General features: G+C 36.8%; 8 protein-coding genes across 13 annotated transcripts; 4 read left to right on the top strand and 4 right to left on the bottom strand.

The window, feature by feature from the left end:
* The first annotated feature begins 10,286 nt into the window (after window positions 1–10,286).
* LOC142178311 (uncharacterized) lies at window positions 10,287–12,598 on the top strand. The gene is made up of 2 exons (XM_075247642.1): window positions 10,287–11,315; window positions 12,098–12,598. Exons 1-2 carry the CDS (start codon window positions 10,287–10,289, stop codon window positions 12,596–12,598), a joined length of 1,530 nt encoding a protein of 509 aa, XP_075103743.1.
* Window positions 12,599–26,090: 13,492 nt separating this feature from the next.
* On the top strand, window positions 26,091–30,087 carry LOC107799814 (growth-regulating factor 3-like). Of its 2 annotated transcripts, none has more exons than XM_016622962.2 (4): window positions 26,091–26,479; window positions 26,591–26,785; window positions 27,563–27,881; window positions 29,423–30,087. In XM_016622962.2, the coding sequence occupies exons 1-4, from the start codon at window positions 26,272–26,274 to the stop codon at window positions 29,817–29,819; spliced, it is 1,119 nt and encodes a 372-aa protein (XP_016478448.1). In that variant the 5' UTR covers window positions 26,091–26,271; the 3' UTR covers window positions 29,820–30,087. The 2 variants fall into 2 exon arrangements, with proteins under 2 accessions (XP_016478448.1, XP_016478447.1); XM_016622961.2 differs by having other exon boundaries at window positions 26,097–26,479; window positions 27,551–27,881.
* A 2,098-nt stretch (window positions 30,088–32,185) lies between these two features.
* On the bottom strand, window positions 32,186–38,091 carry LOC107799817 (serine/threonine-protein kinase KIPK2-like). The gene is made up of 3 exons (XM_016622965.2): window positions 37,876–38,091; window positions 34,595–36,867; window positions 32,186–33,156 (listed from the first exon to the last, which is right to left on the bottom strand). The coding sequence occupies exons 2-3, from the start codon at window positions 36,679–36,681 to the stop codon at window positions 32,325–32,327; spliced, it is 2,919 nt and encodes a 972-aa protein (XP_016478451.1). The 5' UTR covers window positions 36,682–36,867; window positions 37,876–38,091; the 3' UTR covers window positions 32,186–32,324.
* Window positions 38,092–57,362: 19,271 nt separating this feature from the next.
* On the top strand, window positions 57,363–58,131 carry LOC142178310 (uncharacterized). Its single transcript, XM_075247641.1, has 2 exons — window positions 57,363–57,463; window positions 57,615–58,131. The coding sequence occupies exons 1-2, from the start codon at window positions 57,363–57,365 to the stop codon at window positions 58,129–58,131; spliced, it is 618 nt and encodes a 205-aa protein (XP_075103742.1).
* An 8,622-nt stretch (window positions 58,132–66,753) lies between these two features.
* On the bottom strand, window positions 66,754–70,335 carry LOC107799816 (cytochrome b-c1 complex subunit 9). Of its 2 annotated transcripts, XM_075248338.1 has the most exons (5): window positions 70,156–70,335; window positions 69,705–69,752; window positions 69,424–69,471; window positions 68,457–68,513; window positions 66,754–67,395 (listed from the first exon to the last, which is right to left on the bottom strand). In XM_075248338.1, exons 1-4 carry the CDS (start codon window positions 70,273–70,275, stop codon window positions 68,463–68,465), a joined length of 267 nt encoding a protein of 88 aa, XP_075104439.1. In that variant the 5' UTR covers window positions 70,276–70,335; the 3' UTR covers window positions 66,754–67,395; window positions 68,457–68,462. The 2 variants fall into 2 exon arrangements, with proteins under 2 accessions (XP_075104439.1, XP_016478449.1); XM_016622963.2 differs by lacking the exon at window positions 66,754–67,395 and having other exon boundaries at window positions 68,219–68,513; window positions 70,156–70,334.
* Window positions 70,336–73,887: 3,552 nt separating this feature from the next.
* LOC142178309 (cell division protein FtsZ homolog 2-2, chloroplastic-like) lies at window positions 73,888–76,149 on the bottom strand. The gene is made up of 5 exons (XM_075247640.1): window positions 76,072–76,149; window positions 75,448–75,540; window positions 74,624–74,689; window positions 74,393–74,524; window positions 73,888–74,294 (listed from the first exon to the last, which is right to left on the bottom strand). Exons 1-4 carry the CDS (start codon window positions 76,147–76,149, stop codon window positions 74,393–74,395), a joined length of 369 nt encoding a protein of 122 aa, XP_075103741.1. The 3' UTR covers window positions 73,888–74,294.
* A 185-nt stretch (window positions 76,150–76,334) lies between these two features.
* On the bottom strand, window positions 76,335–83,430 carry LOC107799818 (cell division protein FtsZ homolog 2-1, chloroplastic). Of its 2 annotated transcripts, XM_016622966.2 has the most exons (5): window positions 83,098–83,430; window positions 82,042–82,781; window positions 80,209–80,508; window positions 78,580–78,670; window positions 76,335–76,412 (listed from the first exon to the last, which is right to left on the bottom strand). In XM_016622966.2, exons 2-5 carry the CDS (start codon window positions 82,669–82,671, stop codon window positions 76,390–76,392), a joined length of 1,044 nt encoding a protein of 347 aa, XP_016478452.2. In that variant the 5' UTR covers window positions 82,672–82,781; window positions 83,098–83,430; the 3' UTR covers window positions 76,335–76,389. The 2 variants fall into 2 exon arrangements, with proteins under 2 accessions (XP_016478452.2, XP_075103254.1); XM_075247153.1 differs by lacking the exon at window positions 76,335–76,412 and having other exon boundaries at window positions 78,479–78,670.
* A 41,217-nt stretch (window positions 83,431–124,647) lies between these two features.
* LOC107804997 (F-box/LRR-repeat protein At1g67190) lies at window positions 124,648–126,875 on the top strand. 3 transcript variants are annotated; one of them, XM_075247987.1, is made up of 4 exons: window positions 124,649–124,880; window positions 125,009–125,057; window positions 125,222–125,281; window positions 125,389–126,875. In XM_075247987.1, the coding sequence occupies exon 4, from the start codon at window positions 125,392–125,394 to the stop codon at window positions 126,649–126,651; it is 1,260 nt and encodes a 419-aa protein (XP_075104088.1). In that variant the 5' UTR covers window positions 124,649–124,880; window positions 125,009–125,057; window positions 125,222–125,281; window positions 125,389–125,391; the 3' UTR covers window positions 126,652–126,875. The 3 variants fall into 3 exon arrangements, with proteins under 3 accessions (XP_016484456.2, XP_075104088.1, XP_016484455.2); XM_016628969.2 differs by lacking the exon at window positions 125,222–125,281; XM_016628970.2 differs by lacking the exons at window positions 125,009–125,057; window positions 125,222–125,281 and having other exon boundaries at window positions 124,648–124,880.
* Window positions 126,876–144,179: the final 17,304 nt, after the last annotated feature.

Raw genomic sequence — 144,179 nt, 5'->3', positions numbered from 1 at the left:
ATGTTTTCTTATTTTGTTGTTAAAATAAACTTTTGTAGTTTTATATGCGTTGCATTGTTCTTCTTTACCAAGAATAACATAGTTCTTCAATTTTAAAAGCTTGACATTCTTATTTGGAAGTAGAACTAAGAGTTAGGGATTAATTATTATTAAAATTATTTGAATGTTGATAATTTATACTTAAATTTTAAGTTCAAATACTAATTTAGTGATTTGCTTTAAAGATCTCAAAACTCCAATGTTGGTTCTTAATGAGTGTTGAAGAAGACTAGTCTTCTTCATTTGGTCTCATTTGACAAAATTGGTATTTGCAGATCATTGTGTTGGTATTTGAAAGGTTTGTTTCAAATTTGGTGTTTAAAATGGTTTAGGTTTTTCTACATTTTACTTCTTTTTGTTCGTATTTAAGATTTACAAAAGGAAAACAATCGATTTGACGATTTTATTGTTACAAACTTTCATTATATTGTCACGAACCAAACTAGATAACTCAATAACATAAAAGGAAAAAAACTTTAACGGGCCTAATATGCCTCAAAATATGCGCATGAGACCAAATATATATAGCATGAGACCAAATATATATAGGAAAATTTGCAATCGTACCCTATATTTGTGCCACATTTTAACATGTACCCTATATTTAAAAATTATTAATTTGGTAGTCAGCTGACAAAAAATCCGTAATATTATGATAATTACACCCCTCACAAAAGATATAAAACCTGCATCACACATTAATTGCGTGATCTGCAACCTCATTCGTGAAAAAAAGATCTCCTCCTCTTCTCTCAGCAGCTTTATCAAAAATACAGAAACTTGTCCAGATTCATCTTCAGAATCACACTTGCATGAAGTTGTTTCACATTGAATTTAAAACTTCATACTAATGTATCATGAAGTTGTTTCATGTTGAAGCTAAAACTTCATGCTAACGCATGCTAAAGTTATTTATCATGCAGTCTACAGTTTTGTCATGAGTTTATCCGAAATTTCAGTCTAAACATGTTGAAATTATTTACTTCATTTGCTAAAATTTCAGCCTAAATATGCTTAGGTTATTTAGTTCATTTGCTACAAATTCAGACTAAACATGTTTAAGTTTTTTAGTTCATTTGCTAAAACTTCAGATTAAACATGCTTAAGTTTTTGTCTTGCAGTATGTAATTTTCTAATGAGTTTTTTGCTAATGCATGCTGAAGTTATTTAGTTCATTTGATAAAATTTCAGACTAAACATGCTTAAATTTTTTAGTTAATTTGCTAAAACTTCAGACTAAACATGCTTAAGTTATTTAGTTCATTTACTAAAATTTCAGACTAAACATGCTTATGTTTTTTAGTTTATTTGCTAAAACTTCAGACTAAACATGCTTAAGTTGTTTAGTTCATTTGCTAAAATTTCAGACTAAACATGTTTAAGTTATTTAGTTTATTTGTTAAAACTTCAAACTAAACATACTTAAGTTTTTTAGTTCATTTGCTAAAATTTCAGACTAAACATGCTTAAGTTTTTGTCTTGCAATATGTAATTTTCTAATGAGTTTTTGTTAATGCATGCTGAAGTTATTTAATTCATTTGCTAAAATTTCATACCAAAATATGCTGAAATTTTGTCATGCAGTCTACAATTTTGTCATGAGTTTTATCTGAAACTTCAGTCTAAACAAGATGAAGTTTTTTAGTTCATTTGCTAAAACTTCATACTAAACATGCTTAAGTTCTTGTCTTGCAGTATGTAATTTTCTAATTAGTTTTTTCTAATGCATGTTGAAGTTATTTAGTTCATTTGCTAAAATTTTATACTAAAATATACTGAAATTTTGCCCTGCAGTCTACAGTTTTGTCAATAGTCTTTTATTAAAGAAGGACAAAATCATCTTTTTAAAGCGTTTTTAACAAAAAAATAAGTACGGATGCAAACGGAAAAACAAAACGGCTATAAGTTAAAAAAGGGAGACTAAATAGGGCGCCCCATGCAATTTCTACATATATATATATATATATATATATATATATATATATATATATATATATATATATATATATATATATATATATATACACACACACACACACACACACACAAAAGGTCATATTTGGAGCAAGTATTGGACGTTAGGGGCATGTTTGCCCAAAGTATTGATTGCAGGTAAATTCGTTCAATTTCACATAGTTCAAGTATCGTGATCTCGCGAGGGTGAGCTGATCCAAAAAACCGGCCGTGCTCAGTTTGGATTGCAGATTGCGACTCGCCTGCACCCTTTTCGGTAAAAATAATTTATTTTCATAATAAAGATTTCGTTAGAACATACTCATTTAGACCTGCATTACATCGCCGACTGAATGTGAGGAAGTATAAGCTAGAATTCCCACATCATAATTATATTAGTAACTAATTTAGTGGGGCTACATAACTGTTCTGACGTTGTGCACACCATATTATTATCTACCAGTAATTATGTTGTTTTCTCATCGTAAAAACTTGAATTTTTTAACATCCATACGTAGAGTAAGTAATTTAATCCAAGTTTCGAATAATAATAATAATAATAATAAAAGCCTCGAAAATATAACTCACGGGTACGCACGTGATTAGTCGCGTGCTGCGAGCCAGGACTTTTATATCCTCCGTAACACACAAAAGAAATTTAAATTTTGAAAGAGATAAAAAAAGATAGAACAAAAGAAGGAGAGAAAGAAAAAGGCAAAACAAAATTTGAAGAAAATAAAGAAGGAAAAAAGACAAAAGGGAGCTGCAATTTTTGAGATTTCTCTGAAAAATTTAACATTTTTCTTACAATAACTAAATACAGTATTAACGTATTTCGATTTTGGAGTTGTTAGACAAGAGTGAGTTGCTCTAGTGGTGAGCACCCTCCACTTTCAACCAAGAGGTCGTGAGTTCGAGTCACCCCAAGAGCAAGGTAAGGACTCCTTGGAGGGAGGGAGCCGAGGGTCTATCGGAAACAACTTCTCTACCTCAGGGTAGGGGTAAGGTTTGCGTACAGTTTGCGTACACACTACACTCCCCTGACCCACTAGTGGGATTATACTGGGTCTCAGGGCAGAAGTAAGGTCTGCCTATATACTACTGGGTTTCAGGGTAAGAGTAAAGTCTGCTTACACACTAAGATACTTTCATTTAGGGAGAAATTCAAAAATAGCCAGATTTTCAAGTGGTAATTAAAAAATAACCACAGTTTTAAAAGTAATCGAAATTTAGTCATTTTCAATGACTTTGTAAATGCTGGCTATTTTTGAATTACCAATCCAAAAACTGACTAGTCCGTGCTATTTTTACTTTCATTTATGACCGTACACCTGATCCAAGGATACCAGCTGCAAGGAATTTTGACAGGTTGCAAGGTTAATGTAGTTAAATACCAATAATTTAATACCAATCTTATAATAAATAACTTCAGAATATTTAGGTGCATAACCCTCTTTTAAGTGATCTAACTGGTTTAGGTTTACTCAAATTTAATTTCTCACAAGATATTATGTGATTATATGTTGTGTCACGTTCAATCGAATTCAATATTTTTTATACAAAATATAGAGGTACATGTAAAACGTTACTAAATTTTTAAAAATATTGGATTTTAAACCCATAATTTCATAAGTATTAGACCATCTCCAATCATGAGCCAATTTTTACGCCAAATGCTATTTTGGTGTAAGATTTGGTATTTTGGTGCTCCAACCCAACACTATTCTTCAACACCATTAATATTTATCAATATTTTATTATTATCTTTTATTATATCACTTTTAATTTAACATATTATAAATTTTGTAATTACTTGTACTTTTTATGTAATATCTTTATAATATTAATTTTATATCTTAATTTTGGTGTATAATTTTTATAAATTAATTTTCATGTATAATATTTTTATATAAAATTATAAGTTAATTTTATTATAAGTTATAATGCCGGACCGTCACGTTTTTGGATAAAAGAAATGCTACATGATATATTAACTACGCGTATTATAATGCACAACATAATAATCGAGCATGAGCGTGATCTTAATGCACTAATTTAAGATGCTTGGGAAGGTCAAACTCCAACAGTAGAAATGGTAGTAGATGAAAATTACCGATTTGAATAATTTTTAGCTCAACACAAAAAAATTAAAGACAAAGATACTCATTTTGCACTTCGTATGCATTAAAAGAGCATTTATGTGAGCAACATACTATTCCTGGAAGTTTAATATTTATGTAGAAATTAAACTAAAATTTACAATAATGCAATATTTATTTAATTATATCTTATCAATAATTTTACTTTTATTTGAATTATCTATTAATATGTATAATGTATAATATTTCTTTCAATTTATATTATTTAAAAATTTATGGTATAAATATTTTTAATATTAAATGGTTATATAAGAAAGGAATATAAATTATACTGGATGAATATGTAAAAAGGGAAAAAAAAAAGAAAGGATTTGTTTTATGAAAAAGAAAATTAAATAAAAAATAATAATATAATATAGAAAAGAAGCGAAGAATATAAAAGGGTTATTTTTTTGGTGTAAAAAATAGTAACGAGTTGGAGTAAATTTGCACCATTTTGGTGTAAATAAATGGTGAAAGGGTTGGAGATTCCCTTATAGATTCAGTCGGTAAAATTTTAAATATTGAATCCATCAAATGTAATTCTTGGACTCGTTCAATTATATTCAAATTTTTAATATGCACATATATATAATGTAATATGTATTTGATCTATGCACCATTTGCCGGCAGGGGCGGATCTATCCATAAATAATGGGTTGAACCCGATAGCTTTGGCTAGATTCTATATAGTATTTATTAAATGTTCACTAAAAAAATTAAGAATAATAATAAATTAGAACCCAGTAAACTATGGTTAGGCACTCATATGTAAGGGTTCTACTGCAGTCTTTCCGTTGAGGTGACTCAAAATCTACTCATATTGTTTTATCAGGGGCAAAGGTCCAAATATGCCCTTATACTATACGAAATTGAGCATATTTGTCATTCGTTAATACTTTAGCTCAAATATGCTTTTACCGTCACATAGTTGGTCCATATATGCCCTTAGAGTTACACAGTTGGCCCATATATGCCCTTTTCAAAATGGAATTCACCCAAACTAATTAGCTTTTTCGTTAATTATATTAAAGTGCATTACAAACGCTATTTCATTTTTATTAATACTTTTTTTTCTTTACTTTTCTCTTTTCTTTCTTCTTTTTTCTTTTCTTCTTTTTTTTTCTTTTTTCTTTCCCCCTTATCCATTTCCTCCATTACTGATATCTTCTCCATTTTCTCATAACTAAGAAAATTCTCTCATAAGGTAATCAAGTTCCAATTTCACTGGCCCTCTAAATAAATAAAATTAAATTGTTTCAAAAATTATGGTTTAAACTTTAAAATAATAAAAATATCCCAATCTTTAACAATACTCAAAAGACCAAAATATTTAAATTGTTTTCAGAAAGATAATTTAATGATTAATAGCCTAGAGTCCAAGTTGTAGTATTATAAATTTGAGTTGTTAGTCTTTTTTCATCTTTTTCGGCTGGACATTTTCTATTTTTTTTATTAACTATGTAAATTAAGGGTGTATATGGAACGTGTTGGTTCGATTTTTATCAAAACCAAACCAAACCAATTATATCGGTTTGGATTGTTCGGTTTTGTTGAATTTTTTGGGTTTTTTGTTACAAAAATATTATTTCAATCTTACTTTGTTAAATTTTTTAGAACTAAATATATGTTCAGTAAAAATTAAAAAATTGACAAACATATGATCTATAAAAATATTCTTATGGGAGAATTTTCTTAGATCATGAGTTTTGTCAAGTGAAATTGGTGACAAAAATGGAGAAGACCTCAGTAATGGAGGAAATCGGATAAGGGAGAAAGAAAAAGGAAAAAAAAAAGAAGAAAAGAAAAAAGAAGAAAGAAAAGAGAAAGATAAAGAAAAAAAAGTACTAATAAAAAGGAAATAATGTTTGTAATACACTTAAATACAATTAACGAAAGAGCTAATTAGTTTGAGTGAATTCCGTTTCGAAAAGGGCATATATGGGCCAACTGTGTAACTCTAAGGGCATATATGGACCAACTATGTGACGGTAAGGGCATATTTGAGCTAAAATATTAACGAAGGGCAAATGTGCTCAATTTCGTATAGTATAAGAGCATATTTGGACATTTTCCGTTTTATCAATGCAAAACGGAGGTGTTGATATATAAAGTACATGCATAACACTAGTAAACATGCCATATATTTTAGTTTTGATCTTCCATGTTAACGGCAAAATACTAGTACTATATACTGACGTTATTAATAGCAAGCAAACTTAAGTAATAATATACTGACGTATCAATTACTAATTCTTAAGAAAGAAATGACTAGTTGGTCAAAGAAAATATCCAGAATTTTGTTTACGGAATTAAAATCTTGGAGGAGAAAAAATAACGATAAAAACATGAAAAAAAGATTAAATTTGCAGAAGAAAAATGGTAAAATAATTGATTATTCAAAGCTATCATGAACTTTAACTAAGTAACAAAGTTATAATGAACTTTTCTTTTTTCTATAAAAATATAGTTTTAAACGTGAAGATGTTAAAAGATTTCCAAAACTGCCAATGAATTGTTGGGTAGTAATTCTGTGAGTAGAATAGCAAGTGCTATTGGCGCCCTACTTTTGCTGATGAATGCACAAATAAGCAGACTAGAATTTTATATGCCAGAATGCTTATTGTAGTAGATATGACAAGAACTTTGCCTACAGAAATAACTGTGATGGATCTTAACGGGAAGCAATTCCGACAACTGGTAGTAACCTATAATTGGAAGCCAGAATTTTGTGAGAAGTGTCAAGTAGTTGGTCACAAATGCCACCCACCAAGGAGAGCTGATAATAATCAGCCAAGAAAAGGGAAGATTGTACAATAATGGCAATGCAAAGGCCCAATCAAACCAGCATAAGCTAGTCCTGAGTTTAATCTTAGCAACTTTCCTGTGCTATCTGTTGTACAAACTAGGAATGGTTTTGAGGCTCTGTAAAGAAGGAACTGTGATGAGATCAACCTACCTCTGGACAGAGGTGGAGGACTTAGCAATTGAATCATGAATTGGCTGTTTTGGAAAGTAAGAGGGGTGAATAAGAGATACAAGCAAAAGGAAATGAGAAATTACATCAAGAGCAAAGATATAAAATTAGATGGTATTATTGAAACAAGGGTCAAAGAGCATAATGTTTCTAGAGTAATGCATAACATAATGGCTAACTAGGGAATACTGAAAAACTACCAGCATGCAGTTAATGGAAGAGTTTGGTTGATTTGGGACACTAATTGGTATGCAGTAAAGCTGCTCAGGAAAGAGGCTCAACTTATTCACTGTCATGTTCAGAGAAGGACAAGGGATATTGACTGTCTCCTTACTGTAGTTTATGGCTATAATGTGTTAGAGCAAAAGAAAAATTTATGGGAGAACTTACATGATATCTCACAAGGGGTTAATGTACATTGGCTAATTGCTGGAGACTTCAATGCAGTTCTTCATCCAGCTGATAGACAAATGGGTAATCCAGTTATTCAAGATGAAATCCAAGGCTTCTCTCCAACTGTGTTCATGATCTGGTATTGAATGAATTACCTTGGAAAGGTGAGTACTATACATGGACTAATAAACAACAAGGGGATGACCAAGTGTGTAGCAGAATTGATAGATGCTTTGAAAATTATGAATGGATGATGAAATGGGGACATATACTCGCAAAATATGACGTTCCCAATATCTCTGATCATGTCCTATGATAATCTGCACTCAGCTCAACGGAATGGTAAAGCACCTTTCAAGTTGTTTTTTAACATGTGGGCAGAACATGGGGATTTCCTAGCTATTGTGCAAAGTATATGGGATCAACCACTTGCACAGTGCAAAATGAGGAGCATATGGATGAAGTTAAAAGCACTTAAACCATTGCTGAAGAAAATGAATAATGAGGAATTCAAGTTCATTATCAACAAGATCGAGAAGGCTCGACAATATTTATCTACCATATTCAAGATGGTGTATGCTGAGAGTGTCCATGCAATTTGGATGGAGAGAAATCAAAGAGTATTAGAGAAGAAGAGCAAAGGATGTGATCAGAATGCAAAGGAGATTGCATATAGCAGATGTGTTCGAGCTACTCCTAGAATTCGAATATTATTAGACAAGTTTTAGATTCTAAGTATTAGCTTATGATATATATAGTTTGATTTGTATTCCTTTTTGTTGTATTCTTTTTCTACAGATAGCAAGCTGTGTGAGCTTGGCTATGGTATTATGAAGTTTACAAGTGGTAATTAATAAAAGTTCAGTTAATTACAAAAAAAAAACGTGAAGATTTTGTAATAATAAGAACAAGTTGTTTAAATTGAACATTTCCTCGCTCGTTTATAGCTTTCATCCCATAGTCCCTGAAGGGAGTCTACTAAGTTTTCCACATAAGTTAGACTAAAATAATTTGATTATTAGAATTGTAAGGATAAAATGGCATTGTCGGCATATATCTTGATATTTTCTCTTATTCTTAAACAATTTTTATTCGAACTAGAAAATTGAATGGAGAAAGGGAGAACAAGGGAAATGGTAAAAAGAATTTTTACATAAATAGGCGGTCGGATTTAAATGTTACTTTTCCTAATCAATATGCATAATTTATTCTTCAATTATACATGATTATACACATTATAAATGAGTAACACATATATTACACATTCAACGACTATTTTAAATATAGACGATTGTTTAGGCAGCCATTTGAGTTGATTCTTTAGGGGGAGGGAGGGGAGAGGAGGGCAGAATACATCCCTAAACTATTGAAAACAGAGTAATTATATCCTCCATTTGCTTTTGGATACTAATTTACACTTGGCATTAAAAAAATGGCTCATATTGGCTCTCCTCGTTAATAGACTCCACATTTCACATGAAATAATATTTTTTTTTGGTGACCTAAAAATTAAGTTTGAAAAAACACAAAAAAAAAAAAAAAAAATTCATGAATATATCTCTTCAAACAGCAAAAACTCAAAACAAGCACATAGAAATAATTTTTTAACAGTTAATTTGCTTGCACTAATCACATAGTGAAGGTCCAATTTTCTTTTATTTTAGGATGGAGTAATTTTGATATTTGCAAGACCTGATGCAAATATTTTTTTTATACTCCTTGTATAATTCCTGCAGACGATAATTGCTAGCATAAACAGTCCTTCAATTTCAAAATACTAAGATATTTAGAAAACCTTAATAAAAAGGAATAAAGTCTGATGAAATAGGTCTTACATGATACAGTGTATGCAGGGGTAGATTAGTAATTAGCAAGGGTCAGTAACGACTGTTAATTAAGAAGTCAGGAAGTTAGTTATACTGTAATTAGCCGGTAGTTAATTGTAGTTAGTTGGAGTACAACTATAAATTAGTGGAGGATACACATTATAAAAGTAGGAGCTATAGTACACTTTCTATACAGACGAATTCATTTTCACAAAATCTTCTATGTTTCTCTCGCAATTGAGCTCAACTAACACTTTCATTTCTCTACAAATCTCCACATGGTATCAGAGCTATAAGGCCACAATTGTGAGTCAGGCACTACGATTCTATATAAATCTATACAGTTCATAGCTTGAGGAATTTTTAGATTCAAAAATGGCGACGACAGTCCTAGATCACAATCACGCTCTATATCTTCATCCTTCAGACACAACAGGTGTGCCGATTATCTCAATTTAACTGACCGGATCGGAGAACTACTCCATTTGGAGTCGTGCGATGCAAATTCAATTGCTTGAAAAGAACAAGCTAGGGTTGATCGACGGAACATGAAAAAAGAAGGATTTTAGCTCTGATTTTGGTCATCAATGGGATAGGTGTAACGATATTGTGTTGGAATAGATAATGAGCTCAGTCTCAAAGGAATTGGTGACAGAAATTGTGTATGGAAAGGATGCTAGTGTTGTTTGGGCAGATTTGCGAGAGAGTTTTGACAAGGTGAATATGTCAAGGATTTTTCAGTTGCATACGGGAATTGCAACAATTACACAAGGAAATGATAGTGTTTCTGTATATTTTTCAAAACGCAAGGACCTTTGGGATGAATTTGACAGTATGGTTCCTCCTTCTTGCGATTGTCCGAGATCTAGGGATTTTATGGAACATATGTATAGGCAGAAACTACTACAGTTCTTAATGGGCCTAAATGAGAGTTATAAACAGGCACAAAGTTAGATTTTGATGACTAATCCTATACCAACAGTGAACAATGCTTATTCTATGATCATTGAGAGAGAGAGTCAAAGAGCATTGACTAATTCCTCTATGGCAGGTAAAGGAACAAAACTAACAGCCTTATTAGCTGGTAAAGGAAGCATTTATCAGAAGCAAAGGAAGAATTGGAATCTCCAATGTAATTTTTGCAAAATGAAGGGACATACTAAAGAAGGCTGTTACAAAATCATAGACTATCCGACAGATTTCAAAAACAAAAGGAACGGGAACATGACTACAACTTACAATGCACATGCTGAGAATGTGAATCCAAATATGACAGGTTCTAGTGCAGTTGGCAGGCGTGAATTCCATGATGTGGCTGGCATAGGAGATCTACCTAAGGCACCTCAACTCACCAATGAACAATACAGTCAGATCATGAAGCTGCTTAATCAAGATCAGTCAGTGGATGGCTCAGCTAATATGGCAGATATTGTTCACTCTTTCCTAGCTTGTGTAGAAAAAAGAAACTGGATAATTGACACAGGTGCAACCAATCATATGGCAGCAGACTTGAGCATGTTGTCTAAATTTAGAGCAGTTAGTCAAGCAAGCAATAAAAGAATACACTTACCAAATGGAGGAATCACCATTGTGCTACATGTTGGGAATTGTAAGCTCACAGATACAGGGGAAATAAGAAATGTACTCTATGTTCCTGATTTTCAATATAACCTCTTATCAGTGTCTAAAGAAACTAGAGAACTACACTGTATGGCTAGATTTTATCCTGATTTTTACATATTCCAGGACCTCTCTAGTGGGAAGGTGAAGGGGATTGGTAGGGAGAAGGACGACCTCTACCTGCTAGTCTCACAACCACATACTAGGAATGGAACTGAGGAGAAGACAGTAACACAAAGATTATGTGCACAAGTAGAGAAGGATGTACTGCTTTGGCATAGGAGATTAGCTCATGCATCTGGAAATTCACTAAAGAAATTATTTGATTTTAATATAGATGAATGTAAAATTGCTTTGGATAATTGTGAAGTATGTCCATTAGCTAAGCATACAAGAGTACCTTTCCCTTATAGTACTACTAAGTCAGAAAAGAGTTTTCAATTACTGTATTTGGATGTATGGGGATCCTATAGTACACCTACATTTGATGGAAATAAATTTTTCTTAACAATTGTGGTTGACTATTCTAGAGTAACTTGGATATTTTTACTCAAATTCAAAGGTGATGTGATAATTGTTATGAGATCCTTCCTTAAAATGATCCACACCCGGTTCAATGTTGTAGTTCAGAAAGTAAGATCAGACAATGGTGGGGAGTTCATGAGCTCAGAAATGCAGGAGTTGTTTAATGGATTGGAAATAATTCATCAAAGATCTTGTGTCTACACACCCCAATAAATGGGGTGGTAGAGAGAAAACACAAGCATCTACTTGAAGTTGCTAGAGCTATTAGATTTCAGGGCCGTATACCATTGAATTTCTGGGATATTGTGTGATGGCTGCAACTTATCTCATAAACAGACTACCCCTCTAAAAACCTTGGAGGAAAGTCTCCTTATGAGCTATTGTTTGGCAAGAAACCTAGCCTAACTCATCTAAAAAATCTTGGCTGTTTATGTTATGCTAGTGTACTGCCTAGGAGAGATAAATTTGCCTGCAGAGCTATCAAAAATGTGTTCATGGGATACTCTATTGTCTCAAAGGGATATATCCCGTATGACTTGAAGGAGCACAGATTCTTTGTCAATAGGGATGTCCTATTCAAAGAAAATGTTTTTCCCTTTCAAGTTATGCGTGAGACCTCTATGTAGCTGGTTGCTAAAGGACCTCAATTACCATCTGAAGATATCAATCCACCTGCAAACCAAGCTCATGAAAACTTTTTAGACACCTCACCTATTGCAGAATCTGATGATGATGGAAATACATTACAACCTGCTCTACCTGTGGATACTCCTCTTCCTTCAGATGAGGATATTCTTGCAGCTTCAAATACTTCACCTGTTTCAAATGATCCTCCTGAGTCTACTGCTGTCATCACTGCTCCTGAACCCTTCAGGAGATCTCAAAGGGTAACCAAGGAGCCTATTTGGTTATCTGACTATATCACTAACACCAGGAAATCCAATTCAGCTATCTATCCTATTAGTGATTACCTGTCTTATGACAGACTATCTTCAGCTCATCAAGCATATCTAGGAGTTTTCTCTTCTATTGCAGAGCCTACTTCCTTCTTGGAGGTTTCTAAGGATAATAGGTGGGTTGATGCTATGAGAGCACAAATACAGGCTTTACAAGACAATCACACCTAGGAATTGCTTCAATTGACCCAGGGAAAACTCCAATAGGATGCAAATGGGTATACAAGGTCAAGCTCAAGGCTAATGGTGAGATTGAAAGATTCAAGGCTCGATTAGTTTAACGATCCGACCGGTCGTTTTGAGATTAGTAGTCCCGAAACCCTATTTATTTCTCCCTCTACTTCTTTTTTGTGGTTATGTAACTTGCCGGGAGGATTTGTCTTTAGTTTCGGAGTAAAATGGGACACATAGTCCATAAGAAGGGAGTCTAAGTCGTAGGATTTGACCGTAGTTCGAACTATATGAATATGACTCCGGAATATAGTTTTGATGGTTCCTATAGCTCCGCAGGGTGATTTTGGTCTTAGGAGCATGTTCGGATGTTGAATCGGAGGTCTGTAGGTCATTTTAGCGTCAGTTTGCGAAAGTTGGGAATATGATAATTTTTGGGAAGTTTGACCGAGAGTGAACTTTTTGATATCGGGGTCGGATTCTGATTCTTGAAGTTAAAATAGGTCCATAATGTCAATTATGACTTGTGTGCAAAATTTGAGGTCAATCGGACTTGATTTGATAGGTTTCGGCGTCAGATGTAGAAATTTAAAGTTTTAAAGTTCATCAGGATTGAATCGATATGCAATTTGTGTTTTTAGCATTATTTGATGTGATTTAAAGGCTCGACTAAATCTGTATGATGTTTTAGAACTGTTTGGTGTGTTTGGTTGAGGTCTCGGGGGGCTCGGGTGGTTTTCGGATAAAAAATTAGACTTGGAGCATAACTGAATCTTTATTGTGTCTGGTGTAATCACACCTACGCATTTTGGGCCGCTGATGCGACACCGTAGAAGCGGCCTTCGAGCCGCAGAAGCGGAATTGGGGATGTCCAGCTGAGCACGTAGATGCGGTCATGTCCTCGCAAAAGCGAGAAGACTGGCGCAGATGCGGAGAGTGCGCAGGTGCGAAGGGAGTTCCGCACCTGCGGTTGCGCAGATACGAGGGTGAAGAGCCCAGAAGTGGAGGTCCAGCTCCAGTGGTTAACCACAGAAGCGGTTGTGTTTTTCGCAAAAGCGGTGCTGCACGTGCGGCTAAGTGGACCGTATAAGCGGAACCCCTAGGCAGTGTTTAAAACTGAAGGGTTTCGTGATTTCTCTTATTTTGGACTTTGCAAACTCGGTCTAGGGCGATGTTTGAGAGCATTTTCGAGGAATTTCTAGAGGTAAGTCTCTTGTACTTATTTTTGATCAATAATCATATTATTCCATCGATTTTTCTACCTAGATCGTGTGTGTTTAAGGTGGAATTTGGGAGTTTGAGGCTAGAGATTTGGAGAGTTAAATTTGGATTTTTGAGTGGCGACTTGGTGTTGGATTTTGGTAATTTTGGTATGGATGAACTCGTTATCGAATGGGTGTTCGTATTTTGTAACTTTTACCCGATTCTGAGACGTGGGACCGGGTCGATTTTTTGGGACGATTTTTCGATTCTTTGCTAACGTCGTAAATTTATGACTAAATTAGTTTCTTGTAGTTGTATTCATGATATATAATTACTTTTCGCTAGATTTGAGCTATTCGGAGTCAGAACATCGAGGGAAAGACATTCTTACCGATTCATTGAGCGAGATTTGAGGTAAGTGACTTGTCTAACATTGTGGGGGGAGGGGGGGGAAATCCCCTTAGGATTTGGTATTATTGTAACAATTTGTGATATGTGAGTGCCGTGTACGCGAGGTGACGAGTGCGTACACGGGCTGATTATGAAAAATTCGGTTCTTGCTGATTTGTCATCTTTTGAATTCCTTAACTAAGTTGTCTCCTTTTAAAATTCATTTACTGAGTTGTCTTAGCATATGTAATGATCATGTTTAGACTAGTATCGCATGTCTACGTGCCTTAACTCTTACTTGCAATTTTTGCAACATGCTTAGTTGAATTTCCTAATTTCCTTGGTTTGAATTAAATCTTTAACTGTAAGATTCTTGTTGTAAATTCGTGTTTCCTTCGATTACCTGCTGCATATTTACTTTGGGACTACGAGGCAGTTCCTCGAGAGATTCCCCTTGTACTACATATTTACTTTGGGACTACGAGGCGTTAACTTGGGAGATCCCATGTACTGCATATTTACTTTGGGACTACGAGGCGTTTACTCGGGAGATCCCCTCCCCTGTCTTGCATATTTACATTTGGGACTATGAGGCGGTACCTCGGGAGTGCCCCTATTGTTTACTTCTATTTACCGTACTGATATTTTCTGAAACTTTTTATTGTTTAAATTCTTAGTCATTTCAAAATATTATTATATCTTATGTCTTACTTTTCTTTTAAACCAGTTGGGCCCTGGCCTGACCTCGTTACTACTCTACCGAGGTTAAGCTTGGCACTTACTGGGTACCGTTGTAGTATGCTCATACTATACTTCTGCATATCGTTTTGTGCAGATCCAGATTCTTCCCACCAGACCAGATACCAGTGAGTTGGACTGCATGTGGAGACTTCAAGGTATATCTGCCAGCGTCCGCAGACCTCGGAGTCCCCCCTCTAACCTTACTATATTGTTTTTCTTATTTTCTTTAGACTCTGATGTATAGAGACACTTAGCATTTGCTCTTAGAAGCGTGTGACTTGTTTCTATCGAGTTTTGGGAGTTGTAGTTATTTGAATGGCAGTTTTATATTTATATATCATGTATTGAGATTGGAGTTCAGTTTATCATTCATTGATTCCGTAAATTGTTAGGCTTACCTAGTCTTAGAGACTATGTGCCATCACGAAACCCTACGGAGGGTGAATTAGGGTCGTGATAATTAGTTGCAAAAGGTTACAACCAGCAAAAGGGGATAGACTACACTGAGACCTTCTCACCAGTCATCAAGATAGCCACTGTAAGGACAATTCTTACACTTATAGCTGCTCAACAGTGGTTTGTCCATCAACTTGATGTGTACAATATATTCTTGCAAGGTGATGTGCATGATGAAGTGTATATGGTGTTGCCCTAGGGATTTTTAAGTCAGGGGGAGCCTAATATGGTATGCAAACTTGTTAAATCCCTCTATGGGCTAAAGCAAGCTAGTCGCTAATGGAATTTGAAATTGACTAATGCTTTACTCAAGTCTCGTTTCAGTCAAAGCAATCTTGATCACTCATTATTCATCAAACGTGAAGGAATTAATACAGTGGCCATCCTAATCTATGTGGATGATATATTAGTCACTGAAAATGGTTTAAAACTCATAGAGGATACCAAAAACTCACTGCATCAAGCCTTCAAGATAAAAGACTTGGGTGAGCTCAAATACTTCCTAGGAGTGGAGTTTAGTGGATCAAAAGATGGAATTTTGGTAAACCAAAGGAAATATGCATTGGAGATAATATCATAGATAGGGCCGGGAGCTGCAAAACTAGCATGGACACCACTTGAAGCAAACATGAAGCTCACAGTCACTGAATATGACAAGTTGATAGGAAGTACAGATGATCAACTCCTTGAAGATAAAGGGAAGTATCAAAAGTTGATTGGAAAATTGTTGTACCTGACCTTAACAAGACCAAATATTTCTTTTTCTATGCAGACAGCTAGTCAGTGAAAAGAGTAGTGAAATATATCAAGAGGCAACCAGGTTTGGGAATTTTGTTGAGTAGCAGAAGATCGGGAAAGCTGAGTGTTTACTGTGATGCAGACTGGGCATCTTGCCCAAATACAAGGAAATCTGTCTTTGGTTTTGTGATCAAGTATGGAGAATCTTTGATCTTCTGGAAATCAAAGAAGCAGAATACAATATCAAAGAGTTCACCTGAGGCTGAATATAGAAGCATGGCAAGTGCAGTATCAGAACTAGTTTGGATAACAACACTTTTGAAGGAGTTAGGAGTTGAAGTCACCTTCCCAGTAGATGTGTATAGTGACAGCAAAGCAGCACTGCAGATTGCTGCTAATCTGGTGTTCCATGAACGAACAAAGCACATAGAGATAGATTGTCACTTTATTCGTCAAAAAATACAAGAAGGCTTGGTGAAAATACAGCATGTGGGATCCAAAGATCAGATAGCAGATATTCTGACAAAAGGCCTAGCAAGGGCACAACATGACTATTTAGTTGGCAAGATGGGAGTGTTAAATGTGTTCACACCCACTAGCTTGAGGGGGAGTGATGTAATAGGTGTTACATGACATAGTGTATACAGGGGTAGATTAGTAATTAGCAAGGATCAGTAATGACTGTTAATTAAGAAGTCAGGAAGTTAGTTATACTATAGTTAGCTAGTAGTTAGTTATAGTTAGTTGGAGTACAATTGTAAATTAGTGGCAAGAGAATACACATTGTATAAGTAGGAGCTACAGTACACTTTCTATACACACGAATTCATTTTCACAAAATCTTCTATGTTTCTCTCGCAATTAGAGCTCGACTAACATTTTCATTTCTCTGCAAATCTCCACACCAACTTCCTTTAGAAGCTTCTTTATTATTATTATTATTATTATTATTATTATTATTATTATTATTATTATTATTATTATTATTATTATTATTATTATTATTATTATTATTATTATTATTATTATTATTATTATTATTATTATTATCGTTATCTTTATAATTCTTTTAATCTTTGGGTTTGTTCAAAGCTGAAGCACCCATGAAAAATAATTAGGAAAAAATAAAAATTATACAACAAAATAGGTAGAGGTAAAGAGAGTAATTTGAAAAACATTGAGAATCTGAAAATAATTCATTAGTGCAGGCAAATTAACCGTTAAAAGATATCTTCCAGTTTGCTTATTTTGAGTTTTTGTTGATTAAAGATAGATTCTTGTGAGATTTTTTTAAAACATAATTCCAAGCCACGAAAAAATATAGTATTATTTTAATGCGAGCTATGAAGTCTATTAACGATGAAAAGCATATATGAATTATTTTTCTAATGACAAGGGTAAGTTTGTACCAAAAACAAAACGGAAGGACATAATTGCTTTATTTTTAATAATTCAAGGGTCTTTTTTAACCTTTTTTCGCTTTAAAAAAAGCGGCAAAGGGCCAAATAATATACCCATATACTTTCGAAAATTGTCTAAGAATACCTCTATTTATACTATTGGGCTATATATACCCTTCTCGTCATACTTTGGAACAAATATACCCTTATTTTGGATAGAGTGCCACGTGTAAGCACCAGATGAAAACGACCCATTTTATTTTTTTACCCGATCAGTTTTAAAAAATCCACCACCCGACCCATTTTAAAATTCAGTTTTTTTAAAGAATATATTTTGTAAAAATTAGAATTTATTTTGTAAAAACTAGAAAAAGAAAGGAATTTGCAAAATATATATATTTAAGTCTTTTCAGTTTTTTTAAAGTATTTTTTTTGTAAAAACTGAAAAAAAAATATTTTTTTAAAAAAACTGAAAAAAAACTCTCATAAAGCAGTGGACTACATATGCATTAGTTTGAATTTGCAAAATATATATTTTTCACTTTTTTAAAGTAATTTTTTTTATAAAAATTGAAAAAAAAAACTAAAAAAAGGACTCTCCTAAAGCAGTGGACTACAAATGCAATAGTTTTTAAAAAATAAAAATAATTTGCAAAATCTTTTTTTTCAATTTTTACAAAACAAATATTTAAAAAACTGAAAAATATATATTTTGCAAATTCCTTTTTTTTTCAGTTTTTACATATTATATATTTTTCAGTTTTTAAAGCATTTTTATCAAAAAAAAATTTTCAGTTTTTACAAAAAAAAAAATCTTTAAAAAAACTGAAAAGACTTAAAAATATATATTTTGGAAATTCTTTTTTTTTTTTTACAGTTTTTACAAAAAAATTCCAATTTTTACAAAATATATGCTTTAAAAAAAAACTGAATTTTAAAACGGGTCGGGTGGTGGGTTTTTTAAAACGGATAGGGTAAAAAAAAGAAATGGGTTGTTTTCATCTGGTGATGACACGTGGCACTCCATCCAAAATAAGGGTATATTTGTTCCAAAGTATGACGGGAAGGGTATACATAGCCCAATAGTATAACGAGGGATATTCTTAGACCATTTTCGAAAGTACAGGGGTATATTTGGCCATTTGCCGTTATTTATTTGGCTATTTAAGGACCTATGATTGAAAAAATTGTCTCTAAAATCTTATTAATCATAGAGCCTTAAATAGCCAAATAAATATAGTAGTAGACTCTTCTAGCATACTCCTCCTAAAACTAAATAACTAATTATTCTAGAAAACAGTAGCAGTAACAGATGCAAAATCTAACACTCCTCCTTGCTTCTATTGCTGCAGTCTAAAGAAGGTCATCCTCAATTCCTTCTTCTGCTATTAGTGCTTGTGCATGAGCATCTTTGAACGTGCACACTTTTGTAACATGACCCTTTTTGCTTGCAATTTCCACATAATGCATGAGGTTTCCACCAACAAATTTTTTCTAAGTGTGTTTTCTTTTTGCAATATTTGCAATAAGGATAATCAACTTTTTTTTTTGGTGTTTCGCATAAAAAATACCCTCAGTAACTTTGTCTTGTCTGAAGGCCTTTCTTTGCTCTTGTGCTTGAAGAGCACTTATTAATTCTGCAACAGAGATGGTAGAGAGATTTTTAGACTCTTCGAGAGAGGAAATTTTGGATTCAAATCTTTCGGGAATTGTCACAAGAATTTTTTCTATTATCCTGTCATTTTTGAAATCTTCGCCAAGTAACCTGATTTTATTTACAATTAAAGAAATTCGGTCAGAATACTTAGCGATGGTCTCATCATCTTGCATTCTAAAAGATTCAAAATCTCTTTTCAAATTTAAAATCTAATTTTGTCTGCCTCGTTCACTTCCTTGATACTCTTGTTTGAGTGTTTTCCAAGTCTCTTATGCTGTCTCACATGGATTGATTTTAGGGAAGGTTGAATCTGCAACTGAATTTTGAATTATAGTTTTGGCTTTGTATTTTTTGGTTTTCTCATCTGAATGAGCTTTGATTTGGGCAAGGGTAGGATTTGCAGGAAGTGGTTGTATAACTTTTTCTTCCATTACAACTTCCCATAGATCATAAGTTTCAAGATAAAATTTTATCTTCACTGACCAAATCGGATAGTTTTCACCAGTGAAAGTTTGTGGGGTATTCAAAGAAAGACCGATGCTTGCCATTGTTAAAAATTTGGCTAAAAATCGGTATGGGTAAAAATGTATATGGTTTAAAAGTGGTTGAAATTGGTTGTTTTTCAGCGAATTCAGAGATCCGTCAAGATCAATGGAGGCTCTGATACCACTGTTATGGATTTTAGAAAAAAAATGCAAGCAGCAAGAAGGTTGAAAATAGGATTGAAAAAACTATCTCTAAATTTTTATTAATCATATGGCTTTAAATAGCCAAATAAATAAAGTAGTTGACTCTTCTAGCATACTCTTTCTAAAACTAAACAACTAATTATTCTAAAAAACAGTATCAGTAACAGATGCAAAATCCAACTGTTATAATACTTCGTATCAAAGAAAATTTTGCGTTAAAACTTGGGGCATGATGTCCTGGGCTCGTTTTGGTACGAAGGATATGAGATAATTAATCCCGAGATTAAATTTGAGATGGGTTTATCCAACGTTTGGTTGAGATAAGGTAAAGGTAAAGAGAGTAATTTGAAAAACATTGAGAATCAAATAAGTCATTAATGCAGGCAAATTAACTATTAAAAGATATCTTCCAGTGTGCTTATTTTGAGTTTTTGTTGATTAAAAAGATAGATTCTTGTGAGATTTTTTTAAAACATAATTCCAAGCTAGGAAAAAATATAGTATTATTTTAATGCGAGCTATGAAGTCTATTAACGAGGAAGAACAAATATGAATCATTTTTCTAACGACAACGATAAATTTGTACTCAAAACAAAAGGGAAGGGCATAATTGCTTTATTTTAACAATTCAAGGGTCTTTTTTGGACCTTTTTTCGCTTTAAAAAAAGGGAACAGTGACTTAGAAAACGTTAGTTGGTCACATCAACTGAATCCACGCGAACATAAAGAGAAATGGACAACACCCTACAATTTCTGCTTCCCACCACCTGATTTTCTGACACTTCTCTCATATGTTTGGATCAATAAATATTTCCACTTATTGGCATCTTTTCAATTACTTCCTTACCCTTTCTAATTAATTTGTAATTGGATTTAATTATTCAAGAATTAAATTTTACACAAGTTAATAGTACAATTTTTGTTCGACCGCATAACTAACCTAACATTTGATTGACAGTATTAAATAACATGTATAATATATATATATATGATATGAGGAAGAAGATTGAAGTTATGTGCAATATCAATGAAAAGATTTTTACTGTAATTTAATTTGTAATATCATGTTAGTTACTATAAGTAGCCAATTAACGCTTCTAATTTTTTTCTTATAAACTACATGGCTTAATATATACTTTGCCCCTGAGCTTGCATAAAACATAATCGTTAGAAATTGACACACTGGGCAATAAGAGTGTTCGTCGGTCGGTACGGTACGGTACGATACGGAATTTAGATATTTCGGTTCGATATTTTTGGTATTCGGTTTCGTAAAATGCTATACCAATACCGTACCTGATTAAATTCGGTATGGTTCGGTTTCTCTTTTCGGTTTCGATTTATTCGGTTCGGTAACTTCGATTTATTCGGTTTGAGTATTAACTAGAGAATAAAGTCATAAACGGTAATGTTCTTAATTAAAGTACTCAAAAGTACAAAACTAAAAATATTTATTGATAAAAGTTTTGTCCAAAAATAACAAATACCAACCTAGAGAGAGAAAACTTAGAGAATATTTTGTTACTTGCTTAAAGTTAATTGATGAAATTAGAAAATAAATTTTTTTAGATTTCTTATATTTATGTTATAATTAATAAAATGTGTATTGTGTAATATAATATATATTTCGATACTATATCGGTATTTCAATATTTTATTCTAAAATAGTACTAAATACCATACTTAATACAAATTTTTTTAAATACTTAAACCAAATATCATATCGAATACCAAAATTTTTTATTACGATATGGTAATTCGATATTTACCGAGTATAGACTCTGCTCCCCAATCGCCATTATCATGTCATACATGTGGAGGATTGAAATATCCTAGTTTTAGCGGCCCAAAGCTTATGAATCTTATCTCTAATAAGTAACACCTAGAGAAACATTTAACTTTGCGAGACTTGGGAATATCTTGATAATTGTGATTATATTTATTGTAACTAATTAAGAACATCATTTTCTTTTCTTAATTCTACTTTAAATTAATATTAATATGGAGAGTGCTTGGAAGCTGGAGAAAAGTTCAAACAAACTTAAGGAATCTTCCATCGAAAGTGCAACATAAGCTTATTGTACAATTTCTTAACAAATTTTGAGACACTACTTTTAAACTGATAATTACTGAAAAATATGGTCTTAAAGTAAAAGTTCCTTTGAACTATTTATGTTATATGATTCTTGAATATTTTTACGCAAAACGATCAAGTAAAAATGGAGTGAGGTTAGAAAAGAGAAAAAAGAGAAGAGTTTTCCTATAACGCTTCCACGAATTTTGGAGTATTATGCCAATTACATAACACAAATTGTAACATTATATTTCTTAAAAGAGTCAGAAAAAATAATTAGAAAAGAGCGAAACTGATGTTCTTCTAAAATACAACCAAAATGTAACGTTTTCCTTATAAAAGTATACCACATTTCTGAACTTAAAACTAAAAGGAATAGTCCAACCCCCATATCTTCTTCCTTTTTCTTATTATGACAAGGTACCTAATATAACCAGAGTGTATCAGTGTTTAGGCATTAAAATTTTGCGAATTCCTTTTTGTGACAGGAAATACCACACAAATATGGTTAACACATTCTTTTTTAGTTGTCTGTGAATAAAGTTTCCATTCTATTGATCAAAATATTTTTCCCTCAGTTTACTATTTCTATGTATCATTGGCAGAGTTAAATTTATTGTTGTCTCCAAACTCCAAAGTGAAATTAATATTAAATTTCACCTGCTCTCCTCGTCTTCCTCCATCTGACCAAACCTTTGTTACTGCTTATGAAATTTTTACAAAGTCTGAATATATGGCTGAAATAGAAGTTGCAATTGTCAGCTCCTTAATATTTTCTCTTTCTGTCTTTCACATTCTCTCATGTTTCAGTTCTTGACTCGTAGCCAAAATAAATAAAATGGTGAAAAAGTTGGCGTTGTTGAGCCCCAAACAGAAGGCCCCAGAACTGAGCCTCGAAACCCTACTCATTAGTCATAACTGCTTTTTTAGGGTTCACTTTCCAATACTTACAGCTACAGACAGAGAGTCTGCAGAAGCTTACAACCTAAAATTTTTTTAATACTTATATTTTTGTCTGTCGTGTTCTTTTATTTTCTCTCAACTGTCTTGTCTGACTGTCTTTCTCTCAAGTGCCTAAGCTTACCTAAAAGCTTTTTTCATTTCTTTTACTTTTCTCCAGTGCTCACTGGCTCAAGATTTTCTTTTTTGCTTTATGTATCCATTTGAAATTCCAATCAATTTCAGTTTTTTGTCGGTAACCACAATAACAATAACTATATACTCTGTATAAATTGCAAGTTGGGTTTGGAAAGATAATGAATTCGTAATCTTTAATTCTATTTTATATAGGTAGTGAGGATGTTTCGGATAGATACTTAACTCAAGTCGAATACGTACAATCATAATAGTATAGAGGAGAAAAAGTCATAAAAATTTTGTTGGTAAATTTAATTTTTTTTTAAAAATCGCTCCTTACATGGGTTCTTCCGGAGGATTCAATCTCAAATTTTAATTAAGATCGATCACTATACTTTTTGACTTACTAAAGGGAATTTAATTCTAATAATGAGTTTGTTAATCCAGCATAATTGTCTCAAATATTAATTTTTCTTATGGTTCAACCATTCATCAGAACATACTAGCTGGATTATTTGGAGTTGTATTGTAGAAAGTTTATAATGGGTTATTGTTATGGATTTTAGAAAAATATGCGAGCAGCAAAAAGTTTGAGGAAAATTGTAAACAAAAAGGTCATGTTACAAAAATGTACAAGTTCAAAGATGCTAATGCACAAGCACTAATAGCAGAAGAAGAAGGAGAGGATGACCTTCTTTAGACTGCAGCAACAGAAGCAAGGAGGAGTGTTAGATTTTGCATCTGTTACTGCTACTGTTTTCTAGAATAATTAGTTGTTTAGTTTTAGGAGGAGTATGCTAGAAGAGTCTACTACTTTATTTATTTGGCTATTTAAGGCCCTATGATTGAAAAAACTGTCTCTAAAATTTTATTAATCATAGGGTCTTAAATATCCAAATAAATAAAGTAGTAGACTCTTCTAGCATACTCCTCCTAAAACCAAACAACTAATTATTCTAGAAAACAGTAGCAGTAACAGATGCAAAATCCAACACTCCTCCTAGCTTCTATTGCTGCAGTCTAAAGGAGGTCATCCTCAATTCTTTATTCTGCTATTAGTGCTTGTGCATGAGCATCTTTGAACTTGCACACTTTTGTAACATGACCCTTTTTGTTTGCAATTTCTACATAATGCATCAGGTCTCCACCAACAAATTTTTTCTAAGTGTGTTTTCTTTTTGCAATATTTTCAATAAGGATAATCGACTTTTTCTTTTTGGTGTTTCACATAAAAAAATACCCTCGGTAACTTTGTCTTTTCTGAAGGCCTTTCTTTGCTTTTGTGCTTGAAGAGCACTTATTAATTCTGCAACAGAGATGGTAGAGAGATCTTTAGATTCTTCTAGAGAAGAAATTTTGGATTCAAATCTTTCGAAAATTATCACAAGATTTTTTTTAACTATCCTGTCATCTTTGAAATCCTCGCCAAGTAATCTGATTTTATTGACAATTAAAGAAATTCGGTCAGAATACTTAGCGACGATCTCATCATCTTGTATAAGAGATTAAAAATCTCTTTTCAAATTTAAAATCTGATTTTGTCTGCCTCGTTCACTTCCTTGATACTCCTGTTTGAGTGTTTCCCAAGCCTCTTTTGTTGTCTCACATGCAATGATTTTAGAGAAGATTGAATCTGCAACTGAATTTTGAATTATAGTTTTGGCTTTGTATTTTTTGGTTATCTCATCTGAATGAGCTTTGATTTGGGCAAGGGTAGGATTTGCAGGAAGTGGTTGTATAAGTTTTTCTTCTATTACAACTTTCCATAGATCATAAGTTTCAAGATAAGATTTCATCTTCACTGACCAAATCTGATAGTTTTCACTAGTGAAAGTTTGTGGGGTATTCAAAGAGAGACCGCTGCTTTCCATTGTTAAAAATTTGGTTAAAAATCGGTATAGATAAAAATGCGTATGGTTTAAAAGTGGTTGAAATTGATTATTTTTCAGCGAATTCAGAGATCCGTCAAGATCAATGGAGGCTCTGATACCACTGTTATGGATTTTAGAAAAAATATGCAAGCAGCAAGAAGGTTGAAAATAGGATTGAAAAAATGTCTCTAAAATTTTATTAATCATATGGGTTTAAATAGCCAAATAAATGAAGTAGTAAACTCATCCTACAACTAAATTACTAAACTAAACAACTAATTATTATAGAAAACAGTAGCAGTAACAGATGCAAAATCCAACTGTTATAATACTATGTATCAAAGAAAATTTCGCGTTAAAACTTGAGGCATGATGTCCTGGGCTCGTTTGGTACGAAGGATATGAGATAATTAATCCCGAGATTAAATTTGAGATGGGTTTATCCAACGTTTGGTTGAGATAAAATCATGGTATAACTAATCCAGAAATTAGTTATCCCGGGATTGTAGTATTTTTTTGTACTCTACATAAATTAAATTTTACTAATAAAGTTTAATTAATTACCAAAAAGAAAAAATTATAGTCGAGACTACTGATTAGTAGCGGAATTCTTTTACCATTTCATGGTATAAAAAAATAGCAGCCGGGTGCACAAGCATTTCATGTTTACGCTTGATTCAAGGAAGAGTCACACCCCCAAGGTGTTAGTAGACAACTTACCTTGTGTAAACATAATGACAACTTACATAACTCGAACTTGTGACTAGTACGTATGATTAGTGATAAATTAAAGACATGATACCACTTTTGCATTAAGAAGGAATTGAGTAGACAACCTACTTTATGTAAATATTAATGACGACTTTTAAGACTCGAACTCGTAATCTGTATGTATGATTAGTGATAAATTAAAGGCATGATATATACCATTTTTGTAGTGGAGTTGAGTAGACAATCTATCTTATGTAAATATTAATGACAGTTTTTATGACTCGAAGAACTCGTAACCAACATCTATGATTAGTGATAAATTAAAAGCATGATATATACCACTTTGTAGTGGGTAGGAGTTAGTAGACAACTTTTATTTAAACACAAATGGCTTCTCCGTAACACCCGTTTCCTTTATATTATGATTAGTAGTAAATTAAAGGCCTGATACCACTTTTGCAGGGTTTCCCAGTGCAAAGGATTTATAAAAGGGTCCACAGAGAAGTCACTGCAAAAAGCTTCTCCAAACGATCTCTTCAAAGTTCACTTTCACACCCTCACATTAATATGCTTCTTATCTTCGTACCAGTAATAAAACCATAGTAAATCAAAACCATAACAAAAAGAGCCAAAACAAAAAGAAAAAAGAATCCCATCTCTCTCTCTATGGACTTCAATCTGAAGCAATGGAGAAACCAGCAACATGAGTCAGAAGAACAAGAAACACCAACTTCTTCTGCAAAAATACCAAGACTTCACCTTGACTTCGACTCTGTTTCTGCTTCTGATTCTGATTCTGCTCTTCCATTGTTTGTATCTGAACCAACAACTAAATTGTCAGATTCAACAACCACTACTCCTACCAAATTTCCCAGTAAGAATAAACTTTATGTTTTTTTCTTGCTTCCAAGTAATGTTTTGAGCTTTTTTTGTTAGGTATTACATGTGATTTTTTTTATTTTTTTTTTTGCTTTTGTTGGAATAGAGATGGGAAGTAGTTACTTCAGCTTGGGCCAGTGGCAGGAGCTTGAACTGCAGGCTTTGATATATAGACATTTTACAGCGGGTGCACCTGTTCCTCCTGAACTCCTACATCTTGTTAAGAAAAGCATTATCACTTCTCCTTCTTCATATTACTTCTCTCATCCCTTTCAACAGTATCCTCATTACCAACAGACCTGTAAGTTGCTTTCTTTTTTTAGTTTACTTGGGAAAATAATAATCCTTTCTGCCCTTCATTTTGGTGTGTGTGTGTGTGTGTGTGTGTTGACTTCTTTGCTATTTTCTTGGTTTTTAAACATTTGGAAAATGAATATACTTCCTAAATTTCTGTTCTTGATCTGTATCTCTCTAAGTCCTTTGCCAATGTTTTGAAAACCTTATTACTTTGACTTATATAAACACAATATAAAAGCCTTTAGTAACATAAAGTTCTTTTCCAGAAGTATTTTCTTTACCTACTTTTTGGACCAATTTTTTCCCTTAAAGAAACAAATCCAAATTCAAATGCCTCAGTGTTAATTAATGCCTTCATGTGGTTGATATGAAACTATTCTTAATATACAGGTATAAGCTTAGGTTAATGAGCTCAACCGATCTGTACTTCTACTGCATTCCAAAAATATTTCTGGCATATTTTTGTTATAAATGATGTTTTCATTCAGAGTTTAACTTCTTTAATTTGATAAGGCAAAAGTACTTTAGACTATTTCACCTATAATATAATAGCCCTAATCAAGGCTAAAGTTATCTTGTAAAGTAAGATGCACCAGGTGTCCTAATCAACTATATTTAACTGTCCATAAAAAAGTAGGGTTAATAACCTGGGAAATAAGACTAGTTTACCTGCTACTATTGATTAAATCATTTCATTTATATTTTCTGCTTGAGCTCAAAGAATATATAGAAGTGAATTATCAACAAATTAATGTAAATTTCATTGAAGTGATGCAATCAGGTTACTGGGGAAGAGCAGCAATGGATCCAGAACCAGGGAGGTGTCGTAGAACAGACGGGAAGAAATGGAGATGTTCAAGGGATGTTGTGGCTGGCCAGAAATACTGCGAGCGCCACGTTCATCGTGGCCGCAGCCGTTCAAGAAAGCCTGTGGAAATTCCCACACCTGCCATTAATGGTGGTAAACTCAACACTAGTACTACTGTTTCTCACCAAAACTTGGCAAAAATGGCTGGCCATTCTGCTGCTGCTGCTGCTGCTACTCATTTTTCTATATCTGGACCTTCACCTTCCATTCAAACTCTTCATCTCAATCAAAGGTATATTTCTTGAATTGTTTAAGGTTTCGTTTAATCTTCTTTTTGGTGTCTTTTTTGTTCATTATTTCTGCAGTTTGTTATGGCTTTTTTATTACTCATTCTGGTTCTTTTTATCTATACCTTAACATCTTGGCACATCAATTAAGAAAATCATTTGATTGCATTAATTAATTAATTAATTAAATAACTCTCTGTCTCAAATTATTTATAAAATTTCTCTTTTACACGTTCTTAATAAAATATTATTTACGAGGGATTTTGACTATTTTACCCTTATTTATGTCGTAACATATAATCTCTCTTCGTTAAATATTTATTTTATTTATGTGCCATTTCTAGCTTTTACTACTAAGGGTAAATTGAGAAAAAAATAATTAATTTTGTCTTGAGTTTTTAAAACTACAAATAATTTGAGATAAAGTTAAAGGGAGTATATTCCTTCTTGAAATAGAATGGTGGAATTTGAAAAAAAATTAATCTCTGAAGTTTTCTAAAGTTACAAATATCTTGAACCAAATTATTTTGGCTGAAGTTGAATTATTATTATTATTATTATTATTATATTTTTGGGGAGGAAAAGGCAGTCTTGGTCCTTGGACATGGGAATGATTTGCCATTTCTTGGAAGACTGTAATGTATCTGATCTCAGTTTATTAATCTAGTTTTTATCTTGTGAAATATACACTGATTTATGTGCAAGTTTCTGAAATTATTGTTCTTCCTATTCATTGTTTTTTAGTAATAACTCATTTTCTCAGTACAAAGTGTTACTTTGTGCAGATTCTCTTTACTGGTTTTTACAAAAGAGAGATGACAAGAAGTTCAATTATGCATTAAAGCATTGAACTTTACCTTTTTTTTCTTAAAAGGACCAACAAATATCCTTCATTATTATCTTCTTCCCCATCCTCTCTTTTTTTCCCTACCACCTCCAAAGAGACATCTTTGTATATAAGTGTTAAGTGATGCTTGTCTCCCAACAGGGTGAAAATCTAATATTAAACCTTGATCAAATAATTCCATTTTCTCTAATTTCCTTTATCCTATTTTTTTTTTCCTTTTTGCCTTATTGATTGGCAAGGTCCACTTATTGAGTTATTCTTGGATTTTTAGAATCTATTTAAGATTGTTTTGGCCCACTTTCATTTTTTTTCTTTCTAGGTACCCCACAGGGTGCTGCTGCTTTTTTGTTTGTGGGTAATAAGATTTCACCCTATCCAGCTGTTATGATTATTGGGGGGAATGAAACTGTATAGTCGCTCTCAAAATAATATTTAAAAAATATATTATATTTTTTGTATATTTTGTATATATATATATACATTTTTGTATGTTATATACAGAATATATACAAATTTTATACACTTTTGCTGCTACCGAATATAAATAGTTTCTCACACGGGTTAAAAAGTGATTTTGCCATGTTTATTTGTACATTAAAAAGGTTCCCCTCCCTATGTACTAGATGTTTTTTTACAGCTTTTTACTTCAATTTGTCCCCTGCTTGATTTGGGCTGGGCTGTCATGATGTTGATTTGTAGGCCATCTGAGTCCAAAAAGGGTCCACTAGAAGCCCAAAAAGATGTTGTATCTTCTGATGGCAAATCCAGTGGGCAAATCCTCCGCCAATTTTTTGATGATTGGCCTAGCCAACTTCAAGAAGTTGACAATGTTGGAAGCAACTCAAGCTCAGTAGCTTCTGCTACCAGCCTCTCCATTTCAATGCCCGGAAACCCCTCGTCCGACTTCTCGTTGAAGCTCTCAACCGGCGGAGATGGCTATAACACTGACGCTCAAGTTGGTAATGTTCAACGGTCTGCATGGCGAACTTCAATGGGTGGTGGGCCACTTGCCGAGGCCTTAAGGTCATCGACGACTAACTCGTCCCCAACCAGCGTTTTGCATCAGTTGCCACGAGGTAGCACGTCATTGACATAACTGGTAATGTTGCTGTCATTTGACCAGGAGCTAAATGCATCGGACTGCCCTTTTTTTGTTTTTTGGTTTTCCTTGGTTGTGCTGTTGTTTACTGTTCTTTTGCACTTGAGCATTCACTATCAGCTGTACAAATTATTGGTTTGAGTTTGTATGATATGATGAATGCTTTGGCTATTTTGTAAACCAAAGTTATATGCATTTTGGTTAATTTTACCATCAATTTGATGTATTTGGAACTTTACTAGTGAACGTACAGTTCCCATAACAATTAGGTTCACCCGAACCTGCCTCATGGCCCAAATTATTGGACAAGCCTACAGCCTCTTTTACCTTCAAATTTTCTTATTTTTGTATTCATTTTTTCCACTATTTTTTAAGGAACGAATTTAGTTAAAATTATATTTCTATTTTAGATAATTTAACATAGTATGACTCAAATCGCAGCTTAAGAAAAAAAATGAATACTTTCAATATGTCACAATAATACTTCAATGTATTTCTCTGTTTTAATTAGAATGAATATACTATAAGAAAAAAGGGCTTACATTATTAAATATTTTATTTATATTTAAATATCTGGGTTTGATGATAGTCTATAAACGTGAGCTTAATTATAAATGTGATAATTGGTTATTGGGTCGTACATTTTATGAGCTTGGTGGGTCTAGTATGACGATAAGTATAGGCTCAACCCGAAGAGAGCGGTAATGGGAGGGTTCATTAGGGTTTCATTAATTACAGTTAGACCCCTCGATCTCTAGCTCTGAGTTATTTTAGAACTGATAGTTATCCCATTGACGCCACCATATTGGAGAAAGGGTAATAAAGAGGAAGACCTAGTCCTTCGTCAATCCACGATATGGCTCAAATAGGTAAGCAACCGTTCTTGCTAATCTAGATTTACTTTTTGTCTTAATATCATGTTTGATCTTGGGTTATAATATGACAATATTCTAATATATACTTTCAAAACTTCTCTTTAATTACTTGATCTGATACTGCTAATCAGTCGATCGTCTAGATCATAATCTACAGAATGCAATATAGTTAACTACGCCAACTAACTGAAGACGGTTCATGCGTACATGCTTGTTTAGCATTTGGTATGACGAAAATTATCTTCCAATAAATTTTTTTTCCTTAATGGAATCATTTTCAAGAGTTAAATTACATTAAATTCTTTGAAAACAATTCTTAAAAGAAAGAAGATTTTCAGCCAAAAGTGGGAAAATTACATAAAATCATTTGAAATATATTCTCCATATCACATGATTCAGCCAGTATTTAGACATATCGCTGACCTTTTATGCATAAATATAATATCAAGACTATTCTTATACGCACCTTCACCTTCTACAATAATTTTGTCACATATTTTATTTTTTAGTATTTTTTATTGTTCTAAACAATAGCGCATGCATAGGGGAATTGGACCAACACCTTTGTTATATGAAGTTTGGGAGAAAGAGGGCATATCCTCTATTCTCTCGGGGAAAAGCATAAGTACCACCAATCTATGACCGTTCCAACAAACACATTTTTTTTTTATGAGATCTTATTATCCCCTGAATGTTTTTGAAGTGAAATTATTGTCACCTTAAATGTTGACATGGCAAATTGGGTGTATTTCACTCTCTTTAAGAGAGAGAAGCCCAAAAATTTACTCACTAGTGTTTTTCCTTTCTTTTTTCTTTTCTTAATCTTTTGTCTTTTACTTTTCTTCTCCCCCAAATTACAAAGTCACCATTGAAAAGCATTTTTAATTCTGTTTATATGTACAAGTGTCATCTTTTTATTGGATATTACACTTAATTAATTATGACATAAACTTAAACTAACATTTTTTCCCTCTTATTTTCGAAAATATACAGTCCTTTTCTTAATAATTCAGCAACGACGACAAAAAAAATTTCATATGGGAATATCATCTTCTGAACCGAAATCGAAATCGGAGAATTAAAATTTTGATATTCAATGATGTCATGGTGTTGCTATTAGTCATGAAAGAATAGAATGATAAATCAAAATAAGAAACATAATTGAGATAAAAAAATAAAAAAAAAAGAGTAATAAAATATACACATGGCAAACGAGTGTTTCACCTCCCAAGAAAAATCTGGTTATGACATTTCAAGGAGATATTTATTCCACTTTAGAATAGTTCAAAGGAGTAATAAGACCCACCTAAAGGAAATGTGTGTAGTTGAAACTTCGGTGGGAAACACTTATGCCTTTTCCCTATTCCCTATCTTATTTTATTAGGCTCTTAAAGGAGACTAGGTGCATTTTTCCCAGGCACATCAGCTAAAGAAATCCAAGTAATATGGCATAATCAAGCATACTACAGCATCCAATATGCTAAGTAATTTTTAGTGAGCAAAATTTTTTCGTGATGTAGATAAGAACCACTTGTTGTTGACAATTTACATTATAAATTAGATATCTGTTTCAACAAGGGACAGGAGCAAAGGATACATCACAACCAGACAGTAAACGCCAGTATTGTTAGAACAGCTCAAATTCAAGATGTTCTCCTGTTGAACTATACTCCAGAAACTTTTTGCTCTTTTCCTGAAAAGCTACTTTTGAAACTCCAGGTACTTGAGGTGGAATGGCGCAGCGAATCAGTGCCCAATTCAGGCCATCAAAGAAAGGGTGTCTCTTAATCTCAGCAGCTCCCGTCTCTGTTCCCAATCGATTCTCAGGCTCCTTTACTAACAACCCTCTGATAAGATCCCTTGCCTGAAAACTGACAATCGGGCTGTCAGGAAATCTGAGGTTCTGCATAACTACATTCGCCAAAGTTTCTTCATTTCCAGCACCTTTGAAAGGTGTCTTCCCGTATAGAAGCTCGTAAAGAAAAACACCGAGAGTCCACCAGTCAACAGCACTCCCGTGGCCTTCTCCTTTAATGATCTCAGGAGCCAAGTATTCATGTGTACCAACAAATGAGTTGGACCGAGCTTCTGTTGGCTCCACCACGAGCTGAGGCAATGATCTGTTAAGAGATGCAGCTTCAGCTTTTAGCTTTCTTACTCTTGCAGAGCCAGGAAAAATTCTGGGGCTAAAGCAAGAAACTTGACATGATGGACCCGCACAAAAAGGATCAATGCAGTTGGATCCTGCGCATGGACCAGAAATCCGTGGAGCTTCTATTCCTAATGAGGATGATTGAAGAAGAGTGGGATTGACAGAACATCTGAGTGAGAGGTCAAAATCAGTAAGCATGATGTGACCATCTTCTCGGACTAGAATGTTTTCTGGTTTCAAATCACGGTAAACAACTCCTAGCATATGCAAATACTCCAGAGCAAGGAGGACCTCAGCAACATAAAACCTGCAATTACAATGAGTTAGAATGATCTTAATGACTAGCGCATAAACGGATGTGGAAGCGAAATGATTAATAAGATGATGAATAATTCATCTAAGTTTGAATATTGTGGATATTATTCATGATACAGAATAAAGTTACTAGCTTCTGTTAAAGCATGGCTGGAATTGATTTGTACATTCTCAACCTGGTTAAGATAATGTACAATTCATTTTTGCTTAAATATTATAGATAAATATTCATGATGCGGAATATAATTACTAGCTGCCACAAAAACTCGGCTGAAACTGAGTTGTACATTCAGCCAAGTTAGGAAAAGCACAACCACTAAGTCATGATAATGAATTGCGGGGAGGGGGAGGGGGAGGGGGAGGAGCCATCTGTCTTTTATGATGTTGACATATCGACTGGTCAATAGATAGATCCACATGGCAATTCAACAAGTAGCATCCAATAAACGGAGAAGATATTTGATATCTCATGCATAAGAGAACCTAAACTCAGTACTACGTGTCTAATGTAACTAGTGAGAAAAATCCTGGGCCATAGAAGAATTAAAATTATCCGTTAAGCTAGTAGTCTTGTGATATGGGAAGGGTCTTTTATGCTGAAGACAGAGCTCGTTAAACTTTCCTACAGTTAAAAAGACAGCTACCAAAGCAAGCCAGAATTTTTAATCTTTCCAACAGTATATAAAGACATAGCTACCAAAGCAAGCCAATATTTTTAAACAGCAGCCCAAAGTTCTTCATTTCCATGTAAAATTACCATGTCTTCGCTGAAACTATTGATCAATTTTCTGCAGAATCCAGATTTTGACACTGCATCAACACAAATTAAACAAAACCTAGAGAACCACGAACAGAAGTCCAATCAAATAAGTTCCATTCAGCCTTTAAAAGCACAGTTCTGACACAAGTGTTTTCTTTTAAATTTTTGTTTTTCTTTGGGAAGGAAGGAGGGGAGGGTTGATTGGTGAGGGAAAGAGGATATACCTAATCAGAAAATGCATGTGTATTAAAAGAATTTATCTTATCTCATTCATAGCTACAACATATAGATAGGTCCTATGGTCATGCCTTACCTAGCCTTAATTTATTCGAGTCAATAAAGTTACTAGCAAGTCTAAGCCCACCGAGACTTAGAGGTGTCTGAATTATGGGAAGCCAAAATCTTATGGGTCTATAGATGGGCGATAATCAAGAGAGGGTAGGCATATCATATTAGAAATGAGTGCATAAACACTAACCCATACATCAACCCATTTGAACTAATGAAATTTTGCAGGTCAAAAGAAAGAGAAGTCTTTAAATGTTATGTTTATGGTGAACCAAGTTATTTCCAAAGAAAACTTCATTTTTCACAGGTATTTTCCAGCAAAGCTTCATCCACAAATATGATTAACGTTAAGTAAGATCTACTGCATTGGAGCACATCATACCTTGCTGCTGGCTCAGAAAAGTATCGGCTTGGCTGCTTCTGCCGAAGGACATGCAAATCACCACCTGAGCAGAACTCCATAACTAAACATGATAAATTGTCTGAAGTAAACTGCGCATAGAGTGTTGGTAGGAAAGGATGATCCAGGATTCGTAGAATCTCTCTTTCAGTTTGGGCCCTCGGCATTTTTTTCCTTCTGGCCAGATATTCATTATCCATAACTTTTATTGCAAACAAGCAATTAGTTTCAAGCAGCTCAGCAAGATAGACAGTGCCAATGTCTCCGCAACCAAGCTTCTTCAATAAATTGAAGTGACTTAACCCTAAGAATCCATAATGTTTCCTCACCTGATTGATAGCCTCCCACCTGCCATCCTTAGACATGTGCGGTCTGTTCCCAGAAAAGGATCCGCTTAGGTTGCTCTCTTCACTGATAGTTGTGCTAGTACTATAATCACCAATACTACTCTTTGAGCTTTGAGAGAATTCTCCTTGCTCCCTAGATTTTGATGTCTTGTTGAATTTCAAGACAGGAATACCGACATTGTCGTAGCCATTAGCAGCACAGCTAATGCTATTTTCACTGGCTTCGATGGTCATACATCCAGAGATTTGCTTTGCGGGTTCTTTATTAGATTCCTTCCCCACACCCTCGAGAGTGCACTGGCATCTCTGGCAGATAAGTTGACTAGGTGATTCTGTGGAACCATTTATTTCATAGCATAGATTAAAAGTGCCAGATGCTAGTGCTGCCTCCTCTTTCAATTTCTTCTTGCCAAGATATTTGTTTTTGACTGGAGGCTTTACGGAATGATTGGTGCTTTTTGTTGATTTGGTCTCCTTGTTGCCTCTTGTCACACTTGACGAAGGCACCGTCTGCAACTTGCCTTTCCGTCTCAGCTTTAGAGCTGCTTTGTTTGCTACTCTAAACGATGTCACCACATTTCTCTTCAGATTATCTGGCGATCTTTTTGGTACAGACATCAATATAACATTACTAGACTCACATGAAGATGAGGAAGGAACTGCAGTTTGGTTTTTTCCCTTAGTTGATGCAGTTCCTAGTGATTTCATCTCATGGTTGTTTGATGCTTGATTCAAATTCTCATGGAGACCGGGAGTTGTAATCTGTAAAGCTTGTACAGCTACCAACCTAGGAGAAGAAATGGCACCTTGGTTTGAGGACTTCATGGGCTCTTTAAGGTACTGAGGCATCACGTCGAAAGAGCCTGAAATGCTATCCGCGGGTCCTGTCTTCTCATTTTGCACTACAATTGATTCTGCCCACTTAATTACTGGTTTATCACCAATTCGAGGTGAAGAGAGAGCACTTTGACTGGTTGACCTCATCTTGGCTTCTGGAGGCTGTGGAGAATCTTTCTGGTGGGACGTGGACTCTGTACTTTTAATACTCAGTTTACTAACATATCGTGGAGAAGAAAGGGCACTTTGACCTGGTGACTTTAGCCTGGCCTCTTGAACATGATGAGGCACAGAGCTAGACGTGCTCTCTGCTGGTACAACTCTCCCATTCTGGTGCATGCCGATGGATGATTTAATGGCAAATCGTGGAGAAGAAAGGGGACTATGGTTTGCTGACTTCACGTATCGTTCTTGGGGTTTATGGAGCACCTTGTGGAGAGATCCTGAAATGCTTTCACTTGTATCTGCAAACCGCGAAGAGCATGTTATCCGTCCAGCTTCTAGAACACTAGGAGAACCTGGCGGCTTTGATAATCGCTTCATCGCAGCCATTTCTGCCGCCTGAGAAATGCATAAACCCCGAAGTGCCTGCTTTAGAGAAACTGGATCAGAAAACCCTGTTACCGGAGAATGAGATCCACCACCCCTCATTGGCCTTTTTGAGGCATCTCTTCTAACTTTATCTGTCAAATCCAGACTCTTCGATGTTCTTACATTGATTGCTTCGAAGAGCTGATTGATATCATCTTCTAAGAATTTACTGGCTCCTTTTCTAACCAGAGGTGGCTTCTGCTTTCTGTCCGGTTCAACTGCTTGATGAAACTTTTTGGAATGCTCATCCTTTGACTCAACAATTTCACAATTGCCACGAAATGAACCCATCATTTGCTGGTAATTAGACAAATGAGCAAGCACTCAGCACTTCAAAGGTAAATCATAAAAGCTTGATCTGAACCATCTTTCAAAAGCCAAACACCATGCTGACCGTGGCATCATTCATCACATCGCACAAAATTTCTAAGCTCCATGAACTCCGGTTTGATTCAGTCATTTCGATATCCATCCTTGACCCTGTAAATACAATTGAAGATCTATATTAATAATCAAAGCACCACCAGCAATCTTCCTTACTAATCAAACTCATACATATATTAAACCAGAATAAATACTATTACCTCTTAGACCACAACACAAGAATAAAGAAATGAATGAACAAGCTTTTCATAAAACAGAGAATGCAAATGAAAAGCTCAAAATTTAATAATTTGGATAAGCATTTTCAAGAACATTTGCAAATAATCTCAATTTTATAAAAGGGCAGCCCGGTGCATAAAGCATCCCGCGTTCACGCAGGGTCCGGGGAAGGGCCACACGGAAAGGATCAGTGGCTGATTACACGGCTCGAACCCGTAACCTATAGGTCACACAGAGACAACTTGACCGTTGCTCCAAGGCTCCCCTTCAGATAATCCCAATTCTATGATCCCAAAAAAGCATTTTCTATAGTTTGAGGTCCAACATTCCATGTATAACAAAAGTAACTCTTGCCATCAAATCTGTTTAATCAAAGTTACTGATATTGTAGAGTACCTGCATCCCATAAAATTGCACAACCCCTAATGAGATATGAAATCATCTAGTCTAAGACCAACCATCAACTTTTCATCATACAATGAGCCAAATCCAATAATAGAGAAACACTCAGTTCAAGCATAGATCCATTTCAATTAAAATAACCCCATTACTCAAAAATAATAAAGATTACAACTTTCAAGAAAAAAAAATGAGATTCCTAAGTGGGATTTATTTTTCAAATTCCTTCACTATTTCTCCCAACTTCCTAAAAAGGTTGCAATTTTTAGTACAAATCCTAAAGCAATTAAAGTAACTCATTAATTTTTTTTTTTTAAAAAGAGAGAGATTGAGTAGCTTAAAAGTCAATGCAAGGAAGTTAAACTCAGAACAAACATTTTACGGACAAACCCTTTAAGATTTAACACATAATGAGCATCAATAATGAGCAAAAGTTCAAAGCAAAACACAATAGCAAATCAAGAAAATAAAAAGACGGCATTTTACCTTGAGAAAATGATGAAAACCAGAGATCTAAAGCTCTATACTTTCACAAACAATACTCTGAAGAAATGCTAAGAAGAAAGAGAGAGGAGAAAGAAATAGCAATACAGTGAAGAGAGATGAAAAGAGTGCTGTTTCTGTTTTTCTCTCTGTATATTTTTCTAACATCTATGGTCCTTTCTTGGAGTGTATAGAGGACATGTGGGCTTCCACTCCCTGCTAGTAAAACGGGTCCCACATATATATTTTTTAATTTTGGGTTCGAATTTCTATTTTTTAACTTTCAATTTTCTTAATTTCACATATTTCTTTAGTTTCAATTTATGTGGTGATTTTGATTGAGCATAGAATTAAAAAAGAAAAAGTAAGATTTCTGATTTAAATAAATTGTATATTAATAATTATAAATTATCTCATCAAAAGTGAAATAAAAATTTTAACATTAAATTATTTTTAAAATATAAAAAACTAATCATATTCTTTAGAATAGATTAAAAAGATAATATCTCATCACATAATTTGGAATGGTAGGAGTGACATTTTATGTGACACAATTACTGAGATTGAAGTTTAAATTTTTGAGTTGAAGAAAATTCAGTAGATTATTTGGGACGAATTCCTACTTACTTTTCTTAATAATAATAACGAAGGTATGCCAAGAGAAGCTCGAATCAACCGACTGTAGAACAGTTAGCTCGATAAAAGTATATAAAGCTACAAAATGTTTGGAAAAGTTTGAGAGTCGCGTAAATTGTGAGAGAAATGGAAATTTTTTGCAAAGATTTGATGTCTTATTGAAAGTTAATAAATTTGAACTAAATTTTGTTTGTAAATATAATTTTAATGGAAAATAAATTGAAACTTTCTCGTTCAGCATTGGGCTGGGGACAATGCACGTCTTTGCAACGTGCTAAACCTGTAATATCTTGCTTAAAATATTATATACTACAAATCTTACTTGCTTTGGATTCTCCAATCGCTTTCTTTATCTTCCTTAATTATGTATTTATGCTAAGTTCAATGTACTTTTATGCTAAAAATCTGTTAACTAGTGATTCTTTTTATTTTTTCCCAATAGATCTTTTCTCAACCATTAAGAGTTTTCATAGTAAGACTTTTCAATGTTTTGATATTTTTATCTAGGTAATTAATGTTTTGATTGCCTAATAATGTTTTATGTACTAAAACGTATTAGAATTTTTTAGTTAATTGTATCATTTACTATTAAGAGCTTTTATAGTAAGACGTTTCAATGTTTTGATAGTTTTTTTCTGAAAAGAGCTAGACAAATTAATCCGTCCGTCTCAGATTATCTGTCGTAATTTCTAAAAATAGTTGTCTCGAATTATTTGTCATTTTAAAAGTTCAAGATAATTTTTATTTTATTTTACCTTTAATAGTAATTATTCTTGAAGATGGAAATAGAACATAAATAGAGTAAATATTCAATGAAGAAAAATTATTATCTTAAGACATAAATAAGGGTAAAATAATTCAAAACTCCTCTTAATGAAATATTTTCTTAAGGGGCGTGTAAAAGAAAAATACGACAAATAATTTGAGACGGACAATGTAGTTAATTGTATTTTTAATAGCCTTATATTCTTATTCGCATTTCGATAATAGATATGTACTCCCTCCGTTTCAATTTAGATGAGATAGTTTGACTTGACATAAAGTTTAAAAAAGAAAAAAAGACTTTTGAAATATGTGGTACTAAGCTTAAGGGGTAAAAGTTTTATAAGGTCATAATATTTGTGGGGCTATAAAAGATTTTTATTAAGGGTAAAGTGATAAAATAAAAAGTTCAAAATTAAATTATTTCTAAATATAAAAATGTGTCATTTTTTTTAAACGGACTAATAAAAAAAATCTGTCATTTAAATTGAAACGGAGGAAGTGATAAAAGTTTTGAAGTGGATCCAAGTAAATAAAAATGATTATTGCTTAGTTTCCATAAATAAAAGACTACGCTTCTAAGATGCTAGTCCTAATTATTGCGTGAGGATTTATGGTTTTCTTACTTTCTAGGCTGACAATTTCTTCTTTTCACATGTTATTATGTTAATCTTTCATTCAAACGATTAATCCACTTTTCATGGGAATTGTGAAACTTTCACTTAAGTAAATGCAGAATTGATAATACTTTACCTAGAGCCTAACAATTATTGGTCTAAGAAAAAGCAATTATTTGGTTCAAAAAACTACAAATAGATGGAGACCAACCTTGACTTCTTTGATTCTTTTTTTTTCTTTCCCGAAATTTTAGAATACAAAAAAAGAATGAATAGGAAAAGTCAGTTCAATAATAGAGAATAGGTGGAGCTAGTAAACAGAGCCATTATGAAGATGTACGAGATCTTAGAATTTTTACTTCTGCTATAATTGATAATGTTAAAGTAATTTTCATTCTATTTGAGTAAAATATATACGCAAAAGTAAATGGTAGTGCAATATCTTGTTCAAATATTTGTCGGGGGAAGTTGCTATTTTGGAAGAATTTTTTACTCCCTGTTGGAAAACTAATTGAAATATGTTGGCAAAATCATTGGTAGTTGTCAACAAAATTAGATTATTCGATGAAAAGTTTCAAGAAAAATTCAAGAAAAAAAAAACGAGTTTAAAGAGTTGTAAAAAAATATGGCACTACATGAATAAAACTCTTCTCTAAAAGTTGGAGAGGGGTTTTCAAAAGTTGGAAGTTGATTATGTGTTTCAATAAAATTGGGTGTTGGTGACAAAGTACATTAACGTGAGTTGGATACAGGTGTTTCAACAAAATTGGGTGTTGGTGACAAAGTGCATCAACGGGAGTTGGAGACAGGTGCTTCAATAAAATTGGGTATTGGTCCCAAAGTGCATTAACGGGAGTTGGAGACAGGTGCTTCAACAAAATTGGGTGTTGGTGACAAAGTGCATCAATGGGAGTTGAAGACAGGTGTTTCAACAAAAATTGGTTGTGGTGGCAAAGTACATCAACGGTAGTTGAAGATAGGTGCTTCAACAAAATTGATTGTTGGTGATAAAGTGTATCAACGAGGGTTGGAGACATGTGATTCAACAAAAGGTGAAGTTGGAGACAAGTGTCCCAATACAACAAGAAAAACACTGGATGTTGAAGAGAAGTGCCTCAACAATTGAAGATTGGAGAGAAGTGCTCAAAGACAAGACAAAACATATACAACTTTGAATTACGGGAGAATGTTAGAAAACTAATTGAAAGTTGTAGTATGAAACCTTAATTGTTTAGGATTTGGTTTGTTTAATTCATGTCTCAATAGGATTTGTAGTCAGAATTAATATAAGAATAGACATTCCTATTTCTAGTTAAAATAGATTTCATACTATTATAAATAGGGATATTACTAACTTATTTTAATATGTGGAGGAAATAAAGAATTATAGGGATCATTCATAAATTATAAATAAAATATTTTCCTTCACTCCCTCGGCCCATTTTAATTTCTAACATATCCATTTTGTTTATCCAAATATTTGACTGATACGAAAGAATAGTAGAAATGAGTTACAAGAACTTGAAATTTATAAATATGTGATTAAAAGATTAAAACCAATAATAGAAAATTAGACAAATCATTGACTTGAAGGAACTTATATGTTCTGTCTAACCGAATATCTTTAGTGTAAAATCCATATTTATATTAAAAAATTAATTAAATATATAAAAATTAAATTTAGAACGCAGTTATTAAAACTTGATTGTAACGACCCAACGGGTCGTTTTGACCTTTAGAATTCCGTTCTCCTAAATAAGACTGCTTGTAGGTGCTTTTATTAATTTATGACTTGCGGGGATGGTTAGTTCAGAATTTGGAAGTGATCAGGTTGAAATCAGAACAATTGGTTTCTTAGTTTGGATTTAAAAGGGCAAGTTTGACTTCGGTCAACATTTTGAGAAAACGACCTCAGAATCGGGATCTGATGATTCCAATAGGTTCGCATGATAATTTCGGACTTGAACGTATATTCGAATCGGGTTTTGGATAACCCGGGAGCGTTTTGGCGCTTAATAATGAAAATCAACTATTTGAAGGTTTAAAGTTCTTTAAATTTAGTTTGGAGTAGGTTTTTGAGTAATTGAAATCCGTTTGGAATTCCGAGTTTGGGAATAGTTCCGTATAGTGATTTAAGACTTGCACGCAAAATTTCGTGACATTACGAGTAGTTTAAGTATGTTTCGGCGTATTGGAAGTAAATTAAAGAACTTGAAAATTTTAAGTTGAATCAATTTGGTTCGAGGTGTGATTCTTAGTTTTGATGTTGTTTTACACATTCCGTGAGTTCGTGCAAGTCCATTTTATGATTTCAAACTTGTTGCTATGTTCGGGCGGGCTGGGCTCGGATCAATTTTGGAATTTTGAAGAAGAGCTGGAGCCTTCTGCTTCTGGTACGTTCGCACCTGTGCTTGGACAACCGCAGGTGAGACTCTCACAGATGCGAGCTTTATGCGCAGAAGCGAAAAGGGAAGGGGAGGCCTGCTATCGCAGGTGCGGAATCTCGGGCGCACCTGCGAACGCGCAGGTGCGAGAAGAAGAGCGCAGATGCGGAACTAGGCAGTCAAGCTAAGCTCGCACCTGCGAGGCTTTTTCGCAGGTGCGAAAGCCACAGGTGCGAAACCCCTGCTTGGCAGAATGTGTTAAAATCGGGGATCAAATATTTTGAGCCCATTTTTCCTCCATTTTCGGGCGATTTCAGAGCTTTTGAGAGGGGAATTTCAACTAACAATTTAGATGTAAGTTAATTCTACACACCTTGAGTTAAATACATAGATTATGGGTAGATTATAACTAGTAAATCTTAGAAATTAAAGGTTTAGATGAAAAACCTAGATTTTTATTAAAATGAGATTTTAACCACGAAAATGGTTATGGAATTGAGTAGAAATTATATATTTGAATTCTTGAGATTATGGGTAACGTTTTCGTCCGAAAATTTCCGGAATCTGGGTACGTGGGCCCTAGGTAAATTTTAAAAATTTTACTGTTTTAGTTAGGGTAATTTATTTAATAGCCTAAATTCGAATTATTGAACATGTATTAATTATTTTGTATAATATTTGGATAGTTTCGGATTTTTCGGCACCGAATTATGAATTTAACGCGACGTGGTAATCGGAAAGTGGACTTTGAGACGAGGTAAGTCTCTTGTCTAATCTTGTGAGGGAGAAATTACCCCATAGGTAATTAAATTAATAATTGTTGCTAATTGTGGGGGCTACATACTCACGAGGTGACGAGAGTCCGTGCGTAGATACTATTAATGCTAAAGCCCGGGTAGTTTAGGACTCAAAGCATGAATTACTTGTGTAAATTATATTCTTTGTTTAATTAATATTATTTGATATATATATATATATATTGTTAGGTAAAAATATTAAAAGATAAAAATTCCATATGCTTAAATTTTCTGTTTAAATTAATTAATTGATAAAGAAAATTGTTCATCATCTCGAATTTATCTTTTAATGAATATACTCTCCTTCTGGAGGTACATAAAAAAATATTCTCCTTTCTTGTGGAGCGGGCCGAATGCCTCGACAGGATAGATGCATCTATGGATCGCGTTGCACGTCCCTCGGTAGTGTATACGACACTATGGATCGGGCCGTACGACCTCGGCAGAAATCGTGCCTAATAATAATTACTCGATACTTTGCTATTTTAATTGCAGCTTGTGAATTTAATTAATAGATTGAGAATTGTTGTATTTGAAGAAATTTAATTGATAAATTGGAAATTATTGAAATTGAAAGAATTAATTATCTCTGCTTGTTAAGAAAATTATTGTTATTCCTGTAAATGAGGCTAATTGATAAATTGGAAATTTATTGGAATTGAAGGAATTTAATTATTTCTGCTGGTTAAAGAAAATCATTGTAAATTCTATAAATCGTATCGATCTAGATATTGTTATTTTTATTTTATTTATTATTATTGACTCTTAGTGAGTATCAAAGTCGGCCATCTCGTCTCTACCTCTTTGAGATTAGGCTTGATATTGACTCTTGTTTTCGTACTCATGCTGCACTTGCTGCACATTTTATTGTGCCGGTACTTATATATCTAGCGGCCTTGTGGGCGCAGATGTGTGGTTAATAATTATGGGGACATAGGTGACCTGCATTTTGTATTACGATCCACAGCCAACGGAGTCTCCTTCAGGATTATTATATTTTCCTGTCTAATTTGTATTCTGGACAGATGCTGTATTTTATTTTTAATTTTCTAGTAAATGCTCATGCACTTGTGACACCGGGTTTTGGGAATGATTGTGAATTATTTAGAAATTTAGTTGCTAAAAATATTTATCATTTACTCTATGATTTTTATCTTTATTATTTCATTAAAGAAATTTTGATTTCAAAAATACTAAAATGGGTAACTAAGCTAAGTATGTATTGTTGGCTTGCTTGACAGCAATGTCTGGCGCCATCACGACCTTTAATGGATTTTGGATCGTGACAACATGGTATCAGAGCACTAGGTTCACTTAGGTCTCACGAGTCATGAGCAAGTCTAGTAGAGTCTTGCAGATCGGCACGGAGACGTCTATACTTATCTTCGAGAGGCTACAGGGCTGTTAGGAGCACTTCCCTTCTTGATTCCTCATCGTGCGATTTGATTCCTTTGAGACTTATGCCTTCATTTCTTTCCCATTCAATCTTATACGACGTGAAACGCTTGTTATAGATCGAGAATTGAGAAATTTTAATGATACTACAGATGTGGTGCAGGATGTTTCTCCCTGCATAATTGATTGGGCTATTGTCGTCGCCTTATGGAAAGATATTCTGTCATTTCAGCTCAATAGTTGTACTTCTGAGAGCTTTGAGGCTATGCACATGTTGCTATAATGCTCATGAGTTGTTATCGCACAGTATTGATGTGATGGTAGGATGCTTGCCTATGTGTCGGGGCAGTGAATGACTTGAAAAGAGGTTTACTCAGTGCATGATTCAGAGATTCGGTATTTTACTTCCGACGGAGGAAAGGCAATCGAACCAAGAATGTTCAGACTTAGGTTGATGGAGTAACGAGGCTTGGTATTTTCAAGCGTAGTAGAGTTCTCAAACTGTGATGTGGTGTCATCGTCCTTGTTGAAGGCGTTAAGGTTCGCCGGTGTTATAGTTTTCTTCAACTCGCCTTCACCGCGGGGTGTTAGGAGTTGGTGTAGGGGAAGCAGTTGTTAGAGATCGCGGTGTGCAGTGGTTCAGGATCAAAGCAGTGTTCCTAGTATTGATGGCTCGAGAAAGATGATCCTCGGAAAGGTTTAAAGCTGGTAACGACCTATTAGTTCAAGTGCTACAGAGACGGATTTTTAGTTAAGGCAACAACTGGGCAGCTAAGGATGAGGAAGGACATGTGGAAGGTGTCTTGTGGTGGTTAAGTTCCTAGAAGGCCAAGTGTAAGAAAACAGAAGTCGAGTAGTTACTTAAAGGAAATGGTTGACCAAAGTGGGAGAGTGACAAGGTAGCATATGGGCTACGGGGTAGGATAACTACACGGCTTGAGGAATGTTTGAAGTGATTTGGGATTTAGGATGGACAGTGACTAGGTCTACAGACTTAAGTTGTAATATTAGCAGCTATATTGAGGAAGATTGGATACAACAGGAGGGAGTTGCTTGATATGAAGAAGAATACAACATGACTTTGGATTGGAATGTATTGTCGCACCTTTAGTTGACGTCCATGAGGAGTGAATGGACTGGTGCAGCTGGTGAATGAGATCGAACTCAGGATGATCTACTGATTTCATAGTAATTGCACCCAGTGCAGCGACGTTGGAATATATCGGCATATAATTTTCACATGTGGGTTATCTCCTATGAGCAGTTTAGCGGTCGTGTGGTATTGACGAAGCTTCTGCGAAGAATTCTACTGGCTACCCGGTAAGAGATTTGATATGTAAATGTGGCTAGTGGTTCGGAGTATTTATTAAAGGTTAATAGAAGGATTTCGAGAAATTTGGCGAGTTGTGTGTGCAGGATCATGTCAACGATGAAGAAAGAATCTCGGTGGATTCCAGAATTTTGTAATTATAGCTTCAAGCTAAGTGGGAGAGCCCCACAGTCTATGATTGGATTGCGTCGTTCAACTTGTGCGGTTTCTGGTTATCGGTGTATTGGTGGGTCATTTCAACTAAGGAAAGAAAATATCAGTGGTAATTTGAGCAAAAGATTTGGGGAATGTGTGCCGTATTTGGCCTTATCGATTCATATTCAGGTTTTGGGAAGACTTAGAGTTTATTCTTCGTGTAGATGTAATGCACAGGGAAAGTGAGACAGTCGGGTTTTCCTTGAGAAAGTGTCCATGTGCTAGCAGGTCCTTGGAGTTGATCATGTTTGGGAACAAGTCAGAGCAAGTGACTCTCAATAACGGTCTTAGTGGGTTCAAAAATTTAAAGTACAGTGCCTAAGGATCTTGAGTCTGTAGTATGGTTGAGTATCGAGTTTTTGTAGCAGATTATGAAACGGGGCTTGGAGTACTCTGCGTTATCTTCAGGTTGTGGTGTAGCATTTGAGAAACAGAAGAAAATAACTTCAGATTCATAAAAGAAGTATCAGAATGGGTGTACCAGTTAAAGATGTAAAAGTGTGCACAAGGAGGGGCATGAGATGATTCGTGGGTTTTGAAACAATGTGGTCTCGTGAAATAAGGTCACTCGGGATGAGTGCGAATTTGAGTTCGTGATGTAATGAATAGAGCTATTATTATTTCTAAGGCAAGTTGAGAATAAATTGAGAAAAGACGGGTCAGCTAACAATGGTTGAATTGGCATGATGGTGGCAATGATAAGTTCCTTCAGCGCATTGAGTTATACATGTGATTTATGGCGGTACGTGCGAGGATTGATGGCCGCCGTAATTGATTTTATTTGGAAGAATTCAAGTATTATGGCATGTTATATGTAGAGGAATCCCAGAAGAGTTATGGTAGTTTAGACCACTACTTGAGGCCGATAGTTTCTGCGGATATGGGAATTCAGTCGCATGTTGCAATGGTTCTCTTGAAATGAGTTAAGAATAAGGTTTCTATATGATAAAGTGTTTACCCTATTAGTGGTTCGGGAGTTATGATGGACTTCTTGTACTCCTGCGCATTTGCGTGATTAAGTGCACTAAGTATCACGGGATTCGAAAGTTGAGGATTCAAGATTTCGGTTTGGTGTTGACAAGGATGTCATGAGCTCGGATAAGCATGAAAATAATTTAGATGTTTAAAGTAAGATGGTATTGTTTTCGGCATCACCTAAGGTCGATGTCCGGTGTAAGACACCTTGTGTATTGATTTGTGGATTCTTGATATGCTTTACAACATTAGTGTGACCGGTGGCATGGATGTGCAGACTTGTTACCTGGTGCAGAAGGTCGTGGGAGCGTGTCTCACGGAAAGATTGTGTAAGAGTGGCATGTAGTCACTTGATTGAGTGAAGATTGAAACCAAGTATGAAGATTGTGGCGATATCGCTAATTCGAGAATTTATACCTGTAGGGCGCTCAGTTCATTTAGTTGTGGACTATGGAAGTTTGTTTCGGTTATAATGGATATTCTTGTGTGTTATGGGAAAAAGGGTCATTATGGATCCTCGAAGGGTTATTAGCCTAGTATGGTGCGATCAGAATTGGCTTGAGGTCTGTGGATGGATTTAAATATGAATATGGGCTCTATATCAGGCCATATATGTTTATTCAGCATAGCGCTCCTTATGGAGGAGTATTCAGACGTTGGATGTCGTTTCGTCGTCGGCTATTTCATGTAATACTATATTGTGCCGTGAGAGTTGTGAAACAGCTTGATAAATTTCTTATGTGTTGAGGTTCCGCGTAGCGATGGTGTTATGTGAGCAGGATGGTTCTCGAGATTCAGATCATATATCGCACCTTAGTTGTTCTTGAGTTTTGTAGTGTATGGCGCTGTTGGTCCTTCCAGGGATGGTATTATGCACTTAGCGTGCTTGTATCCGATATTCGGATATTTTGTAGTAATGAGCATCCTAGCTCGATAAGTATTTCCTTATAGATTTTTTTGTGCGGATCGGGTGGCACGCCGCCACAGGTATGTTGTTTGGATCGGGTTGCACGCCGCAACAGTGTGATGTCGAGTGCAGTCCCCTATATTCTATTTTGTGTGTTTTGTGTCCCATTTTCTGAGAAAGGTTCATGACACATTTTCAGTTGTTTAGTTAGTTACGTGTGTTGAGTAATCCTTTCCAGAGTTCGTTTTCCTTATGTATTGCAATCGAGTCCGTAGCTTATTAGCTCATTGTGGCGTCATATGAGGCTTTTTGATCGTGTCAGAGGTGACTTATTGCCTGGGCAACTTATACTGGTGAAAAGAGATTATTGGATCCGGGATCAGTGCGATCGGATTATATGAAGTATAATAAAGAGTAAATACCATTATTTGGTTATAATGGGGTGATGATTCTAGTCAGGAGGAGAGACTCAATGATTTGTCGACTCGGTAGTTTGTTATGAATTTCTACACATTTCTTCCCTCGTGGAAACATTTCAAGAGTTGGAACAAGACTCATATGTATCATGAGGTGTATTGTGAACATCAGATTCGTGGAATTTTGGCTATTATTATCAGGGGATGTTATTATGGTCATGTGAATGATGCGGTGCATGGTCTAAATTCAACAAAGGTATGCAATCCAGTATTGGGGCGTCATGTAGTAATTGATACAGTGTTCGTAGGTTGGAAACAAGCATGGTGGAGAATTCTAGATGCCAGGATTGGGCGCTAAGGCTTAATTGCCTAAATAAAGGGGAGAATCTTGAGATTGGCTCGATCTAATGTGCTCAACTGGGTGTGGTAGCACGTGTAGGTGCACGAGGTGTTAAACAGTGATTTTGGACAACTCCGGAGCAGTCCTTAGCACATTCGAGGACGAACGTATATTTTAGTGGGAGAGAATGTAACGACCCAACCGGTCGTTTTGACTGTTAGAATCTCGTTTCTCTAAATAAGACTCTCCTTAGATTCTTTTACTAATTTATGACGTGAGGGGATGGTTGGTTCGGAATTTGGAAGTGATCGGGTTGAAATCGAAACAATTGATTCCTTAGTTTGGCTTAAAAATGGTAAATTTGATTTCGGTCAACATTTTGAGAAAACGACCTCGAAATCAGGATCTGACGGTTCCAATAGGTACGCATGATGATTTCAGACTTGGGCGTATGATCGAATCGGGTTTTGGATAACCCGGGAGTGTTTTGGCGCTTAATAGTGAAAATCAACTATTTGAAGGTTTAAAGTTTTTTAAATTTGGTTTGGAGTAGGTATTTGAGTAATTGAAGTCCGTTTGGAATTTCGAGTTTGGAAATAGTTCCGTATAGTAATTTAAGACTTGCACGCAAAATTTCGTGTCATTTCGAGAAGTTTAAGTATGTTTCGGCGTATTGGAAGTAAATTAAAGAACTTGAAAATTTTAAGTTGAATCAATTTGGTTCGAGGTGTGATTCTTAGTTTTGATGTTGTTTTACATGTTCCGTGAGTTCGAGCAAGTCCGTTTTATGATTTTAAACTTGTTGGTATGTTCGGGTAGGGCCTCGAGGCCCCCGAGTGTTAATTGGACGAGGCTCGGATTAGTTTTGAAATTTTGAAGAAGAGCTCGAGCCTTCTGCTTCTGGTACGTTCGTACCTGCGCTTGGATAGCCGCAGGTGCGACTCTCGCAGATGCGAGCTTTAAGCGCAGAAGCGAAAAGGGAAAGGGAGGCCTGCCATCGCAGGTGCGGAATCTCGGGCGCACCTGCGAACGCGCAGGTGCGAGAAGAAGAGTGCAGATGCAGAACTGGACAATCAAGCTAAGCTCGCACCTATTTTGGCTTTCATATCAGTATTTTTTTGGCTTTTGTCACCCCTATTTTGACACCATTAAAAATGACCAAAACCTTTACGCTTGAATGCAATCGAAACAAGGACAATCAATTTAAGAATGAGAGCTCAACAATGAACGAACCCTTCGACATTCGTGAATTTTGGGTAGGGAATTATACATACATGAAATGGTAGCCATTAAAAACATCAAAAGACTGAGAGACAAAGTAGTTAAGATTCACTTTTTTTTTTTTGTTTCTCATCCGGTGTTCGGTATCCGTATTGGAGCCCGACTATATCCGGATTCGCGTCGCGTAGGGCTCCATTCGGGAGGAAGTGCTCCATACCAAGAATTTTTTCATACTCAAGGCTCGAAACCGAGACCTCTGATTAAGAGAAGAGTAGTCTCATCCATTGCACCACATCTTTATGACAACAAAAATTGATGATTCGAAGAAATACTTACCAAACCAAATAAGGTTACTTAAGGTTACTTACCAAACCAAATAAGGTAACGCCCTCCGTCTCATTTTAACTATCGCTTTAGCTAACAAATTTTGTTTCAAAATAATTATCATTTTAGAAATTCAAGATTAAATTTGTTAATTATTTTCAACTACACCCTTATTACTCCTTAAAAAAAAGTAGTAGTTCTGTTACATACTATTTTGATTAAGTAATAAGTACTCAATTCTCAAAAGGCATTTAATTAGAGTAACTTAATAAAGTATACATTGTATTTCTTAATGGACGTAAAAAAGAACTAGTTAAATTGGGAAGGAGGAAGTAGCTTTTTTCCATAGGAATATATTTGTCATTTAATGGACAATAATTGAACAAATAAGTTTGATACATTTGTGAAATTTGGAACTTACTCTTTTGTGCCTCTGAAGGATTGTCGGCAAATAGATGAGAAAAAGGAGAAAAAAAATCTTTTAGACAAATCATGTTGTGCAATTATTTCAATTTTTTTTAAAAGCGATGCTTATACCTGCTCGTATGCAATTATACTTAGCATAGATAATTAAGCACTTTTCTGGTTTCTATATGTTAGAGTTAAATACAACAAGCTGAAATTGGATGCGTTAAAGTTGCAACATCTTCTAAATAACTGCAAACTGCAAAATTGCTTCCACGTGGCAAATAATATATCATGAATTAAAAAAAAACGCTGAAATTTTATAGTTTCAAATTAAGTTAAACTTTATTGGTATATCGAACAAGTATATGCTCTCTAGAGGGCATTAGTTAATTATCGAATATTCAACATTTTCTATGGACCTCTAGGATTCTTTGAGAATGACAAGTATAAATTAATACTGCTTTCAATTTATTGGTGCACTGCAACTTTCCAATTTCAAAATCATAAAATGCTGGGAATTGAGAGTAACTAAGTTTAATTTAGAGCTAAATATTATATTATAATTTAGAAATGTAAGGTTTAATTCTCAATTTCTCATCAGATTTTCTTTTTTTGTCATTTTCTTTCAACTGTATGAGATGCATTCCCTCCATTTGCTCGAAGAAGGATGAAACTTAAAAAGTTTGTAATTACTCTTAATTTAGCCTCTAGATATATAAATCATTTTTAGAAATTAAGAAATCATTATACGAATATTAAAAGTTATATTATGTTGATTTTCATAATCCAGTTGTTGCTATTCTTTTTATGATGAAAGGAGTAGTATTTTAATCTCTTGGCCCAAATATTAGTTATCTTGATAGATTGAATTTATTTCAAAATATTTGACACTCTAAAAAATAAGAATTAAGCCTTATATTTTTTTAAATCTATCTCTAATTAGTAACGTACTAACTAAACGAGATATTTAAGACAGAGATAAAAGGAGTAGTTAAGACAAATGTTCTTATATGATTAAGATTTTATAAAATATCTTCCTTACATAGTATGTAAAACTTGAATGGTTACAAGTTCAATTTATCACCAATAAAGATTGTGGTAGAGTGATAAGTATTCCTTCATCCGTAATCAGATGTTTCGAAGTTATATTTATTAAAAAGCGTTTTAGTTCCAAATATAAGATTTTTTAAAATAAATTTAAATTTAGACGGACATCAATACAGATACCGAATACCGAAAGAGAAAAAATAGGTTCTACCATCTAATCAAGTAGGTGAGTGGTTCAAAAAAAATTTATGATGGGATCAATAAATAAGAAGAAAAACATGTGGGAAGTAGGAGCTCAGGAGATTGTTAGACTTGAGATACAAAATATTTTGGCGGAATCTGCCATTTTTGGACTCTTATTAGCATTGAGAGTGACTTTTTGGTGTGTATCCCCAGAGGCTCTCAAAAATCCAAAAGAACAATAAATGTTCAAAAAACAAACTGTAGATGATACTATCTATGTTCCATTAATATTTTGCAACCCGTTAAGTTATTATTTAGTTTTTCTTTTTTTATTTAATGTAAGTTTTCGTTGTTTTCTTACATTTGTCAACTAGTAACTGAATTTATCCGAATTGGTGAGATCTATGGCAAAGGCTTATGGGGTACATGAATAACAAGAAAAAAGAGAGGAGAAAATGACATTATAAGTCCTTATATGATGTATATTATTTGACCGTCTAGTTTAAGCTACTTAGAGAAAGAATATTTTTAATTACTTAATTATATTTTTAAAATATATTTTAATTATGTATTTAATTTTATCTTCAATACGCCTCTCACGTATGAGGTTTTATTCTTTTTGATGAGTTAAACACGTGATTTATTTTTATGGCGGTAAAATCGAACTCAAGACATTTGCTTATACTTAAGTATGTGACAATCTCATTTAAAAGATTGATATTTTTAAAAACTAAACATTTAATTACTTAATAATATCTTCAACACAATACATCGATTAATATGCCTTTTCGTTTGTATTTCATACCCTTTGAACATTTTAAATTGAGTTGGTATATAGTTTTTCTATAGGCCCTAGTAAAGTCGGAACTTCTTTTTATGTATTTCGGTTTGCTAAAGGTCTTCTTTTCTAATTGGAATCTACATTTGCTCCCTCCCCTCAAGTTTTCTTCCATTTTGTGCGCATATGTCAAGTATGGGGTTGTGTAGGGGTGTACAAAAGAAATCGTCAAATCACACCAACCCGATAATTCGAGTTAAATTGAGAAAAAAAACTCGACTATGATTTGATCTGATTTAGTTTGGTACTGGAAAAAAAAATCGACCATATTTGGTTTGGTTTGATTTTAACTAAAAAAAGTCAAACTGAAACCAAACCAAACCAACCCGACATTATATGTATAGAAGTTTTAAATATATTTAATACATAAAAATATTTATGCTAGTGTAGTTTATAAATATTTCTTAAGCTTTTTCATAATTTTATCTTTTAACGTATTATTGTAACACCCCGGAAAATTTCGAAGTATTTTAAGACCATTAAGAAGATTGGCGGGTGCTAATTATATTAATTCGGGTATGAACAAGACTGATAATTTGAATGATATCAATTGATCATGATAATATATGTATGATGTGCATTTAGAATGGTTTATGGTCTAAGAAGAGCCCTAAGGCTAAATCAAGTTGAAAATTATATGATGGAATAAAGTTTCAAGTGAGTTCGCACAAGGCCTAACGTCAAACGAGCATAACTCTCAATATATGAAGAGTTATATGGTGTATAACCTATCAAATCAAATCCCTTTGAGTCTAGTTTCCAACACATTAAACCGTTTATCATTTGGATATGTATACAAAACGTTATGGCCATTTTACTGGACCTGTGTCATATGCGCGCCCATATGCGCGGCCGCGCATATTTGAGAGTTTATGCCTCAGGTACGCGGCCACTTACTCAGGTATGCGGCCGCGCACGTAGGAACCCATTAAATAACCCCAAGGTCGGGTAGAGAGAGGGGGTAAGTCATTTTTGAGGTAAAACCTAATATTTTAGAGAGATGTAAGAGCATTTTAGAGATAGAATAAGTAAACCTAACATTCTAATCATCCAATCTTGCAATAATCTTCAAGAATCAAGGAAGCTAATCACAAGATCTTCGTCAAAGAGGTAAGGTTCCATACCCTAGTTTATAAATTCGGGATTTGGATTAAAAGTAGGCCATAAGAAGTATGATTCTTGGTGTGAGAGTATTATGTGTACATGTATGAATTTATTATGGAAATATGAGTATGAATCAAGTATTGGAACTTATGGTACAGTGATTAGAAGCCATAAATTCTCAATTTAAATACATAACCATTGTAGAGATTGAAAGGTGATTATTTGATGAAATTTTGTTGGTTGGGTGAGAATGGTTGGTCACACACGTGATGTTAATATTATAAGCTGTTAAAGAATAATGGTGGGATGAATTGTTGGTAAATGATGGTAGTTGGAAGAACTAATTCTATGGTTAAGAAATGTATAAACGTATGCCCACTAGGTGTTTGGTAAATTGTCTAAATGGCCTAAACTATAAAATTGGTTACTAATGTTGGTCCCATTGGATATTGATATTGTAGATTGCAGTTGCTTAGTATAGTAGATCGTTGTAGTATCATTAAGGGGTGAATTTCAGTTTCAAATCATTGGCATTGAATTGAGGAGACAAGAAGGCATTCAGAGGTGAATACACGTGGAATGGAATTTCCTGAGTATTGATTAACTTGCTAGACGTTGGGTTTGCCTTGTTGAGGTAAGTAACAATTTTAAATTTGGTCTTGAGGGTGTGAAATCCCGGATTATGTGTTATGTGATTGATTTCAAGGTGACGCACATACTAGGTGACGGGCGTGTGGGCGTGCACCGTAGGAATTGTGATTTGGTCAAATTCCATGGAATTGTGAAGTTGAATAATATGTTGATATTTGTACATTCTCTACATGTTAGAGAAAATTGAGTTGAGACTCGTATTAAAAAAAATCATGCTTAGACATATGTTATTATTATTGGTACCAATTGGAGTCATTTCTGTGGTTGAATTATATGTTCAAATTGAAATTTCATACTCAGTCATGTTCATTCATTTCAAATCATATCTCAGTCTCTGTTGCTATTTATTGATACATCATATCATCATTTTTGGGCCAATTTTCATGATTACTGAGAGCTCGAGAGACTAGAGAGATTTATGACTGAGTGAGGCCGATGGCATGATTGTGAGATATTGATACTATAGCACGTGAGTTGTCCATGCGGATCCAGATATTTATACTATAGCACGTGAGTTGTCCGTGCAGATTATAGCGCTTAGGCTGTAGGAGCCCCTCCGGAGTCTGTACACCCCCAGTGAGCGCGGGTACCCATTGAGTGTGAGGGCTGAGAGCCGAGTGGTTGAGTTGTTATGACGGGTTGAGTAACTGTTGCCCTGAGAGGCTATACTTGCTTTTCATTTGTTGTTGCACTTAGTTGCTATCTGTCATTGTTGTGAAATTATCTGAAAGATTTTATATCCGGATTACATGAACTTTAACTGTATAAAACTAATTTAACTTAAACTGTTGGAATTGAAAGTATGTCTACTCTCTGCTGGAATTACTGAAAATGAACAGTAACTGTGTAGCTTGTCACTATTTTCAGTTCCTTATTTATTATTGTTACTTGCTGAGTTGGTTGTACTCATACTACACCCTGCACTTCGTGTGCAGATCCAGGTGTTCCTGTACATAGTGGATATTGATTCTTTCGTATACTTATTTTTTCGGAGATTCAGAGGTAGCTTCCATATTTCGCAGACCTTGCATCTCCTTCCCTATCTCATTGTTTACTGTATTTGGTCTCAGACTATTATAGACCGTATTTTCCAGGCTTGTATTCATATTAGATGCTCATGTACTCAGTGACACCAGGTTTTGTGAGTATTTATATTTGTACTTGTGAGATTTCTTCAGCTGAATTTAATCATTATGTTTTCAAATTTAAAAGATATGTGGTTTATTGAGATTGTCGGCTTGCCTAGTATTGAGATAGGCAACATCACGACGGGTTAGGTTTTGGGACGTGACAATTATTTCAAGCTTGATTTTATAATTTTTGGATGCTCCAATAAGTTTTAGAGTTCATAAATGTTAGTAACTCAAATAAATCCTAAACCAAAATCAAATTAATACTAATGCTAATAAAAGACATTCAATTCAATTGTACTATAAATGAAAATAGTATTGGATATCTATTTTTTAGTTTTTCCATAGTTTAGATAAAATGTATAACTTATTTTTCTTTTACTGGTTAGTCATCTAAATAATAGTACTTATTACTCATAATTTTAAATTATGTTTGTTTTCATTATGGCTTATTAATAATATTTATTTTATGCGATTTTATTATCTTTATTGTTGAATAATTTAGTAAAATGTCATGACTCATCTCATATTTATGTTATTTTATTGAAAAACACCTTATATAGTTCTGTCTTACTAGGATTAAAGAAATATTTGGAGCACTAATTTTATGTTTTGTGCTATGAACTTTATGAAAAAAATACGAAAAAAACCGAAAACCCACAAACCCCGAGAAAAATCGAGATAAAAAAACTCGACTTTTATTGGTTTGGTTTAATATTTAGATTTAATAATCCGATACAATTAGCTTGCTTTGATAATTAAAAAATTCGAACAAATCCGACCCATGTATACCCTAGGGTTGTGTATGTAATGGAAAGGTTTGGGGTTTGGAAGCAAGTTATACTTACAATTATAGGTGGACGAGATGGGACTGCTTTTAAGGACGAATTTTACCAAATATGACATCCTCATTTTTTACGTAATTGTCTTAGGTTCACATTTGATTTTAAGCAATAAATCAATATCTCTCTCTTCTTTTTAATTCTTCTTATTCAGATCTTCTTTCTTTTTCTTTTTTTCTCTTTTTCTCCTTTTCTCATCCCAAGGGAAGTCCCCCGCCGTACGGTGACTCAGAGTTTCATGGATGAGCCATGAGAGGTCAAAGTTAGGTAGTTTCAAATTTCAAAAGTAAAAAACTCCACAATTATTTATTGGATTTATCGGTCTATGATCCATTAGAGTTTGAGTATGGCCCGCTAGCTCGATTGTTTTCAATTTGTTACTTTCTCCATTTTAATTGATGTGTTGGAGTTTGATTCCACATTACTCAATTGTTTCAATTTGTTACTTTCTTGTTTGACTCAATTTTAAATTTAAGAATTGTGAGCTATAATCAGTTATTGTTAGGTGAGGAGGGGAGTTAGTTAGTTAGTTAGTTAGTTATAGTGGTATGTGGGACTCAATAGTTAAGTAATTATAGTTAAGTTAGTATAAAGTTAGTGTGTATAAATTTGTACTTTTCTCTTACATATCAAAAATACACATTCATTTTACCATTTCTGCATTTCCTCTCTTCTCTCCTAAGCTTGGCCTCTCTACCCTCAAATCTAATTCTAAATTGCTTGGTTGAATCTGAAGATTGAGCTCAGATTCATAAAGCTCACATGGTATTAGAACGGTGAAGAACTGTAATTCCGCAAATTTTCATTCAATTTAGCTGTAAATTCATCGTCGTCTTCTTCGCGAAGCTTTGACTAACGATCGTCAGTGACGGCCAAAAAAATCGATCACACGCATCTTTTGTTCATTCATCCCTCAGATACTTCTAGTTCGATTTTGATTCCTGTAAAACTCACAGGATCAGAAAATTATGGACTGTGGCGTCGATCAATGCGAATTGCTCTGCAAGCTAAGAGGAAGCTAGGGTTTGTGCTTGGGACATGCAAAAAGGATTCATTCAAATCTGAATTAAATGAGGACTGGGAACACATGTAATGCAATCGTGCTTTTCTTGATCATGAACACCGGGTCTACGGATTTACTTAACGGCATTGTCTACGCATCTAATGCACATTTTGTATGGGAGGATTTGAGAGAAAGGTTTGACAAAGTGAATCGTGTGAGAATATTCTAATTACATAGGGAAATTGCTATTATTTACCAGGGAACAGACTCAGTCTCTGCATATTTCACTAGGTTGAAGGAATTGTGTGCTGAGTATGATGCAATTGTGCCTATTCCTAATTCGAAGGAGTATGTTGAACATCTTCAGCAGCAAAGACTAATGCAGTTCTTAAGTGGTCTTAATGAGGTTTATGATCAAGCAAGACGTCAGACACTAATGAAGATTGTTGAGCCAACATTGAACCAAGCTTATGCACTGATTATAGAGGATGAAAGTCAGAATTCTAGTTCACATCCAGCCTTGCCAAACAGAGAAGATCATGTTGCTATGCAAACAAGTAAAGGAAAATTTACTGTGCAAAATAGCAGGGGACAATACAAAGGAAAGAAGCCTTTTGTGAAGTGTGATTACTGCAACAAATCTGGGAACTCTAAGGAAAATTGCTACAAGCTAGTTGGATATCCAACTGATTTCAAAAATAAGAAACCATATGCAACTAACATGACAAATGGTGGCTTGGAGAATGACAAATAAGCACATTAGGATGAAGGAAGAAATAATTATGATGGATTAAAGGCAGGACCATACTTCACTGAGGATCAATATAGATAGATTTTGAGCATATTGAACAAGGAGACTCCAGAACATCAGGTTGACATGCCAGGTATTGCAACCTCTTTAATGATAAGTTTTCCTTTTAAATAATGGATAATTGATTCCGGAGCTACACACCACATAGCTGGTGAGCTATATATGTTGAAGACTAAGAATAAAGCAAATAAATATGATAGTGATCAAGTCCATCTGCCTACAAGAGGGAAATCTAATATAACTTACATTGGAGAAGTTGTTATCTGTGATGAGTTAAAGTTGGAAGATGTTTTGTTTGTACCTGAGTTTAAGTTCAACCTAATCTCAGTATCTAAACTAACTAGGCAGCTATCTTGCTCGATGAATTTCTTCCCTGATTTCTATTTATTTCAGGATCTCTACAATGGTAAGGTGAGGGAGATTGGTAGAGAAAGATGGTCTGTACATATTGAAGAAGAACTTCAAAGGAAATTTGGAAAAATTCATTAAAGGGATAAGGAAGTTTGCATCAACTACAACTGCATAAAGTAATAAAGAAGATGGAACCTTGTGGCACAAAAGGCTAGGCCATGCTTAAGTTAGCACTATGAAGAACATGAATCTGTTTCATAACAAATCTGAAGATGTAGCAGTGAATAATGATTGGCATGTATGCCAACTAGCTAAGCAGAGTAGGCTAGTGTTCCCTAGAAGTATGAGTAGAAGTGAAAATCCTTTATCTCTTTTACATATGGATGTTTGGGGACCATATAGGTTTCCCACTTATGATAGAAAATATTTTTTTCTAACCATTGTTAATGATATTACAAGGTATACTTAGGTGCATTTGCGTCAATTGAAAAGTGATGTTGTTGTGGTGTTGAAGAAATTTGTTGCTATGCTACAAACTCAATTTCAGTCTAAAGTTAAGGTAGTTAGAACAGATAATGTCACATAGTTCTTTAACAAACACATGAATGACTTGTTTGATGCTTATGGGATAATTTACCAAAGCAGATGTGTATATACTCCACAGTAGAATGGAATAGTGGAAAGAAAGCACAGGCACATTCTAGATACAACTAGGGCATTAAAGTTTCAGGCAAGTGTTCCTACAAGGTTCTGGGGTGAATGTATCAAGATAGTTGTACATGTGATAAATAGACTGCCTACTGAGTTGTTGAATGGAAAAAATCCATATGAGCTCCTTCATAACAAGCCACCTTCATTGTTTCACCTTAGGGTGTTTGGGTGTCTTTGTTATGCCACTAATTTAGTTAAGGAAGACAAATTTTCACCAAGAGCAAAAGCAGTTAAATTCCCTGTCTATGCAGAAACATAAAAAGGCTACATGCTAATGGACTTGGCCACTAACTGTTTCTTTGTTTGCAGAGATGTTATCTTTAAGGAGCATATCTTTCCATTTGCCAAACTATGTTCTACATCTCATAATAGAGAAGGACATACAATAACTATTGATCCCATCTTAGGCATGGAACAATTTGAACCTCTACGGAACTCCCATGACACTGTGAATATGCAGTCAGAAGGAACTGCAAGCAGTGGTTTAGAGGAGTCTGTTGGGGGGAGTGGTCTTGACAACAGTGCAGAGACTGACATGCAAGAACATGAATGAACTAGAGAAGCAGATGTTCATGACATGCAAGAACATGAAGGAACTGGAGAAGGAGATATTCATGACATGTAAGACTCACCAGCAGCAAGTGCAGATGATAATGCAAATACAGATCACAACACAGCAGTAATAGAGAATGACAATGTTGATGCACAAACAATTAACAATGCTGATGCAGTTCCTGAGCAATATTCAATGCAGGAAAGTGGAGTGATTCCTCTAACAACTCTGGAACAAGAGTCTACTGAGTTCAAAAAATCCAAAATAACTGTAAAAGAACCTTTGTAGTTGCAAGATTAAGTGACCACTACAAAAAAGAGTTCCTCTTATCCCCTATCCAACTATCTATTCTATAGCAGGTTGACTAGTAAGTGTAGAAATTTCTTGACTGGGATCTCAGCATTAACAGAACGAGCAACTTTCAGTGAAGCATCTAAGGACAAAAGGTGGATTGAAGCCATGGAAATGGAGATCAAGGCTTTAGAAGATAACAGAACTTGGGATGTTGTTAATCTTCCAAAAGGAAAGAAGGCTATTAGTTCAAAATGGGTGTATAAGATAAAATACAAAGCAAGTAGTAAGGTAGAAATGTTCAAGGACAGGTTGGTAGCGGAGGGCTATAGCCAAAGAGAAGACCTAGATTATAATAAAACTTTTTCACCAGTTGCTAAGGTGGTAACTATGATGTCTGTGATTGCTCTCACTGCTTCTAAAGGCTGGAATATATCACAAATGGATGTGTACAATGCGGTTAGCCTTGGCGGGTTCGAGAAGAGAGAGAGGGCAGTCTAAGAAGTATTGGGGAGAAGTGATCAGACGAGACATGGTGTGACTTCAGATTTTCGAGGACATAGCCCTTGATAGAAAGGTGTGGAGGTCGAGCATTAGGGTGTTAGGATATGAGGTAGCTGATAAGGTCCATCTGTGAGGGAGGCTGGTCTGATAAGGTTGGGTCTTAGACTGCTATCAATTATTGTTGTGTCCACACTATTCCTTCATTTTTCATATTATCGGGCTTTATTCACTGGTTTTTGTTATTATTTCTCAGCTATTTTTTTGGTTCATATGCTATTGTTATTGCTCATATGGTTCTGTTTATGGTACTAACATTCTGTCTCTCTCTTATCTCTCTTGTATCTTTTCGTTTTCTTAAACCGATGGTGTTTCAGAAACAACTTCTCTACCCTCCGGGATAGGGGTAAGGTCAGCGTACACTCAACCCTCCCCAGACCCCACTTGTGGGAATTCACTGGGTTATTATTGTTGGATGTGTACAATGCATTCTTGCAAGGGGATTTGTATGAGGAGGTGTATATGGAACTTCCCCAAGGTTTTAGGAGACATGGGGGACAAAGGTCTGTGTATATGGAACTTCCCCAAGGTTTTAGGAGACATGGGGGACAAAGGTCTGCAAACTATTGAAGTCATTATATGGCTTGAAACAAGCTTCACGACAGTGAAACATTAAGCTCAGTGAGGCCTTAACTGCTGTAGGATATGTTCAGACTCTACATGACTATTCATTGTTTACTAAAAGGAAATGAGATGACTTTGTAGCAGTGTTGATATATGTGGATGATTTACTAATCACTGAAAATAGTGAGGAGTTTATCAATGAGACTAAAGTTTTCCTTCATCAGAAGTTCAAGGTGAAGGATCTTGGTGATCTCAAATATTTTCTGGGAATTGAGGTTATGAGATCCAAAGAATGGATTCTAATGAATCAGAGGAAGTACCGTCTTCAACTCATCTCTGATCTGGGATTGAGTGAGGCTAAGCCAATCTCAATCAGAAGTTCACCTCTACTGAATTTGACAGACATATTGGCACTACATGTGATGAGATCCTGACAGATGTGAGTGAATATCAAAAGTTGATTGGTAGGTTGATCTATTTGACCATCACACGATCAGACATTGTGTTCGCAGTCCAAACTCTCAGTCAGTTCATGCAAGAGCCCAAAAAATCTCATTGGGATGAAAATATGAGAGTAGTCAAATACCTTAAACATTAACCAAGCATGAAAATGTTTCTGAGCAGTGAAGGTGCAGATAGTTTGACATGTTTTTGCAATGCAGACTGGGCAAGTTGTCCAAACACACGAAGGTTAGTAACTGGATACTTAGTCAAGTTTGGCAACTCACTCATCTCTTGGAAATCTAAGAAATAACACACAGTATCAAGAAGCTCTACAGAAGCAGAATATAGAAGCCTAGCAGTTATGACAGCAGAAATGGTCTGGTTGTTAAGCCTGTTTGCTAAACTTGGAGTGCCCATCAAGCGACTTGTGGAGGTCTATTGTGATAGCAAAGTTGCACTGCAGATTGCAGCTAATCTCATCTTCCATGAGCGTACCAAACATATTGAGATCGGTTGTCATTTTGTGCGCGACAAGATCAAACAAGGTGTCCTTAGCACACAATTTGTAGGGACCAAAGATCATCTAGCTGATCTTCTCACTAAAAGTCGTGGGCAGTCTCAGCATGTGTTTCTACTTGGCAAGCTTGAAGTGCTCAACATTTTTTACCCTCCAGCTTGAGGGGGAGTGTGAGCTATAGTCAGTTATTGTTAGTTGAGGAGAGGAGTTAGTTAGTTAGTTAGTTATAGTGGTCTGTGGGACCTAGTAGTTAAGTAACTATAGTTAAGTTAGTACAGAGTTAGTCTGTATAAATTTGTACTTTTCTCTTACAAATCAATACACATTCATTTTACCATTTTTGCATTTCCTTCTTCTTTCCTAAGCTCGACCTCTCTACCCTCAAACCTAATTCCAAATTGCTTGGTTGAATCTGAAGATTGAGCTCAGATTCATCAAGATCACAAGAATGAATAAAGAAGGTCTTGATCAAGGAATGTCAAATTTGAATGAAGTCTCGCTTTGATGCTGGAATGATAAGATCTAAAGATTTGAATAAAATTACGCTTATAGAGGAAAAATATGAGCGCTAGAACTTTTATACATAGTTAATCGGATCACATAGCTCTTTGTTCAGACAAGTCACCAGCTAGGACTTACATAGCTGATCAGATCAGATACCATGTAAACATCTTGAACATGATAATTATTTGACCAAAAAATATAGATCTTGGTTTGAATAATTAATCTTAGATAACAATAATATTCCTAAGATGGAGTTCTTAAAAAAGCAACAAATACTATGTAGATATATTCGGATAGCGGCGACAACATACAATAAATATTTCAGAAATCAAAGGCAATATTGTAGCATTCAATATCAATGGATAACAATAAATGACATTTAAGTAAATAGAATGAATGAGTTATACAAGAAAGGATGAAATCACATAATATTCTTTATGACAATGATGAGTGATGGACAATTCTTTGAATATTTGAGTTATTCTTGGATTTAGTGAAAAAGTGTATACAAGAATCTTAGTGAAAAGGTATTGTTTGTATATTATCAATGAGATCTGATTCTGTTTCTCAAGTCAAAGTGTATTTTTACAAATGAATATCACATGTCCCCTATTATTATGTCTTTTTTTATTTATAGGGAACATGTTCCTAAAAGAAACCCTAAGGGGTCATTTGGTATGAGGTATAAGTACAAATAGTGCTGGGATAAAAATTTAATACCACCTTAATACTTTGTTTGGTTAGCAAACTTGGAATAAGTTATCCCGGGATTAAAATTAATACTGGATAACTTATACCTTGTAGGGGGTGAGGTAATTAGTGTCGAGATAACTTATACCTTCTTCTTATAAATTATGCAAATATCATTTTTAATACAACATACCAAACAGTGGATAAAAAACAATCATAACATAACTAATCCCAACATAACTAATCCCAACATAACGTATCCCAGCATAACTTATCCCAGCATAACCTATATTCAAACCAAACGACCCCTAATAGTATAAGTGCAGAGAATATCCATTAGAATATTCTCTCTAATGCCCTATCTTGAAACTAGCCGTTATGATTCTGCCAAGAGTCCTCGACCTCGGCCGTGGTCCTTGTTGACTCTTCTACCACGACCTTCGCTGATAGTTAGACTACTTTGACACGCGGCATCCCAGGAATGCTTTACTAACACCGTTTTGACTAAAGATGGATTTTGACCCATACAATAATAAAGATAGAAAAAACACATTTTTTCTAAAGCTTGTAAAAGGATTTAAGTTTATTACAAAGGGAGTTACTTGTTGACCAAATATTTGGGGTGAAAAGAGGAAAAAGTCGTGGGTTGTGGTCCTTAACGTGTCAATTGTCAAAAAAAAGAAAAAGGAATAGAAGAACTATCACTTTCCTGGGAATTTCGCTGGAAAGGGATTGCCTTAGTTTTTGTACCCCCGCAAATTATAATATTGTTGCTGGTCCCCCCTCAAGAAATACAAAATTCAGATACAAAGCCAACATTCGAAGTTAATGGATTATGAGTTTACCATCGAATTCATAGTTAGTAGTTTTAGTTATACGCAATTAAATATCATATTTAATACATTTTTAATACAAAAACGGGAGCTAAGCAAAAACGTACGAAATACTATAACTCTGCCACTTGATAGAAAACCGCGACACACCTAAAAAATTATTTTACCATTAAAATAAACATCGACAGCTAATCAGAGGAGAAGTAAAATCATTATAAAATGTGACTTTTGATTCTGTATACATGACTTATGTTCGGTAGGTTGGTACTTTGAGTACAAAATCTGAATATAATCAAAGGAAAGATCTAACTAAAGAATAAAAGATTTAAAAAATAATGGTTGTAGTAATTGATTCTTGAATAATTTATTACAGACCTGGATTGAATAATAATATGTAATGATGAACAAATTAATTTGACATTTACGTCTAAACATCAGAATCTTTGTAATAAATTATTTCTGCTTTATAGATATTTGGTCTAGCATTGATAAAAAAAACAATATTAGGGATATACTTGATTAGGACTCATAACATACTATACTGTGGGCCATGAACAAGTAGTTAGCAACGGGGTTTTGATCTGTATATTTGGTAAGTTTGATTCCCATAAATATATATTATATGAAAATACTAATAGATTTTTTTAAACAATATTCTGTTTAAACCAGATATTACTTGTAACACAATTATTGGTTCTGATTCTTTTCTTTGATTAATGATCAATCATTATTATTGTTGATTGTTATTCCTCATTAAATAATTTACTTTTTCACTAATTCCATATTGTCCCTTCCCATTCTAATTATTTCAGAAGAAACAGTAACTATTGCCCGACTTTGGAAACACTTCTAATATTACTAATATAGAGTTGGACAAAGGTAAAATTATTTTTGTGATTTATAAGTCACGTGTTCGAGCCGTAGAAATTTAGGAGCGGAGCTAGAGTGCGAGTTATGGGTTCGGCCGAACCCAATAGCTTTGGTTCAAACCCTGTATTTGTTTGCTAAAATTCATTAAATATGTACAAATTATTAATTTAGAACTCAGTAACTAAAATAATTAGAATTTCGAACCCATAAACTTCAAATTCTGGCTCCGCCTCTGCGTAGAATCAGCCCCTAATGCTTGCATCAGGGTAGGCTGCCTAAATCACACCCCTTAAGGTGTCGTCCTTCCTCAGACTCTTCATGAACGCGAAATGATTCGTGCACTGCCCTTTATAGACTTGGACAAAGGGAAAAATGGGACAAGTTTTGGTATGTAAATATAATTTCAACTGTTTTCTGAAAGAGAGGAAAGATTTTAGCTTAAGGAAAATCAGTAGCAACCAAGGGGTAAAACTGAAAGCCTGCAATGTTGAATCAATGACAATTTAAAGTTTGGGGCTTTGGTACTTGTACTTTTTAAAGTTTGTTTAATTTATGTGTTCCCTTTGCTGGGCAATTAGAAGGCTCTAAGAAAAAAGACTTTGTCTGTGGTCCCTAACTTGAGAATTTAATGCTTGTGGGCTATGTGACCTGAGAAATTGAGTAAATACACGAAGTGAAAAGATATGTAGTAGGAGTACCTAATACTGAAAGGGACTGCCCTATTGATTCATTGAACCAAAGTTCACACCAAGTAGTTCATAACATCAAGGGTGTGCTAAGAATAGTATGTTTTTTTTTTTAATTAACGAGAGATGTCGAGTTCAAATACTTTTTTGAGGTAGTTTACTTTTCCTTAATCAGAGATCTCGAGTTGATCCGATTAATTGTGCTTAATCCACATTATAGTTTCCTTATGCCATTTGGTAAAACAATTTGATGCTTAAATCTTTGGCATTTAGCAACAACGTTGTTGCGGCCAAACGCACACGCAAGTATACGCGGTCGTCAAGTTATAAAGTGACTAGAAGTCGGATGTCGAACCCACGAGAACTTGTGATTAATTATTAACTAAATTAGACTATCCTAATTATCTAAACAAGAATTAAACCTAGAAGTATTTGATTCTAAACTAATTAAAATAAAGAAAAAACAAATAGTGAACTCCGAACAAAAGAAGAGAAGATTTTTATGTTATCAATGTAATGAAAGCGATCTAGGGTTATGGGCTATCTAACATTGCTATTGTATTCTTCAATTGAATTGACTAACTAATTCATCTAGTTTATTGGTTGATAAGGTTAATATTGCTCATAAGAATCTGTCGAATTCTTAGTCGCATATTCAAGCTAACCTAACGCCTATATGTCTATGCAATTAGAACTAACAAGAACGCATTTAAAATTCATGTATATCAACCAAGTAAGGCAATTAGGTGTATGTCTATCCTAACCGCGAATCCGTTCCCCGATGCCCAGGTTCAAGAACTTGCTCTACTCAATCCTATGTGCAATCTAGAATTCCCACTTTCGAGTTCAATTCTAGATTCGTAGATAGTATCAAATGGTGATCAAGCAATTAAATAATTAAGCGCAAGATTGAATAAATAAACCAATGCGATAAACTAAGAAATCAAAATCAATATTCGAATAACATTAGTCATGAAAGAACCACAACCCTAGAACGTAAAATTTAGCTCTACATAGACATGGTAGCCGAACAACAAATCATACAAAGAAACATAATAATTACAAAGTTTGGGGGAAGAAAAGATGAAACTCAACCTCCACGGCGGCTCTGTGTTTATGTTTTCCTATAAAAAACGTACTCCCTTTGTCAAAAGTTGTTCTCAAAAACATTCTCTCCCTCCAAAATAGATTTAGGACCCCTTTTATACGAGTTGGGGATGTATAGAGCCGAAATAACCGAATCCCGGACGAAATAGGACAAGTCCCACTTCGACTGTCCAGGGTGCGCTCTGGCGCAGAATGCAGTAGCGTTTTGCGAATTCAACTCTATTCTTGCGGCCAACTTCCAACTTTCCTTATAAACACTTTTTTGCTTTCTTCTTTGTTTCCTTTAATCTTCAATCATTATGTCCCCTCTCTTGTTTTAATTGTTACAATTCACATATTTACTTCACCTCATGCCACGTAGATAAGCATCCTAAGTCTTCCATTTTTCTTCATTTCATGTGCTGCTCCAAATTTGTCTCATCCATGTAGATTTTTTTCTATTCTCTTTCCGATAATAATTTCGTGCTCTTTTTCTTTTTGCATTATTTTTGCTTCGAATCTTTCTATTTTCGCACCGCTTTATTCCTACACGGTTAAAATATAATATTAAACATAAAGTGATATAATTAATACTCAAAAAATGATTAAAAGTACTAGAATGTAAGGCGACAATGGTTAAATATATGCATTTTTGGCCAAACATCAAGCGCCTTCCGTTTCTTTCCATTCATACTTAGACATTTTCTGATAATATTAAGTCTATTGACGTATCCCTAATACAATATACAGAAAATCTTAGACAATAACTCTCTTGAAAAAGCATCTAATCATACACACTAACTGAAATATCATTCGAACAAGATGCTTCCAATCAGAAAACAGAATATGAAGTTAAAAGTCTTCAACTAACACGACCAATATCCTTCCTCTCTTCTACTGCTGCAGGATATGGATTTCAGTCTTTTTGACAGAGTTAAGATTAAAGAGGTTCGCGGTTTTAAGCTTAATAGGCACAAGTAATAATCCCAAGGCTTTGTTTCTAAGATATAACAATACTTCTGTATGCCTGGGAAAACTATAAGAGAAAGATGAATGACCACAGACTTATTCTAATAGTGCCTCAGAGTTGCCCAATTGCTGTTACAATATGTTTCTGTTTCTATGAATTAATTCTCATAGGTAGCAATGGGTAATCTCAGAGCGAAATTCTCTAAACTGCTGAAAATGAAAGCTATATCTAAGTTGAGCTTGAGAACCGAGCACTTATCCATCTTAGAGCCAAAAATTAGGAAAAACCTAAGAATAGTTCCCAGACTAACCTAAAAACAGTAGGGACGCCTAGCCTTTTAACAGCCTGGATGCAAATTAAAGAGAAGCTTCCTGAAAATGTCCCGGCCAAACTTCATATCCCATAAAACTTCTTGGAGTGGGGCAAACAAAGATGACAATGTTACAATAACAAGATGTCCAAGTATTTATAACTATCACATCAAACAAAAGGAAACAAGGTATCCCTTCTTGGATCGAAATAGTTACTTCTTAGGAAAGAAAACAAAACATAAGAAGTCCTATTTTTAGAAGGAAACAAGAAACATAGTTGAGAGCATCTAGGATCCTATAGCTATACATTGGACAAGATTACAAACCCGAATTCATTCTTCAGGTTGCCTTTGCCCCAAAACTGGGATGTCTTCATATCGTTTCTGCGTAAGTAGAAGCACCATGATCAGATTCTGAGTCAAAGTTAGATTCAGTACAGCAAATATTGTTACACTATGTAAACACTAAAAGGAACTGTTCAGCCAGAAGACAATCTAATCTCTTATTTGTAAAGTCAACAATGCATACAACAATTATCCTCCAAAGTCCAAAGTCATAATGTTAAAAAACCGCCATATGCATGCTTTATATTGTACAATATATATGTGTCTGTGCATGAACTCGTAATTTTCAAATTTCTTTATCCGGGAAAGCAATGCTGATTCTACATTGAGTTATGCTTCAATCACATAACTATGTGTAAATATTCCCATCATGTCCTTTTTATCGGTCACTTTAGCCCAAATATTTAGTTCAAAATATTTGTCATTTTAGAAAACTAAGACATTAATTTCTCTTTTTCCAATTCTACCGTATTACTCCAAGAAGGTATACGATCAATTACTCATTTAAGGAAGATATAAGCATAATTTAGTCAAATACCACTTCTGATTAATGCAATCCAATGCACACTTAAACGGTAGATAAGAAGAACCGAAAGGGAGGAGTATTACTTTGCTATTTACAACAGCCAACTAATTTTAAGAATCACGCTGTGTGCCCTATCCCTATCCCTGCTATTTTTACTATTACATCTGACAGCTCGTACGTCCAACCAGAGAAAATGATTGAGGAAATAATTTCCTTTTAAAAAGTTTATTTCATGCAAAACAGAGCCTTCTGTGGTAAAAATCAGTTTTTAAAATTTTCTTGACTTCGTATTTGGAAGGATTCTCATGTATAATCTGAGTTATCCACAAACTCTTCCAACTCTCAGAGCTGCAACTATACATGTAAATCAGCATTTAAAGGAGAAAAGCAAACGCCAACATTATGAATTTCAGGAAAACTCACCCCAATATTATTCTTTTCCCAAAGCTTACGAACACCATAATCAACAGCCTGCGACGAAGAAACAAGAACATGAAGAGGGCATTAAATTTGACAACTTCTCGACTTTCCTATGCTTATTTCAATCATACAGAATATCAACCAGAGTTAAGCAAATTGAAGATGCAGATAGATCAAGATATATTGCTCAATGAAGCGGTCTCAGCAATCATATTCATAGCGGAAGCAAAAAAAACGCTATGTGATTTCTTCCCATCTACCTAAACCTTGGTTAGCAGAATTACCAGGTACCCAATGAAATAGTCTGGACGTGCACATGCTGGCCCCACACACTGTTATAAAAAGAAAGTAATTTTTAATCATCTTGCACAAGGAATCAAGCCACGATTCTTGCATCATGATAGACTGAGGTATCCTGCGTGAATGCGGGATGCTATATAAAAGCAGTTTTCTGATCTTTAACAAAATTTAACTGTACCGGTTTTTAAAGAATACTTCTTTGGTCGCACACGGCAAGATACTAACAAGTACTATATTGCATGAAATATGGATTTTCCTTCACTCAAAAATACCCCAACGTTCTTCTAATTCCATCCTTTCCTCTGTTTCTAAAAAACTTTGAGCTTCTAAATGAGGAAGTTCACACAATTCATCAAAAATCAATCCATCATAAGAACAAAAAAGCGCAAAAATGAATCGATATGCGATGTGGAAGTTGATAATAAGTTGGATTACCCGTTCGCCGAGGAAAGCGCCAACGATGACAAAGGTAACATAGACAGAATTGCGACGCATAATGAGCCTGTAAAGCCTTTCCAGAGGCCCTCTTCCCCTCTTTCGACCTTCTGTTTCCATTCTGATTTCTGTAGAATCTTCGGATTGCAGATGAGTAGAAGAGACTGGAGAGTGAAAACTAGAATATTTATTCCCCCTGTTTTTTCTAAATGTGACGAATAAGTTCTTTAAATTATTTAAAATAATAAACACACCCCTCTTTAATAACGTTTTTTGCAAAATAGCCCACTTTTAGTAATATCATTAGAAAAATGATGGTAAAAACTTTGTTATATTTTTTTATTGCATCTTAATCTATAAAAAAATATGGTATCAATTTTAATTTTGGTGCTTATAAAACACTACCGTGGAGTAATGTTGTTCGAAAGCATAAGATGTTTGTGATACTGATTAATTAAAGTTGTGCATGGTGGGAGTTTCAAACTCTGGAGATCATAAATTTTGAAATATGTCACTATGAAATCCATACAGTTGAGTTGAGGAGAGAAATAAATATGTAGTGTTATATATTGAATTTAACTTTTATATACCGATAATGTTTAGTAATAATTTTTACCATATATTCATTTAAAAGATAATTATAGGTTATTGTCGAAAAAAAAAATAAAAAATAGCCGGATTTACAACTGGTAATTGAAAAAGTCACAGTCTCAAAAGTAATCGAAATTTAGCCATTTTTTAATGTAAAGATAAAATCTGAACAAAAACACTCTTAAAATTCGAAAAAATTCTAGGAGTTCAAATTTCTTGCATATGAGGTTATAACATAATGTGTTGGAATTTCATAATGTGCTAGAGTTCCAACATAATATGCTGAAAGTTTATACGCAGAAGCTTCATAATCCAGCATATTATGCTGGAACTTTCCGTGTTCTGGAGTTCCAACATAATATGCTGGAAATTTATACGTAGGAGCTCCATAATCCAGCATAAGCATGGAACTTTCCGTGTTTTAGCAAAATAGTGACTATTTTTTAGTGACTTTGCAAACGCTGGCTATTTTTCAATTACCAGTCCGAAAACTAGCTAACCCGTGCTATTTTTACGTTATTGTCTATACAATGTGGGATTAGTAATCTGAAAAATAAAACCTGTTACAATATATTAAAATACTTCCAATTTCTAAATTTTCTTGAGAAAAATACCCTCCATAGCCCCTCAAAATTTTAATAGCCCATGTTTTTTTCTACTTACACGAAATGGCCCTTCGGCCCAAACATATTGCATCTAATAGCCTGAAATGTCTATTTTGTATAGTGACAGTCTATTTTGTATAGTGACAGTCTATTTTGTATAATGACAGTCTATTGTATATAAATTGTATAGTGGCAGTCTATTTAGTATATTTTTGTACAGTGACAGTCTATTTTGTATATATTTTGTATAGTGCCGGTCTATTGTATATATTTTGTATAGTGACAGTCTATTTTGTATATTTTTTGTATAGTGACAGTCTATTTTGTATATTTTTTGTATAGTGACAGTCTATTTTGTATATTTTTTGTATAGTGACAGTCTATTTTGTATAATGACAGCCTATTTAGTATATATTTTGTATAGTGACAGTCTATTTTGTATATTTTTTGTATAGTGACAGTCTATTTTGTATATTTTTTGTATAATGACAGTCTATTTTGTATAATGACAGCCTATTTAGTATATATTTTGTATAGTGATAGTCTATTTTGTATATTTTTTGTATAGTGACAGTCTATTTAGTATATATTTTGTATAGTGACAGTCTATTTTGTATATATTTTGTTTAGTGACAGTCTATTGTATATAAATTGTATAGTGACAGTCTATTTAGTATATTTTTGTATAGTGACAATCTATTTTGTATATATTTTGTATAGTGATAGTCTATTTTAGTATATTATTTTATATAATAACAGTCTATTTTTGTATATATTTGTTATAGTGACATGTAGGCACATCAGAAGAAAAAAGGCCGTGTAATCAAAACCTTCCACCCAATCCCTTGTTGTCTTTCCATTCACCATTAATTTCTCTCATTTTCAAAGTTTAGAACATATTCGGATAATTTTCCATAGTCTCATCCGATTGACCGGAGTCGACTGTGGTCGGAACATATACTGCAATTTGTTTTTTTCTATTCTCTACTCCATAGCCTCTCTCCTCCACAAAACAACCCTTCTCATCAGTCCCAAAAATAGTAAAAAACTTTGCCGGAGTTTGGTCGGAGAATATCCATCCGATGACGCGTCTCTATCTTCTTACTCATGTTTATGCTGATGTCTCAGCCTCATATGATATTTTCAATGAAGAAGCAGAAGAAAATAGAAGCAGCAACAGCAAATTGGTGACATAAAATTTGGACCATTACGAAGAATACTATCAAGAAAAATTCAAGGCAACAAATGCAGATACATTTTTTCTTAATTCTCCACCTTGGTATACTTCTTTAGATCCACATGCAAGGCTAAAGAGAATAAGAATTTTATATTATCCAGCTTATAATGTTGACTCTTTAAGACCATTTGCTTACCATGCACAGAGGAAAGAAATTTCAAATAGATATGACATTGAAACACTTCCATCAAGCTTTAATAGGACCTTACTGGTTTAAGCTCAGCAAGGCATATTCACAAACATAGAGAGACATGGAATATCTTTATCGTCCTCTACATTACATATATAAAACCCCAGTGCAAGAAACCCTTCTTTTTCAGCGTTGAACGAAACTCAGGGCTTTACCAACTTTCATCAATCATTTCCTTTACTTTCAGACCAATAAAATTCCAAGGGACCTATATCTCTGATAAACACATTACATTCCTTCTATGCCAATAAACTTGACCTTCTTTCCCTTTTCAAACCATCAGAAAAAAATTAACTACTTCCATTTAACAATTCAAATAATCATAAGTTAGTTAGTACTGCCTAATACTATTTCATAATTAACTGGGTATTGTACCAACTTATTATTTCTTTCATACCATGATCTTAAACAGTTTTTTTCTTTTAAACTGGTTGGTTTTAAACCTTCTATGCTTTTTCCTACAATTAATTACTCAATAGGCCAAGAATTAACACCAGAGCAAGGGGAAAAATTGAAGAAGCTAAAATCAAAAATGAAAAGAGGTGGATTGCTTGTTGACAAGGAAGCTTCGGAGTTTGGAAACTATAATTGATGGGTTGAAACAGTAGATGATGGCGGTGATTGAAGCGGCGGAGTCGGCAGTGAGGTCTGTCTTTCCAGCCATGGCGTGGTCGCCTCTCTTTCTGCATCTATCTTTGCAAATCTGAGCCTCTTAGTTGAGTACTTTTGGGCAAGGCACTAGAATTACTTTTGGGCTATAAAATGTATATTATAATTTTTGGGCTACCGGGTGATATATTTTGGGCCGATGGGCTATAAATGAATTTTGCTCAATTTTCTTAGTATGACCGTTCATTTATTTTAGAAGGAATAAGTACTAATTTAGAGCAAAGGTGGATAAGATAGCAAGAACATTTCATGGTGTAGCAATATATCTTACTTTTGGCCCAAAGTCTTGACCCAAATAGCAAAACTAAGGCTTTAAGAACCTCTTAAATTATGTCCTGCACTAGAAACAGTGTTCCTTGTACAACTCATCTTTTCACAAATATTGGTTTCTAATATTTCAACATTGCCATTCTCCCTAGCAGTGGAATAGTCAATCTGCCTTCACTCAAAAAGAAAATGGCTTAGATTAGGCATTCCGTTTAGATATCTTCATTGTTGTCATGAAGAAAATAGTCCAACTTCACACTAAATATAATATCTGCACATACCATTAGTGGCAAAGAATAGAGATAGGACGTATTGGACATACTCTACTGACCACAAAACTGATCCTAAATCACACACGCACGCAATCAAAGATGTAACAGTACAGTTCATGTATGACAACGTTGCCGACTGATCCTGCTTGCATATCTTGACGTAAAAAGCTCCAGCTTATTCCAATGAATGCCAAAGAAGTGATATATATGGGCATGACTAGTGAAAATAGACAGTATCCATGTACTAAGAAAGGGCAACGGATATAACTTTCCCTGAGACAGTTACTATTTGGAGCATACTCAAGATCCTGTACATAGAAAACATTATCACCTTAAAAGATAGAGAGGGAACAAAGGACAGTTATATGAACGGTGAAAGATTAATATATATACAAGAAAAACTGACTTAAACTCTTGGATAGCGAGAGCCCCCTTTCTTCCGGAGGAACTCAGGGATCTCTACTGAACCACCTTCAAGGAAGGATGAAGGTCGTCGGTTAATCCCAGGTGTAGCATCTCCCTGTGCTAGCTGGTTTCCCTGTAACATCATAATGAACAAATTATACAAGATGCCCAATCAATACACAGGATTTTCATGAGCAGACACATGCAAAGAGAAGGTGAAAGAGAGGAATACCTGGACGGGCCTCCCATCACTTTCTTCTTGGCGCTTAAAACCGGTGGCAATTAGGGTTATACTGACCTGCATCATGAGAATAAGGATGCGAGTGACCATGATTCAAGATGAATATCGGTCACGGGTTCAGGGAAAGAGAGCTTGAAACTAGCAAGTAGAAAGATTATGAGTAATGACAACTGAACAGTGATACCACCCTCATGGGTGCTGTAACATTACTAGAACCTATTTATGTTTGCCTTAGAATGAGTATTTGGTGTGAAAAAATAAAGACCAATTTGAAAGATGAGAGTAGGTTCGAGGAGGATCAAAAGACTGATTCTCGATCCCCTAAAGTTTGTTTTTGTTCCCCAATTTTAAACACTTGATTTACCAATTAGAAAGAAAGCCTTTCTTATACTTCGTCGATGTTTGACTTCTAACCAGATAAGCTGCTTCTTGGAAGTACTAACTTTGCATGACAAATTCTTTCAAGTTGTTCTACTGTCTGACCAATTTCTTTTACATAAATTCCTTTTTTCTTTGAAAACTGCAAGTAATATGTCTTTTCATAATATCAAAGAATAATCTCAAAAGTAAATTCAGAATCAGACTTGTTATGCAAGTGAAATCGATTGCTAATGCTTTCTCCTAGTAAAGGAAATCAACTAGTTCAGGTTTTACAGTTGGAACTACTTTTATGCTGTTTCAAGCATTAAAAGCTTCTGATATTCAAAACCAGGCCCATTGTAATTTTTTAACATAGAGATCTTTGCTAGTTATTTTAGCATATTATCGTCTAAATAAAAGCAATATTATCTTAGTGATAGGAGAAATTAATGTACCTGTCCATTTAATGATGGGTCTATTACAGCTCCAAAAATGAGGTTGGCACTTGGATCAACAAGGTCATATATAACTTCAGCTGCAGCATTTACCTAGTGAAGTTCCACAAGTACATACAAGTGTATGAAAAGACTTCAAAAGTTGGATAATTCATGAATTAACATCATTGACAATATATCTACAAACATAAAATATTTTGAACGCATCCAATTAAAATTTAAACTATACATAAATAGATTTCTGCAACCTGGAGGTTCAAAAACAATAACCGTGCGCCTGAAATGGGAACACTTTGATTCCATAATTGTGATAAACTGATCCATCTGATCATCACTATACCATAAGATAGGGATGAAATGATGATGATGATAATGTGGCTATATGAATTTAGATAAATAAGCAGTCATCTCTGCTGAAGAGAAGTAACAAGTACGCAGACAGGTAGACGAGGAGCATAGGCCAGTTGATGTTCTAGAGAACAAGCCTCATGCGTCATTAAATAAAGATTCTCTCTAATTTTTTCCATTCCTAGGAAAAATCACTCAGGGAAATTAATGAAAAAAAGACTCATACAACTATTTATACATGATATGTTCAACACAGAGAATTTTCTTTACTAAAACCAGTAAAAACCTGTTGGTGGTCTTGTCTGCATTTTGTGAATATGTCTCATCCCTTTTCAGGCATGAGGTGCATCCCATGGTAATTTTTTTTTTTTTTTTTTTGTATGTGTGTGTGTGTGTGTGTGTGTGTGTAGAGAGAGAGAGAGAGAGAGAGAGAGAGAGAGAGAGAGAGAGAGAGAGAGAGAGAGAGAGAGAGAGAGAGAGAGCAGGGTCAGGGTTGTTTGTGTGTGTGTGTATTCAAAGCACGTCTTCCTTGAAGTGACATTTAATGTAGGTCTGTCTGACTGGACAAACTTTGTGGTAACGTCGCATTAAATGTCACTTCCTGGCTCTGGTCTTACCTGCAATATCAACCCAATAACATCATATCTAACCGTAATACATTCTCAACAAAATAATTTCCCTGGAACAACCTCAGTATTAAGACTAACTAATTGAGAAGTAAGAAAAACCATAAGTGGCCATACATATATCGGGAACCGTGATCAACTTTTGCTCCCCGTAACCTGCTAGAACTCATAACTTACAGCAGCAACAACAACAACTATGCTTCAATCTCAAGCTAGTTGGGGTCGGCTGTATGGATCTTCAACATAATAAATGTTCTGTTTGGGTCATTGACCCAAAAAAATAGATGCTCTGTTTGGGTCCATAACATTTCAATACTAACACAAGGGGTTCTCTAACATACTCTAGTAGTTATATCTCTAATACTCTGAGAAGGTTCTTTCAGATGGTTATATCTGCAATCCTACTTCTGTCAGGAACTTTTTTTTTTTTTTTTTTGCTTCCATAAGTTACTTCTATCGGAAAATTGAGGACAAGAAGCAGTGGTATCAAACACAACCTCTACAAAATAAAGTATAAAAACAACCACTAAAATGAGTGATTTACTAGAAAATGAAAGTACAAAGTTCATGCCTATTGAATAAACATTCGCACCTAGACTTCCTTATTGCTTTATAAACACAAAAGATAAATTTACAACAAAAGTTTGGGGGTTTATAGAGTAAATAGATGGATAACCTAAAGTTACACTGAGATACTAGCTGGCAGCCACAGATATCAATCTGTTACTCCTATTACATATCACATTATCTTCTAGGGATAACTGTGAGCTTTAGATCTCTGGTTAGAGAATCCTTAATTTGTTTTAAAAGACAATTATCTAGTATCAGGATGAAATGGAACCTACAGAGAGCAGAATGGATACAAAGGATTCATATAGACAAACCCAACTAGTTTGAGATTGAGGCATGGTTGATTGATATAACATCATCTGTTAGGAAAAATACAAGCTCAAACCGGATCCTGAAAACATCTGCGAAACTTAATCCTGAGCGCACCTTTTTTTTTTTGACAAACTAAACTTATCTATTTTCAACTTGGCATATTGATGTAACGGTTGGAGGCTCAAAATATGTCAACGGTTGCACATTCGAACAAGAAGAAAGGCACTGCTGAAAAGACATTCTATCTTGGCAGTTTCCTTCTTTAATATATTTCATCGATATATCTCCATCAACAGACAACATTTGTACAATCATACAAAGACATCAATGGTGACAATGTGGCTTAACATGATGTGAAAGTTATGGGAGCATATGTAAGTTTACGTTAGAAAAGATGAAATTAACATATGAGGAAAAGATACTACTCCAGTTATCTTCGCAAAAGATTGACTAGTAAAACATTGTAGTCTAATGTTTGTCATCCACAGCGGTCAAAGACAATCGGAAGGAGAAGGTAAAAGATAAATAATTAGATTATCAGAAAGTTTTTGTTTCAAGTTTCTCAACATTGCAGCCCTCTGGGTTGTCAGTATGCCATTTTTCTTTAACATGACTTCTGATTATAGGTTTCATCATCGCGTAAAGCCATTTAAAGCATTTAATTGCTTACTAATATATAAAGAAACTTCACTCAAGGAACTGCAAAGGGATTAGGAAAACAGTAAGTTAAACATGTGACTCAGTGGTTCAGAATGGGGTTTGCTATTCATTTACAGAGGCTCCATTAGTCCAAATAGTGAACTGAAATAAGGAGACTGGATTTGTATGTGTTAAAGTGAAAGAGCGAGTGAAAGCACAAGTAATCTTATGATACTGCCTTATCTAGCAACAGATGGTTGTGACATTCAATTCAAGGTTTGACAGCATATTACCATTTATCAGTAGGATCACTCTGCAGTATACCATTTGGTGAATTAGTTTTGTACTTGGAAAATTGCTGTTTTATCTTGGTTAAAATGATGCTATCAGGGAAACGCTGAGATGTGTGATTACATTGAGAACAACTACTACGAGTCAACTTTCGCCTTTTTTAATCTCTTTTGACTTTAGGGGTACAGATAATAATTCAGAAGTATAGGCTCCGCTCTGTCTCCATCTCAAAAGGCCACATCATCACATTCTTAGTCATCTCACATATACATAAAATTATGAATTAAATGGTAACCGACATAAAGTAATGGTCCACTCCACCAACAAAATAACATCCTGAACTTACCTGTAGCAGTTCCTATTCCCATCAATGAGGAGCCAGCATTTGCCATAATAGCACGCACATCAGCAAAATCCACATTTACAAGCCCAGGAATCTGTAGTTCATGTAGACATACTGTGAATAAATCATTACAGTCTAAGATATTTCCCCACTTAACAAGGGCATTTGCTCCAAAGCAAATTCAGTTCATCACATAACCAAAGAACAAACGAAAATATCAAAAGCTGAAATTGAAGCTACATATTACACTGCAGGGGTTCAGATGCATAAAAAGATGAATGGGCATTTTGGGAAATGGGAACAGATATTTCATCCTTGGGCTAGTCAAATAAGATTTATTAGACCCGTTGCTTTATAAATCCATACAAGGGTCATATGGTATGATTCTGAAGCTTGTGGAGATACATGAGCATAGGAAGTTACATGTTGATACCAAACTGAATGGAGGATAATACATCATAATTTATTTAGAGAACATCATCAACACCCCATAGTCTCTCCAAATGTTTCAAAACCAAGACATAAACCCTGTAGGGAGATTCATACAATTACGGTTAACGATTTGACTTCTGGAAATGAGGGATAAGAAAGCAACTTATAGGATTAGAAAAGAGAAAAACTTTGTGATAGAGGCGGGAATTGCCATATCCTATCCCTTATACCTTGTTCAAGTATACCAGAAAGAACAAGAAAAAAACCAACACCAACGTTACTGGGCCAGTCCAAGAATATGAATTACTAGGTTTCAGTGTATTTTTCCAGGTCTGAACCAGAACCCATTCTGTCAATTACATGGGCTGGGCTTGAAAGCTCGTCATTCTCTCTTCCTTCACTGTCTCTTCTTCTCTTTTCAGGGGCAGGCGGGAAAAACTGCTAGTATCATCTCACTTTCAAAGCAGTTGCCCCAAAATTGGATGAAAATGTCGTTCTTTTAAAGTTATATGCCACAGCACATATGCACTATATTACTATCAGCTACTTGACATCACCTTGCCTCTCTACTCCTTCGGGGTAGGGGTAAGGTGTGCGTACACACTACCCTCCCCAGACCCCATTAATGGGATTTTACTGGGTTGTTGTTGTTGTTGTACTTGACATCACCAAATAAAAACAAATTAAGATGCACTCTACTGGTAGCAGACATGGATTATTCGGATATAACTGAGTACTGACGACCTACTCTAGGTAAGAAGGTAGTGATTGTCAGCATATAATTGAGCAACTGATGACCTACACCTAGATGAAAATGTTAGATATTTGTAAACTAAAAACAAATCAAATGCACAAATGTGAATTATAGGAGAACTTCTGTGTCAACTCCCCATGTAAAGAAAAGAATTTGTACTGTAGTTAAGTACCAGTTGTTCGAAAGAAACTTTTTTTGTAAACAAAGTAAAATTATTCCAAGAGCAAAATATTAGGTTTCTAAAAGGAGGATAACATATGAAACAGCATCATGTAATTCACAGCTCAAAATATTTAGGGACACTACAAAGAGGAAAGATAAGGCACATGAATGAAAATTTCTGCATGTAAAGGATGATTGGAAAAAGCGACTGAACTTCAACTTCTCGGCAAACAATGCAGAGAGCAGAGCGGAAACAAAAGAGTGGGAGAACTCAGCATTAATACCGTAATTATATCAGAAATACCACGAACTCCTTGCCGAAGAATATCATCAGCCAGGTTAAAAGCTTCAGTTACAGGAGTTGATGCGGAAACAGCAGTCAATAACTTGTCATTAGGAATAACAATCAGAGTATCGACATTTTCTCTCAAAGCTGCAATTCCTTCTTGGGCTTGAACTGCTCTTCTTCGTCCCTCAAAAGAAAAAGGGGTTGTGACAATACCAACAGTTAAGATACCCATTGACTTGGCAATTCCTGCAATTATAGGGCCCCCACCAGTCCCAGTTCCTCCACCCATTCCAGCCTGCACATAACATTTTGGATCTCACACACACACAAAAAGAAAAAAAAGAAGGCAGCCAGGTGCACAAAGTAGTGCGTACTTGGGAAGTAAAAGAAACTAAGTAGTGAACTGTAAGGCCAAAAAAAATAATGGAAAGTTAATTCTGAATATAGCAATATGCAGATCATCTCATATTTAACTTTTACACAGCTTCTGGATAATACACATCGTGATGGACGATATCAATTATCTTACACATATAGTTTCGTGAGGATATCGTTTAAGGCTTGGCATTCCAAAAAGTCTCAGGACCAAAAATCTAAGCCAGAACAGAAAATTACATTTTATTCTAGAATAAAATATTCCTTTTGATAAGTACTGTAAAGTAAATATGTGCTCAATGTAAGAATTCTCACTGAGTTTCAGACACCATTCAAACTTTATATAATCTGGGAACAGACTACGATTTCTATTAAGTCGCTCAAAGAGAAGTTCACCATTTTGCTTATACCCCTGGAAAAATTCGCCCTCCGCTTGAGCCTTCAAACACAATGCTTGGCGAAATTTCAGTATTTTCCAGACATCATACAACTTTTGAGATAATCCATCATGCATAATCAGGCTGAAGTTCTCATAAATGGATTAAAACTAACAAAGGGGCGGAAATGGCCCTATTATGCATATAAGCTAAACATAAAGACTCCGGTTTCTTGGTAATGACTGAAATACCTGTCTGATCATCAAGGCAGTGTGAAAATATCAAGAATGCTTCTCTGAAAGTTTTTCCCTCCCTTTGCATGGATGACCTAGTCAAACCCGATCATTTCTCATCCTATTATCCAGCATCCAGTTCACCTAATCGACTAATTTACATTAATGCCTGGCGTCCAACCTAGTCTCCAAAACTGAGACTCAAACTAATGATTTGACACGTCGAGAGTTCATCCTCGAAATTTATACTCTTTGATTCACTAGGTAGAATATATAGTATATTTTTACGGACCTATTAGGATTCTGAAGTTGTGAAATCAGAGAAGCCTAAAGGAATGAAGTGGGACAATGCAACACGACTTCAGCAATTAGTAACAGGGAGAATGAACTTTGCGCTTAAAGACAGATACAAGGGTTATTTCCCTTCTTCAGCCATTATTTTACCATTTCCAGAGGCTTTGAGGTGAGAGGGGTCATATGTTAAGAAAATCAATTCTAATTAACTTGCCCTTAATTTGAAGATCATATTGGGGATTCTGCATGCTATCACTAATTCATGATGATTATATGCGATTAAGAGAATCTATTTCAGTTGAATCTGTCCCAAATATCTTTTACTAGTTTCAATATGATCCTGAGGGACAGAAAGGAAGCACTGTATCACCAAAGCAGTATCTATTATCGATGAAAAATATGAATCAAAAAATGTTGTATAGCAGCATATGATAACTACAACGTCATACAAAGAAAGATAGGAAAGAGCATAGAAGTAAAGTTAGTATAAAAATAAAGCTAAACACCTATCTCAATGAACTTATTGTCCTAAACAGAAGCTGAACTTACAGTCACAAAAACCATATCTGCACCACGAACTGCATCTTCAATAGCTTCCTTGCTTTCTTTGGCAGCATTCATTCCTATATCTGGATTACCACCTGCACCAAGTCCTCTGGTGAGCTCTTGGCCTATAGGCAATCGATGCTCAGGAAACGCAGGTGACATCCTGATTGCCTGAATATCAGTATTCACAATCCAAAACTCCACACCATTCATAGAGCTCTCAATCATACGGTTAACTGCATTTGATCCACCGCCTCCTACACCGACCACCTTAATTTTAGCCTCATTGAAATTCTTCAAGCTTGACGAGTCCATTGATCTCTCAGTGACACCTCCACCAGAGCTTTCTTGTTTAGAGGTAGTAAAAGTATCATTTCCTTCACCTCGAAGCATCGAAATTTCAGGATGCAAATTTAGAAATGAGTCTTTACTTTGATAATTGTTGAACCTATGTGAATTAGCTGAACACTTGAAATGTGGCCAACTTGAAATACCCTTTTGGTTAACACCCAAGAATCCATTTTTCTCATCATGCATTTTCAAAGGGCAAAATCTTTTCCCAAGAACAGCTAATAACCCATTTTGCAATCGAGTATCAGGAGGTATACACACAGCTGATGTACAACTAGCCATACCCAAAAAATCCCAGAACCAGAAATCAACTTAACCTGATAATTCCACCAAAAATATGACAACCCCACTTGACTATGTCTGAATTTGAGTCTAAAATTTTCTTTCAGCACCTGCCAATTTTTTTGGAAAAAAAAAAACAAACAGATATAATCAGGGGAAAGGGGTTCAATATTCACACTAATTCAAAGTGAGTCAACACATTAAAATGGCAGGAAATGGGGATAACATAAACCAGAAAGGCAAAAGAGAAAGCTGTAAACTTTGCAGATAACTAGCATTTTTCCTGATAACAAAAGCAAGCATCTTTAGAAGAATTGAAAAGCTTAAAATTGCAGAAATTATAGCATGATTTTGAAACAAATGTAAAGCTATAACTTGAGCAAGAAATTAAAAAATGGAACAAAGAAAGAGAAAGGTAAATGGCACCTATGTTTCCTGTGGGAGTTCTGAGAGATTCTTGGAAGCAAATGCAGAAATACTCGCAGCATTTACAGTGAGTGATAGAGAAGTTTTAGTAGGCTAGAGGGTGCACGAAAAACGGGAATTTTTTGGTACTAATATTTGCTATTGTAGTTGTGCTAGAATAAGAAGCAGGAATTTGGCAATTTCTCTTTCTTTTTTGTTAGTTTCTGCGAAGTAGGAGAGTGCCATTTGATAAATATCTGCAGATTCTACCAAAACTAATTTGTAAAATCCTTCACACGAATTGCTTGAGAATCACCCTAACTAGGGGTGCCCTTCTTTTGCTTTTTTTCCAATGGAAGTACTAGTTCGTGATTGGGCTAAGAAAATTGGGAAGATTTGACATTAATTTTCACAAAGTACCACAATTTAGAGTTTAATTACTATATGTGACCTATATTAGGGGTGCATACAAAATATACAATTGTATCTGCTTACTTACTAAGCGGGTGATTTAACCAACTTAGCTATTAGAGCTTGTTGTTCTTTTTTTCGGTTCAAAATAATTGATTTGCTATAGGTAATTTCGTACTATAGGTTGATTTGCTATAAAATTTAAATATAGCCACGAATGGTAATTTCCTGAAAGTATAACTATAATTGATATATATATATATATGTTTACCCGAAAAACGGATAGAGTTTAATTTGTACGTAGTTCTAAGGATATATGATATAACTTGATACAAACCGTAGGGATAAATAGAAATATTGAATATGGGTTGTAAAGAATACGATATAAACAAGGTAGGAAAGAAGATGATTTTTAGGACTCAGCACAATGGACCAATTGATGAAGCTTACAAGAACAATTCTCGAATATGGAACAATATAGTGCTTGAATTACAATGTAAGTAAAAAACTCGGTCCTTACAGAAATGATAATTATCCCCTTTATAGTAAAGGGATCTTACTTTAGATATAATTAAAAATACATAGTGGGAGACCCATGGTAAATCAGCTTTTCCACAATTCCTGCCAAGATTCTCCCCTCTAGTGGGATTGTAACGGCTCTTGTCTATGAGCTCGATATTGACTCGAGTTCTCGATCTTGACTCGAGCTCGATTCTGACTCGGATCCTTAAATTGATTTTGGGTCAATGTTGGTCGGTCTCTGGATCATAAGCTCGATAACTTTACTTTGTATCATAGTTCGATTTGGACTCGAGTTTGATAATGATATCGAGCTCGACATTGATCGGTTCCCCGGGCTCGAAGCATGTTTGTTCCATCTTCGAAACCCATCTCGAAGTCTTACTTTGATCCATTATGTTTCGAACTCGATCAATCGTACGAAGGCCGAAATCTATTTTGACCGTATACAGATAGTCCCCTCGTTTCTCTAGAAGAAAATGGTAAGAAACGATATGATTTTTCAACGGCTCGATCGGATTATAAGCTGACGTTTACATTGGGCTCGACCATGACGCACGTGATAGCTATCCCGTCGATTTAGTCTTTCAAGGTATTTAATGTATGTCAGACGGTGGTCGGCCACCGCTGATACTGAACCGCCATTGCTTTAACCTATAAATAACCCTTCCTTTTATCATTTATCACTTTTACATCTTCAATCTTCCAAATTTCCCAAGTTCTTTTTCGTATTCTTTGAGTTTATTCGCAAATTTGTGATTCCTCTTTGCAAAATTCTTCTTCCAAATTACCAAATCTTTGTCACCTTCTCTAAATCCAAAATGGTGAAGACATCAAAAATCGTCCCCCAAAAAGAAAAAGCTTCTTCTTCCTAATCCGCCGCTGACAAAACACCGGTGGATTCTCGTCCTGAGAAGTGCGTTCCGGTGATGTGTGTTCTTACCTCCGATTTCAAACTCGATAAAGGTTCGCCGGTTCTTGGCCGATGTGAGCCCGTATTGAGATATATTTGTTCGATAACCCGGGAGTACATCGAGCAGATAAAAAAAATTATAACTGGGAGAACAAAGAAATGGTAGTGCCGTCTCCTGAAGAAGATATTACTACTCACGTGAGAGGGTTTTTAAGCGTGTATACTTACCTTTTCACGTTAGGTCCCCTCGACCTTGTTATCATAGATTTTTGTCGTACGTACCTAATAACCCTAGGCCAGATACATCCTTCCTTTTGGCGGATCGTTATTTTGATCCGATATTTTGTGAGTAAAATCGAGGGGATGCCTTTCACCCTCGATCATCTTGTCCGATTATATCGTCCTTGCCTTTTTCGATAAGGGTTAATAAAGCCCCAACGTCGAGCTACCAAGGCTCTGTTCTCGAGTATAGACGAGGATAAGAATCGAGGCTGGATGGACAGGTTCGTTCGAGTAAGGACTTCGGACCTGATCCCAACCGAAAAGATGCCTTTTCCTGAGGAGTGGAACATGAAGCGTAAGTGTAATTCCGTTGTTATCTCCTATTATTTTGTTCTTTAATTTCTTTTCTCACCAATATTCCCCTTTTGTGATGCAGCGGTTCCCTGGATGCCTAGCGCAATGCCCGATTTCAAGAACTGGGTACGTGATCTGGTTTCGACCTCCTCATACGCCGAGTGCTCATGGCGTGACTTGTCAAAGGGCCGATGGGAGGCCAAAAATCACGGTAAGCACCTTTCTCGTATATTTTGGTAATTCGAATAAGATGTTTTTCACACACTTCAATAAAATTTTTCGTATGTAGGTATGGGCAAAGATGCGATTTTGAGGCCCTCATCCATCGAGGAAGAAGCTTCGGCCTCTGTCCCAAAGCCGGTGAAAGATAATAAGAGGAAAAGAGCCCCCGTCCTCGAAGATTAAAAACTGAAGAAGAGGACGGCTCATAAGCCGAACAAGAATACCATTTCTTTGATCGTAGAATCAGTTCTGCGTCTGAGGGATGAAAAAGAAGAAGAAGAAGAAGAAGAAGAAGAAGAAGAAGAAGAAGAAGAAGAAGAAGAAAACGATGGGTCTACACTGGCGGCCTGAACAAAGAAGACCACCGACGTTCCACAAGCAGCTGGATCGATGGTGGTTCATAAGGCTCCGCCTCGAACTGAGGATATATCATAGAGAGATTCAGACAGAGTCCCCGAGTTGCTGGAGATCGAAGATGTTTCCAATCGAAGCCGACAGATGGGGGATATGTCTGAAGGGGATCTTCCTGTATCTTTTCGAATCGAAGAGAATGCCCCAGATGATTCATTGGGGGCAGTAGCAATCGAAAACTCGCCCACCTTCCCTGCTTTTTTCGCAGGGGCGATTCAGGAAGCCCAAGCTTTGGGGGTCCTCGAATTAGATAGGCCTCATGATGGATAGGATCCCTTTCGTGACCTGTTTATCGGCGTCGAAGACACTGCCGGTACAAGTGACGCATCTGATATTTTTCACGGAGTGCAGCAAGCATTGAATCAGGCAAGCCTTAAATTATATGGCGTTACCTTTAAGTTTTTTTTTCTGACTTTGTTTCTTCTTTCTTTGCAGGCCGCGGTAGTTCATTGAGAATCATGTTCTCGGTCCCGAACCGAGCTGCGTTGATACGAGGGCTTCAATGGGTTACGAAGGAGAGGAACTCCTTAAAACTCCTCTTGGGCCAAAAGGGAGAGGAAATAAAAGACCTCCAATCTGAGTTGGCCTGGGCTCACCTAGATCAGATCGATCTATCCGAGCAGGTAATAATACTTTTAAAAGCATATGGGCTTGATACCGGAACGATGGCTAATTTTTCGGTCTCACAGCTGCAACAAAAAATCGAGATGATCGGAAAACTCCGTGAAGATGTCAATGTGATAAGAGCAGAGTCTTTGAAGTGGAAAGAAGGAATAGACCGCTTTGCTGCAGAGAAAGAAACTGCTCGAGCCCAATTGTCATCGGCCGAAAACCAACTTCAAAAAATGAAGGAGAAAAGCTCGGTCCAAGCAAGAAGAATAGAGGAGCTCGAGCATCGGTTGGCCTCTGAACTTGCCAAGGTCGAATCTGACGCCGAAAAGGCAAAGGCTGATGCGTATGCACTCGTGGCCGTCTATCGGGCCAATGCTGAAGCTGCCCAGGTCCAAGCAAGAGAGGCAGTCGAGACCGCTGATACTCGAGCATACTAGGTCGCTGAACTTGCTAAATGCCGATCTCAGAGGGAGACCCTCGAGGAGATCCATGCTCGAGGTTTTGACCTCGCTGAAGAGATAAAAAGGGCCAAAGAACTCGAAGTTGATAATGAAGCCTTGGTTTCCGATGACGATGATGATGAGAATGATGATGATGATGGGAGTAAGAGCGGATGGGGAGCCCGATAGAGAAGAGACCGCTCCTGGGGATAACCGGGAAGCTTTGTCTTTAATTTTTATGTTGTAATCAATCATGTAAAAAATCTTGTATATATAAAAAAATATCCCCTTTTGTCGACTTGCTTCTGTTTTGTTTTCTGTCTTGTGAAGATTTTATTCACTCCTTATGAATATTTTCACAAGGATTTAAGCAACTTGCTCAAAATTTTTAATCGAGTGAGCGCTTACTCAAACTTGAAATAAGGTAGCCCATATGCTTAGTAGTCGAGTTGAGTGATTGTTTGGACATAGGCTTACTCAAACTTGAAGCGATGTAGCTCTTAGGCTTATTAGTTGAGTCAGTGATTCAAACTCGAAGAAATATAGCCCGTAGGTGTAACGATCGAGTGAGCGCTTGCTCGAACTCGAAATAAAAATAGCCCGTAGGCTTATCAGTCGAGTGAATAATTCGAACTTGAAGTAATATAGCCCATAGGCGTAATGGTTAAGTGAGTGCTTGCTCGAACTCGAGATAAAAGTGGCAGCTTAGTAGTCGAGTGAATGTTTCTAACTCAAAGTAATGTAGCCCATAGGCATAATGGTCGAGTGAGTGCTTACTCTAACTCGAAATAAAAGTAGCCCGTAGGCTTAGTGGTCGAGTGTAACTCGAAGTAATGTAGCCCATAGACGTAATGGTCGAGTGAGTGCTTGCTCGAGCTTCTGTTTGCATAATAAATCTTGAAAGTAGAGGAATTTTTCTTGGATATAAGATATCGATAACGAGGAGAACTTTCTTTTTACACGTGTGTTCATGTTTTGAGTCAGGGCTCGGGCCAACTACATGAGCACGGTTCATTTTGACTATTTGTCTCTTACAACTTTTCCTATTGGAACCCCGTTGTTACGAAATAACTTTCTTGCATCAGAACTTGATATATTTGAGGGATAATGCCCCCCCCCCCCCCAATATTCGAAGTCGATTGTAAAGAGGCCTCGAATACTGTCGAATTATTTCCAAGTACAACACGATCATTGGTTGCCTCATTAAAAACCTTGCCGAAAAACCCATTTGGGAAAAAACCGATCTAAGGGAAAAAGAGTGCAACGCGTGCTTTCAGACCTAGGGCTTCGTATTGAAGGATCCATCTTAGCTCCTTATCGAGACTCCTGCAGGGGTTAGTTTCAAAATGTAAATGAATGTGGGAAGGTCGTACCTTAACAGTAGTATCGTTTTAGGTGTGACACATTCCAATTGCTTGATAGTTATTTTCCGTTTGTAATACCGAGCTTGTATGATCCCTTTCCGACGTTTTTGAGAACCTGATATGGTCTTAGTTTTTCTTCTTTTGGATTTCGGGTACTGAGGGTGACTTTCCTTAGCACTAAGTCTCCAGATTTAAAATGGCGAAGCTTGGTTCTTCGATTATAGTATCTTTCAAGAGCAACTTTTGGACGGCCAATTGGACGAGAGCAGCTTCTTGCTTTTCATCCGATAATTCGAGGCTAGTGTTCATAGCCTCGTTAGTTGACTCTTCTGTTTTATACCGAAACCTAGCACTAGGTTCCCCGATTTCGGCTGGAATCAAGGCTTCAGAGCCATATACTAAGGAGAACGGGGTCGCCCCCGTACTAGATTTTGATGTTGTTCGATATGCCCAAAGAACTTCGGGTAGGATTTCTCTTTGTTTTCCTTTAGCGTCGTTCAACCTCTTCTTTAGGTTTTGAATGATAGTTTTGTTTGTTGATTTGGCATGTCGGTTCCCACTGGGGTGATATGGTATTGATAATATCCTCTTTATTTTGTGGTCTTCGAGGAATTTCGTCACTTTGCTGTCGACAAATTGTTTCCCATTATCACACACTATTTCGGCGGGTATCCCGAATCGACATACGATATGATCCTAGATAAAGTCTATAACCTCTTTCTCTCTCACTTTTACGAAAGCCTGTGCTTCAATCCATTTAGAGAAATAGTCAATCATAAATAAAATGAATTTAGCTTTACCTGGGGTCGATGGTAGAGGGCCGACGATATCCATTCCCCATTTCATAAATGGCCATGGGGTTAGGACTGAGTGAAGTTTCTCTCCTGGTTGATGGATCATTGGTGCAAACCTTTGACATTTGTCACATTTCCGAACAAACTCCTTTGTATCTTTGCCCATATCGATCCAATAATATCCTGTCCTGATTATTTTTCGGACTAACGAATCGGCACCGGAGTGATTCCCACAAGTGCCCTCGTGCACCTCACGTAGAATGTAATTGGCGTCTTATGGACCTAAGCATACTGCCAATGGTCCATTGAATGTCTTTCGGTATAGCGTTCCATTTGTAGTTAACGTGATTCGAGCAGCTTTGGTTCGTAGGGGCCTCAAATTATTAGGGTCCAATGAGAGCTTTCCATTCTTTAAGTATTCAATATACTTATTTTTCCAATCCCAAGTTAAGCTCGTAGAATTTATCTCGGCATGACCTTCTTCGATCACGGATCTCGAGAGTCGAATGACAGTCCCCGAGATTAACTCACCTTTTTCGACCGATGATCCCAAATTTGCAAGTGCATCAGCCTCACTATTTTGCTCTCGTGGAACATGCTGCAAAGTCCATTCTTTGAAATGGTGCAAAGTGACCTGTAGTTTGTCCAAATACCTTTGCATTCTATCTTCTCGAACTTCGAAGGTTTTGTTTACTTGATTTACCACCAGCAAATAGTCACACTTGGCTTCAATGACTTCTGCTCCCAAGCTTGTAGCTAGCTCGAGACCTGCAATCATGGCCTCATACTCGGCCTCGTTGTTAGTCAACCTGGTAGTTTTGATAGATTGCCTAATAGTGTTACCTGCGGGTGGCTTTAAAACGATGCGTAGCCCGGACCCCTTCACGTTCGAGGCCCCATCCGTACAAAGGGTCCATACCCCCTATGACGTACCCGATCTCAATAAGATTTCTTTTTGACTTCGTGTATAAGGGTTGGCGTGAATTCGGCCACGAAGTCTGCTAAAATTTGAGACTTGATGGCTATACGAGGTTGATATTCGATATCGTACCCACTGAGTTTGACGGCCCATTTTGCCAATCGGCCTGATAGTTCGGGCTTGTGAAAAATATTACGAAGCAGGTAAGTGGTTAATACGCATATAGGGTGACATTGAAAGTACGATCTTAACTTCCTAGAGGCGCTTATCAGTGCAAGTGCCAATTTTTCTAGGTGCGGATATCTAGTTTCTGCTTCTCCTAAGGTACGACTTATATAATAAATGGGAAATTGCGTACCTTGCTCTTCTAAAACTAGTACATCGCTTACCGCGATCTCCGATACTGCCAAGTACAAGCAAAGTTTTTCGTCTGTTTTTGGAGTATGAAGTAGTGGTGGGCTCGATAGATATCGTTTTAATTCCTCTAATGCATTTTGGAATTTCGGGGTCCAAGCGAAATTGTTCTTCTTTTTGAGTAGAGAGAAAAATTTATGACTTCGATCTGACGATCTCGAAATAAATCGGCCTAAAGCTATAATCCGTCCCATTAGCCTCTGTACGGCTTTCACGATGTCCACAATGGTGATGTATTCGATGTCCTTGATTTTATCGAGGTTAATCTCGATCCCTCGATTTGACACCATGAAGCCGAGGAACTTGCCCGAACCGACCCCGAAAGCATATTTCTCGGGGTTGAGCTTCATATTGTATTTCCTTAAAATCTCGAATGTTTCATGCAAATGGGTCAAATGGTCCTCTGCGTGCAGGGACTTAACTAGCATGTCATCAATATAAACTTCCATCGACTTACCTATTTGTTTTTCCAACATTTTATTTACTAGACGTTGGTAAGTAGCTCCTGCATTTTTTAGCCCGAAGGGCATCACATTATAACAATATGTTCCATATTTGGTGACAAATAAAGTCTTTTCCTGGTCTTTCGGGTTCATCTAGATTGATTATACCCGGAATAGGCATCGAGAAAAGTAAGGATCTCGTGGCCGGCCGTGGCATCGATCATGCGATCGATGTTGGGCAGCAGAAAGGAATCTTTGGAGCATGCTTTGTTCAAATCCTTATAATCTACACATATTCTAAGTTTGTTCCATATTTTAGGCACTACAACTACATTGGCTAACCATTCAGGATATTTCACCTCCCGAATGGACCCTATCTTGAGAAGTTTGGTTACCTTGTCCTTTATGAATGCGTGCTTAACCTCAGATTAGGGTCTTCTCTTTTGCTTCACCGTTCTAAACCTAGGGTCCAAGCTTAGCTGATGCATCGTTATGTCCGGTGATATCCCTGTTATATCTACATGGGACTAGGCAAAGAAATCAAATAAGAAATTGAATAAGTTTATACCTGAGTTCCGTGGTCAACCCCGTTCCCAGGTATACCTTCCGCTCGGGCCAGTGCTCGATTAGTGTGACTTGCTTCAATTCCTCAATTGTTGATTTGGTAGCGTTAGAATCATCGAGAATCACGAAGGATCGAGGGATCCTCTGATCATCATCTTCTTTGATCTTCTGATTATCTGGTCGGGTTAAAGCTGATATCTGTGATTGCTATTTGGTATCGCGTTCCCCTTTTGAGCCGGATCCCTTTACTGGCGAAGGCGAGGATATTGGATTCGCTTCCTCGACGATGAACATTTCTCTTGCGGCCGGTTGTTCTCCGTACACTATTTTGACTCCTCCCGATGTTGGGAATTTAAGGACCTAGTGTAGGGTCGAAGGTACAACTCTCATGTTGTGGATCCATGGCCTTCCAAAAAGGGCGTTGTACCTCATGTCACCTTCGATTACGTGGAACTTTATTTCTTGGATGGTCCCAGCCACGTTTGTCGGTAGAACTATCTCTCTTTTGGTGGTTTCACATACCATATTGAATCCGTTTAGAACCAGGGTTGCAGGTATGACCAGGTCCCGTAAACCGAGCTGTTCTACGACCTTCAATCTAATGATGTCGGTCGAGCTACCTGGATCAATTAGCACACGCTTAACTTTAGTTTTATTCATGAGTACGGATATTACCATTGCATCGTTATGAGGTTGTATGACTCCTTCTGCATCTTCATCATTGAAGGACAAAGTTCCTATGGGTGTGAAATCCTGAGTTAGAGATCGCTTTTCTCTCATAATCGATGTCTTAGTGCATTTAAGCACCGGTCCCTGAGGGGTATCGGTGCCGCTGACGATCATGTGAATGACGTGTTGTGATTCTTCTTGTTCGTTTTGCTTGCTGAAATCCTTGTTTTTAAAATGGTTCTTCGCCCTATCGCTTAAAAATTTTTGAAGGTGACCTTTGTCGAATAACCAGGCTACCTCCTCTCTTAGTTGCCTACAATCTTTCGTTCTGTGGCCATGGGCGCCATGATATTCACACATTTGATTGGGTCTCCTCTGGCAGGATCGGCCTGCATGGGTCGAGGCCATTTAGTGTCTTTGATGTGTCCGATAGCCGACACGATGTCGGATGCATCGATGTTGAAGTTGTACTCTGATAACCGAGGCGCTTCCTTAGATCCGACAGGCCTTTCGAACTTACCTCTGCTCATGAGCCCCCGGGATCCTTGACCTCGATCATTTCTTTTGTTATTTTGTCTGGGGTTATGTCTCGATTCACCGATTCTGTGGTTTCCGTTATATGGTAGGTATCGATCCCTGATCGGACCTTGTTCTCGATTAATATCCCTTCGAGCAGCGGGTTCCGACCCCAATTGATCATCTTCGATCCTAATTTTTGATTGGTACCGATTGTGCATGTCGGCCTACGTGATGGCTCGGTATTCGATCAGGTTATGCTTCAACCGCCGTGAAGCCGTTGAACTTCATTCGTTCAAACCTTGAGTGAAAGCCTGAACAGCCCAATCGTGTGTGACTTGTGGCAGATCCATTCGTTCCATTTGAAAACGAGATACAAACTCCCTCAGCATCTCGTTATCCTTTTGTCTTACCTTGAAGATGTTCGATTTACTTGTTGCGACCTTTATGGCGCCGACATGTGCTTTCACAAAAGAATATGCTAACATGGCGAATGAGTCAATGGAATTTGGTGGTAGGTTATGATACCAAATCATTGCTCCCTTCTAGAGGGTCTCTCCGAATTGGTTTAACATCACAGATCCGATTTTATCATCTTCTAAATCATTGCCCTTGATGGCACATGTGTAAGAAGTGACGTGCTTGTTGGGATCGGTCGTTCCGTTATATTTGGGAATTTCGGGCATACGGAATATTTTGGGGATTGGTTTTGGGGCTGCGCTCGAGGGAAAAGGTTTTTGCATGAATTGTTTTGAATCCAACCATTTTATCATTGGTGGAGCTCCCGGGATATGATCGACCCTGGAGTTATATATTTCTACTTTTTTATCATTGGCTTTGACTCACTTTGTGAGTTCCTCGAGCAATTTAGCAATTTCGGGAGTAGTCCCCGATTCTTGCTCTTTTGACTTCACTATGGCTGGCTCCGTTCTGTGGGTAATTTCTCGAGGTAGATTGGGCTCCGACCTGCTTTGTAGATGGGTTTGGCTCTGCAACTGAGCTATTACTGCCTGTTGAGCTTGCAACATTTTGAAAATCATACGCAAGCTGGCGCCATTTTCCTCAACATTATGGGTATCTCGAGCTGCAGACCGAGTGCCACCATAAATGTTATTTTCGGGTTCAGAATGTAGGTTCGCCTCAATGGACACATGCGAATTGATATCTATCGGTGCTCCGATTCGAGTTCCAACGGCGTTGACAAGTGGTCTTTCGGTACTGGGTGTCAAGTTATTGTTCTCGTCTTGAAGACCGGCTTCGTTGTCGATTGGTGAGGCCATTTGATTGGTAGTTAGTCATTGCTAATCCGAAATCTAAGATATTTTCGAAAACAAGTGCAAAACACAATGGTGTATTTTTTGTAGATTCGTATTGAATAATCACTGTTATCCTTAGTCCCACGGTGGGCGCCAAACTATTTACCCGAAAAATGAATATAGTTGAATTTGTACATAATTCTAAGAATATATGATATAACTTGATACAAACCGTATGGATAAATAGAAATATTGAATATGGATTGTAAAGAATACGATATAAACAAGGTAGGAAAGAAGATGATTTTTAGGACTCAGCACAATGGACCAATTGATGAAGCTTACAAGAACAGTTCTAGAATATGGAACAATATAGTGCTTGAATTACATTGTAAGTAAAAAACTTGGTCCTTACAGAAATAATAACCATCCCCTTTATAGTAGAGGGATCTTATTTTAGATATAATTAAAAATACATAGTGGGAGACCCATGATAAATCAACTTTTTTACAATTCCTGCCAAGATTCTCCCCTCTAGTGGGATTGCAACGGCTCTTGTTTATGAGCTCCATATTGACTCGAGTTATCGGTCTTGACTCGAGCTTTCGATCTTGACTCGAGCTCGATTCTGACTCGGATCCTTAAATTGATTCGGGATCAATGTTGGTCTGTCTCTGGATCATAAGCTCGATAACTTTACTTTACATCATAGTTCGATTTGGACTCGAGCTTGATAATGATATCGAGCTTGACATTGATCGGTTTCTCGGGCTCGAAGCATGTTTGTTCCATCTTCGGAACCCATCTCGAAGTCTTACTTCGATCCAATATGTTTAGAACTCGATCAATCGTACGAACGCCAAAATCTATTTCGACCGATATATATATATATATATATATATATATATATATATATATATATATATATATATATATATATATATATATATGTGTGTGTGTGTGTGTGTGTGTGTGTGTGTGTGTGTGTGTGTGTGTGTGTGTGTGTGTGTGTGTGTGTGTGTGTGTGTGTGTGTGTGTGTGTGTGTGTGTGTGTGTGTGTGTGTGTGTGTGTGTGCGCTCGAGTCCCCTCCTTTAAACTAGAGAATCTATTATAATTGATGATTTTTCACATTCAACAGATTTCTGTAATTTTTTTACATAAGTATGGTGTAAATATTGAATTAATCAATCTAGTCTGAACTGCATTTGAAAATATTTGTAGTGGTTAAATGTTTGTGTTAAAATACAGGAGATATAACCGAAGTAGTTACTCTAAAAAATCAATTAAATTGAGATACTAAAAAACAGAAATTGAAAGTGAAAATGAAAATTTCATATATATTCACTTTCGTTAAAATTTTACAAGAAACAACTATGATATAATATCCATTTGTAAACTATTCATTTATTTTTAAAATTCATATAGCAAATTCGTCTACCGCACAAAGTGAATTTTTTTTTTTTTTTTTTTTTTTTTTTACAATTGTTACTTTCAAGTTGGAAAAAAATTAAAGTAAAAAAGCTAGAGCCATAGATTACGCATCTTTTAAAGACTATGGTTCATGTCGAGGAATTTCTCATCTTTTTAGCTTCATTTTGTCTATGCGTTGTTTCTCTTCAATTTAAATTGATTTGGTCAGTGTTTAACCTCAAAATCGGATAACAATTGAATTTGTTAGTGATTATAAAGACATGTGGATTAACTTGATACAAAGCGATAAATTAGATTGCAATTGAAATAAATAACGATAGATTAACCGTAAACCATGTGAGTTGGATGATTTCGGCTTAGGAAAGCATGCCACCCTTGAATTGAATGCACTTTATTTGACACCAAAATATCAAAGAGTAAGAACTCAGAAAATGTATTGCTTATCAGTATATGTTACAATGTATTTTATGAATTATCAAGTCCCCTTTATATATTAAGGGAGGCCTACCTTTTAAGGCATTGATTTATTGTTCCATAAAAGGCAAAAGTCCTTGATTTTGATGACCGTTGGTTCATTTTTTGATTTATTCCGTGATTTCTGCCATAATGACTGGTTAACGGCGAGAATTAAGGATCTCTGTCGGATGAATTGGCAAAGCTTTCTTCGAGACCGTTAGAAATAGAACCGGTTATGCCTTCGATAAACTCGATGGCCAACATGATGGTTTCGATAGCTAGTTTTGACAATGCTTTGGGTCCGATCTTAAATATCATGTTCCGATCTTGGCTGACCGTGTGGAACGTCAAATTGAGCTTCGAATATTGACTTTTACCCAATTACAGATTTATCGACTCCGGCCTACCGTTTCAAAAGCTAGATCGAACATCAAGCTCAGTTTTACCCCTATACAGATAGTCCCTTCATTTTTCGGAGACTCGGTGGTTAGAAATGATATGAGCTCTCGATTCTTACTTCGATCAATCCTGACGTAAGCGACAAATATAAGGGACAAAAAGTAATTGAACGTCCCGTCGGTCTAGTCTTCAAAGCATTAAATGTGTGTCAGTTAACGGTCGGCCATCTTGGGATGTGAATCGTCGTGATGTGAAACTCCATTTGGGAAAACTGTAAATACCCTTCAATCTATTCATTAGAATCTTTTCCATTCCAACTCTTGTTCTTGCGTTTCAAGAAAACTTCATCATCCCCATCTTCTGGTTTTCTGGATTTAAGCTTAAGAACTTCCTTCCTTGTTAGTTCTTTGAAATTTCTTCATAAGTTACCTGCTTGTTGCAACTCCTACTTTACCAACATCTTCTTCTCTCCTCTATTTAAAAGAAATGGCAAAGACTTCAAAATCTATTTCTAAAAAAGAAACCCCCTCTTTCTCGAAACCATCTGAAAATGTTTCGTCTGCTGCTACTGAGAAACCAACACTGGAACCCCCTTTAAAGTCGTATGTCCCTTCGGGGTGCCCAACCGGGGCCGACTTCAAGATCAAGAAAACCCCCTTGGTAACGGGTCGGTGCGAGCCGGTCTCGAGATACATATGTGTTATTACTGCGAGCATCCTCGATAAGGTCAAAGAGGACTGCAACTGGAAAGATAAACTCGTAGTGGTCCCTACCCCCGAAGAATCAATCACCACCTACGTGGAAGGTTTTTTAAGTGTTTACACTTACCCTTTCACGCTGGGTCCTTTAGATCCATTTATCATAGCCTTTTGCAAAAGGTATGAAGTGACGATCGGGCAGATCTATCCTTCATTTTGGTGGATTGTTATTCTGCTTCATTTCTTTGTGAGAAAGCTCGGGGAGTGTCCATTTACCATCGACCACCTCATGCGCTTGTATAGCCCTCGACTTTACCGAGGGGGATTAATCAATCTCGCACGTCGAGCTACTAAGGCCTTATTCTCGAGCATCAATGAGGATTGGGACCGAAGCTGGTTAGCCGATTCATTCGAGTGAGGACCTAGGACTTAATACCGGCTGCGAATATGCCATTTCCTGAAAAATGGAACATGAAACGTAAGTATAACTTCAAGATTTATTTTATTGCTTTTATTTTCCCTCCCTTCTCGTCGATGTTATGTGATGATGCCGTTGTTGCCCAGATACCGGATGTCATTCCTCGACTCAAGGAGTGGGTCGAGGGTATTGCAACATAGAGACCTTATTTTGAGCGCTTGTGGCGTGAGATCTCGAAGGGCCGATGGGAGGCCCGTAACCATGGTGAGAATTTTTCTCTAGATTATATTTGATCTTACTTTCACATCTTTGATCTCTAAATCATTTTACTTTCTTTTTGCAGGTTTATCAAAAGATGTCGAAATGAGGCCTCCATCAGGCGATGGCGACATATACGCCGATCCCATGATCCGAAGCAGGATAAAGAGAAAAAAAGAAGAAAAGCTCCAAGTTCCTCGAGCCCTGAAAAGAAGAGACCGAGGAAGCGGCTAGTGCGCAAACCTAAGAATGTCAGCGCCCGAGAACTTTCATCAGACTCACTCCATCGGTTGAGGGATGAGTCCAAAGAAGAAGAATATTCTGAATTGGTTGCCCGCATGAGAAGTGATTTAGAACTGCCTCAATCCATGGAGGTCGTAGAGGAAGCAGTGGCTGAAGTCTCCAAACCAGGGAGGGTCGAGACCATTTTGCCCCAAGCTAGGGAGGTCAAAAAAAAGATTGTGACCGGTACTTGTCGGTCAGAAGATAATGTGCCTAAGGAGGCGCTTGGCGTGATCGATCTCTTTGGGTCGCCTTCGTTTACCAATTCTATGATAAATGAGTCTCGGACGTTGAAAGGTAACCTCAGCAAAGAGGCCCAAGGAGCAGTCAATTCTTTTCACAATTTCTTCGATGGACTGGATTCTACTGCTTCGGAGGATGTCAGCGGGTTAGGTGACTTACCGGTACCAAAGAAGATATCGTCCTCGGGAGTTGGCGGGTCTTCTTCAAGCCCAAAATTAGTGAATTAGTTCCCAGCTCTGAGTGTTGGTCCTACTCGGAGACGAGCAATATTTATGCATATTCTGGAGGACGCCCGGGTTTTCTCTGCCCCGGTGGGGATTGCATGTTACCTTTAGTACTTGGTGACCGAAGAGGATCAATCTAGAATGAATGAGGTGGAAGCGCCATGCCTGTTCAACGAAGCTCAACAGGTGCTGAATCGGGTAATTTCGAATATCCCTTTATTATGTACTTAAATTTAATCATGAATAATCGTAACATTTTCCTTTGTGCTTGCAGGCCTTGATGCTTCATCACGAGGCCTTTCTCCGATATCGGGAGGAGTTCAAGCGTCAGGAGGCCGAGACTCGAGAGCTTGTTGAGAAGAAGTATGCTTACAAGCTTCTTAGCGAGAAGCTCCAGGCCGAGTTAGAAGCGGCTCGGAAGGAGCATGTCGATCTGGTCGAGCAGGTAAGACGAATAATTGAACTTAGTGATGATGATTCAGACACATTAGCTAATGATCCGAACCATAGGTTCAAAAGATACTTGACCAGATCGAGTAGCTCCAGGTGGAGGTAGATACGGTGAAGGCTGAGGCCGAAGAATGGAAGAAAAATATGGACCGCCTGGCCTCGGAAAAAGAGACTGCCCAGGCGCAGTTGGCTTCGGCTAAGGTTCAGTTCGAGCTATAAAGGAGAAATACTTGGTGCAGGTCAGTACGATCGAAGGACTCCAATATCGATTAAACTCGGTTGTTTCTGGTCAACAGAACCTGGCCAAGGAGCTTGAGGCGGCCAAGTTAGAGGTTGTTGTGGCCAAGACCAAGGCCGATGATAAAGTGGTCCAGTTCAAGGCTGACATCGAGGCCATTCAGGAACAAGCGAGAAACATGGTGATGTATGCGAGGTGGCAATCCCAAAGGGAGGCTCTCGAGGGAGTTCATGCTTAGAATTTTAACATATTGGCTGAAATCGAGAATGTCAAGATATGCGAAGCCAAGGCTTGGAAGATGGATTATCCCAAGGAGGATTCCGAGAGGTCTAAAGAGTCTGGTGGGCTCGATGGTGGCGAAGACCCCGTAATTGATGATGTAGCCCCCAATGAAGATTAGGCCATTTAGGATCTTTTTGCTTTTTATACTATCTTTTTGTTGAGGCCTTTTGGCCTTTGTAAAAAATATGTATCGGGGCTATTCAACTCTTGTAAATTTTTTTGATATATATATATATATATATATATATATATATATATAAGGCTTTTTCCTTTCATCACTTTTGAAATTTTCCTTTGCTTTTTTATTTGTCTTCGCAATGGTTGAAATGCCTTAACATGAAATAATTAGGTTATGTTCGAAGGTTCGAACAAACCTTGCCTTTAACGTTAGTTTGTGTTAAGGCATTGTAGGGATTTGGTGTTACCAAAAACTTTTTTCGCAAAATAATTTAGGTTTATAGCTTGGTGACGGTAGCCTTTAGAACCGGTTATAAGAATATTTCGAAGGCCTTGTTGTTTTACGAGTCTAGGACGTATCCGAGCCGTGTTAATATGGCTGTAGCCTTTTTAGTTCAGGCAATACCAAATAATCTCCATGCTTTCGACTTTTATCAACTCGGATCGGCCTTGGCCTTTTAATTCGGGCAATGCCAAATAAGCTTCATGCTCTCGGGTATTATTAACTCGGAACAACCTTAGCCTTTTAATTCAGGCAATGCCAAATAAGTATCATGCCCTCGAGTTTAATTCAGGCTATTGTCATTATTGTCATCGGTTCGTAGCCGGCCTTCAATTCTAAGTTAGCATGATTTACTTTGTTGCCTCATTAAAAACCTTGCCGGAAAACCCATTTGGGACAAAGCCGGTTTAAGGGAAAAAGAGTGCAACGCGTGCTTTCAGACCTAGGATCTCGTATCATCCCTTGTTGGTCACCTGCAAGTGTTAGTTTGAAATGTAAAATAAAATAAAGAACGGTGTTGCACCTTAGCAGTAATATCGCTTTAAGTGAGTTATGTTCTAGTTGGTCAGCAATTGTTCGCCGTTCATTGTTTCTAGCTTACAGGATCGTTTTCCGGTGATTTCAATAATTTGGTACAGTCCTTCCCAGTTTGGCCCCAATTTACCTTCATTCGGGTTTTGGGTGTTCAGTGTAACTTTTCTTAGTACTAAGTCCCCGGTATTGAAATATCGAAAGTTAGCCCTTCGATTATAATATCTCTCGATCCACTATTTTTGGGCGGCCAACCGGACAAGGGCGATTTTGCGCCTTTCATCTAATAGTTCCAGGCTCATACTCATAGCCTCGTCGTTCGATTCCTTTGTTGCATGTCAGAATCTAATGCTCGGTTCTCCAACCTCGATCGGTATTAAAGCTTCGGTGCCATAAACCAAATAAAACAATGTGGACCCGGTACTGGACTTCGAGGTTGTACGGTACGCCCAAAGGACCTCAGGTAGCATTTCCTTCCATTTTTCTTTGGCATCGTTCAACCTCTTTCTGAGGTTTTGGATTATGGTTTTATTGGTGGATTCTGCTTGTTTGTTCCCACTAGGGTAGTAAGGAGTGGATAAGATCCTTTTGATCTTATGGTCTTCTAGATACTTGCTTACTTTGCTACCAATAAACTGTTTTCCGTTATCGCACACAATCTCGGCCGGTATTTCGAATCCACATATAATGTGGTCCTAGATAAAATCGATGACTTCTTTTTGTCACGACCCAAAAATCACCAGTCGTGATGGCATCTAACTCGACCCGCTAGGTAAGCCAACTAACAGTCAATACAATTCAATTGAAATTTGTAGAAAAATAAGAAGAATTATCTAAACTTTTACAAATTAACCCAAGAACTAGCAGTACAAATCATGAACTTATAGGACTTAGAATTTACAAAGCTGATACAAAAAAATTACACGATCGGTTTGCAAGCTACATAAACAGATTAACAAAATCTAAAGCCACCAAGGACAAGTGGCAGCTATATTCGGAATGTACGAACATCTTTAGGGTCAGCTCCCGACATCACCAGCAGCTCCGCTCTAAAAGTCTGCACGCAAGGTGCAGAAGTGTAGTACGAGTACAACCTACCCTATTTACCTAGTAAGTATTTTGTCTAACCTCGTCGAAGTAATGACGAGGCTTTTTAGTAAAAAGATGCTCACTATTAAAAATATGTACCGGAATTTCGCAATAGAACTATACTACAGTATAACATGATAGAGTACACCAAATAAATATACAAAACAATAACAGAGTACTAGAAAAGATCACAATTCAATAGTTTCCAATATCTCGACCAATCCTTTCCTTAGAGTGAAACCCAATGAACCACAATAATCACCTCAAAACTTTCATAGTTTGAGAGAAACACTCAAGATATCAAATACAACGGCACGGCAACACCCTTTGTGCATTTATCTCCTCCACACCAAATATGCGTAAAACAGTACCAACCGAAGGGCGGAAATACCGATAACAGAAATGACAAAGTAGGAACTACGCAAGTAGTAATAATGAATGAGAATGTACATAAGGACATTAGTAACAGACTAGGCGGAAGGCATAAATGTCATGACAACAATTAGGAAAAGGAATGTAACTTCAACTAACTAGCATTGTGGGGGCATGAAGATAGATATAACAAACAAGAAAGAGGACACATGATCTTTATAAGTTAACAAGTAGAGACATGAATGACTAACATGGAATAAGACCTGTACCTAAGTGCAACAAAACAGATATGTCATGGATGCAACTATAATAGCAGGAAGTAGGCATGATATTTAAAAGTTAAGCAAGTAGAAGTCATGGGCAACATAACAACAATTTAGATAGAGAATAAAGACAGAACAATGACGACAAGTCATAACCGTAAGTACAACAGTAACAATTTAAGGTAAGGACATGAGGATATCTGCAGGAAAAGGATATCACAATATAATGCATGTCCCTCGTCCTCACTTGCACGGAAACGCCCTTCGTGCCATGAACTCGCAATAACATAAAAATATGATAATATAAATGCAATGGCATGGCATCACCCTTCGTGCTTTTACTCACATAACATGGAACGACATCACCCTTCGTGCTTTTACTCACAAATAATATGGCACGATATCAACCTTCATGCTTTTACTCTTAGATAATATGGCACGACATCACCCCTCATGCTTTTACTCTCAAATAATATGGCACGACATCACCCTTCATGCTTTTACTCTCAAATAATATGGCACGACATCACCTTTCGTGCTTTACACTCTCCCTCACATGATAATGTATGAACAATGGTATGGCATCACCCTTCGTGCTTTACACTCTTCCTTACCAAGCATATGTATATCAATGACAAACAAGGTAGGAAGCATAAATAACGTCAAGGAGAGTATTTAAACGAATATTCCAAATGAATCCCAATCACAACTTCCCAAGCCGACAATAGTTCAATAAACCCGCAAGAACCTTATTATTCAAGTATTCCAACAAATCTCACAAATGATCTACAACACAAGTGTAAAATCTAGTATCTCAAGAATATCGGTCGTAGCAATGTATTAATGATTATGCATAATGATAACCGAGTTAAACACATCAATGTAATCTCAGAATTCCATTAAATTTGATCAAGTCATAATGAACTAAGTCTTAGTTTCCAACATCTAATACTATATTCTTAGTATCTATGAATCAAGTAAGGCATGAAGCAAGAAGATCACGTGAATGTACAAGACACAATTCATAATATAATTTACCCCCGAGCATGGTTAACTCTGGCACATGCATATATGCTCGTCACCTCATAGATGTATCACCCCTACATGTAAAAAATAATGTCAAATAGTAGGAAAAATTCCCTCAACAAAGTTAGGCAAGACACTTACCTCAATTCGGCTAATTCAATACTCAATTTAGCTTTTTCCTTTACAAGATTCACCTCTGCTCGGCTCAATCTAGCCAAAGACGACTTAAATACATCACACAATGCAAGGGAAAACAATTTTAATTAATAAAGTTGTGATTTTTATTCAATTTCTAAAAAGTCAACAAAAGTCAACTCTCGGGGTCAGCCCGGTCAAAACCCGAGTCTAAGGATAGGTCTTGGCTACCCATAGCCTCACGAGTCCAAATATTTATTTTGTTTCCAAATCCGAGTCATATTCGACTCTCAAATCCCAAATTTCTATTTTTCAAAATTTTGACAAAATTCCCAATTTCCCCCTAGATTTCTCATGAATTTGATGTTAAATCTTGTGTAAAATCATGAAATGTAGTTGAGAATTGATTAGAGGCACTTACTCAATGATTTGATATGACAATCCCTTCACAAAATCGCCTCCCATCGAAGCTAGGGTTCAAAATATATCAAAATGAAGCCAAGTCTCGAAATTCTCAGCATTTAGCAGGTTGCAGATATCATATTTGCGACAGGGGATTCGCAAATGCGACCCCGCAAATGCGAACAAAGTATCGCAATTGCGAACTGGAGACTTTCCTACTAAGGCCGCATTTGCGACCAAAAGCTTCGCAAATGCGAAAAAGGGGGCCATCGCAAATGCGAGATATTCTTCGCAAAAGCGAACTCCAGCCCAACAGCCCAGGTTCGCAAATGCAAGGCTGCTTCGCAAATGCGATAGCCGCATTTGCAACAAAAACATCGCAAATGCGATTAAACCAGAACCAACACTCAAAACTTTAACAAAAATAATCTGAAACAAATCCGAAGCTCACCCGAGCCCCCGAGGCCCCAAACCAAAACACCCACACAAGTCTAAAAATATCACACGAACTCGCTTGAGCGATCAAAACATCAAAATAACCTCTAGAATCACGAATTGGTCGCCAAAACACATGAAGATCAAAGGAAACTTTAAGAACTTCAAGAATCGCAACCAAGCGTCCGAACCATATCAAATCAACTCCAAATGGCGCCAAATTTTGCAGACAAGTTCCATGTGATGAAACGAACATACTCGGGACTTCAACTAATGCATAACAACCTCGAAATGCCGAATCGCACCTAAAGTCAAAATCAATGAACTTTGGAACTTCAACTTCTACAACCGATGCCGAAACCTATCAAAACACGTCCGATTGACCTCAAATTTTGCACACACATAACATTTGACATTATGGACCTATTCTAACTTCCGGAATAAAAATTTGACCCCGATATCAAAAAGTTCACTCCCGGTCAAACTTCTCAAAAATCAACTTCCACCATTTCAAGACTAATTCGACTACGGACCTCCAACTAACAATCCGGACGTGCTCCTAAGTCCAAAATACCCAACGGAGTTAATGGAACTCACAAAATTCCATTCCGAGATCCAATACTAAAAGGTAAAACTTGGTTAGCTCTTCCAACTCAAGGCTTAAATCTTGAAGTCCATTCTTCCAAATCAATTTCCAACAACTTAAAAACCAACACTGACGATTTATGCAAATCATAATACTTCATGCGGAGATACTCGACCTCTCAAACTATCGAGAAAAGTGCAATTGCTCAAAATGACCAGTCGGGTCGTTACATCCTCCACCACTTAAAACATATGTTCGTCTTTGAACGTCCCAAAAGTCATTCCAAAGCTTTCAAACCAAGGTGTAACTTTACTATGCAAATATCCGGGGATGATCCCACATCACCATAGTCCATATAAGCCTGCCAACGCAACATAACTTGAGATCCTTACTTCAACTTTGGTCCTTAACCTTAGAACCCAATCTCCAACATCCAAAATTCGTTACAAGCCCCGAATCTCACATCTACACACTGTATAAACCTGAACAACTGTATTAGGTCATAACCATAACCCCAAGATGAAATCGCATAATACGCCCCATCACTCAGACACTCACATCAGTGACTTTTAACCACCATTACTGCCTAACAACAAACCCGGTGCCGGTAGCAAACCTCGTATCGATTAGAGCCTCGTTCAAAACCTGCATACCCTGCCGGTGATGAAATAAACACGCATAACCTCTTAACTACTCATCTGATCAAGAAGCCAAGAAACTCACTCGTCCGACCAGGGCCATTGCCCAAATACTTAGAAAAATATGGTATTATTCTCCCAAACCTTCCTCGTCCCAATACAATAGTGCAAATCTCAAGTCTAGAAACCTCATCTCAACCAATACAAGCAGCCCCACCGACAGGTATCAACAATAATCATATGGAACCCCACACAACAGAGTCCCGAACAACAAGTAATAATTCAGATATAACATGTAACAATAAGAGAGTTAAATAAGAAGACTACTAAACAAGTTAAGCAGACAGGTTTAGCATTTTCCATATGAATTATTTTCAACAAAGTGAAAGCAAAAATACACGAAGTAAACATCAGGAGTTACATTTCATCACAGTACCGTTGCGGCGTGCAACCCGATCCCATAATATTAGTCCACATAGGGTATCCCTCGAGCCATAATACTCGGGCTCACTAATCACATGTGCGTCAGTATCAAGCACAATAGAGTGCACAAAATATAACTGTGGGAAAAATTATTAATAACACAAAATACTGAGAAGGACACGCACAACTATGGTGCAATAAGCAAATCAACATCACGAAGGCCATCTCGCCCATAGCGCCATGAGGCCTAAATTGAATTACAATATGCGTACGAAGAACCATGTAACCCTCACAACCCGTCATAGCATAAGAGAGGACACATAACACAGACCAAGGTGCGAATAACATCTATTCCGCCCGACGATATTCTTCGCAAAAGCGAACTCCAGTCCAGCAGCCCAGGTTCGCAAATGCGAGGCTGCATCGCAAATACGATAGCTGCATTTGCGACCAAAACATCGCAAATGCGATTAAACTAGAACCAACACTCAAAACCTTAACAAATACAATCTGAAACCAATCCGAAACTCACTCGAGGCCCCAAACCAAAAACCTACACAAGTCTAAAAATATCACACGAACTCGCACGAGCTATCAAAACATCAAAATAACCTCTAGAATCATGAAGCGGACGCCAAAATGCATTAAGATCAAAGGAAACTTCAAGAACATCTAAAATCGCAACCAAGCGTCCGAACCATATCAAATCAATTCCAAATGATGATAAAATTTGCAGACAAGTTCCATGTGACGAAATGAACCTACTCGGGACTTCAAATCATGCATAACAACCTCGAAACGATGAATCACACCTTAAGTCAAAATCAATGAACTTTGGAACTTCAGCTTCTACAACCGATGCCGAAACCTATCAAAACACGTTCGATTGACCTCAAAATTTGCACACACGTCACATTTGACATTACAGACCTATTCAAACTTTGAGAATCAGAATCCGACCCCGATATCAAAAAGTCCACTCCCGGTCAAACATCCCAAAACTCCAACTTTTGCCATTTTAAGGCTAATTCGACTACAGACCTCCAACTAACAATCCGGACGCGATCTTAAGTCCAAAATCACCCAACTGAGCTAACAAAACTCACGAAATTCTATTCCGAGATCCAATACTAAAAGGTCAAACTTGGTCAACTCTTCTAACTCAAGGCTTAAATCTTGAAGTGCATTCTTCCAAATCAATTCCGGATAACTTAAAAACTAACACCGATGATTTACGCAAATCATAATACATTATGCGGAGTTACTTGAGCCCTCAAACTACCGAGAAAAGTGTAATTGCTCAAAATGACCAGTCGGGTCGTTACACTTTTTCTCTGACCTTTTCATATGCATGTGCTTCCACCCATTTAGAAAAATAGTCAGTCATTAATAAAATAAATTGAGCCATACTGGGTGCCCGTGGAAGGGAGCCAACGATGTCCATCCCCCATTTCATGAACGACCATGGTGATAAGACTGAATGTAGTTGTTCACCTGGTTGGTGAATCATCAGAGCATGCCTTTTTACATCCATCGCATTTTCGAACGAACTCCTTTGCGTCTTTTTCCATATCGGTCTAGTAGTAACCGACTCTGATTATTTTTTGAACTAGTGATTCGGCACCTGAATGATTTCCACAGGTACCTTCATGGATTTCCCTCAAAATATATTCGATGTCTCCCGATACCAAACATATCGCAATCGGGCCATCGAACATTCTTCTGACTATGGTTCCATCCTCAGACAAATTAAATCGGGCTGGCTTTGTTCGTAGGGCCCTCGATTATTTTAGGTTCAAGGGCAGTTTTCCACTCTTGAGATATTCCACACACTTATTCCTCTAGTCCCAAGTTAGGCTCGTTGAGTTGATCTCGGCGTGTTCCACCACCGATCTTATAAGCTGTTCAATTTCTCCCGAGTTGATCTCGTCGTCTTCGACCGACGATCCCAAGTTAGCGAGGGCATCAACTTTGTTGTTTTGATCCCGAGGCACATGTTGCAAAGTCCATTCTTTGAACCGAGGTAATGTCGCCTGTAACTTGTCCAAGTATCTCTGCTTTCGTTCTTCCCTGACCTCGAATGTCCTATTAACTTGGTTTACCACAAGGAGTGAGCCGCACTTGGATTCGATCACCTATGCCCCCAAGATTTTGGCTAATTCAAGGTCGGTAATCATGGCCTCATATTCGGCCTCATTGTTAGTCAATTCCATAATCTTAATAGATTGCCTAATTATTTTACCTGTTAGTGGCTTTAGTATGATGCCAAGATCGAACCCTTTTAAGTTTGAAGCGTCGTCCATAAATAGGGTCCAGATTCCCGGAAGTCCCTGAGTTAATCAATAACTCTCTTTCGACCTCGGGTATTAAGGTCAACATAAAGTCAGCCACAAAATCTGCCAAAATTTGGGTCTTAATGGCGGTTCAGGGTCGGTACTCAATATCATAACCACTTACTTCCACGATCCATTTGGCCAATTGGCCCGAGAGTTCGGGCTTATGCATCACGTTCCTTAACAGGTAAGTTGTTACGACACATATGGGGTGCCATTGGAAGTATGGTTTTAGTTTCATGGAGGCACTTAGCAAGGCGAGCGCCAATTTTTCTAGGTGAGGGTACCTAGTTTTGGCCTCACCTAAGGTCCTACTAACATAATAAATTGGAAATTGTGTACCTCGTTCCTCCCGAACTAGGACTCCACTTACCGCTATCTCCGAGACCACCAAGTACAAGTACAATTGTTCGTCTGTCTTTGGTGTGTGAAGCAACGGTGGGCTCGATAAGTACCTTTTTAGCTCCTTCAAAGCTCGTTGGTATTCCAGAGTCCATGAAAAGTTATTCTTCTTTTTCAATAGTAGGAAGAATCAGTGGCTTTTATCAGACAGCCTCGAAATAAATCGCCCGAGGGAGGCTATGCTCCCGGTTAGCCTTTGCACGGCCTTTACGTTGTCCACGAATGTGATATCTTTGATGGCTTTGATCTTATAGGGGTTGATCTTGATTCTTCGGTTGGATACCATGAACCCGAGAAATTTACCTGATCCAACTCCGAACGCGCACTTTTCCAGGTTCAGTTTCATATTGTACTTCTTCAATATGCTGAAGGTTTCCTGCAAATGTTTTAAATGGTCCTCTGCTCGCAGAGACTTAACCAACATATCGTCAATGTAAACCTTTATCTATTTTCCTATTTTTTCCTCAAACATCCGATTTACTAGGCGTTGATAGGTGTCATCGACATTTTTGAATCTGAATGGCATCACGTTATAACATTATGTGTAGTATTTAGTGATGAAGGAGGTTTTTTCCTGATCACTGGGGTCCATCCGTATTTGGTTGTACCCGGAATAGGAGTCGAAAAAATTGAGGATCTCGTGGCCGGCCGTGGCATTGATCATACAGTCGATGTTGGGAAAAGGAAAAGAGTCTTTGGGGCATGCCTTATTCAAATCTTTGTAATCTACACACATTCTTATTTTATTCTATTTTTAGGGACTACCACTACGTTTTCTAACTAATCCGGGTATTTAACCTCCCGAATGGACCCTATTTTAAGGAGTTTATATACCTTTTCCTTGATGAAAGCATGTTTGACCTCGGACTGGGGCCTCCTCTTTTACTTGACCCGATTGATTTTCGGGTCCAGGCTTAGCTTGTGAGTGATTATCCTCGATGGGATCCCTATCATATCGAGATGGGACCAAGCGAAACAATTTATGTTAGCTACAAGAAATTGAATAAGTATTTTCCCGGGCTCAGGAGTTAACCTCGTTCCTAGGTATACCTTCCAATCGGGCAGATGCTCGACCAATATATCCTGTTCCAGCTCTTCGACCGTTAATTTGGTTGCGTCAGAGTCATCAGGGATTATAAATGATCAGGAAACCCCATAATCATCGTCTTCATAAGTCCCTGGCTTATCCGATTGGGTTGGTGTCGGTGACTGCTATTTGGCATCTTGGTTTGCGCCAGAATTCGGTTCCTTCTATTTTGCGAGTATGGATATTGGGATCACTTCTTCGACTGCAAATATAACTTTTGCGGCCGGTTGTTTCCCATAGATTGTCTTAATCCCCCCCGGAGTTGGGAATTTTAACACTTGGTGAAGAGTTGAGGACACTGCCCTCATGTTGTAGATCCATGGCCTTTCGAGAAGGGCGTTGTACCTCATGTCTCCTTCGATCACATAAAACTTGGCCTCTCATATGGTTCCGGTGATATTGACTGATAACGTTGATGAGTGATGATTTTACCACTCATTCTAGTCTCTTTTCTTTAGATTTTGTGTCCTTTAATTATAATATGAGGTCGTTTATGGTGTGTATTATTAGATTTTCAGGTAAATGATGCCATGAAGTGATTTGAATTCAATTTAAGTGGAATTGAGCAAAAAGAGTGAAAAAAATGCAAAACTCTTCAGTGATTCTGCATCTGCGGAACACTGCTCGCTTGTGCGACCTCGCAGATGCGAGGAAATGGTCGCATTTGAGAAAGAAGGTCTGGAAGGCAGGAATCGCATCTGCGATATGATCAACGCATCTGCGGAAGCGCACATGCGCTTGAATACCACATTTGTGTTGGCGCATCTGCGAGTGTAAGTCCGCTTCTGCGGAATTAGTGCTTCTCATTGATTACTGCTTCTGCGTTAGGCTATCCGCACCTGCGTGGATTCTTCCGCATGTGCGGTCAACAGGCTTTAGACCTGGGCAGACTTGGAAATTCACATCTCCTCAACTCCAAACCCACAAATACACGACCTAGCAGATCATTTGTAAATCTTTGGCTTATTTTTTAGTCTCTTAAACTAGAGAAGACATGTTTTGGATCTAGGGTTCTTGCACACATACTTGGGCTTGAAGATTTGAAGCTTTTGGTTGAGAATTTCTTACTCATTTATGCTCATATCTTCATTTCCTTGCTTTGTATTGAATATTTAAGTGTAGTATTTTTTTTCAACACTTGAATCTTATTTATGGGAATATTCATATTTAAAGTGTGGATTAAATATCTTGTTGTGCTTATGTATTGAACGATTTTTATTTATTATGAAGTGAGTTATTGTTTCTTTAATTATTCTTGTTCTTTAATGTTTCCAAAGGGATTATCTAACCCTAGGACTCGCCCATTAACTTCGAATTAATTTTGGAAAAGATTATTTGGGGTTGAAAAAGATTAATTAATAAGAACTTGAGGCTTTAACCCTCACTTTATTGATTCTACCTAGGGATAGAATTGAACTACTTGTACCCGTATCCGGGCAGGCTTAATCTTTTAATTGTTTTAAGAATAATTCAATTAGGAAGTATTTTTATTCTTCGGAAGCAGCTAATATAGAATTATTACCCGATGCTAATTAACATAAACTCGCTCATATTTGTAAAATCGTGAAATACATTGGATCGTTACTTGAGTGTAAATTCCGATGCATCCATGCTTGTAGCCATTGATCATTTTACTTGCTCTCTAGGTTAGTTTATATTTTTGCATTTAGCTATAATATTTTCTCAACAACCATTCTAAGTGTTTGGCATTGCATAAATACAACAACAACAACAACAACCCAATATAATCTCACTAGTGGGGTCTGGGGAGGGTAGTGTGTACGCAGACCTTACACTACCCTTACATTCCAACCATTACTCATCACAAAAAGAAGAATCATCATAGCAGGGACCTTACAATTTTGAGACCTCTCTTACATTCCTAATCGCCTACATATTGTTCTCTGTGGGATTCGACCCGACTCATAGTTGGATAAATTATATTGCATGCGACCGTGTCCATTTACTTTTTAGTAGTGGATTTGAACGTCATAAAAAATTGACGCCATTGCCGGGGAACAATTTGGCGCAATTTAGGTTGCTTGAGAAGTAAGCGTAAGTGCTTTGGTCCAAACTTGTGAATATTTTTGTAATTATTTTCTTATCCTTGTTTATCTTCCTATTTGTTTTCTTGTTTACTTTCTTAGTTTTTTTTTATAAAAAAAATGGCATCATATAATGAAAATTGGTCGGATGGTAGTTGTTCATACTTTAATGACCCTTGTCCTTATTGTGGAGGACCACACTCATGAAAAAATTATTTAAATTCTCCCGGGGTGGATTGTGCGCACAATCTCAAACCCATGAGTGGAGTATTTGTGATAAGTGTAGTCGCCAAAATGGTCATTGGGATAATTGTGCTTATTCGTCCTTTCCTTCCTCAAGCCCCTGCTATGATGATTCTTCTTTTTGTGATAAAAATTATAGGGATGTGAAAGTGGAAGAAATTGAGCACGGTCAAAATGGAGAGTTTAAGCTCATGTTAGAATGCCTACTTGAAGGAGAAAACAAAGAGCAAAATGCATTGGAGGAGATTTTGGAAAATAGTCTCCAAAATGATTTGGTGCTTGAAAGGTTGAACTTACAAATGGGAGAAATGCTTGAAGATTTAGAGGTCCAAAAATCCTCGAAAGTGAATGATAGCCAAGAACCTTACTTAGAGGTTGAAGCCAAAAATCCTTCTTTGGCACTTGATCAAAACCAAGAAGAACTCTCAAATGCTCAAAATGAGAGGATGATGCTCATGTTGGAGGCCATTCTTCAAAATGAGAAGAAGCAAAGCTTGGCACTCGAGGACTTAAAACAAGCACTAACTCAAAATGATGATGATATACACACCTTGGAAAATTAAATGAAAATATTGGTTGAGGCTCACTATGCCCACCAATTTGAGAGTGTGGAAAGAGATCAAGAAGAGTCCGACATCGAGGAAGAAAGTGAGCTTTATTTTGAGGAATAAAAAATTGAACATCCGCAAATCGACTCCATGCTTGTTAGTGATGCCAAGAAAAATATGGAATTAGAGTCAACCGGTGTAATTAAAAACATGGTTGAAAGTGACTCTATTCCGGGGGAAAAAGAGGATGTCAAAATCCGAGAAGAATTGCAATTTGGAGGTTTGATGTCACATTCCAAGCATTTTTCAACATTGAAATTGTGTGGTAATATGGGAATTGAACTACACGAGTCAATGAGGGATTGCGAGGAGGAAAGGAAAAGGCCATACATCTTACAATTTGAGGGAACAAGAAGGCAAAATGACATTCTTGCATGAAAGCCAAGAAACGCAAAATGAAGAAATTAAAGTTTGGCTTGATCATCAACTTACCACCCCCACCGCTCGTGGTTACAAGCTTGATTCCAAGTTAGGTGCCCAATTCATATCGTCCAAGTGGCGAAAAAAGTTGTAAAGTTGATTCGCGTCGTGCCACGACATTAAATGCGGCGCTTGGTAGGAGGCAACCTATCGATTTTCAAAAATTTTAGTCGTTTTTGAAATTTTCTTTTTAAGAATAGTTTAGAATATTATTTTTGACTTATCTGTCAAGTTTCAGAATTTTTGGAGTTGGATTGAGGAGTTTGAGGTGTTGGAGTGCACAAAAACAGTGGCTAAAAAATCTGTACATCAATCATCTGGTGTAACCGCATTTGTTGAACATTCACCGCAGATGCGGCCTCGCAAAAGTGCCTAAAGAATCACAGTTGCGGTGTTAAGTCGCAGAAGTGGTTTGGCAGCCGCAGAAGCGCTCCCGCAGATGTGCAAGCCGCAGAAGCGGTCCAACGGGTAAATGTTAAAACCCTTCATTAGGTGAGATTCTAATTTTCTTTAATTCTCACAACTCCCTCTCCTCTCTCACGCTACTACTCTTTACTTCACCAACTGCTCACATTTGAGTTCTCACACACAAGACACACACGTATGGTTCTTAGTCCCCTCATCTACTCATCTCTTCTACTTCTCTTTTCTTCTTTTTCTTCTTCTTCATCTCATCTATTCTACAGTCATGTTTTCAATTTTTTTTTTATTTTTTTATTTTATCACGGTTAGTTTTAGGAGTGAGAAAAAATGGTTGAGAGTGTCTGTGTGTGTGCTGCTAATGATGAAACAAATTGTTGGAAAGTCTGAGTACCAAATTAAATTAAAAAAGCATATCATCCTCTCTACTTGTCATGTGTTTGACAAATTGTCTAAAAGACAATTGCTAGCTAAGTACCATAAAATCAGGTTTAATGGAATCATCGATTCATGTAGTGCACCAATTTAGAAGTCTTGACTATAAATTATGTGCTAAAAATATTGTTTGAGAAGTTAAAGAGTCAAAAATTCTGGGCTTTGGAACCCTTTGATAAACACCGTAGAAGCGGATAAAAACTCGCAGAAGCGGGGCCACACCTGCGATGGTCTTTTTGCAGGTGCAAAAACTGGGCAGAATTCCCAATTCCAGTAGCTTTGCATCTGGAGCTTCCCGCGCCCGTTCTACTCGATTCTTTGGCCTAATTGCTTTGTTTTAAATTTCCTAACATGATTCTACTGCCCGACTAACATTGTTTTGATTTTTTGAAGGTAATTTGAGCTAAAATGGACTCGAACATGAACAAAAATGCCTTGCTTGATCATGAAATTGAGGAGGAAGCTGTGGATGAACAATTTGACTAGTCATGCTTCATGTCGGCTGATTGTCACCACCGATATTATGACAACCTCCTCACCAAAAAGATAGTGCTTGAAAAGGGGATCGCCGAGGAGAAATTGGCCGAGCTACTCCCATAATTCTATGGACATCTTCACGCCTCCGATTAGTCGTGCTTCATGCCAACTCCGTGCAAAGCCAATAAGGAGTGGGTTCGTGAATTTTATGCTAATCTTAAGCGTACAAACTCCACCGACCTACAACTCACCATAAGGGGTAAGACAATGAGGTTTGGGACTGAGCAGATTAATAACATACTCGGGATTCCTGACCATCCACTCGAGTCGGTGCTAGAAAAATATCATTGCAACAACGCAGAATGGCTTGTGTGTAAACTCTATCCCGCAAGCATGAGAGCAAAATGAGCTAACAAGATAAGGGGTTTGAAGTCCAACGACTTCATAGCTGAAGCTAAAATATGGCTCTACATCCTATGCAACAGGGTATCACCCTGTGGAAATGTTTCAGATATATCATACACTAGAGCCTTGATCATTGCATTCCTTCTTGACGGCATTCCTGTGAATGTTGGTCATTATATCCTGCGGGAGCTGAGAGAGTACTTGCACGACGACAACCAAGGGTTGATGTTTCCTTCACTGATCACAAAGTTGTGTAGGCAGGCAGAGGTTGAGGTGCGCAGCACCGATCATTGGTTGCCGGCCGACAAACCCTTTCATCCGTTGAGAGTAACGGGTGAGGGTAGTGCAGTCAAGAGCAAGAAGAGGAAAGTCACCATTGTTGGCAGATCAGAGTCATCCTCATAGGCAGCAGTGCCTGAGGGACCATTTGGGATGTTGAACTCGCAGCTTGGCGTCATCCGTGACTTAGTGTCAAAGCTCCCCAGTGGACCCTCACACCCCAGCCTGGCTTGAGTACTTCACCAGGGAAGACATGAAGACCTACTTAGATGCACAAAAAAAGCAGGCAGAGTCTTAGGAGAAAATAACAGCATCTGTTGGCAGACTCGAGGCATCCTATGGCAACTTGGCCAAGGCACATGTAGATCTTCAGTCGGACTTCGAAAAGGAGAAAGCGAGAAACAAGAAGAAGGGCAAGTTTATGATCAAAATGTGGAGAGGCATCAAAGCCATATTCCAATGGGGGCAGCCGAAAAGGAAGATACATGTTGTTGATGGTAAGGATAGCGAGGAGTACTCTTTCATGTCGAGTGCTGCTGATGATACTGATGATGATGAGGCCGAGAGTTCTCAACAGCAATGATTAGCCCTTCTCCTGTAGTCTGCTAGTCTGATGCAGCCCTCATGGAGACACTCAAACTAATCTTATTTTATTTTGATATTGTGCAGTAAGGACACTGCAATATTTTTAGTTAGTGGTGGCTTTAAGGAGTATACTTTATTCGTACATTGATGCTATATATGTGCCCTTGCCGGGTTTATGTTATGGTATGGATATTGTGAACCCTTGCCAGGCTTGTTTTAGTAGTGCTTATCACGTGCTCTTGCCGAGCGTAGTTGTGATTGGTTGTACATTTGCAAGATTAGTCACTTTTGCTATTCTATTTTATTTTTCTTTCTTTACTTATTTTCTTTAGTAGTTTTTAGTTTATGTTATTTTTGTTCATTTAGTATTAGTTTCTTTAAGTAGTTTTTGTTATTTTATTTTATTTTATTTTATTTCTTTAGCATTTATTTTATCTTCTTTAGTAGTTTTAGTTTATATTTTAATTCTTTAGTAATATTTCCTTGGATTTTCTTTATGCTGCAGTTCTTTTCCGAGGAACATTTTTGTGTTGAACCGGGTGACTTTTTCCTATGATGGATACGTAATGACTTTCTTAAGGGAATTAGTCTTATTTTGTTATGTGGAGACTTTTGAATTATTTGGTACTAATAAAATTAGTCTCTTGTATATGAAGTGTGAATTAAGAATACCCCTCCGAATTTTGGTTTTAAATTGAAAAAGTAAGTTGCATGGGAAAGAATAATTTATGTAATAACTTTTTGGCTCTTTTGGTGACTCTTTGCCCACTAGTTGGTATGATATTGCTCTAGATGCTCTTATTAAGAAGTGAAATTGATCTGTCTTGATTAGTTGATATTCCATGTGTGTTAGTTTTTGTTATAAATAATTCTTGTGTTTACTTCTATCATCTAGAACTTGCCCGGTTGGTCTTTCAATGCTAATGTTAATTTTGTTTGGTTGGAGGGATGACCTTAGGCATTCTTTGTGATCTTTGAAAAAGCCTCTTTAGCCTTTCAAGCCTACCATTGCATAAATATTATTACTAGTTTACCCCATTTGAGCCTTTAACTTTTTTTTGGCCACCTCATTACAAACCTTTACCCTTTTGTAAAATACTTTCCTCTTTTAAACTCGTCCCTCCTTGAATATTGAGAATGAGGCTAAAATCTTAAGTTGAGGGTGTTGGTGTCAAGTTGGAAATTGGTAAGGTTGTACATTGAGTATAGAAATATATACCTCAAAGTGCTCATATGAAATTACTCAAGCTCCAAAAGACAATAGTTAAAATAAAATAAAATTGAGAAACATATGTATATATATAAATATGGAGTCTTGAGAAAATTAGATAGGTACTTTAAGGTGGTTCTATATTGGTAGCTAGATGCCGATAAGGGCTATGTGGTTTAAAAATAAGCAAAGTGCAAAAAGAAAGACAAATGTGAGTAGTGTTCAAGGAGGGTGTAGTCACTTGTATCTCAAATGCTGTCCGACCCTTCCCTAAACCTACATTACAAGCTTAAAAGTCCTTATGAGATCTCCAACCGAATGTTCTTGAATAGGCGGCGAATTAAAATAAGGGTAAGCTTATAGCATGATATTTTGTAACACTTGAAATTCTTTGTGAGAGTGAGTGTCTTTGTGCATTTGTCCCTTGTGTTATTATAAATATGGTAATTTTGGGACTTTATTTCTTGTGAGGGCACATAGATTAGGATGGATTGGTGACATTGATAGATTCCGAATTGAGTAAATTGAGCATATGTAGTAGACTATTGCTTTTGAGTTACTTTTTGAGGCTTGGTTGTTGTCACTTGGTTATTTTGAAAACCCATTGCATTCTTGAAGTTGTTTTTAAATGAGGGAGTTATTTGGTTGAGATTCACATGCTTGAGACTAATTATTAGTACCAACCAAATCCACAAGTATGGTGCTTAATCGGAGAATGTGATTTGTGAATGATAGTAATCCTACTTGTTATTTGAATGGTAGAACCTCATTGAATATTTGGTGTTGATTTGCTTGAGGACAAGCAAAAGCTTTAAGTTGGGGGTGTTGATAAGTGATGATTTTACCACTCATTCTAGTCTCTTTTCTTTAGATTTTGTATCCTTTAATTATAATATGAGGTCGTTTATGGTGTGTATTGTTAGATTTTCAGGTAAATGATGCCATGAAGTGATTTGAATTCAATTGAAGCGGAATTGAACAAAAAGAGTGAAAAAAATGCCAAACTCTTCAGTGATTCCGCATCTGCGGAACACTGCCCGCTTCTACTATCTCGCAGATGCGAGGAAATGGCCGCATTTGCGGAAGAAGGCCTGGAAGGCAGGAATCGCATCTGCGATATGATCAACGCATCTGCGGAAGCACACATGCGCTTGAAGACCGCATATGCGTTGGCACATCTGCGAGTGTAAGTCCACTTCTGCGGAATTAGTGCTTCTCATTGATTGCTGCTTCTGCGTTAGGCTATCCGCACCTGCGTGGATTCTTCTGCGGGTGCGATCAACGGGCTTCAGACCAGGGTAGACCTGGAAATTCACATATCCTCAATTCCAAAACCATAAATACACGACCTAGTAGATCTTTTGCAAATCTTTGGCTTATTTTTCAGTCTCTTAGACTAGTGACGACAAGTTTTGGAGCTAGGATTCTTGCACACACACTTGGGCTTGAAGATTTGAAGCTTTTGGTTGAGAACTTCTTACTCATTTATGCTCATTTCTTCATTTCTTTGCTTTGTATTGAATATTTAAGTGTGTAGTATTTTTTTCAACACTTGAATCTTGTTTATGGGAATATTCATATTTAAAGTGTGGATTAAATATTTTGTTGTGCTTATGTATTGAACGATTTTTATTTATTATGAATTGAGTTATTGTTTCTTTAATTATTCTTGTTCTTTAATGTTTCCAAAGGGATTCACTAACCCTAGGACTCGCCCATTAACTTCGAATTAATTTTGGGAAAGATTATTTGGGGTTGGAAAATATTAATTAACAAGAACATGAGGCTTTAACCCTTACTTTATAGATTCTACCTAGGGATAGGATTGAACTACTTATAGCTGTATTCGGGTGTGCTTAATCTCTTAATTATTTTAGGGATAATTCAATTAGGAAGTTTTGTTAGTCTTCGGAAGAGGCTAATATAGAATTATTACCCGAGGCTAATTAACATAAACTCGCTCATATTTGTAAAATCGTGAAATACATTGGATCGTTACTTGAGTGTAATTCCCGATGCATCTATACTTGTAGCCATTGATCATTTTACTTGCTTTCTAGGTTAGTTTACATTTTCGCATTTAGCTATAATATTTTTTCAACAACCATTCTAAGTGTTTGGCATTGCATAATAAGTGATAATTCACTTACATTCCTAATCGCCTACATATTGTTCTCTTTGGTTGGGTAAATTTTATTGAATACGACCGTGTCCATTTACTTTTTAGTAGTGGATTTGGACGTCATCAAACGTTATATCCCCCTTAGTGGTTTCACATGCCATGTTGAACCCGTTTAGAATTCGGACTGCATGCACGATTTTGTCACGTAGACCGAGTTGTTCCACGACCCTCGACCGAATGATGTTGGCCGAGTTACCTGGATCAATCAACACACATTTAATTCGAGTTTTACTTATGAGTACATATATTACCAGTGCATCATTATGAGGCTGTATGATCCCTTCCGCATCCTCGTTACTGAAAGATAAAATTCCTTCAGGTACGTAGTCTCGAGTTCGTTTCTCCCGAGTAATGGATACTTTGGTGCATTTCAACATCGGCCCTTGTGGGATATCGTCTCCACCGATGATCATATTTTTGATGTGTTGAGGTTCAGTATCTTCTTGTTATGTCTATTTGTTAGAATCCCTGTTCCTAAAGTGGTTCTTGACTCGGTCGCTCAAGAATTCTCGAAGTTGCCCATTGTTGAATAAACGGGCTTCTTCTTCTCTCAACTGTCGACAATTTTCCGTTCTATGACCGTGAGTGCCATGATATTTGCATATCTGGTTAGGGTCCCTTTGAGATGGATCAGATTGTAGTGGTCGAGGCCATTTGGTATCATTGATGCACCCGATAGTTGATACGATGGCGGCAACATCGACATTAAACTTGTATTCCAATAGCCTAGGCGCTTCTTTAGGCCCGATGGACCCGTCGAAGCTGTTTTTGGTCATGAGCCCCCGGTTGCTTCGACCTTGATCATTTCTCCTTTTGTTTCTTACGGGGTTCCTCCAGGACCCACTTCTCCTCTGATCTCCATTATATGGTAGATATTGATCCATGTTTGATCTTGGTTCACGATCGATGTCTCTCTTAACTCTGTCGAGGGTTCTGACGGGATAAACAGACTCCGAGGGGCCCTGAGTTGGTCATCTTTGACTCTGATTTTTTATTGATACCGGTTATGTACATCTGCCCAGGTAACGACAGGGTATTCTATCATATTCTGCTTCAGTTGGTGTAAAGACATTGAGCTCCGAATATTGAGTCCTTGAGTGAAAGCTTGAACAACCCAATCATCAGCGGCTGGCGGCATATCCATTCGTTCCATTTGGAAATGAGACATGAATTCTCTGAGCATCTCATTATCCTTCTAATTAACTTTGAAAATGTCCGATTTCCTGGTTTCGACCTTGATGGCACCAGCATGTGCTTTTACGAAGCAGTCTGCAAGCATAGCAAATGAATCAATAGAATTAGGAGGTAAGTTATGATACCATGTCATAGCTCCCTTTGACATGGTCTCTTCAAATTTTTTCAGTAGAACAGACTCGATCTCGTCATCTTCCAAGTCGTTACCTTTGATGGCACATATGTAAGAGGTTACATGCTCGTTTGGATCGTTCGTTCCGTTATATTTAGGTATTTTGGGCATAAGGAATTTCTTGGGGATTGGCTTTGGAGCCGCGCTCAGAGGAAAAGGTTTTTGTACGAACTTCCTGGAATCCAGTCCTTTCAATATCGGAGGTGCTCCTAGGATTTGATCTACTCTGGAATTGTAGGTTTTTACCTTTTTGTTGTTCGCTTCGATTTTCTTTTCCCCTGATTTTATCCGCTTTGTCAGCTCCTCGAGCATATTTATAATCTCGGGGTCAATACCCGATTCTTGTTCATTTGACCTTACTATGACCGGTTCATTTCTGTGGGTGACTTCACGGGGCGGATCGGGTTCAACTCTGCTCGGCGCCTGGCTTTGGCTCTGCAACTGATCTATCGCCACCTGTTGAGCTTGCACCATTTCGAAGATCATCCGTAGGCTGATCCTGTCTTCATCATTATTTTATGTGTTTCGAGCTACCGATCGGCCCCCACCACAGATGCTATTTATGGGGTCGGTAGGCAAGTTGGCGTCCATAGCCACATGTGAATTAACATCAATCAGATCTGTGATCGAAATTCCTACGGGACCAGCGGTTGGCCCTATGTTACCGGGAGCTATGTTTTTATTCTCACCCTGATGACCGGACTCGTTGTCGATATGTAGGGGTGCTAATCAAGAGTTTGATATTTTTATCCTGAAATCAAAGATACTTCAAAGAGCAAGTGTAAAATAGTATGTGTTATGAAGATTTGTATCAAATAACTACTATTTTTCTTAGCCCCACGGCGGGCGCCAAACTGTTTACCCTCAAAATCGGATAACAATTGAATTTGTTAGTGGTTATAAGGATATGTGGATTAACTTGATACAAAACGATAAATTAGATTGCAATTGAAATAAATAACGATAGATTAACCGTAAACCACGTGAGTTGGATGATTTCGGCTTAGGAAAGCAGGTCACCCTTGAATTGAATGCACTTTAATTGACACCAAAATATCAAAGAGTAAGAACTTAGAGAATGTATAACTTATCAGTATATGTTACAATATGTTTTATTAATTGTCAAGTCCCCTTTATATATTAAGGGAGGCCTACCTTTAAGGCATTACTTTATTGTTCCATAAAAAGCAAAAATCCTTGATTTTGGTGATCGTTGGTTTTTTTTGGACTTGTTCTGTGATTTCTGCCATAATGACCGATTAACGACGAGAATTAAGGATCTCTATCGGATGAGTTGGCAAAGCTTTCTTCGAGACCTTTAGAAATAGGACCGGTTATGCCTTCGATAAACTCGAGGGCCAATCTAATAGTTTCGATGGCTAGTTTTGACAATGCTTTGGGTACGATCTTAAATATCATATTCCGATCTTGGCTGATCGTGTGGAACGTCAGATCGAGCTTCGAACATCGACTTTTACCCAATTACAGATTTATCAACCCTGGCCTACCGTTTCGGAAGCTAGATCAAACATCGAGCTCAGTTTTACCCCTATACATATTCAGTTTGCCATCACCAATCCTAAGAAATATAATTTTCTTTAAGGTGGTTTTAAGCTCGTGCTTGGATAAAGATGGGCTACTAAAAGCCATAATCCAACACTGTATTAACAATAACGGATAACTATTCACATCTGTATAGAATTTTTATTATATAAGTGATTGCGATGAATCTTGGCATACTTGAATGAATCAAATTACAGAGATTTTAGCATTATTATTGGGACTTTTAAAGGATTGTTCAGGTGGAATAAAAAGGTTATCCCCTTGTACCTATAAAAAAAATCATTTAAAAATTACTCCATATAATACAGCTTTATACGATGTATACCTTTCAAATACATAATCACATAATTATATACCCCCAAAGATGAACTGTATACCTCGAAAGTTAGAATAATTGATTTATATTGTTGTATACTATTAGGTGCCGTTTGGTTGACCTTTCAATAGAGTTAATCATCAATATATAGAATTAACATAATAGTACATTGTTTGGTTGGTGTTTAAGGAAAAATAGTCTTGGTATAAAATTCAGTATATCTAATACAATGTTTGGTCGGCTTTTTTATGTTCTTCGTATATAATACCCATATAAGTTAATGAGAAAATTTATGTACTATTTATGCGAAGCAGAAAGTGAAATAAGAACACGTATATTATCAAGATTAAAACATTAGAATGAAAAAACTAATCCTCCTAATAGTGAGCAATTCTTTTTGTTGCTAAACGTAATTAAATATTTTAAATTATTATAAGTTATGTTGAATAATAAAACTAAATATCCCAACAAGAAATAATCCCCATATTATAATTTTTGCATAGCTAATACATGCATAATAATTCCTATATTTTTAATTCTTGTATAATTAATCTCTATATTTATTAATCCCTGCATAACTTGTATATAAAACAAACGAACTTTTAAAGGGGAGTTTTACCTAGCTATACTATAATAGAAACCCATTTATCACCTTTACTTATGTTTCTTATTAATTAATTTGTATATCTATATTTATAAGGTATATACAAAAGCATAAAAAAGAAAAAAAATTCAAAATCCTTTAATTTTAGCTTGTCAGTTATATGAGATCCACCCCATTTCCAATAACCCTCCCCCTCCCCCATTTAAGATTATGTTTCTTTCCAAAGGATGTCAAAAATAATTTCTCTCTTCCTTAATAATCACCCCAAATCTCTCTTTTATTTTTACCCCCCCCCCCCCCCCCCACACACACACACAAAAAAAATCCAGTTTTTTTCCTTTTTCCAAAGATTTTCAAACCCAATTTCTCTCTTTCTTACTAATCACCCAAAATCTCTATTTCTTATTGATACAATGTAGACGAAAATCAAAATATTGCTCTAGAATCAAGCTATGAGTAAGTTTTGAATCTTGTTTTCTTTCTTTCTAAAATATTCACTGTATGTGACTTCTATATGATACATCAATACCCAAAACAATACTTGATACAATACTAATATAATTATTATACGATTATATTAGATTTTTAGTGTAGAGTTGTGATTGAAACTTGAAGAAGATGAAGATCATAATTGTATCACAATTTTTCAGAAATGTATCGCGATTGTATTATAATTGTATATGTATAATAATTGTTGAAGGAATTGTATAACAAATGTATAATAATTATATATTTATCGTATTACGAGCATCTGTGAGTTCGTGACGGATTTCACAGTTTGTATCATAAATATATGATAATTAATATATATTTAATTATTTCCTACCTCTTCTCAAACCCACCAAAGTTAACCGTTCATGCCTCCTTATTGGGGCATCTGAGCTTCTCATCTTCACATGCTAGAACCATCTAAGTCTCGCTTTCCGCATCTTGTCCTCCACGGGATCACACCCACCTTTACCTAGACATCTTCATTCCTAATCTTATCCAACCAATTATGCCCCCACATCCATCTCAACATCCTTATCTCCGCTACTTTCATCTTATGGGTATGAAAATTCTTGATTGGCCAGTACTCTACCTCATACAACATAATCGGTCTAACCACTACTCTGTAAAACTTGCCTTTAAGTTTTGGTGGCACATTCTTATGACACAAAACATTGGAAGCTAGCCTCCATTTCATCCACCCCGCTTCGATACAAATGTGTGACATCCTCTTCAATCTCCCCATTCCCTTTAGAAATATCTATATGAAGTGTAATAATTTTCAAAATGAGCCTTTTTGAGTGATTTTTTTTTGATTGCATGGGTATTTTCTTTAATTTTACTAATTTATTCTAGGGAATATAAATGAAATACTGAAAATAGTTGATTTGCAGCTTCTATAATTTTTTCTCTACAGCACTAATTGTGATATGTGCAAATACAATTTAAAAAATATGTAAAACGCACATGTGAAATATGATTTACATGTGTTTCTGAATGTTATTAGTTTAAATTGCATTTTAAAAATACATATTTATAATAGAATTTTTGAAAAGAAACTTATACCCATTTGTAGGCTGAACACACTACGACATATAAATTTTAATGAATGCGACTTATGAATCGCAATACTATAAATTGTGATACTATAAAATTGGATATATGGTGCAGTTAGTAAATGTGACTTATAAATCGCATAGTAACATTTGACATATAATCGAGACTTATAAATGCGTCTTATAAATGGCGTACCCTAAATAAATCGCAAGGCAACATGATTTGTGTATATACCATATATAACAGGCTACTTGAAGTTTTGAAGGACAGACTGACGCGGGTCTCAACTCTCACGTGTATTCCACTTCGCACACAGCACACCATTCACTGTGTGTGTTTGTCTGTGCTGCGCTGCGTTTCTTCCACCATCTTGCCCTGACCAATTTTCTCCTAAAACTGTTATTAGATTCCATTTCTTTTGATCGAACGTTCCTTATCATTTGCCTCGTCGATCCATTTCTGGTTTTGGGTCCTGATCATAACCTCAATTCTTGTTGTAAGTTTGCCAAATTCCTGATTATTTACTATGTCATGTATCATTTTCTCTATGAATGTGTGTGGTGTGGTAGTGTCAGTGATTTTCTAAAATTGTTTCGTTGATTTTATTCTTTTCTTGGTTGCAAGATGGGAAATTGATGTGGTATTAATGGGATTGTTGCCTCTGCCCAAAAAGGTGAAATCTTTTTGAGTCTTTCTCGATTTGGGTTTTTTACTGGAATTAAGCAATCTGTCTTTGGTTGATTTTAATTTGCTGGCTCACTAATTGGGTCGCTTGATATTTCATTTCTTGGTTTACTTTTGGCTGAAGATTGGTCTTCTATTTACTGTTAATCTCAGTTTGCACAGTATGTTTTGAGTTGTTTTCATCTGATTTTGGATTTCATTTAGTTGCTGAGGGTAAGCAGATGTTGGACTTTAAATTGCTTGATTATTATGCCCATATAATGTAGCTTTATAAGTTTGGAGGTTTTAGTGGCCGTTTGATGTGTTATTCTGTTCAAAAGGGAATGGAGCATCTTCCTGTTGAGGTCATTGGCAACATATTGTCCCGGCTAGGAGCTGCACGAGATGTTGTGATTGCATCTTCTACTTGCAGGAAATGGCGAGAGGCTTGGAGAAATCATCTTTACATGCTCACTTTTAATTCGAATGACTGGCCTCTTTATCATGAGCTCACACGGAGCAGACTAGAAATAATTGTAACCCAGACGATTTTCCAGACTAACGGACTGCAGTGTCTTTCAATTCTTATGGATGATGTGGATGAGTTTTCTGCTGCTCCGGTGATTGCTTGGCTAATGTATACGAGAGAAACCTTGCGTGAGTTACACTATAATGTCAGGACTACCCCTAACATTAATATACTCGAGAAATGTGGTCGTCAGAGATTGGAAGTATTAGATCTGGCACATAATACGATTACGGGTGTGGAACCTAGTTACCAAAAATTTCCTTGCTTGAGGTCTCTTTCGCTGAGCTATGTCAGTGTATCAGCGTTGGACCTCAGTCTTTTCCTCACAGCCTGCCCAAAAGTTGAGGTCTTGAGCCTCGTAAGTCTGGATATTGTTATGTCTGATCCGCAGGCCTCAATGGAGTTGAGTACTAACTCTTTGAAAGATATCTACGTTGAAGCCATTAGTTTGGATAAAATTGTTTTGGAGGCTGATAGCCTTGAGAAGTTGCAGTTAAAAGATTGTACGCTTGAAGTCTTTGAGCTTGTTAGCAAGGGGAAGTTAAGACTCCTTAAGATTGATGATGTTAGTGTCATCCATCTTGATATTGGTGAGAGTGCTGAGAATCTAGAGATTGTGGACGTCAGCAATTTCACAATCATGTGGTCCAAGTTCCATCATATGATAGCAAAATCATCGAAACTGAGAAGATTGAGATTATGGGGAGTTGTGTTTGATGACGATGATGAGGTTGTTGATATTGAGACTATTTCTGCTTGCTTTCCTCAATTAAGTCATCTCTCGTTAAACTATGAACTAAAAGAGGCAGCAGTTCAGTATGGGTTGCAAGGTTCTTTTCAATTGGAAAATGTGGTTGTATTGGAGCTTGGCTGGACGGTGATTAGCGACCTCTTCTCACAGTGGGTAGCAGGGCTATTGGGAAGGTGTCCTAATCTGAGGAAGTTGGTGATTCACGGGGTTGTTTCAGAAACCAAAACACATGAAGAATGCCATACATTAGCCAAATTCACATCCTTTATTGTAAGGCTAATGAGGAAGTATTTGAAGATAGATGTTCAGTTTGAATATGACTAGATTTTGAGCAACTGTACGCTGCCTCGGAATTCACATTTTTGTCAAAAGTCAATAGCTCAAGGAGGTACATGATCTTTCTGGTGATTGTTTCTGTTATTACACGGATACCATACCGTTCCTTTTTTTAGTTGAAGTTGTGCTTCAACATTGTAACTTACCCTATTCTTTCAGTTCAAGTTCACATACATTCACGGTTATGGTATTCTTATTGTTACTAGTTAGTGCATCGATGCACTCCCATTCCTGGTGCAAAAAAAAACTTCTCTTTTCCGTTTCTGCTTTTCTGTTTTATTTCTTGTTGTAATGAAGTTTTTTTGGTTCATGTTTTAGCTTTTCTGGTATACTCTGCATAAATTGACTTACATGCTGAAGAAATGAGGAAAAGAACTGACATATAATTGGTTGCTTTGTCAAAAGTGCCATCCATCTTGAAATCAGATCCTTTTTCTATCGCATCTTTGGGATGGTTTAAGTTAATTTAAGGTGAAATGCTACATTTCTTATGTACCCATAGGTACTATTTTGGATTTGAATCAGATTTTGGATCAATTTTATATTGAGTGACTGCCTCCGTTATGTTGTTACTAGCAAAATACCACTATTTTTGGTTTTGGATCTTCCAAATCATTCCCGAATGAGACCACATGTGCCATAAGTTTAATAATTTTATGGGACCTTTTCGCCTTGACCTGCACTTGCTATAGTACAACTTATGAATGTGTTGCATATTCTCAGTACGGTGGTTGTGTTTTGTGACTGATTGTGCAGAGCTTGAAAAATTGGCAAGGAGGGATTTTTCACAATAAGGGAGTAAATTCCCTTCACAAGAAGTATACCAAAAGAGTCTTTTCCTTTCAAGAATTAATTCTGAAGTTGATATAAGCCGATCAAATATTTGTTGTCCAGTAAAAAACGTTGAGATTTTTTAGAACTAAATAATTGAAAAATCGTAACAATCAGAAACATGGTGGGGAGGAGAAATTAGTCCCCAAAAGAGTTACTGGAACAAAAAAAAAGAATCAAATATGGAGAATCCCTACGGAAAACCAAAGCTGTTGAACTTTAGTTTGGCAATTCTAAACCTTCAATTTCTTTTGTTAGGAGTTCTATCAAAGAAAAACAGGAAAAGGAAATTGTACAAAACTGTCTTCTTTTCCATCTGAAATAGCACTGCTTGTGTGCTTTCATAGTTCAGTTAGAAAGCATATTAACTTCAAACTGAAGTTATTAGGAACTATCATCTATCTGATTGCTGCATTATTGCGAGCAATGATACTTGAATCATGAATGTGTATGCTATACTTAAATATTCTGCCTTAATTGTCTCATTCTTTAATAGTGACCTGCAAATATGGATGTATACCATTTCAAAATTATTGTCTGAGCATTTTTTTAATAAGAAATGTGCTAACAAGAATTTACTTTATGTGGAAAATTTTGACCTCCGAAATGCTAGAGGTTCGTTTACAAAGCAGTTCACTTGCTTAATGACCTTTATTGGAGTCATAAATAAATAGAGTTTTATTCTAGTTTTTGAGGACTTTCTTAAGTTTTTGTTTGATGGAATTGTGTTAACTCTCTCTTTCGTCTGTGTTGCTATTTTATTTCTGAGCCCTATGTTTAGTGAAGATGAGAATGGGTATTCCAATTAATTTTTCTTTTTGACCTGATCGTGGTGAATTACATCAGGAGATCCACTCCTTTGCCAGAGGAAAATTGTGCTTCATTTTTAACAGGAGAATGAACTGATTTTATAAGTTGTTTTATGACAAGTGAGGATAAGTGGTAGAGAGGTAAAAGGGAGGGCTAGAAATTATTTTCATTGTCTTTCTTGGAAGTAAATAAAGAGTTATTGTGAAACGAGTGGAAATAGACTAGAGAGGGAAGGTCGTTAATGAAGGTTAGGGTTTTCTAGAGAATTCTTCGTCAGAGAAAACAAATGAGAAGAGATTAATGAAAAATGACCGGTCAAACATTAACAATGATGGCCTCTTCTATTTATATCTTGCTTATACAGTGTAAAGTTGGCTAACCACTAAATGAATGACTACTATGCTATATTAAACAAAGAATGACTAACTAGTACAAAAAAGGCTAAGTATAAATAAATAGTCGGGCCAACTTAAGTGTGCTGCTTTGGGCCTGAAGTGGTGCAAGCTGGTGGCCCAACACCCCCTTCAAGTTGGAGTGGGAAACAACCTTCAACTTGCCAAGAAAAGAGTGATGGAGAACACCAAGTAGTGGCTTGGTGAATACATCTGCCAGCTGATCAGAGGTGGGAACATGCGATAACTGGATGAAAACTTCAGTCAATTTACTCCGGATGAAGTGGCAGTCCACTTTAATATGCTTAGTGCGCTCATGGAAGACGATATTTTTTGCAATGTGAATAGCTGCCATATTGTCATAGAAGACAGAGATAGGAAATGAAACATTAATAGTAAGATCATGCAATAATATGGATAGCCAAACCAATTCAGCAACAACCTTACTAACAGCTCTATACTCAGCTTCAGCGGAAGAAAGAGAAATCATATGTTGTTTCTTCGACTTCCAGCCAACAAGGCTATCACCCAAGAAAATGCAAAAACCAGAAACAAATTTGCGAGTGTCAGGGCAAGCCGCCCAATCACTGTCAGAGTAAACCTTGATAGAAAAATCAGTAGAGTGAGAGTAAAAAAAGCCAAGGTCAGGAGTACCCTTGAGATACCTAAGAAAATGAAGAGCAGCAATCATGTGAGGAAGCCAGGGAGCCTGTATAAACTGGCTAAGATGCTGAACACTAAAGCAAATATCAGGCAGGGTGCGAGTCAAGAACAATAACTTCCCCACAAGGCTTCTGTATTTCTCAGGATTAGGTAGAAGATCCCCAACATCAGCTTTAAGTTTCTGATTCAATTCCAATGGGCTAACAACAAAATGAACATCCAAGCAATCATAGTCTTTGAATAAATCAGAAGTGAACTTCTTCTGATTCAATACAACACCATAAGGTAATACAGTGACCTCAATACCCAAAAAATAATGAAGAAAACCCAAGTCTTTGATCTTAAATTCAGAATCTAGAAATTGTTTTAAGGCGAAAATCTCATGCAAATCATCACCAGTGAGGATGATATCATCAACATAAACAACCAAGATTACTAGATGACCAGGAGACCCTTTGATAAAGAGAGAGTAATCATTGAGTGAATGATGAAAACCTTTAGAATAAAGGGCTTGAGACAATTTGGCATACTATTGCCTCGAAGCTTGTCTAAGCCCATAAAGAGACCTTTTCAACTTGCAAGCCAAAGTGGCAGAAGAAGAAGGAGATGTAACAAAAAGGCCAGGAAGTAATTTCATATAGACCTCCTCATCCAACTCACCATGAAGAAATGCATTGTTAACATCAAGTTAAAATAAATATCAATTCTTCTTAATAATATCATCAATCAAACATTTGACAGTAGACATCTTCATTACATGAGAAAATATCTCATTGAAATCCACCCCTAAATCTGTGTATCCCCTCTAATAACAAGCCTAGCCTTGTATCTTTCTACTTCCCTAGTAACTTTGTATTTAATTTTATAGACCTATTTACAACTAATAGGCTTCTTACATAGGGGTAATTCAACAATATCCCAAGTGTTATTAGCCTCTAGAGCTTCAAACTCTTTTCTCATAGCATCTTGCCAAGCTAAAATAGGGGCTGCCTGAGAATAAGTATATGGCTCAAACTCTACAGGTTGGACAGCAAAACAGGAAAGAGAACTAGGCAGATTATAGATGTAATCCTTAAGATAAGAGGGATGAGTTTGTGTTCTATCAGATTTTCTAAGTAGTGCAATAGAGGTGGCATGACTGATAGTGGCAGGAGGAGAAGGAGAAGGGTTAGAGTCAAAGAAAGCATCAGTAAGATGAGGAGAAGGTGAAGCATAAGAAGGTGAAGGGTGGTTGTTAGTAGCATTGGGGAAAGATGGAGTATCAGAAAGGAAGGAAGGAGCATCAGAAGGGAATGAAGCTGAAAGAGGAGTAGAATGAGTGGTAGAAGCAGAAGGTAGAACAGATTCAGACCAATAGGTTGGAACAAAAGATGAAGTGGTTGACAATGGGGACATTGACACAACTGGAAGGAAAAAATCTGAAGAGAAAGGGAAGAGTTGTTCATGAAAAATGACATCTCTAAAGACAAAACACTGCTTTGACTGAAGGTTATACAACTTATAACCTTTCTTTGCAAAAGGATAGCCAAGAAATATACAGGGGATAACTCTAGGTTTTAGTTTGTCTCTTTGAGGAATTGGAACAGTGGCAAAACAGAGGCAACCAAAAGTCCTCAAGTGTGAATAGCTAGGTATCTTGCCAAATAACAACTCATAAGGTAATTTATTCTGTAGTAACCTAGAGGGAAGTCTGTTAATGATGTATGTGGCTGTGAGGAAACAATCTTTCCAAAATCTTATTGGTACTTTGGATTGGAAAAGTAAAGCTCTGGAGGCTTCTATGAGGGTTCTATGTTTCCTTTCCACTACACTATTTTATTGAGGTGTGTGGGGACAACTGGTTTGGTGAATGATGCCATTTTCAGAAAAGAAAAAAGCTGCAGCATTGCCATTCCCTAATTCTAGTGCATTATCAGACCTTATGCTTTGAATGGTGACATGAAATTGAGTTTGAACCATCAATACAAAGACTTTTCGGAGAGGAAAAGCATTACTTTTGTACCCCATCAAATGAGTCCAAGTGCATCTAGAGAAGTCATCAACAATGGTAAGGAAATATTTTGAGCCTGAATATGTAGAAGTGTGATATGGTCCCCAAGTGTCAATATGAACAAGTTAGAAAGGCTTAGAACTATGAATAGAATTATCAGAAAATGGTAATCTAGTTTGTCTAGCCATAGGATAAATAGTACATGGAAAATACTGTGTAGAGGAAATATCAGAAGAAATTTCAGAAATACTTTTCATTTTAATAAAAGGAACATGTGCAAGTCTGTGATGCCAAACAATGTCCACTTTATTCATAGCAGCTTTATTACAAGAGGGGGAAATAATATTTACAGTACAAGTAAGATGATCAGAAACAAACAGAGATGTCAAGCTCCTGCAGTCAGTTGACAAAGTAACCTGAGGTTGAGAGGGCTTTTCCCACACGAATTTGTACAAACCCACTGTCCAGTTTACCAAGATCCAGAGGCTTCTTCAGAGAAGGGCCCTGTATGAGACATGAAAGTCTAGTAAACTGAACTATACAATCAAACTGGTCTGTGAGTTTGTACACAGAGATGAGATTGTGCTTAAAGGAAGGTAGATAAAGGACATTTTGAAGAATTATAGAATCAGTCAAAACAAAGTTGTGCAAGTAACTTTTACTTTATAACCATTTGGTCGAGATACTAGGAAAGGAATAGGTAAAGGTGTGATATTAATGATATATTCTTTATTAGAAGTCATATGATCAGAAGCAACAGAATCAATTATCCAAGTTAAGGAATCAGATTGGTTTAGCAAAGTAGAGTTGAAACTATATACTACATTCTTAGGCAATAGAGTACCAACAAAGTTGGTAGAACTCATGATATTGAGTTGGGGTGCAGGATCAGAGACATGAGATTTCTGCAATAAGGATAGCAATTGAGAGTGCTGCTTTGTCAGCCTAGGCACCACAGAAGCATTTTCAGCAACAAGTGTAATAGAGGTTTGATTGGAAGACTCAGAAACAGAGAAATCAGAGTCTGTCACCATATTAGTAGTTGCCTTTCTACCCTTAGTAAACTTGAAGTTAGCAGAAAAGCCATGAAGCTTGAAACACTTATCAATTAAGTGCCCAGGCTTCTTGCAATACTTGCAGAAGATATTAGAGTCCCTGGACTGATTGTCAAAATTCACTCTTTGAGTAAACTGTCTCTGCTGCCCCTGGAATTGCATATTCAGTTGGGGCTGAGTAGTTTTATTAAATGAATTCACATTGAAAAAGGTTGCTTTAGAGATAAATTGAGGAGGTGAGTTGACTTGTCTTTGCCTTTCATCTTGATGAAGAATGTTATGGACATTATTAAGGGATGGTAGATGTTGCATCATCAACAGATTGCTTCTCACACCAACATAAACCTCATTCAATCCCATGAGGAACTGATGGACTTTGTCCTCATGTTTCTCCTTTTGGAGACCCTCTGTAGTAGCACAATTGCAAGAATTTGTATGACTGTTATTACTCCCAATTCATCCCAAATTCTCTTAAGTTTGGTTAAATATGAGGCAATATCAAGGGATCCTTGATAGGTAGAGGCAAGTTTCCTTTTTAGCTCAAAACCTTTTGTCCCATTTACACTACCATACATATTATTTTATTGTTTTCATATACTTTCAGCTGTCTCAGAGTATTGAATACTTTCGGCTATATCTGGTAATAATGAGCTTGTTAACCAAGATATTACCATATTATTACAACGGTCCCATTGTTTATAATCAGAAGAAGTTGTAGCAGGTTTAGGACACGAACCATCAATAAATGCAATTTTATTCCTAGCAGACAACGACACTATCATACTGTGTTTCCAACCTCCAAACCCACTCCCTAAAATGGCACAGGGACCAGTGACACACCAGGTACATCAGACGACAGAAGGAATAAAAGAGATGTAGGCTCAGGAGTGTATGCGGAAGAAGAAGTAGAACCACTCATGATTACAACAATCAACTCACCGACAAACACTTTATACTGAAATAAGAATCCAACACATGCAAAGGAGAAATGAAAAATACCAGCCTTCTTCGCAACCTGAAGAAGTAAGTCATTTATATAGTAGAGAAGCCCAGTGAAGCAATGAAAAATGAGGAAATCCTAGCTCTAAGATAAATCGAGGAAACCCTAGCTCCAACAGAATAGAAATCTCAGCCTCCAATCAACACCAGAGAGATTCAGTACAATCTACACCGCAAAGTTGAATTAATCGCAGAGAAACATAGTGTATTTGCCGAAAAACCACAAAAGAATCACGAAATTCCGACGAAGAGAAATCCTAATAAAAAATGGATGGAATCAACAGGGGTAACACCGCTTGACATAGATGAACAAGATCTAACAGATTTCCTGCTCCGATACCATGTGAAACTAGTAAAAATAGACCAGAGAGGGGAAGCTCGTTAATGGAGGTTAGGACTTTATAGAGAATTCTTCATCAGAGAAAACAAATGAGAAGATATTAATGAAAAATGATCGGCCAAACATTAACAATTGTGGCCTCTTATATTTATATCTTGCTTATACAGTGTAAAGTTGGCTAACCACTAAATGAATGACTACTATGTTATATTAAACAAAGAATGGCTAACTAGTACAAAAAAGGCTAAGTATAAATAAATAGCCGGGCCAACTTAAGTGTGCTGCTTTGGGCTTGAAGTGGTGCAAGCTGGTTGCTCAACAGTTATTTAGCTTAAAACCTACTGAAATTGGAGAAACTATAGGAGTTAAATACATTTAACACTCTTTAGTTACAAGATGTATGTGTATATTGGCACAAATGTAGGTAATTAATTTGAACGCAAATAGTACGGTGATTGTTGAAAAGTTAATGTGATACGAAAATGATGAGGTCTGGTTTAAAGTTGAGATGTTTAAATGTATAAATCGTTCAGACTTGTGAAGGGTTCAGAAAAAGTAGATTCTAGAAGAGTTTCAAAATGAGATGTCTCCAAATGTAATTATGTAAAAATTTGAGAAGGATGAATTACTTTCCTGCCTGGCGCAAATGATTCTTTCTTCCTTTTATTGCCTTCAAAATGGAGACAGCAGGTTGCATTGTGTTCAGAAGGCAAGTGAATGCAGTTGAGGTGAATTATTGCTTTTAGCTTTTTTCTTAAGGTGGACTTTAGTGTTGTTTCACTGCGTAAAGAGGGTTTATCAGAAGATGCTGAATCATCAAATTGCTGTAAAATTCGTTACCAAATTCTTGATTCTTGGTTGCTCATGTCTGCCTCAATATTTTTAGCCATTGTTTGAACTTGTATAATATACTCTTTGCGCGGGATGTCATGTGTCACCTAGCTCATTGTACTGGAGTGGCTTGGTTACTTGTTATTCCATTGTGGTCCTATATTATTAACTTTCATAGCATTTATATGACTCGTATCCTCCTTTTATTCCATTCCGGATTAGGTTGGGCAAACTCCTCTCCTCATTGAGCGAGTATTATGATTTTAAACTTGTAATGGTTCTCGAGTCTCTGTTAGAACAAGTTTGAATATCGGAATACATGATCTAATGTTATTTGTTCAGTGTTCTTTTATATTAATATCTTTTAGCCGTTTTCCTGCTATATACTTCTCTATATCAATTACCATTTCTTTTTTACTTGGTATAACGTAGAAGTGCATGATTTGAGAAGTTCAACTTGAAATGGTAAAGCATAATGTATTCCCGAGTGATCATTAGAACTGTAGCATGAGTTAGATGACTTTGTAAAGGAACCTTTTAAGGAAGTTTTCTGAATGTTTAAATGAGTTGTTTTTTATAACTGCGAAGGACTCTTGCACTAAATGTTTCTTCAGCTTAATTGGATTTTAAAATCAAACTTCTTCTGAAATGAAAATACTTGGAGAAATCAACTGCTGGTTTTAAGAGCGCTTACATGGATTTCGGATTGCATTTATAGCACTTGCTGATACAGGAAATGGATATGCATATGATGCCTTGAGAAATGCAGGAGGTGAAACATCAAGGTAAACTTCTGCAGTGCTATTTGCTATGCTCATATGCACTAATTGATTGAATAAATTCTCTATTCTTCATTCCATTTTAATGGAAAAACAATTGTTGTATTTCTATTTTAATTGTCTTCTAACCCAGATGATCTCAAAGATAATATAATGTTTTCATCAAGTACTAAAATTAAGGCTGTTGAGTCTTACATTGAGGGCATATGTTGTAGTCTCTCTATATAACTTTGGACAATCATCACCTCGGGTGCTGGTATTTACGATAGCGTTAGGTTCGAGGTTCATTGTCTTCACATGGAATCAGAGCCAAAACTATGCTTGATGTTACATTACTCAATGATGTGCCTTGTGTTATATTTTATTCACGCTCCAAAATATCCATCCTTGGGCATGTAAGAAACTGATTGAGGGCATGGGCTACAATCTCTTTATGAAATTTTGGATAATTTTATTTAGTGAAGGGGAGCCTTGTATAACTGGTAAAGTTATTTTCATGTGACCAGGATAGGAGGTCATGGGTTCGAACCGTGAAAATAACCTCTTGTAGAAATACTAGGTAAGGTTGCGTATAATAGACCTTTTTGGTCCGGCCCTTCCTCGGACCCTGTGCATAGCGGGAGTTTAATGCACATGACTGCCCTTTTATGTAGTGATCTAGCTTTTGTGACTGATTTGGATCCAATGTTAGTAATTTTCTTAATGAATACTACAATAGTTACAAAGTATCAATTTCTACTTTTACTACTTTGAAGCTACATTTTTACTTCATTTGTGTCGTTAATAATTTATCACTACTTAGAGATGTACTGACTTAAATTTGTACTCTATTTTATGATTGTTTACCCGAAAAATAGATAAAGTTAAATTTATACGCAGTTCTAAGTATACGTGATATAAATCGGTACAAATTAGAAAAATAAGTAGAAATATATCGAATATTGACTGTAAAAAGGAATGCATACAAACCCAAATTGAGTAGAGAATAATTGCTAAACGAGCAAGATGAACCAATCTCAAAAGCCCAAAAAGGACAATATGTGCTATATGTTATGTGAATCTCAATAATCTTTAGATATTAGAATGTATGAATGTGTATCCTCAACTGTGAATTCCCCCCATTACAAATGGCAGCCACTCTAATATAATGAGGGAATCTTACTTTGAATATAATTAAAAATACATAGTGGGGATCCCATGATAGATTAATCAATTAGCTTTTCCTTGATTTCTGTCGAGATTCTCTCCCTTAGTGCGGCTATAACGGCTTTGTTGTCCCTTGACTCGAGCTCGATCGGTTTCTAAGTCTCGATATCGATATTGACTCGAGCTATGGTTTTCGAGATCGACTTTGACTTGGTCTCGATATTTGATCGGTCTTTGGGTATCGACCTCTATTGGGGCTCGATGTCGATCTTGGCTGATCCCGACCTTGGTCGGCTTCTAAGTCTCTAACTCAGTAGCCTGACTTCATATCATAGCTCGATATTATAATGACGAACCTCGGTCCATCATGCCCCAAACTCGATTAATCACACAAAGGGCAAACTCGGTTTTGACCGTATACAGATAGTCCCAATGTTTCTCGGAAAAAATATAGCGAGAAACGATATAATTTTTCAACCTATGACTGGATACACACTAACATCTACGTCAAGCCCGATTGTGACGTATGTGACAAATATCCGGTCAGTTCATTTACCAAGGCATTAAATGCGCGTCAGTCAATGGTCGGCCACTGCAAAATTTTGAACCGTCATTGTGAAATCTATAAATAGCTCCCCTTCTCCATTAGTTTGAACTTTTACTTTCAACTCTTCTCATTCCAAACTTCACAGTTCTTCGCCTTCTCCAAAATTTCCAGATTTTAAAAAATTCTTTGGTTGTTCTTCACCAAACACCAAAATATTTCAATTTCCCTTCGTATTCTAATCTTGAAAATTTAGATGGCCAAGATATCTAAAATTGTTCCTCAGAAAGAGGCTGCTTCCTAATCTCGGCCGGCCGGTGAGAAATCGGTGGTGGAGCCACGCCTTAAAGAACTTGTTCCCGGGGTGTGTGTTATTGATTCCGATTTGAAAGTCGAGAAACCCTCGTCGGTTGCTGGTCGATGTGAGCCGGTATCGAGATATATATGCTCGATACCCTAAAGCCTTCTCGATTTGGTGAAGAAAGATTGTGGTTAGGAAAACAAAGAGGTCGTGATACCGGCAGCGGAAGATGCGATGACTACCCACGCGGAAGGGTACTTGAGTGTTTACATTTATCCTTTCACGCTGGGTCCCCTCGATCCGGTCATCATCGACTTCTGCAAGAAGTACTAAGTGACCCTCGGCCAAATACATCCTTCTTTCTGGAGGATTGTAATACTGCTCCATTTCTTTGTGAGCAAAATCGACGGGCTTCCCTTCACCCTCGACCACCTCATAAGATTATATAGCCCTCGACAGGCTTCCCTTCACCCTCGACCACCTCGTAAGATTATATAGCCCTCATCATTACTGAGGTGGGCTAATAAATCTTCAATGCCGGGCCACCAAGGCGTTCACATAGAGCATAGATGAAGACAAAGATTGGGGTTGGATGAGCCGGTTTGTTCGAGTGAAGACCTCAGACCTAATCCCGACTGAAAGTATGCCATTTCTCGGGAAATGGAATATGAACTGTAAGTGTGATTTCGTTTTTAGTTTGTATTGTTTTTACTTTTTCATCTTTTCTTATTAGTGTTTCTCTTGACACAACCGTTGCTTGGATGACGGGTGCGGTTTCCCATCTCGAGAACTGGGTCAGGAGCCTAGTTTCGACGTCAACATATGTCGAGCGCGCATGGCGCGATTTGTCAAAGGGCCGGTGGGAGGCTCGTACTCATGGTAAAGCTTCTTCTTGGCTCACCGATTTGCTTATCGTTCAAGCATTTTCTCAGGCATAAGCTTCACTTTCCTTTTTTGTAGGTCTCGGAAGATGTGGTTATGAGACCCCCATCAGGTAACGAAGAAGCTTCACCGCCTATCTCAAAACCAGAGAAGGTGATTAAGAGAAAAAAGGCCTCGGACTCCGAAGGTCAAAAACCCAGGAAGAGAGCGGCTCGAAAACCCAAGGCGAACATAATCCCTTTGACTATGGAGTCGGTCCTGAGTCTAAGGGATGAAGAAGAAAAAGAAATTGATTTCAGGATGGTGTCCCGTGCACGGGCTGGCACCGATACTCAAAATACTACGATATCGGTGGGAATTGATATTGCTCCGACCAGGCTTGATGAGGTCGAGGAGAAGACTTTGACCCAAGTTCCCAAGCCGAGGGAGACCAAGGATGTTTTGCCTTAGGGAAAAGAGACCATCGAAAAAGCTGCGGATGCCGGTATGCAAACTGAGCTTGAAGCTCCCTGAGACGGAGGCGTCGCTAAAAAAGACCTATTCGGGGCAATAGAGATCGGAGATTCCACCCCTTTCCCTTCTTTATCTCAATCGATGATACGTGACGCTCAAGCTGTGGAGGTTTGTCATGGGGAAGGAGCCCATAGAGGGGAGGATCCTTTCCGTAGTTATTTTATCGGGGTAGAAGATGCCACCGGTCCGGGTGACTTAGAGGTTTCAAAGAAGGGCTTATACGAGGTGGGAGCACCTTGCCTTTTCAACGAAGCCCAACAGGCCCTGAACCGGGTAAGTTCATACTGTCTTTGCTATTTTTCATACTTGTGTTTTTCTTTCCTTGTATAATCCTTTCCTTTTGTTTTTGTAGGCTTCTGCGCTTCATCACGAGGCTTTTATCCAATCCCGAAGGGAGCTGAGCCGGTATGAAGCCGAAGTTCGAAGGCTTACTGAGGAGAGAGATACCTTCAAGCTTCTCAGTGAGCAGATAAAAGGAGAAGTAAAAAGACTTCGAGCTGAGCTTGAAGCGTCTCAGAAAGAACAAGCTGAGCTGGCCGGCAGGTAAAAATAATCTTTGAATTTAATAATATAGACTTGGGAGTGATGGCTAATAGTTCGGTCCTGTAGGTCGAGCAAAAGTTTGACGTGATCAGGCAGCTTCGTGTTGAAGTGGACGTAGTGAAGTCGGAGGCCGAGGAATGGAAGAAGAACATGGACTGCATCGCCTCAGAAAAGGAAGCTGCCCGAACTTAACTGGCTTCGGTTGAGGCCCAACTCCGAAGCTTGAAAGAGAACCTTGGTGCAAGAAAATCGAGGAGTTCCAGTCTCGGTTGAGCTCAGCAAATTCTGATCGAGAGAAGCTGACCATGGAACTTGCAGCGGCCAAATCGGAAGTCGAGAAAACCATGGCCAATGCTGATGCAATGGTGGTTATTTATCGATCTGATGATGAAGCTGCTCAAGTTCGAGCAAAGGAGGTTGCTGAGGTTGCTCAGGCTCGGGCAAACTGGGTTACCGAGCATGCTAAATGCCAGTCTCGAAGGGAGACTCTTGAAGAGATCCATGCTCGTGGCTTCGATCTTACAGTCGAGATCGAGAAAGCTAAGGAGTTTGAAGCCGAAACCAAATTGTTGGCTTTTCCCGATGATGATGATACCGGGAATACGAGAGGATCTGACAGCAAAAGGGGCATCGAGGGCGAAGATGCTGCTCTTGGAGAGGACTAAGTCCTTTAGTATTTTTTCATTTTTTATAGAACCGTTTTGGTATTTTGTAAAGAGATTTGATCGGGCTATGCTGCCTTTGTAAATGACTTTTGATATGTATAAAAACTTTCTTCCTTTCTGCCTTATAGAATTGTGAGGTTATTTTCTAAGGCTGGGGTTTAGACAATTTGATCAAAACCGAACTAGTGTAGCCCTTAGGCCTTTTGATCGAGTGAGTGTTTGCTCGAACTTGAAGTATAAAACAACCCTTTACGCTTTATGATCGAGTGAGTATTTGCTCGAACTCGAAGTAATGTAGCCCTTAGGCTTTTTAGTCTAGTGAGAGTGATTTCTCGAACTCGAACTAAGGTAGCCCTTAGGCTTTATGGTCGAGTGAGTATTTGCTCGAACTCGAATTAATGTATCCCTTAGGCTTTATAGTCAAGTGAGAATGATTTTTCGAACTCGAATTAAGGTAGCCCTTAGGATTTATGGTCGAGTGAGTGTTTGCTCGAACTCGAATTAATGTAGCCCTTAGGCTTTACAGTCGAGTGAGAATGGTTTCTCGAACTCGAATTAAGGTAGCCCTTAGGCTTTATGGTCGAGTGAGTGTTTGCTTGAACTCGAATTAATGTAGCCCTTAGGCTTTATGGTCGAGTGAGTGTCTTCGGTCATGGTCGGCCCTTAAGCCTGTTTGCATAATAGATCGAGAATATGAAGCAGAAGAATCTTTCTAAGATATGAGATGTCGATAAAAAAGAAATTTCTCTTTATAAGTCATTATACATGTGTTCATGATTTGTGCCAGGGCTCGAGCAAACTACGCGGGCATGGTTCGTTTGACCATTTGGCCCTTACAAATTTTTTCTATCGAGACCCTGTTGTCATGAAGTAGTTTCCTTGTATCGAACTTGATATATTCGAGTGTTATGCCCCCCAGTATTCGAGGTTGATTATAAAGAGGCCTCGGATACTGTTGAATTGTTCTAATTTAGCACGATCAATGGTTGCCTCTTTAAAAACCTCGCCGAAAAACCCATTTGGGAAAAAAACGGTCTAAGGAAAAAAGAGTGCAACGCGTGCTTTCAGACCTAAAGGCTTCACGTTGAAGAATCCATCCGTGTTTTTGGTTGAACACATGCAAGGGTTAATTTCGAAATACAAATGAACATGGGAGGGTCATACCTTAGCAATAGTATCGTTTTAGGTGCGATACATTCCGATTGCTCGGTAGCTGTTTGCCGTTTATCACACCGAGCTTGTAGGATCCTTTTCCGACGATTTTGAGAACCTGATATGGTCCTTCCCAGTTTGGACCCAGTTTGCCTTCATTTGGATTTCGGGTGTTGAGGGTGACTTTCCTTAGCACCAAGTCCCCGATTTTAAAATATCGAAGATTGGTTCTTCGATTATAGTACCTTTCGATCCTCTGTTTTTGGGCGGCCAATAGGACGAGAGCGGCTTCTCCTCTTTTGTCCAACAATTCTAGGCTCGTATTCATGGTTTCGTTATTCGACTCATTTGTTGCATATCGAAACCTGATGCTAGGTTCTCCGACCTCAACCGGGATAAGGGATTCGGTGCCATAAACCAACGAGAATGGTGTTGCTCCGGTACTGGATTTCAATGTTGTGCGGTATGCCCACAGGACCTCGGGTAGTATTTCTCTCCATTTTCCTTTAGCATTGGTTAATCTCTTCTTAAGATTTTGGATGATGGTTTTGTTGGTCGATTTATCTCGTCCGTTCCCGCTGGGATGATAAGGTGTTGATAGGATCCTTTTGATGTTGTGATCCTCGAGAAATTTAGTTACTTTGCTTCCGATGAATTGTTTTCCATTATCATACACAATCTCGGATGATATCACGAATCGACATATGATGTGGTCCCAGATGAAGTCTATCACTTTTTTTCTCTAACTTTCTGGAAAGCCTGTGCTTCAACCCATTTAGAGAAGTAATCAGTCATAAATAAAATGAACTGAGCTTACCTGGGGCCGATGAGAGGGGGCCGACGATGTCCATTCCCCATTTCATGAAGGGCCAATGAGATAGGACCGAGTGGAGAAGCTCCCCGGGTTGATGAATCACGGGCACATGTCTTTGGCATTTATCGCATTTTTGAACGAACTCCCTTGCATCCTTGCCCATATCGGTCCAATAATACCTTGCTCTAATTACTTTGTGGACTAGCGAATCAGCACCAGAATGGTTTCCACAAGTGCCCTCATGAATTTCCTGTATGATGTAATCAGTATCACCTGGTCCCAAATATATTTCCAATGTTCCATCGAACGTCGTTCTAAATAGCGTCCCATCTTCGGACAGGATGAACCGTGCTGCCTTTATGCACAGAGCTCTCGATTATTTTGGATCTGATGGAAGCTTCCCGTTCTTTAAGTATTCTATATATTTGTTTCTCCAATCCCAGGTTAGACTTGTGGAGTTTATCTCGGCGTGACCTTCTTCGATCACCGATCTTATGAGTTGTACGACAGTCCCTGAGTTGAGTTCGTCATCTTTGAACGATGAACCTAAGTTTGTAAGAGCGTCGGCCTCGCTGTTTTGTTCTCGGGGTACATGTTGCAAAGTCCATTCCTTAAATCGATGTAGAGTCACCTATAATTTATCCAAGTACCTCTACATTCGATCTTCTCGGACTTCAAAAGTCCCATTAACTTGGTTTACCACGAGGAGGGAATCATACTTAGCCTCTACGACCTCAGCTCTCAAGCTTCTAGCTAGTTCGAGACCTGCAATCACGGCCTCATACTCGGCCTCATTGTTAGTCAATTTTATAGTTATGATAGACTGTCTAACTACATTACCTGTGGGTGATTTTAGTACGATGCCCAGCCCAAACCTCTTCGCGTTCGAGGCACCGTCTGTAAAGAGGGTCCAGACTCCCGAAGAGGTACCCGATTTTATCAGTAGTTCCTTTTCAATCTCGAGTGTGAAGGCCGGCGTAAAGTCAGCCACGAAGTCCGCTAAGATTTGAGATTTGATAGGATTCGGGGTCGATACTCAATATCGTACCCGCCGATTTCTATGGCCTATTTGGCCAATCGACCTGAAAGCTCGGGTTTCTACAAAATATTTCAAAGAGGATAAGTTGTTACAACATGTATCGAGTGACACTGGAAATATGGTTTTAGTTTCCTAGAAGCGCTTATTAAAGAAAGCGCTAATTTTTCTATGTGTGGATATCTAGTTTCGGTCTCGCCTAAAATTCGACTAACATAATAAATAAAGAATTGCGTACCTCGTTCTTCTCGAACCAGAACTCCACTTACCGCTATCTCCGAGATAGCTAAGTACAGGTAAAGTTGTTTATTCACTTTTGGGGTATGAAGCGGCGGCGGGCTCGATAAATACCGCTTTAGTTCTTCCAAAGCCTGCTGACATTCCGGAGTCCATGCAAAGTTGCTTTTCTTCTTAAGCAGTGAGAAATATCGGTGGCTCCTATCTGAGGATCTCGAAATAATTCGTCCTAGGGCGGCTATCCCTCCCGTTAGCCTCTGTACGACCTTCACATTATCTACTACTGTGATGTCCTCGATAGCTTTGATTTTATCGGGGCTGATCTCGATTCCTCGATTGGACACCATGAAACCAAAAAAACTTGCCCGAGCCAACCCCGAATGCACATTTTTCGGGGTTGAGCTTCATATTGTACTTCCTCAGTATGTCGAAAGTTTCCTGCAAATGCTTTAAATGGTCCTATGCTCGCAGAGACTTAACTAACATGTCATCAGTATAAACTTCGATTGATTTTCCTATTTACTTTTCGAACATTCGGTTTACTAGGCATTGATAAGTTGCACCAGTATTTTTTAGATCGAATGGCATCACATTATAACAGTAGGTACCGTACTTAGTGATAAATGAGGTCTTTTCCTGATCCTTCGGGTTCATCTGTATCTGGTTGCACCCGGAGTAGGCATCGAGAAAACTGAGAGTCTCGTGGCCGGCCGTGGCATCGATCATACGATCGATATTAGTCAAAGGAAAAGAATCTTTAGGGCATGTTTTATTCAGGTCTTTATAATCCATACACATTCTAAGTTTGTTTCCCTTCTTAGGGACTATTACCACATTAGCTAGCCATTCGGGATATTTTACTTCTCGAATGAATCCTATTTTAAGAAGTTTGGTTACCTCGTCCTTGATGAAGGCATGTTTGACCTTGGACTGGGGCCTTCCTTTTTGCTTTACCGGATGGAATTTTGGATCCAAGCTTAGTTTATGAGTGAT

This window comes from Nicotiana tabacum, chromosome 24 (genome assembly GCF_000715075.1).
Source record: "Nicotiana tabacum cultivar K326 chromosome 24, ASM71507v2, whole genome shotgun sequence".
Lineage (NCBI taxonomy): Eukaryota > Viridiplantae > Streptophyta > Magnoliopsida > Solanales > Solanaceae > Nicotiana > Nicotiana tabacum.
The sequence above is the reverse complement of the archived record's forward strand: the minus strand, read 5'-3'. Positions and strand labels throughout refer to the sequence as shown.

What these genes read in the sequence shown, in the direction of transcription:
- LOC142178311 (XM_075247642.1), top strand. Translation starts at nt 10,287, where the DNA reads ATGACTAATCCTATACCAACAGTGAACAATGCTTATTCTATGATCATT. An exon ending in TTGCTTTGGATAATTGTGAA is followed by an intron (nt 11,316 to 12,097) that starts GTATGTCCATTA and finishes ACCTCTATGTAG; the next exon opens with CTGGTTGCTAAAGGACCTCA.
- LOC107799814 (XM_016622961.2), top strand. Translation starts at nt 26,272, where the DNA reads ATGGACTTCAATCTGAAGCAATGGAGAAACCAGCAACATGAGTCAGAA. An exon ending in TACTCCTACCAAATTTCCCA is followed by an intron (nt 26,480 to 26,590) that starts GTAAGAATAAAC and finishes TTGTTGGAATAG; the next exon opens with AGATGGGAAGTAGTTACTTC. An exon ending in ACTCTTCATCTCAATCAAAG is followed by an intron (nt 27,882 to 29,422) that starts GTATATTTCTTG and finishes GTTGATTTGTAG; the next exon opens with GCCATCTGAGTCCAAAAAGG.
- LOC107799817 (XM_016622965.2), bottom strand. Translation starts at nt 36,681, where the DNA reads ATGATGGGTTCATTTCGTGGCAATTGTGAAATTGTTGAGTCAAAGGAT. An exon ending in TTTTCTGAGCCAGCAGCAAG is followed by an intron (nt 33,157 to 34,594) that starts GTATGATGTGCT and finishes TTGTAATTGCAG; the next exon opens with GTTTTATGTTGCTGAGGTCC.
- LOC142178310 (XM_075247641.1), top strand. Translation starts at nt 57,363, where the DNA reads ATGCGAATTGCTCTGCAAGCTAAGAGGAAGCTAGGGTTTGTGCTTGGG. An exon ending in AATGAGGACTGGGAACACAT is followed by an intron (nt 57,464 to 57,614) that starts GTAATGCAATCG and finishes CTAATTACATAG; the next exon opens with GGAAATTGCTATTATTTACC.
- LOC107799816 (XM_075248338.1), bottom strand. Translation starts at nt 70,275, where the DNA reads ATGGAAACAGAAGGTCGAAAGAGGGGAAGAGGGCCTCTGGAAAGGCTT. An exon ending in GCGCTTTCCTCGGCGAACGG is followed by an intron (nt 69,753 to 70,155) that starts GTAATCCAACTT and finishes TTTTTATAACAG; the next exon opens with TGTGTGGGGCCAGCATGTGC. An exon ending in ACTATTTCATTGGGTACCTG is followed by an intron (nt 69,472 to 69,704) that starts GTAATTCTGCTA and finishes TCTTCGTCGCAG; the next exon opens with GCTGTTGATTATGGTGTTCG.
- LOC142178309 (XM_075247640.1), bottom strand. Translation starts at nt 76,149, where the DNA reads ATGGGATGCACCTCATGCCTGAAAAGGGATGAGACATATTCACAAAAT. An exon ending in ACCCATCATTAAATGGACAG is followed by an intron (nt 74,690 to 75,447) that starts GTACATTAATTT and finishes CTCATGATGCAG; the next exon opens with GTCAGTATAACCCTAATTGC. An exon ending in GTGATGGGAGGCCCGTCCAG is followed by an intron (nt 74,525 to 74,623) that starts GTATTCCTCTCT and finishes ATGATGTTACAG; the next exon opens with GGAAACCAGCTAGCACAGGG.
- LOC107799818 (XM_075247153.1), bottom strand. Translation starts at nt 82,671, where the DNA reads ATGGCTAGTTGTACATCAGCTGTGTGTATACCTCCTGATACTCGATTG. An exon ending in CAGATATGGTTTTTGTGACT is followed by an intron (nt 80,509 to 82,041) that starts GTAAGTTCAGCT and finishes TGTTATGTGCAG; the next exon opens with GCTGGAATGGGTGGAGGAAC. An exon ending in GTATTTCTGATATAATTACG is followed by an intron (nt 78,671 to 80,208) that starts GTATTAATGCTG and finishes CATGAACTACAG; the next exon opens with ATTCCTGGGCTTGTAAATGT.
- LOC107804997 (XM_016628969.2), top strand. Translation starts at nt 125,031, where the DNA reads ATGGGATTGTTGCCTCTGCCCAAAAAG. An exon ending in TGTTGCCTCTGCCCAAAAAG is followed by an intron (nt 125,058 to 125,388) that starts GTGAAATCTTTT and finishes TCTGTTCAAAAG; the next exon opens with GGAATGGAGCATCTTCCTGT.